This window comes from Phoenix dactylifera, chromosome 10, assembly GCF_051530095.1.
Source record: "Phoenix dactylifera cultivar Ajwa chromosome 10, Ajwa_hap1_PhDact_Kaust_v1.1, whole genome shotgun sequence".
Classification (NCBI taxonomy): domain Eukaryota; kingdom Viridiplantae; phylum Streptophyta; class Magnoliopsida; order Arecales; family Arecaceae; genus Phoenix; species Phoenix dactylifera.
In genome coordinates, this window is record NC_143199.1 from 16,254,237 (window position 1) to 16,398,415 (window position 144,179).

The 144,179-nt window shown below is 40.3% G+C and overlaps 2 protein-coding genes across 14 annotated transcripts; one reads left to right on the forward strand and one right to left on the reverse strand.

The window, feature by feature from the left end:
* The first annotated feature begins 31,872 nt into the window (after positions 1 to 31,872).
* Positions 31,873 to 74,119, forward strand: LOC103698954 (uncharacterized). Of its 13 annotated transcripts, XR_015969275.2 has the most exons (11): positions 31,873 to 32,751; positions 32,938 to 33,056; positions 33,153 to 33,259; positions 33,368 to 33,455; positions 40,140 to 41,214; positions 41,345 to 41,399; positions 41,499 to 41,579; positions 41,732 to 42,258; positions 59,258 to 59,375; positions 59,635 to 59,750; positions 73,421 to 73,625. XR_015969275.2 is itself a non-coding variant. In XM_088705432.2 (10 exons), the coding sequence occupies exons 1-10, from the start codon at positions 32,607 to 32,609 to the stop codon at positions 73,755 to 73,757; spliced, it is 2,358 nt and encodes a 785-aa protein (XP_088561558.2). In that variant the 5' UTR covers positions 31,873 to 32,606; the 3' UTR covers positions 73,758 to 74,119. The 13 variants fall into 13 exon arrangements, 11 of the variants coding, with proteins under 11 accessions (XP_088561558.2, XP_088561557.2, XP_038975968.3 ...); XM_088705432.2 differs by lacking the exons at positions 59,635 to 59,750; positions 73,421 to 73,625 and adding an exon at positions 73,715 to 74,119; XM_088705431.2 differs by lacking the exon at positions 59,635 to 59,750.
* A 4,454-nt stretch (positions 74,120 to 78,573) lies between these two features.
* LOC103697383 (Tetratricopeptide repeat (TPR)-like superfamily protein) lies at positions 78,574 to 81,265 on the reverse strand. The gene has a single exon (XM_026801223.4). It carries the CDS (start codon positions 81,208 to 81,210, stop codon positions 79,105 to 79,107), a length of 2,106 nt encoding a protein of 701 aa, XP_026657024.1. The 5' UTR covers positions 81,211 to 81,265; the 3' UTR covers positions 78,574 to 79,104.
* Between the last annotated feature and the right edge of the window lie 62,914 nt (positions 81,266 to 144,179).

Here is a 144,179-nt window from a genome sequence, read left to right on the forward strand (position 1 = left end):
GACAAGTTAGAGGCTAGGACAATTAGTGCTTATTTTATAGGATATCCTAAAGAGTCAATAGGATACAATTTTTACGTCTTAGAGGATCAAAAAGTGTTTATGAGCCGACATGCTGTCTTCCTGAAAAAATAGTTTATCATTGATAAAGGCAGTGGAAGGAAAATTAAGTTCGAAGAGAAAGTCTCTGAGGAGCAACGAGCCACTGTGCCTATAGAACCTATTCATATGTGTGGAGTGATTGATTAAAACCCTATTTGATTTTGATGAGCTCAAAGCATTTGAGTATATTTCTTGTTTACTAATGAATTCAATTAAGTGTTTCAGTGAAAATCTTGTCTAAGTGTCTCAAGACTTGGTTCATAATTTTTGGATAAGTTAAGGAGTCAGCTTGAACCAAAGTCTGAGACTCGAGTCGACTCCAGAGTATCACGAGTCGACTCCAAGCGTATCAAGTTCACTGGCACGAGCTCGAGTCGACTCCGGATCAGTACGAGTCGACTCCGACTGAGAACAGACAGACGAACAGAAAGCTTCAACTCAGAACCTGTCAACGAGTCGACTCCCGAAGTGTGCGAGTCGAGTCCGATGTTCACCGAGTCGACTCCAGGGTAGTAAGAGTCGACTCCAAGAGGAATACAAAGAAAAAGTCAGAGAGCAGTTTTCGGGTCTGAGATTCGAGTCGACTCCAGTGGAACGCGAGTCGACTCCGATGGTTGGCAGGTCGACTCCAAAGACAGCAAGAGTCGACTCTCAGCAGTACACAAAGAAAAAGTCAGAGGGCAGATTCTGGACTCTGAGATTCGAGTCGACTCCGAGACTCCGCGACCACAAAGAAGACAGAAGACCAAGTTACTGCCTCTGAGATTCGAGTCGACTCCCAGACAGCTAGAGTCGACTCCAAGGCAGCTTCACATCAAAAGGGCAGAAGATCAAGTTTCGGAAACTGAGAGCCGAGTCGACTCCGAGGAAGCTCGAGTCGACTCCAAGACTGGACAAGCCAAAAGACAGAAGATAGGGAGTTCGGGCTCTGAGCGCCGAGTCGACTACCAGGACAGTCGAGTCGACTCGAGTGGACCAAATTCAAAAATACGTCCACGGACTTCATGGGATGAGCCGACTCCGAGAAAGCCAAGTCAGCTCCAGAAGTTGGCGAGTCGACTCTGGGTCAAGACGAGTCGACTCCCAGTCGCGAAGGCAACTTTAATTCAAATCTGGAACAGTTGCCGAGTCGACTCCGGAAAAGTATGAGTGGACTCCCGCTACAGCCGAGTCGACTCCTGATCGCGCGAGTCGACTCTAACCCACCAACGGACACATTGTCAAGCTGCACAGAGTGTGCAGAACGGGCAGAAAAAGCTCTCTAACTGCTAGTTTCTGTGGGGGTTGGTTTAAATAGCCATAGAGGACTGTAGCAAGGTAGAGAACAACCATTCCACTCCAAGTAATCAAGCTTTCAATCTCTGCAACTTGTTCTTCAACGAAAAAGAGGGAAGAGCAGCATTAACTGCATCCACCTACTTCTTCCCAACATTGAAAGAGCCTTCTCCTGCATTCAAGTCGACTACACATTCAAGAGGAGACCCGAAGTTCAAGAAGTCCTTCCTCTTCTCCAACTTAAAAGCGTTTGAGGGCTCTTAACTTCGTTATTGTTCATATTGCCATTTATCTGCTTTTGAGAAGCTGTATTTTTCTATTTGTCTCTTTTATCTACACCTTTGTCTTTGCTTGGTTCAATCGGGGCATTGAATCAAGAGTATTGAGGTTGGTTGGTGAGCCGAGTGTAAAACCAATGTGTAAGGGTTCGATTGTGATCCCGGGAAAACAATCGGGGTTGGTTCTAGTCGGTGAGCCTGGGAAAACCGACCGAGTTCGTTGTGAGCTCGTAAAACAACAAGTTTGGTTGTGAGCTTGGAAAACAACCGGCTGTAATCCAAGGGGTTATAGTGAATTCCCAAGAGAGACTTGGGGAGTGGACGTAGGAGCAACGGTTAGCTCCGAACCACTATAAAAGCTTTGTGTTTGTGATTGCTTGTCTCTTACCATTACTCTCATTTCATACACATCACAGCAACTAATTAATCATCTTGTAAAAAGCATTAATTAGTCACCCACAAACGCTTTAATAGTTAAAATTATTTTAAAACCCAATTCACCCCCCCTCTTGGGTTGTCTATCTGGGCAACAAGTGGTATCAGAGCCTAAACTCTTCCACCCAAGAGTAAAAGATCAAAATGACAACCCCATTTGGATCTTCCCACATTGAGGGTCAGTCCACCCAAAGACCTCCATTCTTTAATGGATCCGACTACTCATATTGGAAGGCTAGGATGAGAATATTCATCCAAGCCCAAGACTATGAGATGTGGACCATTGTAGTAAATGGGCCATACATCCCATCCATATATGTAGAGGGTGTCACGGTACCCAAACTAGAAAAGGATTGGGATGAACATGACATGAGAAAGGCACAACTAAACTCTAAAGCTATGAATGTGCTTTATTGTGCCTTAGATAGAAATGAATTCAATAGGGTCTCTACTTGCAATTCTGCAAAAGAGATTTGGGACAGACTTGAAGTGACCCATGAGGGCACGAATCAAGTCAAAGAATCCAAAATAAATATTTTGGTTCATAAATATGAACTATTTAAAATGGATTCTAATGAAACAATTACATGCATGTTTACTAGGTTTACTAACATTGTCAATGGCCTAAAAAGCCTTGGCAAGAACTATACTAACAGTGAGCTTGTCAGGAAAATCCTTCGGTGTCTACCAAGGTCATGGGAAGCTAAAGTGACCGCAATCCAAGAAGCCAAGGACCTGAACAAATTACCACTTGAGGAGCTTCTTGGATCCCTAATGACGCACGAGCTAACCATGAAACAACACAACGAGGAAGAGTCCTCCCATAAGAAAAAGGTAATAGCTCTAAAATCTACTTCATCTAACAAGGACTTATCTTGCAGTAGCAGCAGTGAAGAAGAAGAACATGAGGAAGATGATGGTGAGGCACTTCTTGTGCGCAAATTCAGAAAATTCATCAACCACAAGAAGTCCTATCATCAAAGGAGAGGCCCCTCAAATTCCTACCGCAAGGACAAAGGTAAGGAAAGGGAAAATGAGGGGATTGGGTGTTACGAGTGCAAGAAGCCGGGTCACATAAGAGCTGAGTGCCCTTTACTTAAAAAGGGGAGCAAGTACAAGAAGAAGAAGGCTCTTGTCACAACACTATCCGACTCCGACTCATCATCCTCTTCATCGGATGATGAACAAGAAGAAAAGGCCAATTTCTGCTTCATGGCCAATGAAAATGAGGTAACATCCGAATCGGATCTTGATTTTTCTTTTGATAAACTTTATGATGCATTTAATGAATTAATGATAGAATATAAGGCCATAAATCTTAAGAATAAAGAACTAAAAACCGCTAATCAATCATACCTACATAAATACGATAAATTAGTTAAGGATAAGGATTTAATCACCAAAGAAAATATAGAACTTAAGACAAGCAACCACCTTTTAACTCAAAAGACTACTACCTTAACTAAAGATAATGAAAAACTAACTAAGGAATTTTCAGAACTTAAAAAACATAAACAAATCTTAAATAAGGATCTCACAAAAGAACTTAATGATCTAAAAGCAGAAAATCAAACACTAACTAAAGAACTTAACAAATACAAACCCTTAGTTGAAAAATTTACATATAGCTCTGAAAAGTTAAATATGATACTCAATAGTCAACGAGCAGTATTTAATAAAGCGGGTTTAGGGTATAAACCAAGAAATAAACAAAAACTTCTTAGTAACTTCTTTGTTAAAGCTGGGGAAACTAAAACTAAGAAAATAACCTGCTTTTGTTGTGGGACTATAGGACATAAGGCAAATGTATGTGACTATAGGAAAAGTAAAACAAAAAGGAAAATTAAAAGGGTATGGGTTCCAAAAGGAACCAACTTGACTAACCATGAAGGACCCAAGAAAACTTGGGTACCTAAGATTATATAATCTACTTGTGTAGGAGTGTCTTGCAGCCAAGGTCAACAAAAACTGCTGGTACTTGGACAGTGGCTGCTCAAGACACATGACGGGTGACAAGGATCAATTTTTCACCCTTGAAGCTAAGAAGGGAGGTGCTGTGACTTTTGGAGACAACAACCAAGGTCACATCATTGGTATTGGTAAAGTTCAAATCACCCCTTCTACTTATATTGATAATGTTAGATATGTTGATGGTCTTAAGCATAACTTATTAAGCATTAGTCAATTATGTGATAAAGGGTATAATGTTATGTTTAAACCATCACTATGCATTATAACAAACCCTAATGATAATAGTTTAGTTTTTAAAGAAATTAGACGAAGAAATGTATATGTTGTAGACCTTGAAGATCTTGCAAAACATAACCAATGTCTAGTTGTTAATGAAACTAAGGATAATGATGCTAGTTGGTTGTGGCACCGTAAGTTAGGTCATGCAAGCATGGACACAATAACTAAACTAGTTAAAAGAGATTCCGTGATAGGTTTGCCAAAATTAAAATTTGAAAAGAACAAAATATGTGAAGCATGTCAATTTGGCAAACAATCTAGGAACTCATTTAAATCCATAAAATGTGTCTCTACCTCTAGGCCTCTAGAATTATTACACATGGACCTATTCGGACCAACTAGAACAACAAGCCTAGGTGGAAATAAATATGGTCTAGTTATTGTAGATGATTATTCTAGGTACACATGGGTCATGTTCCTAGCACATAAGGATCAAGCATTTTCTGTTTTTAAGAAATTCCATAAAGAAGTAACCAATGCTAGAGATACCTCAGTAATAGCTATTAGAAGTGACCATGGTACCGAATTCGAAAATCAGTCATTTGAGGAATTTTGTAGTAAAAAGGGGATAACCCATAATTTTTCTGCACCTAGGACACCACAACAAAATGGAGTTGTGGAGAGGAAAAATAGAACTCTAGAGGAAATGGCTAGAACTATGTTATGTGAAAGTAACCTCCCTAAGTACTTTTGGGGAGAAGCCATTAATACTTCTTGTCATATATTAAATAGAGTTCTATTGAGACCCATCATAAAGAAAACACCTTATGAACTTTGGAAAAACAGAAAACCAAAAGTTAATTACTTTCATATTTTTGGATGTAGGTGTTTTGTTCATAATAATGGGAAAGATAATCTAGGTAAATTTGACTCTAAATCTGATGAGGGCATATTCTTAGGTTACTCTACAACAGTAAAGCCTATAGAGTCTTTAATAAAAGAACCCTAGTTATAGAAGAATCTATACATGTTGTATTTGATGATTCTAGTGACATCTCCTCTAGTAAGAAAGTTAACTTTGATGATGATGCTGAAATTCTTGAAGAAAAGATAGATGAAATGACATTACAAGATGATAATCAAAAATTGATTGAAGGAGCATCATCAAGCCAAGAGGCTATTGTGGATCATGGGCTAACTAAAGCTTGGAGGTATGCTCACGGGCATCCTAAGGAACTAATTCTAGATGACCCATCTCAACCGGTTAGGACTAGAGCATCCCTTAGGAATTTAAATAACCATCTAGCTTTTGTCTCACACTTTGAGCCCAAACATATAGAAGAAGCCGAAAATGATGTAAATTGGATAAATGCAATGCAAGAAGAATTAAACCAATTTACTAGAAACAAAGTGTGGAATCTAGTTGAGAGACCTTCTGAATATCCAATTATAGGTACAAAATGGATTTATAAAAATAAACTAGATGAAAATGGAATCGTAATAAGGAATAAGGCTAGACTAGTAGCAAAGGGGTATAATCAAGAAGAAGGTATAGATTTTGATGAAACCTTTGCTCCTGTAGCTAGACTTGAGGCTATTAGATTATTATTAGCATATGCATGCTCTAAGGACTTCAAACTATTTCAAATGGATGTAAAAAGTGCATTTTTAAATGGGTATATTAATGAGGAGGTATATGTAGAACAACCTCCTGGTTTTGAAAATCATCAATACCCTAATCATGTTTATAAATTGAACAAAGCACTTTATGGTTTGAAACAAGCACCTAGAGCATGGTATGAGAGACTTAGCAAATTCCTATTAGAACATGAGTTCTCTAGGGGTAATGTAGATACAACTCTATTTCTGAAAAAGAAAAACCAAGATATGCTGTTAGTACAGATTTATGTTGATGATATTATTTTCGGTACTACTAACAATCGTCTCTGCGAAGAATTTGCTAACTTGATGCAGAGTGAATTTGAGATGAGCATGATGGGAGAGCTGACTTACTTCCTTGGACTCCAAATCAAACAATCTGAAGGAGGCATCTTCATCAATCAAGCCAAATATATCAAGGAGATGCTCAAGAAGTTTGATATGGAGGGAAACAAATCAATCAGCACCCCCATGAGTTCATCATGCAAATTAGACCAAGATGAATCAGGTAAATCTATAGATCAGAAACTGTATCGAGGTATGATAGGATCCTTATTGTATCTTACTGCAAGTAGACCTGATATTATGTTTAGTGTTTGCATGTGTGCTAGATATCAGGCTAATCCTAAAGAATCACATCTAGTTGCAGTTAAGAGAATTTTTAAATATTTAATAGGAACTAAGAATATAGGGCTATGGTACTCTAAAGAATCTAGCCTAAACTTAATAGGATACACAGATTCAGACTTCGCTGGATGTAAGCTTGATAGAAAAAGTACCAGCGGGTCGTGTCAATTTCTAGAAGAAAACCTTATCTCATGGTTTAGCAAGAAACAAAATTCGGTTGCATTATCTACTGCTGAAGCTGAATATGTTGCAGCCGGGAGTTGTTGTGCTCAAATCTTGTGGATTAAACAACAACTAGAAGATTATGGCATTAAACAAGATAAAATTCCCATTAATTGTGATAATACAAGTGCCATTAATCTAACTAAAAATCCAATTCAGCATTCAAGAACTAAACATATTGAGATAAGACATCACTTCATAAGAGATCATGTATTGAATGGTGATGTGACACTCCAATTTGTTTGTACTGATGATCAATTAGCAGACATTTTTACAAAACCCCTAAGTGAAGAGAGGTTTAGTGTGCTTAGGAGGGGATTAGGAGTGATTGATCCATCCTAGTGGTAGTTTCCACTAGATTCGTTGATTTTGATGATTAGATTGTGGTTAAAATAGAGTTTCTTTTCAATGTTCATCAAATCAGATCATAATTTAGTGATTTTCCCTCATTCGGCACGAACATAGCATGATTTTTAGGTGCATGCCAAAGTTAGAGACGACTCGAGTAAGTTTCAGAGTCGGCTCCTAAGGGGGAGTCGACTCGCGCATTTGCGGGAGTCGACTCGCAAAGATGGCAGCAGAGGGGGAGTCGACTCGCATATAGTCGGGAGTCGACTCGAGGTCTACAGGCGCATAAGAAGAGTCGACTCGCGCATATTCTGGAGTCGACTCGAGGTCGAGTCGACTCGCGACTCAGTGGAGTCGACTCGCAGTCGGGATCCGACTTTTTAACCCTAGCTTTGTCGTTTCGAAAACACTTTCTTTCTCAGCCGCCACTGTTCACAAGCCCTAGAGCCGACTCCTAGGTCGTCCCCGATTGTCTCCAAGCCCTTTTCCGTCGACCTTTCACCGTCCCTTAGGGTTTTCCTCCCTTTCTAGGTCGTCCCCGGTCGTCCCCAAGACTTTCCCGTCGGTTCTTCACCGCTCATTAGGTTTTCCTCCCATTTTAGGTCATTATGCCGCGTAAGACCGTAGTCCGGAAGAGGTCCCAACCCGAGGCCCGTCCCGAGCGGCGCTCCAAGGCTCGGCACGATCCCGCGAGGCCACAACCTCCGGCTCGTTCCCCGCCTAGGGCGGTTCCCGCGAGGCCATTAGCCGGGAAGGCCGTCTCCACCGGGAGATATGTCGATTTCGACTTCCTCTCCCGGGAAGGGTTCACCATAGGTGATAGACTTAGGGCCCAGGGCTTAGAGTACTTCCTCACCTTAGATCTCCCCACATATCCAGACCTCATTAGAGAGTTCTACGGTACCGTCCATCGGGGAGATGGAGGTATCGAGGGCACAGTAGCCGGTGTCCCTCTGTTCATTACGGAGGATCTCATTGCCCACATCCTCCACCTTCCACAAGTCGGGGTGGCTCCCACACACTCCGAGGACAGGGTTGAGGCCCTTACGGCCGTACTAGGGCATCCACCTCAGTCCCCCCTAGACGAGGTATCTGCTAGCTCACTTCCGATTGAGGTGCGGATCCTCTTGAGTATATTGTCTAGGTCCATCTTCCCTAAGACAGGGAGATTTGATTTTGTAAATGAGAGAGACCTAGCTCTTATGTTTTATATTCTTCAGGACACCCCAATCAACTTCCCCAAACTCATCTATAGGTATCTGTGTGAGCCCCTAGATAGACCTAGGCTCACCCTCCCATACGGCATGATATTCACTCTTCTGTTCAGGGAGTACGAGATTCCCATTCCTGAGGGGGAACCCTCTAAGGCATTGCGATGGACAGATCGCATGCGAGCGGGGACCCTACACAGGATGGGGTTTCGGAAGAGAGAGGGGATCTGGGTTAGGAAGTCATCCATCACCACACAGACCACCAGACCTTCCCCCAGTCCTGAGCCCGATTCTGACTTTCCCGACGTACCAGACTTTCCATCCACTTCTGCTCCTACCACCTCCGCCGGACCCTCCTCCTCAGCTCCACCCACTCAGCCTATGGAGGTCCGGATCTCGTCTGAGCAGCTCCGGGAGCTGCGGCAGGAGATAGTCCGAGATCTGCTCCAGGAGCTCCGGGGTTCAGTGCCTGCTCCCACTCCTGCACCTTCGTCAGCGTTGGTCCCTTCCTTGACAGCCGTGACTGACATGACGGCCCATGTGCGGGAAGAGATCGACAATGTACGGTTCCTGGTCCAAGCCCAGTTCCACAGCATGAGTGAGGTCACGAGCACCACTCGACGGATGCGGGATGACATCGGCCGTGACATGTCCACCACCACCGCGGGGGCCGAGCGCTTGTCGAATGTGCTCATCGACAAGCTGGATGGACTGCAGAAGTCAGTACTCGAGCTGGATACGACACAGAGCAGGGCCATCCAGGCCATCATTCGCCAGCTAGAGAACGTGACCAATGCGGTCCAATCACTCGTGGAGCGCATGCCTCGAGGAGATACATCCTCGAGAGGAGGAGCCACATCCTCGAGAGGAGGAGTCACATCCTCGAGAGGAGGACCTACATCCTCGAGGAGACCGTAGCTACTTTTTGTATTTTGCTTTGACATGTATTGCTTTACGTTACTTATTGTATTCTGAAATGTACTTACATACAAATTAATACAATGAGTAGCCGCATTTTTCTTCAATAATGTGCCTTTTGATCTATGTTTGATTGTGTGTTCTGTTTACCTCCTTTTTGATATGATGACAAAAAGGGGGAGAAATATGTATAAAATATGTAAAAGGGGAAGAAATATGTATAAAATATGTAAAAGGAGAAATATGTATAAAATATGTAAAAGGAAAAATATGTATAAAATATGTAAAAGGAATCAATGAAAATCAATAAAAAGATAAACTCTTAAAACACACAAATTTGTTCTAAGTGGATTCGGTACCTCGAGGCTCATTATCTCTCTTTTGGGGCTCCTAATGGAGTAATCTCCAGAATCTATTCAAGGGATATTCGGAGATTAGCTGAATCCTACTCAAGAACAAATTGGCAGATTTTCCCTCTAAAAACCAAAATTTCAGTTCAAAAACTTCAAAGCATTAAAAGGAAATTCAAAGAATCAAAACAAAGTAGTATGCATATGTTGAGGGGGAGAATCTGAATTTTTAAGAGAGCTAAATCATTAAATATATATAAGCCAAACAATTGATTGCATGATATGAAGGCTTATATAATTCCAAATGAAAGGGGGAGCTTTAACTCCGAAATTTATTGTTTCACTCCTTTCAAGCTTGGATAAATTGAACTACCAGACATTTGAATTCATTTATGGATTTTATTTCATTGTTTATTGTGCAATTCACTTTACATATACTCAATGTTTTGTCATCATCAAAAAGGGGGAGATTGTGGAGTGATTGATTAAAACCCTATTTGATTTTGATGAGCTCAAAGCATTTGAGTATATTTCTTGTTTACTAATGAATTCAATTAAGTGTTTCAGTGAAAATCTTGTCTAAGTGTCTCAAGACTTGGTTCATAATTTTTGGATAAGTTAAGAAGTCAGCTTGAACCAAAGTCTGAGACTCGAGTCGACTCCAGAGTATCACGAGTCGACTCCAAGCGTATCAAGTTCACTGGCACGAGCTCGAGTCGACTCCGGATCAGTACGAGTCGACTCCGACTGAGAACAGACAGACGAACAGAAAGCTTCAACTCAGAACCTGTCAACGAGTCGACTCCCGAAGTGTGCGAGTCGACTCCGATGTTCACCGAGTCGACTCCAGGGTAGTAAGAGTCGACTCCAAGAGGAATACAAAGAAAAAGTCAGAGAGCAGTTTTCGGGTCTGAGATTCGAGTCGACTCCAGTGGAACGCGAGTCGACTCCGATGGTTGGCAGGTCGACTCCAAAGACAGCAAGAGTCGACTCTCAGCAGTACACAAAGAAAAAGTCAGAGGGCAGATTCTGGACTCTGAGATTCGAGTCGACTCCCGCATTACGCGAGTCGACTCCGAGACTCCGCGACCACAAAGAAGACAGAAGACCAAGTTACTGCCTCTGAGATTCGAGTCGACTCCCAGACAGCTAGAGTCGACTCCAAGGCAGCTTCACATCAAAAGGGCAGAAGATCAAGTTTCGGAAACTTAGAGCCGAGTCGACTCCGAGGAAGCTCGAGTCGACTCCAAGACTGGACAAGCCAAAAGACAGAAGATAGGGAGTTCGGGCTCTGAGCGCCGAGTCGACTCCCAGGACAGTCGAGTCGACTCGAGTAGACCAAATTCAAAAATACGTCCACGGACTTCATGGGATGAGCCGACTCCGAGAAAGCCAAGTCAGCTCCAGAAGTTGGCGAGTCGACTCTGGGTCAAGACGAGTCGACTCCCAGTCGCGAAGGCAACTTTAATTCAAATCTGGAACAGTTGCCGAGTCGACTCCGGAAAAGTATGAGTCGACTCCCGCTACAGCCGAGTCGACTCCTGATCGCGCGAGTCGACTCTAACCCACCAACGGACACATTGTTAGGCTGCACAGAGTGTGCAGAACGGGCAGAAAAAGCTCTCTAACGGCTAGTTTCTGTGGGGGTTGGTTTAAATAGCCACAGAGGACTGTAGCAAGGTAGAGAACAACCATTCCACTCCAAGTAATCAAGCTTTCAATCTCTGCAACTTGTTCTTCAACGAAAAAGAGGGAAGAGCAGCATTAACTGCATCCACCTACTTCTTCCCAACATTGAAAGAGCCTTCTCCTGCATTCAAGTCGACTACACATTCAAGAGGAGACCCGAAGTTCAAGAAGCCCTTCCTCTTCTCCAACTTAAAAGCGTTTGAGGGCTCTTAACTTCGTTATTGTTCATATTGCCATTTATCTGCTTTTGAGAAGCTGTATTTTTCTGTTTGTCTCTTTTATCTACACCTTTGTCTTTGCTTGGTTCAATCGGGGCATTGAATCAAGAGTATTGAGGTTGGTTGGTGAGCCGAGTGTAAAACCAACGTGTAAGGGTTCGATTGTGATCCCGGAAAAACAATCGGGGTTGGTTCTAGTCGGTGAGCCTGGGAAAACCGACCGAGTTCGTTGTGAGCTCGTAAAACAACAAGTTTGGTTGTGAGCTTGGAAAACAACCGGCTGTAATCCAAGGGGTTATAGTGAATTCCCAAGAGAGACTTGGGGAGCGGACGTAGGAGCAAGGGTTAGCTCCGAACCACTATAAAAGCTTTGTGTTTGTGATTGCTTGTCTCTTACCATTACTCTCATTTCATACACATCACAGCAACTAATTAATCATCTTGTAAAAAGCATTAATTAGTCACCCACAAACGCTTTAATAGTTAAAATTATTTTAAAACCCAATTCACCCCCCCTCTTGGGTTGTCTATCTGGGCAACAATATGAGCCACTACATGTAGAACCTCTTCCACCTCGTAGATCTAGTAGAAATTCTCGTCCTTCTAAAATGTACTTAGGTATGCTTACAGAGAAAGTAGAGGAAGTGTTCCTCATGGAAAATAGGGATCATTGTAAGGATCCCAATACCTACAACGAGGCGATGTTAGACATCGATTCCGTGAAATGGCTGGAAGCAATGAAGTTAGAGATGAACTCCATGCATTCCAACTAAGTCTGGACCTTAGTTGATCCACCAGAAGGTATAGTACCTATTGGATGCAAATGGATCTACAAAAGGGAGATAGGTTCGGATGGAAAGATAGAGACCTATAAAGCAAGGCTAGTGGCAAAAGGTTATAGCCAGCGCGAAGGCATTGACTATCAGGAGACCTTTTCATTTGGAGCTATGCTGAAATCTATTCGAACATTGCTTGCTATTGCAGCATTTCATGATTATGAAATATGGCAGATGGATGTGAAGACTGCTTTCCTAAATGGATATCTTGATGAAGCTATCTATATGAAGTAGCCTTTGGGTTTCACTTCCAGTGATGGAGATCACAAGGTCTGCAAGCTACAAAGGTCCATCTATAGACTAAAGCAAGCATGTCGGAGTTGGAACACTTGTTTCAATGATGTAATCAAATCGTTTGATTTCATCAAAAACGAAAAGGAACCATATGTTTATAAGAAGGTTAGTGGGAGGGCTGTTGTATTTCTCGTATTGTACGGGGATGATATTCTCCTAATTGGGAATGATATTCCAATGCTTACTTCGGTCAAGATTTGGTTGTCTAAGAAATTCTCCATGAAAGACCTTGGGGAAGCATCCTATATTTTGGAAATTAAGGTCTATAGACATAGATCTAAAATGATGCATGGCCTATCACAGAAAATATATATAGAGGAAGTGCTGAAGAGATTTAGCATGGAAAACTCAAAAAGGGGATTGCTACCCCTTAGGCATGGGATTCATCTCTCAAAGAAGATGTGCCCCAACACATCTGAAGAGATTCAACGCATGAGCAAGATCCCTTATGTTTCGGCTATAGGAAGCCTCATGTATGCCATGCTATGTACACGACCTGATATAGCACATGTTGTGAGTGTCACGAGCAGATATCAATCAAATCCACGCGAAGAGCACTGGACAGCTGTGAAGAACATTCTTAATTAATTAAGAAGAACTAAGGATATGTTCTTGGTCTTTGGAGGAGGATCATAATTAAAGGTAAAAGGATACACAGATTTAGACTTTATGACTGACATTATTGATAGAAAGTCTACATCAGGATATGTGTTCTTGTGCAATGGTGGTTCGGTAAATTGGAAGAGTTTTAAATAACAGATCATTGCAAATTCTACCATAGAAGTTGAGTACATTGCCGCCTCTGAAGCTGCAAAGGAAACATTCTGGTATAAAAGTTTTGTTGAAGAGTTAGGCGTGATATCATCAGATGTCATCACACTCTACTGCGACAACAATGGCGCCATAGCACTGGCTAAGTGTTGGGATTTGTATCCTAAATGTCAATCGTCAGCATATTGATGATTGAATTTTGTAAATGAATTGACAAATCAATAAAGCATTTTTTGGCATTATTCATCATTTTACATCTTCAAATGAACTCTTATATGATGAAGTCCTTAGGACTTATTAATGATAAAGGAGGATTTTCTTCGAGTCCTTAAACTAGTTTGCGACCAAATGATATGTTGTTACAAGGACGACAACATTATCGAGATTAGGTCATTGTGTGACATATACGTTGGTTGTCCTCTTAACCAAGGAGTGTGGAGACACTGGTATGCCACACAGGTGAAGTGTAGGAGTACATTTCACTGAACGTGACCAATTTTGGAACGCTGTACTGTCAAGAGATGTTCCGAGTGGATATGGGTATAAGTTTGGCCCTCTAACCTGAGACCGCAACCTGTGACTAGCAGGCAACTCATTGTACTTTGGTACCGGACTACCTAGATTTTTAATTCAGTGACGGAAGGTCACTGGGTGCAGTCAAGTACTTGCGTAGTCAGTTGTGAGTCGAGATGGAATTGACCCCTCCTGGAAACAAGAGATAATGTCTTATGATTAATTTAGCAAAACCTTGGCCAGGGTAATCCCAGTGAGGAGTCACGGGATATCTAAAGTTAATCACATAATGGTTGTACTAATTATAGGGTTGACAGTGAGCTCTAAGTTATCCTGGCATTAGGAGTCAAAGGGATTGAATTATACAGTAACCATAGTCCAGGGTTCCAGAATATTTGCTTCGCATATATTCGGCCTATCCGGACGTCGGCTACCATTGCTAGATGGTCACATCGATTAGTATAGGAAGACGTTCCTATACTACCGGCTTAGGTTCGAACCTATGAGGTCACACGCATAGAAGTTTCTAGGTTGATCAAATGGCTGATTGATGATTAAGAATCATTCAGGGATAATTTGGTCAATTCTATTGACAAATAATCCAAAGCAAAAGTTGTATTAAAATAATTATTGAATTATTGGAGGATTAATTAGCAATTATATTGCTAATGAACTCAATTTGATTGAGTAATTGGGCTTAGGTTGAGCCAAATTGAATAGGATTCAATTTAGGCTGCATCAGGGTTTGACCTAATTGGATTGGGTTCAACCCAAGTAGATTGAGCTTGACCCAATTAATGGAACTTGACTCAATTGGATTGGGCTTGATCCAAATCAATTAGAAGACCTTATTTGATGAGGATTATGAATCCAAATAATCAGAATTGGATAAGGATAAGAATCCCTAAATTTTAGGAACCCATCCTTATCTTCTTGGAGAAAAATGACACCTTGATTTATCCCCAGGATTTCCCATGTCTATACTATTTATTTTTGGCCAAAAATTTGGCGTGAGAAGAGAGGAGGCATGGGGCTATATTTTCTATAAAAATGGTGCCTTAAATCTTTCTAGAAAGATTTAGATGAATTTCCTAATTTATAGGGATTGCATGGCGCATGAAATAGGGTGGTCTGCGGCTGAAATTTGGACGTATGAATTCCCATCTTTTAGGGATCCAAAATATACAAAATTTGGATATGTTTATCTCCTCTTAGCTGCCAAACCACCAGAATTTTTTGGGGATTTTATCAGCTAAATTAATTGGCTAAATTAGGTGTGATACGTGGGGGGGTCTTTTGGCTATAAAAGACCCCCATGCCTTGGGTTCAAGATATACCATATTTAGAGGTTTCAAAAAAATCTGAAAAAATTCTCTGAGGGCCTCCATCCCTTATTATCCTTCTTCCTCACGTTCATCCTCCATCTTCTTAAAAAAAAAATCGAAGGTTGAGTGTTCAGAAGGAGAAACCTTCAGCCATTGCAGCATTCCTGCGCGAGCTAGCACTCCCGCGGAAGACGATCTACCTAGGGCTTCGCGTGTACTTCTCATAGAGGCCATTCGTGTACGTGGCTGCGAAGTTAAGGATCAGATCCACAAGTTTCTTTCATTATAAAAGGTATTAATTCTATATTAATCTTTTATTTTGGAGTCAGGGTCTAGGTCCGATTTCTCGAGGTTTTACCCTCCTTTGGGGCTCCTCACGGAGTTATCTCCAGAATCCATTCGATGAATATTCGGAGATTAATTGGAATAGAGTTCTTAAGTCTCAGATCTGATAGTTAATCATGCATGAAAGTTTTAGCATAATTGTTTAAACGATTCCGGCATAATCTTATGTGTTCTTAAGGTGCTGATTTCTATATTTGATCTTGTAAGCATGCATGAATTAAATTATTTGATTCGATTTTTCTGCTGCATTTTTGAAACTTAAAAAGAACTACGTATGGCTTGATCCCTCTTATGAAGGGGTACGTAGGCAACCCGATCAGGTTCAGCCATGGTTTTTTTAAAAAAAAAAATTCAGCATGCTAAACACCGAAGAACCTAGGATTCACTTTCAGTCATATCAGAGCCAGGTTCATGTTTAAACTTTTATGTTTTAATTTTTGTAATTAAATCTGAAATCATGAGCATGCTTAGATTAGATCTAAAGTATTTTTATGATTGATTTAATTGCTGATTATGCATGATTAACTAGATCTGAAATTTTGAATACATATGATGCATGTTTGTGTTAAGATTTGTAACATAAATAAATCTGAAATCATAATATTGTTTAGATTAGATCTAAATAAAGTTTATAATTCATATGATCTCTGATTTTAATAAATAAATCAGATCTAAAAATAAAAGTGAAAAAACAAATACATAAGATGTATGTTGTTTGTATTAATTCATGTTGTTATATATATATGATGCATGAACATAAAACATAATGACTTAAACATGATTACATGTGATTAATTACAAAAACTCAGATCTGAAAATATGTTTTAAGCACTGAAAGAATGTAATTAATATGTAATTAAAAAGAAATATGCAATGATCAAAACTTTCATAAGTCTAAACTTAATTGAGAATTAAGTGTTATGAAATAGAATTGTAACTCAATTAATTAACATTGCATAATTCTTTGGGCATATGGGTTAGCTTGAATCAAGTTCCTAGGATTGGGTTAGACCTAAGGTTAGAATCATACATGGACAAATAGAATTAATTGATCAAATCTAATTAAGTAGTAACTAGATTAGGTCAAGAAAATTCTAGGTCAATTTACAATGGTTGTAGATGGATCAAGTCCATATCTTTGATTAGACCAAGATGGAACTTGATTTAGGCTCAGAGGTGTAGCCCGAGTCATTTGAGTAATCAAATCGAAATTGATTAACCAGTCGGTGTCTAAGGTAAGTTTGGCAGTTTTGACCGGTGGTTTTTAATTGAGAGCTACTTGCACTGATTCGTCTTTGTCGAGTTAATGGCATATCCCTTCCACCGATCTCACTTACCTGGCCGACATGGTCAATCACATTTTGATTGGATCACTTAATGATTCGAGTTAACCCATGCCTATAAGGAAAATCAGTTTGACTGATTTAGGTGCCTCCTTAACCGGTTTGAGTCTAATCTGATTTGATGAAGTCAGTGGGAGAAATTAGACTAACCGGATCTTCTCATCTATCCTAATTATGAAATCCTCTAAAATTATTAGGTCCTTAAAATGAAATAGTTATGGGGATAACTAGGTCATAGCCTCCCATTAAGTTGGGTGATAATGGGTTCAATGTTTTGATAATTATTGGAGGCACCACACGCCTGGTACTTATCAAGCATTGGAATTGTCATTCAATATATGATGAGTTAAGTATACCTTCAATAGGCGGTCAGGTGAGCCGAGCCACACTCGGGCTTGGTCGTCTATTAGTTGATTAGACTTAACCTTATCATTTAATGGTTGGACCTGACTAGGGTATTCGGTGGAGGCGCCACACGCCTGCCGAAGAACCTAAGGCAAAATTATCACTAGAAGTTGCTTGGTGAAGCAACTGGTTTAGAACCTACCAATAGGTGCATATGAGTTAGCCGAGCCACACTCGGGCCTATATGCGATCTATTGAGTTCTAGTGCCCACTAAAGAATTAGGAGTAATTTTTCGAATTAGAGGTAGAGGCTACCAATTTGTATAAAATAGTGGGAGTACCTTTAGACTAAAGTCCAAGTCTATTGAGTTTAGTCAATTCATATACTAATAGCCAAATTTTCTTTTTATGCAGAAATGGCCACTAATTTGTCACTTCGCTCATTGTTGGATAATGACAAGTTGACTGGTCCAAATTTCAATAATTGGCATAGGAAACTGAAAATAGTGCTAGAACATGAGAGGATCCTTTATGTGATAACAGATCAAGCACTTTAGCAGCCCGCTGTTAATGCATCAAGATCGGCCAGAGACACTTATCAGAAGTGGCTCAGTGACCGGATCACTGTTCGATGCATCATGTTGGCAACAATTAGTGATGAGTTTAGTAGGCGTTTTGAGAATACGCAGCCGGAAGATATCATTCAAGTGTTGAATGAATCATTCGGCGTTCCTGACGACATTGAGAGGCACAAAACTAGTTGTGCCATCTTCAGCGCCCGAATGAAAGATGGGACCTCGGTAACTGATCATGTATTGTACATGATTGAGTTGATCGAGCGTCTAAGCTCTCTTGGCTTTCTCCTTCATGATCAATTGGGGAAGGATGCCATACTAAACTCATTGCCTGGATCATACCGTTCTTTTCTCACTCATTTTCGTATGACGAAACCTGTCGTGAATTATCACCAATTGTTGGGGTTACTACAGACGTTTGAGAATGATCACCAACTTCTTAAGAAGACGGTGAACTTAGTGGGAGGATCATCCAAGGGTTGCCCCTTTAAGAAAGGAAAAAAGAAAAATAAAATCCAAAAGAAATAGGTGCACCATGCTTAGCCTAGTTAGAAAAAGAATAAAAAGGCTGATCAGAGCAAGGCGGAGTGCTTCTTCTGCAAGAAGCAAGGACATTGGAAGAGGAACTGTCCTCTTTACATTGCATCGCTCGATCCGAACCGGCCTAAGAAAAGTGGGCAATCAGTTGCCAATCAAGGTACTTATATGATAACACCTTGCAATTTTTCTATTTGTGATAATTCGACCTGGGTATTGGATACCGGTAGTCCTTTTAATATTTGCAATTCATTGCAGGAGCTACAAGTCAGTGAGTGGTTTGAAGAAGGAGAAAGATTTCTGAATGTTGGAGATGGAAGATCAGTTCCAGTTCTAGCTTTAGGAATTCTTAATCTTAAATTCAGCTCTTACGTAAATGTCCTTAGTGATTGTCACTATTGTCCAAGTTTTTTATTGAATGTCATTTCTGTAGGCCTTTTGGCCAAAAATGGTTATGAAATATCAATAAAAAAGGATTATTGCAATGTCATTTGGAATGGTGTTGTTGTAATGAATGGAATTCTAAGTAATGGCATTTACATTTCGTCACAGCCTGTTCATGTAATGTATAAATCCAATAAGCGCCCTAGAATAGATAACGTCACGGATGTCTACCTTTGGCATCATAGGCTAGGTCATATTAACAAGAACAGGATGAACATGTTAAGTAAAGAGGGAATCCTCAATGTTAATGATTGTGAATCATTGACAACCTGTGAGTCATGTCTTCCTGGTAAGATGACCAAATCACCTTTTACCGGAAAAGATGAACGAGCCAGTGACTTATTGACCCTTATACATTCTGATGTATGTGGGCCAATGAGCACAGATGTTAGGGGTGGGTATTCATATTTCATTACGTTTACAAATGATCTTTCGTGGTATGGTCATGTCTATTTAATGAGACATAAATCCGAAGCATTTGAAATGTTCAAATTGTATCGTAATGAAGTAGAAAAACAAACTGGAAAGAGTATTAAAACTCTTCGATCAGATCGAGGGGGTGAATACATTTCAAATGAGTTTTTGACATATCTGGGAGAGAATAGGATTCTTTTCCAATGGACTCCTCCTGGTACACCGCAGTATAACGGTGTATCAGAAAGGAGAAATCGAACTCTGTTAGACATGGTTCGATCCATGATGGAGTTTGCGAGTCTGCCCATATCCTTTTGGGGATATGCACTTGAGTCAGCCTGCTACATTCTAAATAAGGTTCCAAGTAAGTCGGTAAATAAAACACCACATGAGATGTGGACTAGACGTAAGCCGATGCTCTCTCACCTTAGGGTTTGGGGGTGTCCGGCGTATGTCAAATGTTTGAAAATAGACAAACTTGAACCCAAGTCTGACAGATGTTTCTTTGTTGGTTATCCTAAAGAAACTAAAGGATATTACTTCTACTTTGCTGAAGATCAAAAGTTGTTCGTAAGCAATAGAGCTGTTTTCTTAGAGAAAGAATTCCTTAGTGAAGGAACTAAAAACTCTAATGTTGAGCTTAGGGAAGTTCAACATGTAGAAGACCCGACACCATCCACTAAACCAATTGAGTCGGATTTGATTAGATCAGACCCAGAACCCATCTTAGATGCACCATTAAGGCGATCAGGTAGAGTACCACGTCAGCCGGACAGATACTATGGTTTCTTGGTCTGGAACGGGGATCCTGTCGAACTTGATGAAAACGATGAGGATCCTATCACCTATATGGATGCTATGTAGAGGCATAACTCTGATGCATGGCTTGGAACCATGCAATTTGAAATGGAATCCATGAAGGTCAATGATGTATGGACATTAGTTAACCCACCCGAAGGGATTAAATCCATAGGGTGTAAGTGGATTTTCAAAAGAAAACGGGGCGCAGACGGAAAGGTGGAGACCTATAAAGCCCGTCTGGTTGCAAAAGGATATCGTCAGTGTTATGGTATTGACTATGATGAGATGTTTTCTCCTATGGCAATGCTCAAATCCATTCGAATTATGCTTGCGATAGCAGCACACTTAGATTATGAAATCTGGCAAATGGATGTAAAGACCGCTTTTCTAAATGGAGATTTAGAAGAGGAGGTGTATATGATGCAACCTGAAGGTTTTATATCTGCAGATGAGTCTAAGGTGTGCAAGCTTCAAAATTTATTTATGGATTAAAGCAAGCTTCACGGAGTTGGAACATACGATTTGATAAGGTGATCAAATCATATGGCTTCATTAAGAATGAAGAGGAACCTTGCATTTATAAATGGGCAAATGGTTCAGTTATCATATTTCTTATTTTATATGTGGATGACATTCTTTTAATCGGGAATGACATTCCTGCATTACAAGGAATAAAGGTTTGGCTATCATCTCAATTTGCCATGAAGGATTTGGGAGAAGCATCTTACATCCTAGGGATGAAGATCTATAGAGATAGATCGAGAAGATTGCTTGGATTATCCCAATCCACATGCATTGATACTGTACTGAAGAGGTTCAGTATGATTAATTCCAAGAAAGGCTATCTTCCGATGGGCCATGGAATTAACCTCTCTAAGAGGGATTGTCCCACAACCCCTCAAGAAAGAGAGAGTATGGATAGAATTCCATATGCTTCGGCAGTGGGATCTATAATATATGCCATGACATGTACTAGACCAGACGTGGCATACTCACTAGGAGTAGTGAGCAGATACCAGTCTGATCCAGGTAGCAACCACTGGAAGGTTGTAAAAACCATCCTTAAGTATTTGAGAAATACTAAAGATCAGTGGCTTGTCTATGGTGATTCTGACTTAAAACTTGAGGGATATACCGATTCAAGTTTTCAGTCAGATCAAGATGATAGCAAGAGCGTGTCAGGATATATCTTCACTCTTAAGGGTGGGGTCATCTGCTGGAAGAGTTCCAAGCAGCATACAGTGGCAGATTCTACATGTGAAGCAGAATATATCGCAGCATCTGATGTCGTCAAGGAAGCTGTATGGTTGCGGAAGTTCATCACCGAGCTTGGAGTGACACCCTCCATTGATGGTTCAGTTCCTATATTTTGTGACAATACTGGGGCCATAGCTCAAGCAAGAGAACCCAAAGCACATCAGCGGACCAAGCATATTCTACGTTGCTACCACCTGGTTCGAGAGATCATCGATCGAGGGGATATCGATCTTCAGAAGATTGACACAAAAGAAAATCTGGCTGACCCATTTACCAAAGTCCTTGGCATCAAAGAGTTCGACGAACACAAGTCGAAGATGGGTATTAGATACTGTGCCGATTGGCATTAGGCTAAGTGGGAGTTGTTGGGATTTGTATCCTAAATATCAATCGTCAGCGTATTGATGATTGAATTTTGTAAATGAATTGACAAATCAATAAAGTATTTTTTGGCATTATTCATCATTTTACATCTTCAAATGAACTCTTATATGATGAAGTCCTTAGGACTTATTAATGATAAAGGAGGATTTATCTTCGAGTCCTTAAACTAGTTCGCGACCAAATGATATGTTGTTACAAGGACGACAACATTATCGAGATTAGGTCGTTGTGCGACATATACGTTGGTTGTCCTCTTAACCAGGGAGTGTGGAGACACTGGTATGCCACACAGGTGAAGTGTAGGAGTACATTTCACTGAACGTGACCAATTTCGGAACGCTCTACTGTTAAGAGATGTTCCAAGTGGATATGGGTATAAGTTTGGCCCTCTGACCTGAGACCGCAACCTGTGACTAGCAAGCAACTCATTGTACTTTGGTACCGAATTACCTGGATTTTTAATTCAGTGACGGAAGGTCACTGGGTGCGGTCAAGTACTTCCGTAGTCAGTTGTGAGTCGAGATGGAATTGACCCCTCCTGGAAACAAGAGATAATGTCTTATGATTAATTTAGCAAAACCTTGGCTAGGGTAATCCCAGTGAGGAGCCACGGGATATCTAAAGTTAATCACATAATGGATGTACTAATTATAGGGTTGACAGTGAGCTCTAAGTTATCCTGGCATTAGGAGTCAAAGGGATTGAATTATACAGTAACCATAGTCCAGGATTCCAGAATATTTGCTTCGCATATATTCGGCCTATCCGGACGTCGGTTACCATTGCTAGATGGTCACATCGATTAGTATAGGAAGACGTTCCTATACTACCGGCTTAGGTTCGAACCTATGAGGTCACACGCATAGAAGTTTCTAGGTTGATCAAATGGTTGATTGATGATTAAGAATCATTCAGGGATAATTTGGTCAATTCTATTGACAAATTATCCAAAGCAAAAGTTGTATTAAAATAATTATTGAATTATTGGAGGATTAATTAGCAATTATATTGCTAATGAACTCAATTTGATTGAGTAATTGGGCTTAGGTTGAGCCAAATTGAATAGGATTCAATTTGGGCTGTATCAGGGTTTGACCTAATTGGATTGGGTTCAACCCAAGTAGATTGAGCTTGACCCAATTGATGGAACTTGACCCAATTGGATGGGGCTTGATCCAAATCAATTAGAAGACCTTATTTGATGAGGATTATGAGTCCAAATAATCAGAATTGGATAAGAAGAAGAATCCCTAAATTTTAGGAACCCATCCTTATCTTCTTGGAGAAAAATGACACCTTGATTTATCCCCAGGATTTCCTATGTTTATACTGTTTATTTTTAGCCAAAAATTGGCATGAAAGAGAGGAGGCATGGGGCTATATTTTATATAAAAATGGCACCTTAAATCTTTCTAGAAAGATTTAGATAAATTTCCTAATTTGTAGGGATTGCATGACACATGAAATAGGGTGGTTTGCGGCTGAACTTTGGACGCATGAATTCCTATCTTTTAGAGATCCAAAATGCACAAAATTTGGATATGTTTATCTCCTCTTAGCTGCTAAACCACCAGAATTTTTTGGGGATTTTATCAGCCAAATCAATTGGCTAAATTAGGTGTGATACGTGGTGGGGTCTTTTGGCTATAAAAGACCCCCATGCCTTGGGTTCAAGATATACCATATTTAGAGGTTTCAAAAAAATCTGAAAAAATTCTCTGAGGGCCTCCATTCCTTCTTCTCCTTCTTCCTCACATCCATCCTCCATCTCCTTAAAGAACAATCAAAAGTTGAGTGTTCAGAAGGAGAAAGCTTCAGCCATTGCTGCGCAAGCTAGCACTCCCGCGGAAGACGATCTACCTAGGGCTTCGCGTGTACTTCTCATAGAGGCCATTCGTGTGCGTGGCTGCGAAGTCAAGGATCAGATCTACAAGTTTCTTTCATCATAAAGGGTATTAATTCTATATTAATCTTTTATTTTGGAGTCAAGGTTTAGGTTCGATTTCCCGAGGTTTTACCCTTCTTTGGGGCTCCTCACGGAGTTATCTCCAGAATCCATTCGATTGATATTCGGAGATTAATTGGAATAGAGTTCTTAAGTCTCAAATCTGATAGTTAATCATGCATGAAAGTTTTAGCATAATTGTTTAAACGATTTCGGCATAATCCTATATGTTCTTAAGGTGCTGATTTCTAGATTTGATCTTGTAAGCATGCATGAATTAAATTGTTTGATTCGATTTTTCCGCTGCATTTTTGAAACTTAAAAAGAACTACGTATGGCTTGATCTTCCTTATGAAGGGGTACGTAGGCAACCCGATCAGGTTCAGCCATGGTTTTCAAAAAAAAAAAAAAAAAATTCAGCATGCTAAACACCGAAGAACCTAGGATTCACTTTCACTAAGGAGCCGAGCTCTCACCAGAAGTCCAAGCACATAGAGCGGCGATATCATTTGATATGCGACTACCTCGAAAAGAAGTATGTAGAGGTGCGGATAGTAGACTCCACAGATAACGTGGCAGACTCATTCACTAAGCAGCTGAGTCAACAGAAGACAGAAACACATCTTGAGAAGATGGGGCTTAGATATATGTCTGATTGGCTTTAGTGCAAGTGGGAGATTGTTAGAAGTATGCCCTCAAGGCCAATTTGGCAGACGCATTGTATTTATTCTGCAGGAATGAAATTTGTACTTGATCTTTTTATTAATTAATAAAATTGGGCATTTTGTTAATTCATGTTATTATGTATCCATGAATCATCCTAGGAATTAATAAAATGAAAATACATATTCTCAAGAGTTGAGAATTTAAGACATGTGTTATTAGGTAGTTAATTTTTGAATTGTTCCTGATCGATGGATTATCACGAAGGACGGTGATCGATCCGATGAGATTAGTGCACAGATCACTTTCCTTGATGGACGAGTCTTAAGTCCACAGTGTGGAGACACTGGAGTGATTGTGCAAGTGCTTGTTAGAGAACAAGGGTACTGAGTGTGACCAAAGCAAGAAGTCACTTGGATGTCTATCCATTCGTCAGTGACTTACTTGATGCTGTAGTTGTATGACTAGTACTTAGACCTGCGATGCATCAGCTAATCACGGTGAGGTTGCTATAGTTTGACGAGCACATAAACATGGGCCCTAAGGGTCCTTGTGGTGCAGATTGGCTGAAGTAAGTTTACTGTCGGATTAGGGTTGCATCTAGACGGGATCAATCGACCTTGATAGATTAGGAGTGATCATATGTGATTTATGAGACTGAGTTCGAAAGATCTTGGTCAGGGCAGTTCTGGAGAAAGAGTTTTTCAATCTCAAACTTGAGACAAATAAATTTGACATAAGACAGACGATAGGATTTGACGAGTTATCCATAACCTCCATCATGTCAGGATCCACGATAGATGTACTGTATCATACGCTAACTGCACGTAGAGGTTCATCTATTCTATTCTGCTGGGTTGCCACTATATGCTGCTAGGTGTCACTAGTGGATTGTGAGACTCAAAGACATTCACTTGGTAATCAGTGAACCCTAAGAGAAGAGTTGAAATTGTTTCAACCCATTGAAAGGAGTTTCAATGATATTATGGTAGAGATTATATTATATCTCACTATCAGACAGAATAGAACCTACGGGGTCATACATATTAGAGGTTTTGATCGTTCCGACGGTTGGATTGCGATTTAGAATCGCAATTAATATGATTATCAATTTGATTAACAATTGGTTTAACCCACTAAGAGTTAGTGAGTTAAAGAAGAAGAAATTACAATTGAATTGTAATTTAATTGATTCAATTGGACCTAATTAAATTAGGCTTAATCTTATTGGATAAGGATGGGAATGACTAATTAATTAGAACTCCTTATTAGATAAGGAACTTAATTCATGAAGTCTAATTTGGATCCTAATTGGATTAGGATTCATATGAATCAATTTGGAGGACACATTGGGTTCTAATTGGATTAGGATTCAATTGATCAAGTGGGAACATGTAATTTCTAATTGGATTAGGAGACCCATGCATGAAAGGAAGGAAAGGATCCCTTCCTTCATGCATGTGAGGCAAAGAAGGAAACAGGGAGGGGCGTCCGCCCCTCCTTTCCTTTTTGGTCCACACGCCAAGAGGAGGGGCATCTGCCCCTCCTCCTCCTTGTTCATGCGAATTGCCACATGGCGCAAACACATTCCTTAGATTCTCTCCAATCTCTTTTAAGTAAGGAGTGTGATAGAGTTAAGTAAGGGATGTGGTAGAATTTGGAGGGATGAATCAAGGAATGATTTATCATTGAGATTATTCCTTATTTGTATGGGCATAAAATACCTATAAAAGGAGGCCAGGTGTGAGGCATAGAAGCATTGGAGCTTTCATTCAGCCGCCCACCCCTTCCTCCTTCTCCTCCCTGGTGTGAGCAAAAGAAAGAAGAGAAGAGGCGTCTTCTTCTTCTTCCTCTTTGTCCTTCTTCGTCCTCCTTCTTCTTCCTCTCAAAGTAATCAAGGAGTTGATTAAAGGGAGAGAAAATCAGCCATCAAAGCGATCTCTACAAGGAAGCTAGCACCCCGGTGAGATCAAGGAGCTTGGAATGATCTACCTCATGGGGATACCCGTAGAGATTGGACGCTTGTGCGGCTTCAAACGAACTAAATCCAACGATCATCAGATAGCGGTGAAGATCTACCCGCTCAAAAGTAAAGATTAGATCTTTATAAATCCTTTACAATTAAGAATTGTAGTAGATCTCAAAATTAATCTTGTCTTTAATTTTAATCTTTCCTTTAGATTTCATAAATCTGAGTTAGAGAACTGTAGAAAATTTTTGAAATCTACATTTCTTAGGATGTTCATGAGATGAATGACCTCGTGTGTCTTTCCGCTGTGATCGTCGCAACGCGTGTGGGGGTAACCCGACATCTTTGTACAATGTTTCTTAAGCAAATTGTAGCCAACTTGGTCTTCAAGTTATAAGGGTCTCACCTAACAGTTATTGATCCCTTTTCTTGGTTAAGTCAGACCCACTATATTTTCTGCAGAAGTAAAGTTGTTATTGGGTCCTCACCTAACAGTTATTGGCGCCCAACCCCACATTTACCCTCACAACATCTCATGCCAATAGAGAGGTTTGGTCCTCCGATGCAACTTGCCCACTGTGTCCAGCCAAGACAAATTAATGCTGGTAAGACCTTAGCAACTTTACTATGGTGGAAGACCTCTAGACTTAATATTAAGTTTTCAGTCTAGTGATTTCAACATTAAGCCATCCATAATAGATAATTAATCTAATTGGCCAGGTAAGTAGGTGGGAGGCTTTCTGTGCGAGCATGGTTCTAATTAAGTAACTACCTTTAATACTTTTCTAGACACCAATTGATCAATTAATCAATAATGAGTTAGCTCAAAGTATCTTTCACTATGATTGAAAGAGGAGATTTAGTTCTATTTAGGTCTCGATTAGGGTTTACATCTTATATAAATGTTATATTTGTTTAGGCCTTGTTCACATCTTATGCAAATATGAAACTCCTTTCATATGTTATATGTTTACATCTTATGTAAATGACATATTTGTTCAAGTTTACATCTTATATAAATGACCTAACCTATTTAGGTTTTTATTCACATCTCATGTAAAATATTGCTTAACATATATATACATCTAATGCAAATATCAATTTCCTTTTAAGCATAACCATAAACAAAAATATCCTTTAATGATCATGAATCCATAATGGGTCATATTATATACATCTCATGTATATAATTTCAGATCTGAAAGTTTTAATTAAAACATGCTACCAACTAAAATTTTTGATCATGCAAGGCATGTTTTTAATTATTGCAATCTTATTGTAATTAAAAATAATCATGCAAGATCGGAAAAGACAACAAAAATCTGCATGCTAAAATCTAAAATTTCAGCAAGCATACATTTAAAAATTTAGATACTAATTAAATCCTAATCAAGCCTATTAATCTTAATCTTAATCCCAAAAATGTGGCTCTGATACCACTGTCGGGTTATCCCCGCACGCGTTGCGACGATCGCAGCGGAAACACACGCGCGAGGTCGTTCATCATATGAACGTCCTAGGAAAGGTAGATTTTAAAAAAATTCTGAGTCCTCTAACATAGAAAATTATGAAATCTAAGAAAAAGTTAAAATTAAAAACTTGATTAATTTCAAATCTACAATTAAGAATTATAAAGATCCTATCTTTACCTTTGAGCGGGTAGATCTTCACCGCTATCTGTTGATCGATGGATTCGGTTCTCCTGAAGCCGCACAATCATCCGGCCTCTACAGATATTCACACGAGATAGATCGCTCCAAGCACCTTGATCTCACCGGGGTGCTAGCTCCCTTATAGAGATCGCTTTTGATGGCTGATTTCCTCTCTCTTTCAATCAACTCCTTAATTGTTTTAAGAGGAAGAAGAAGGAGGAAGAGGAAGAAGAGGGCGCGCCTTTTCTTTCTTCTTTTCTTGCTCACGGCTGAAGAAGAGGAAGAGAGGTGGGGCGGCTGAAATCAATGGACTTCCAATGCTATTCAGCCCTCACACCTCTCCTTCTTTTATAGGCATCTCATGCCTAGTTTAAACAAGAAAAAAGATTTCAAAAAATTCTTCCTTGATTCATCCCTCCTAATTCTTCCCAACCCCTTACTTAAAAGGGATTGGAGAGAATCAAGAAGAGGCAACAGGGCTTTTTCTTGCGCCGTGTGGCAAGCCAAGAGGAGAAAGAGGAGGGGCGGACACCCCTTCCTTGGGCGTGAGGAAGCCATGAAGGAAAGGAGGGGCGGACGCCCCTCCTTTTTTCCTTCTTTGCTTCACCCGCATGAAGGAAGGGATACTCCCTTCCTTTCATGTTTTGATTTCTTAATCTAATTAGGAAATATGTGGTCCCTCTAAATTAATTGAATCCTAATCCAATTAGGATTCAATTTGTCCTCCAATTTGACTCATGTGAATCCTAATCCAATTAGGATCCAAATTGGACTTTATGAATTAAGTTCCTTATCTAATAAGGAGTTCTAATCAATTAGGACTTCCCATCCTTATCCAATAAGGTTAAGCCTAATTGAATCAAATTTAATTGCAATCTAATTGCAAATCTTCCTTCTTTAACTCACTAACTCTTAGTGAGTTTAAACCAATTATCAATCAAATTGACAATCAAGATATATTGCGATTCTAAATCGCAATTCAACTATCGGAACGATCAAAACCTCTTATGTGTGTGACCCCATAGGTTCTATTCTGTCTGGTAGTGAGATATATTGTGATTACCATCACAATATCATTGAAACTCCTTTCAATGGGTTGAAACAATTTCAACTCTTCTCTTCAGGGTTCTTGATCATCAAGTGAATGCCTTCGAGTCTCATAATCTACTAGTGACACCTAGCAGCATATAGTGGCAATCCAGCAGAACGGAATAGATGAACCTCTAGGTGCAGTTAGCGTATGATACAATACCTCTCTCATAGATCCCGACAAGACGGAGGTTATGGATAACTTGTCAAACCCCATCGTCAGTCATATGTCAAAATTTATTTGACTTATGTTCGAGATTGGAAAACTCCTTTTTCAAAACTGCCATGGCCAAGGCCTTTCGAACTTAGTCTCATAAATCACATAGGATTACTCCTAATCTATCAAGGTTGATAGATCCCATCTAGATGCAACCCTAATCCGACAGTGAACCTACTGCAGCCAATTTGCACCACAAGGATCCTTATGGATACAACAACCTTACCGTGAATAGCTGAGGCATCGCAGGTCTAAGTACCAGTCATACAACTGCAGCATTAAGTAAGTCACTGACGAGTGGATAGATATCCAAGTGACTTCTTGCTTTGGTTACGCTCAGTACCTTTATTTTCTAACAAGCACTTGCACAATCACTCCAATGTCCCCACACTGTGGACTCAAGACTCGTCCATCAAGAAAAGTGATCTGTGTACTAATCTCATCGGATCGATCACCGTCCTTCGTGATGATCTATCGATCAAGAGCAATTTAGGAATTAATCACCTAATGACACATGTCTTAAATTCTCAACTCTTGAGAATATGTGTTATTATCTTATTAACTCCTAGGATGATTCATGGACACATAATAACATGAATGAAAAGAATGCTCAATTTTATTAATTAATAAAAAGATCAAGTGCAAATTTTATGTCCCAGAACAATTACAATGTGTCTGCCAAATTGGCTTCTAGGACATACTTCTAACAATTAATTCTTAGTGGGTTAAACCAATTATCAATCAGATTGACAATCTCAAACTTGTAATTTTAAATCACAATTCAACCATCGGATCGGTCAATACTTATAATGTGTGTGACCCCATAGGTTCTATTCTGTCTGGTAGTGAGATATGTTGCGATCTCTATCACAATATCATTAAAAACTTCTTTCAATGGGTTGGAACAATTCCAACTCGTCTCACCACGAATCATCGACCATCAAGATAGTCCCTGTGAGTCTCACCATCCACCAGTGACACCTAGCAGCATGTAGTGGCAACCCAGTAGAATGGAATGATGAATCTCTAGGTACAGTTATCATATGATACAGTCCTTCTATCGTGGATCCCTAATCCCTACAAGACGGAGGTCATGGATAACTCGTCAAACCTCATCGTCTGTCATATATCAAGATTTATTCGACTTTAGTTCGAGAGTGGAAAACTCTTTTTCCACTATACATACTGCCCCGGCCGAGGTCTCACGAACTCAGTCTTATAAATCACATAGGATCGCTCCTTATCTATCAAGTTTGATTGATTCCATGTAGGTGCATACCTTACTCCTACAGTGAACCTACTGTAGCCAATCTACACCACAAGGACCCATATGGCTAGAGACCATGTATACGTGCAGTCAAACTACAACAACTTCACTGTGAATAGCCGAAGCACTGCAGGTCAAAGGACTAGTCACACTACTGCAACATCAAGCAAGTCACTGACGAGTGGATAGACATACAAGTGACTTCTTGCTTTGGTCACGCTTAGTACACTGTGGACTCGAGACTCGTCTATCCAAAAGGAAAGCGATCTGTGCACTAGTCTCATCGGATTAATCACCGTCCTCGTGATGATCCATCGATCAGGAGCATTCAGGAATTAATCACCAATGACACATGGCTCAAATTCTCAACTCTTGAGAATATACATCATCATCTTATTAATTTTTTGGACGATTCATAGACACATACATAATATGAATGAAAAAGATGCCCATTTATTATTCAATAATAATAAAGTCAAGTACAAAACTATGTCCCAGAATTAATAATGTGTCAGCCAGATTGGTTTCTAAGGCATACATCTAACAATAACTGCATGCCAGGCTAGATTAAGTGTGTTCCAAGCTTACTTAACTGTATGCCGAGAAGATTTAATTGTGTGCTAGTCCGGCTAGATTAAGTGTTCAAACATTGATTAACAGCATGCCAAGCTTACTTAAATGTGTACATGTTATATTACCTCTGTACCAAGCTTACTAACCTAATTGCAATGGTGACTTAACTATATTTGAGACTATATGAATTAAGTTCCGAGCTTATTTAACTAATTTCAACGGCGACAAATCCACTGTACCTATCAATATCATAAAGATCAGATTATTTGTTACCCACTCATTATTTTTCTTTTTATTTATTTATTATTTTATTTCATTAAAATATATTTATTTATTTATTTATTCGTTCATTCATATATATATTTCTGCATTTATTTATTTATTTTCTTTTTTTTCCTTCTCTTCTCCCCTTCTTCTTTTTTCTTTTTTCTTCTTTCTTCTCCTTTCTTCTCCTCCCACGAAGCCAGCAGTGCCAAAAGGAGGTAGAGCCGGGACGGCCACGAGAGAGGGCCTGGGAAGGGGCTGGGCCACAGCCGGCGCCGCCTGCGGCAGCCGCGGCGGCCGTGGCCCGACCTCCCTTCTTCATTTATTTATTTATTATTTTATTTTATTAAACTATATTTATCTATTATCTTATTTATTTATTTATTTATTCATTCATTTATATATATATTTATGCATTTATTTATTTATTTATTTTTCTTTTTTTTTGCTTTTTTTTTAATTTTTCTTTACTTTTCTTCTTTTTTTCTTTTCTTTTTTCTTCTCTTCTCCCTCCTTTCTTCTTTCTTATCCTTTCTTCTCCTCCCACAAGACCAGCGTTGTCGGAAGAGGCCGGGCCGTGGTGGCTGCAGGAGGTGGCCGGGCCGCAGCCGCAGCGACTGCAGGAGGGGGCCGGGCTGCGCCGCGGCGGCTGGCCGCGACTGGCCAAAGGAGAACTCTTCTCCTCCCGCGAGACCGGTGGCGTAAGAAAGGAGTCGAGCCGCAGCAGACGCGGGAGGGGGCGGGGTCGTGGCCAGTGTCGGCCACGGCGGATGCGGGAGGGGGTCGGGCCGGGGCCGGCTGTGGGAAGCGAGAGGGTGCCCCCTTCTTTTTCCTCTTCTTCGGCACCTCCCCACCGTAGGGGCAGGAGGCTTCCCGACGGTGTGGAAGGGGAATGTGCCGGGGCAGCCGCGGGAGGGGACTCAGGAGGGAGCTGGTCGGGGCCGGCGGCGGCCGCGGCCGGCTATTGAAAAAAAAAAAAAAAAAAGCTGGTCATTAGTTTCCTTTTTTTTTGTTTTTTGTTTTTTTGGTACAAGAAAACATCCCATCGTCCGCGGGAAATGCAGAGAGAATAAATTATGAGGGCCCAAAAAGGCGACGGGGGTTTGGGTAATTGGGTTCGCTGTCAACTAAAATATCTGCTCTTCTATCTATATTTTTATTTTCGCTCCCTCTCTCGCTCGCTCTAACGCTGTTCCGCGGGTTGGATTTCTCTGGAGCGAGAGGGGAGGGAGAGGGATATTTGGGCGGCGATCGGAGGTCGGTCATGTCGACGGAGGAGCAGAGGAAGGAGGCGGAGGCCGGGGCGGAACTGGAGGTGGTCTACAAGACGAAGGTCGTCCAGTTCCTTGGCCGCTCCACCCCAATCATCCTCCAGAACAACAACGGGCCCTGTCCTCTGATCGCCATCTGTGAGCCCTTTCTGTTTTTCCCCTCAATTTCATTTGCTTTCTTGGATGCGGAAATGTGGCTGTCTTTCTTGTTCCGTTTGATCTTTTCTATTTGGAGGGATGACGATGAAAAGTTTGCTTAGATTGATTTAATTTGGAGATAGTTTGGCCGTCTGGTGATGTTTTTCTTGAATTTTTGTTTTTTAGGTAATGTTCTCCTGCTGAGGCATAACCTTAATCTGAGTTCGGATGCGTCGGAGGTGTCGTTGCAGAAGCTGCTTTCTCTTGTCGCAGAAAGGCTGATTGATTCTAACAGCAACGTTCAGGTTCCCATAGGTGGATTTGGTGGAGATGGATAAGATGCCGAATGCCGTTCAAAGTTGTGCCCTTGTGTACTGATTCTTTCTTTTTGCTGCATGCAGGACAAGGATGACGGGTATGTTAGGAATCAGCAACAGAACATAGCGGATGCAATTGATCTGCTGCCTTGTCTTGCTACAGGGATCGATGTCAATGTGCATTTCAGGAAGTGAGTATCAATTAAAGCTCTTAGCTATTGTCATTATCACCTTATAAAGCTGCTCTTTTTGTACAGATGTTCTATACTGGATCCCAATAGTTTTGCTTAATTATGTAGGATAAATGATTTTGAATTTACACGGGAATGCACTATATTTGATCTCCTTGATATCGGTTTGTACCATGGGTGGATAGTTGATCCTCAGGTACTATTCTGCAGCACTTGGATTTGTTTTGGCTTTTTAAGCTTGTCTTATTTTCAATGTAATCATTTCTCTAGGCTGTTTGACAATACTTTGAAGAAGTCTGGGTTCTGTGTTCAGGCATCATTATTCATGTTTGACAGCCTTTATGCTCAGAACGTTATCTTGGTGACATGTCTTTGTTTAACTCACTCACTTCGTTTGTTGTAAAATGGTGCTTGTTTTTCTTATAATAATGCCAAACGTATGGCTGGATGTCATCGTCAGTTAGCTTTATTGTGCCACATGCCTTTGTTTTCTTTTATTCTAATCAAGGTCCGCCGTACCGGTACCGGTCGGCGTACCGGTGGCGGCCCGGACCGGTACGAAATCGGTCCCGTACCGGTCCGAACCGGTCCGTACCGGTCCTGTACCGGTCCTTCAACAATAAACTACCGGTACCGGATTTCACGCTGATCCGGTACCGGTCCCAGGCCGAACCGGTACGTACCGGCCCGTACCGGCCGGTACGGACCGGTACGGCAGGTCATGATTCTAATAGTTATTGTTTTCTTGCACTAAATGTTGAAACTTGCTAATTTGGTTTCGTGTCTCTCACTTTGACGTTGGTGGACATATATATGACATCTGTCCATTTATTCGATCTTCATTGAGAATATTTGTATTTTTATTAGTGCACCTCCCTATTTTCTCCACATTGTCTTGCCTATTGTTTCTAGCATGATTGATGAACATAGCCCTTGATGACATCCAACTTTTATAGCAAGATGTCATTAAGTTCCGAGATACTGATGATCACTATGTCAATGACTTCTGTAGATTGACTTGTGATCAAGTAATCATTAGTAGAATGCGGAATATGGACAATTTTTTCTGAGCCTGATCATTATCTTAACCATGGTTCGCTATACCGGGCGGTACGGAGCATACTGTACCATATTGGTTCGGTACCATTATCTGGTACGGGAGATATACCGACACTCGGTACGCCGAAAAAATTCCGTGCCATACCGTACTGACATAGTGTTAGTGTGGCATCGGTACGGGGTCTAACCGAGACGGAGATCCTTGATCTCAATAATATGAGGATAATTTTTCTAAGATCTGACCAAAAGATGTTTAATTGGTCTTGCCACATTACTATCATAAGATTTTAGGATGAACTTATCATCCTTTGTATTACATTTTCTTTTTCTTCTCTTTGTGGTGCGAGTCTTAAGTTGTGAATGACATATTAACTTGTCATCTTCTTATTGTTCAGATGAAATAAATGCTGCATACAGGTCGACAATATTTTTAGGTGCGGTATTGGAGTGGGCCTCACATTTAAGATAGCTAATCCTATCCAAACTCCTTGCCGACTTTACTTAATTTTTTTTAAAAATTCACTTAAAAATTGTAAAAATAAAAAGGCCCCTTTTGGGACTTCTGTTTTAAACGAAACAGGAGAATCAGAGGTGGCTTGCCGGTCCTTCGCCTCCTCCGTGCTGCTTGTGGGTACTTCGCTAGCCTCCGCTGGTCCTTCTCTCCCTCCCTCTGTCCCCCTTCTCTCTCTCTTTTCCTCTCTCTTGTTCTTCTTCTCTTCCGGCCCCTCTACTGCGTCGGTATAGGCCCGACACGGAACGACACGGGGCCATACCGTTCCGTATCGCCAGATAACCAGTTCGGGTCCCGATTCCGGCACAACAATCCTTGGGTAAGCTTCTATTGTATTCTCATTAAAATACTAGGCTTTCTGCAAAGGATGTGAATGATATGTTCACCTTATGCTTCTTAGACAACATATTTGGCAATACTTTTCCATGTTCGTTTTATCCAAATCTTACCTCATTATATTCCCATCTTCTTCCTAATTTGTTTTACCTCATATATTTTATCAAATTTTCTTTGATAAAATACAATTTTTATCTAAGACTTGTCAATTTCAGGTGCTATCCTATTTCTAAATACTAAAAGCTTTTTTCATGGTTATGCACATAGTTTGGACATGTTTGAGTGCAGTTAACAGTCAATTCTTCAAGGATGTTTACAATTTGTAGGTTGTTATCAGAACAATTCTTAAAATAATTTTAATATATTAGTGGGTTTTCAATTTAAAAAGAATGTTTTGTATATATACCCTCCTAAATATACAAATTGCATGAACATCCTCGTAAAATTACTATTTGCATGTATATCCTCATAAAATACTTGTTTTGCTTGTATATCCTTTTTTTTTGGCATATGTACACGTACCATCTAATGTCGCTAAAAAACAAACGACTTAAAATTACAATGACTGAAATACCCTTACAGGTAGATATGCAAAAAAAAAAATATAAGGATATACATGTAAATAGCAACTTTGAGAGGATATTCATGCAATTTCTCATATTTAGAAGGGTATACAGTCAAAAAAATCAAAACTCGGCTGAGATTTACTAAGTCTTTCATGATTTAGTTGGATCAACAAGTCATAAAAAGGTCAAGTCACATTATCAATTTTCTTTGTTTAAGATCTTAACTTGGTGAAGTCAGAATATTAAGTGATCATTTTGGTAATGCTATTCTCCATTTAATTTTGATATAATTATCGTTATTGAGTTTAAGAAATCTATATATTCTTCATTATTTTTAAAAGATTAAAGCATATCGAATTTAAATTAATTATATATATTGAGACTAGTAAATTTTTTTTAATGATTCATAAATATCGAGTTATTGTTTGTTTGTTGAGGCGAGAATTTTATAAAAGCAACATGATTTATTCTATAAGAGTTGATATTAATATGAGATTATGTGACATGATAATATTAATTTTTTTGTCATTTTTTTATTAAGAACAACTAAATTATCTTTATTGAATTTTGATCATTTTTATTAGATTTTTGTAAGTGTATACCCTCCTAAATATGCAAAATTGCATGAAAATTCTTGTAAAGTTACTATTTGTGTATATATCCTTATAAAATTTTTTTTTTGCATGTCTATCTGTAAGGGTATTTCAATTATTTTAAATTTAAACTATTTATTTTTTAACGATATTAGATGATACAGATATATATATATATATATAAAGAAGAAAGAAAAAGAAGTGTCGACATGCAAAATAAGTATTTTATAAGGGTATACATGCAAATAATAACTTTACAAGGGTGTTTATGCAATTTTGTATATTTAGAAGCGTATATGTGCAAAAAATCCTTAAAAATATGATTAAATTAGGGTTGTCCAATTTTAGAGAGCTTTAACCTTAATATTCTACATGAATGGTGGTGTAGTGTGCTTACCCATTCTTGGTTTGAATTTTGACATCAAGACCTTAGTCTCCTGAAGTGTGATTCAGTGCATGAGTGGATTTGTAGGTGGGTATGGGGAGCGCTCTCTCGAAAAATCTTATAGTAGGAAGCAAGGTTTTAAATCTTGTGGGAAGGTGGTGTCCTAATTTTTTCATGGAACAGGACACCCCGTGTCCCACCCCATCCTAGTGTCCTCTTGGTCAAGCATCCTAGTACTTGCTTGGGACCCTTTTTTTAATATTTTTAATTTTTTCTTAATTTACTTATGAAATTTTATTATTTTTTATTTATTTTTAAAATATATTTGAACTTTAAAAATAATATATGTAAGACAAATTTACCTCATTTAGTGTACTTTAAGTCTAAGGTGATAAGCTTTTTTTAAATGAAAATATAATTATCTGAATATTGCTTGTTAGTATTTCGTAGTTGATCAAATGATGCCAGCTAATATTACTTCGCCCCATTAGATCAATGCTAACTAGGCTGTATTAAGACTTGCTAGTGTCAGATTTCATGAGAGCAATTTTTTGTATAAGCTAAGGAGATCTGTATATATTGATCTATCATGTGCTAAAACTTGTTGATTGAATATTTTGACACTTTTTGGATCATTACTGTCTTGTTCATATATCTAAAACTGACACCATGGTCTGCCGTACCGGTCGGTACGGGTCGGTACCGGCCGGTACATACCGGTACCGGATTCTGCCGGTACGGTACAGCTATATATTTCGGTACCGAACCGTACCGACCGGTACCGATCGGTACCGGCCCGTACTGAACCGGTACCGATCCGAACCGACCAGTCCGTACGGGTTCCAAATTTTTTTTGGCTTTTAGCCCCATCGGTACCGTACCGGTTCGGCTCGGTTTGGTTCGGTACCGTACCGGTACCGATGCCCACCGGTACATCGGTACAGTCGGTACCGCGTACCTTAACTGACACTATAATTTCTTGCGGTGTTCTATGTTATCAATGATCCTTTCTTGATTACCCAGTAATGATTTCTTATAATTGATAATGCACAAGCCCTTGTTAGGGCAAAAATGATATGATTTGATGTTAAAGTGGCAATGTTTCCTGCACACAGCTCAATCGCATGGTTATTTTACCTTTAGTACTCTAGTGTTGAAATTTAGAAATTAATGCTTAGGTGCCCGCATGAGTGGCAATGAAGTAAGCAAGACTGTCATATTGTATGACAAAATAAGCTTAAGTGTGCATACATATTTGTTTTTATTGCTTCATTTTCTTAAATTATTACTTTGGATAATTAACATGGTGACCTGTTCTTCTGAGTTTGAAAATTTTATGGTTAGAGAGATGTAGGATGAGCAATTTTTTGATTTTTATATAATATTATTTTTGAGAATATATAATGTTATATATGTATATATGTAATATATCTTCTTTTTTATATTTGTGCTTTTTTAAATAATATTATTTTGAAGAAAAAATTAAATACTTTTGACTTTTATTTTTTTTTCTTTTTATGTAATATTATTTTGAGGAAAGTTTTTATGATGACCGTGGTGTTCAAACTTGTGCACATGGTATGAGCATCGTGCAAAGTTTCAGCCCCTAACCACTAATGGCCTAAAAGCGTAAATAATTATTTTCTTAAAGTATTTGGATTTGAGTACTTAAGAAAAAATTTACTCACCCCATTCAAAATCTTCCATTCTCCACCCTCTTTTTTTATTTCTTTCCTTCTCCTCCTCTCTTCCGTTGATCACTTCCCCTTTTCCTCTCTCTAGCCTCCAATGCTTATGTAGGATGTTCTTCATCGGATCTGGCATTTCCAATGCTTGATGATTCCCTCAGCTTCGAGGTACATCGGTTGTTGGTGGTGGTGGTTGGAGGAAGATTTATTTTATTTTGAGAAAAAGTATGATTGTTAGTTGGGGGAAGATTTATTTTATTTTTTAATTTTCTCTCCACTATAATAGATGGTGGAATTGCCCATTTCAGTTTGTGACTTGGCTGGGATGAAGGCAAGATGGGCGGGATGGCTCATGGATGTGGGTTTTGGATTCTTGCACCCATTCTAGGTCTCGTTATCTCACGGGAATGGGATGGGATAGCCGGACGCCCCCTGTCTTGCCGTGACTTAAAACCTTGGTAGGAAGTGTTGAGGAAGCAGGTTAATAAAGCAACCTACCTTGTGTTTCTTATCTTGAGTCAGCAATTTATTACTCTTATTTTAAGCTCATCAACTTGTTATTATGCTTCCAAGCAGCCCATTGCAGGCCATCTTGACAGTTGTAAACAATATGCAGTTTAGTGCATTTCCTTATTTAATTAAAGCCCTTGAATCCCATCTGCATATCTTGCTCAAGCTTGATTTCTTTTAGCACATTTTGGCTTATGTGATGTCACCTTCCACCTAACCTTGTGAGCTGACCCCATGATTTTCTTCTTCGCTTGATACCACAAAACTGCCTCCTACTATCCTATTTTATGCTCGTAGGTTTCACCCGACCTTAGTACTTGTTTGTTCTGTTGCAATTAGATTGCTCGAATTGTTAGTCCTATTGAGGGCGTAGGTCATCAACTGGACTTTGATCTGCATCATCAATTTGACTTCTGCCTAGGGGGAATGATGTCAGGTTCTAGGAGGTGGAATAAGGGATGCAAGCAGGCTGGGGCTTGACATATCTTTGCTCACTACTTGGTCCAACCAGGCGGCATCTGACCTAATTTAATGTAATTTTGCTTAATCTGCTTCAACAAGAGATAACCCAATCCTATCCTGCTTGATCATCTTGAAGCTATGCAAGCATAGCCAGATTTGATTTTAGTTGACATAACTTTAATCATTCAGTGTTGCAACCTTAAACAGACACTCGAAGTTGCTAGGACTGCATATGGCAAACACTATCAGTAAAACTGTAGTTCATTAAATTCCAATGGTTCTGCTTTTCAGAGTTACATTGAACCAACAAGTCTCTAGTGCACTTGTGTTTTGCCACTTATTCACTCATTCTACTTGCTTGAGGTATTTAAACAAAGTCAGGACTCAGGATGTTTGTCTCCATTGCCTGGAGATTTATGACCAATCATTTTGTTGCATATTAAGCCTCTCATGCCTATTTCATTTTATTTTTGTTTCACAACTAAATGATTATTTGACTGCAAGAGTCAACTGTCTTTCTTGCCATCCGTAGCTTTTATTTGTGCCTTTCTTTTTTGCACATTGCTTGTTTTCATGTTCCTGGCATTATTTGCTTGCAGCTTTGCCTTGTTCTTCTGTACCCTATCTGTCATGGTTAATTACAGCAAGGTCATTGATGTACAATGACAATTATGTTGGATGTTTGGGCATTAATTTTAAGGCAAAATTTTGGTTAATCTGAGTTACTATTCTTGTGCTTCATATCATTGACAGGATCTGCTATTTTCCAGGACACTGATACTGCAGAAGCAATTGGATCTAAGTCTTATAATATGCTTGTTGCTGAGCTTGTTGCTTTCGAAACAAGGAAATCTGAGGGGGAAAATAAGGACGTGCAAGAAGAAGACTCTGTTGATTTTGCTGCTGCAGCAACTGCAACCTTGGGAGTTCCATCGCCAAGCCTTTCAAGAGGTAGATCAATTGATGATTATCCAGTCTCAGCCACTGTTGATCAAACAAGAGGGAGTGATGACATAGAAGAAGAAGAGGAGCTGATGAGAGCCTTGAACCTCTCTAGAGCTGAAATGTCCAATCCTGTTAAGGATTCCATGTCCCCTGTTTTTGATTGGAGTAATCCATCTCCTAATTTAGAGGAAAGCACACATTCTAAGTGTTTTGGATCAGGAACTCTTGCTGATTCTTTGGGGGTACAAAATGGAGTTGAATCTCAACAATCGTATCAGTTAGACTTGTTTGCAGGACAAGAATCCATTACATCCAGTGATTGGAAGGATGGTGCCACATCAGAGGATAGTTCTTCAGTTCCGAGGATCAGTTCTGGAAATAACTCTGGTCAGACAGTCTCTGAAGGATCTGTGGAACTTTTAATGTCCAGTGATTCAGTGGAGAATGTAAGGACTCATATGTTAATACAGAATGTGTCTCTGCCTTTGCGATCTACTGATAAAGATGGTTCTAATGGGTGCTGCACTAATGAAGACCTAAGGATTGCTTCAGGAGGGGATAAATCTGTGAGACAAACATGCACTGAAGACATCTCCACATCTCAAATTCATGATAAGCCCACTGATGATCTGATCGATTGCAACTCGGCAGTTTTTTCTGGTCCAGTTGTCCATTGTTCTTATCTCCCTTCCGCAAGTGAAAGAGAAAAGCCTTCAGATGTTTCTGTGGTTGTCAGTTCAAGCCTTGAAAGAGAAGAACACATTCTTGAATCTGGACATACGGCATTTCAAAACCGAGAGCCAGTCTATGAAGGCGAGGTGGTTCTTGCTGAGCAGGATGACAAAACAGAAGAGGATAACAGTCCTACAAATTTGAAAGATGTTGTTGCTCGACACCAATGTAAGGGTTTGGATAACCTTTAGTCATGCAGATTTTTGAGTCCATCTGTCCCCTTTTTCTGGTATCTAAATGGTTCTTGCATCTGTTTTAATACATATGCAATTATTTATATGCAATTATTTGTTTTTAGGGCAACTGATAAAGAATTTTCTGGAAAATAATGCAAGCCAATTGACTATCTATGGGTACATATTCATCATGACCTGATGCAGTTGCTTTTCTTTCTGTGATACGAATGTATGAAGAAAAATTATATTCTTTTAAACTTGTCTCTTCTTTCACAGGTTATTTTGCTTACAAGAAGGTATTAAAGAAAGAGAACTGGGTGTCTTTTTCCGTAATAATCATTTCTGCACTATGTTAAGGTACAATCAAGCACCGACACTTATTTGTTGCTTGCTTTTTGTTGTATAAGTTCACTTTGTTGGGGTGATACGGTGAACTGAATAAGAAGGCATAATATTTAGTAGTTCAGTTTGTTTTGTTGAACCTTACAGTTTTGATCCTTGTTTTGTAGTTCAATGGTGAACTCTATCTCTTGGCTACTGATCAAACACTATCTCACAGTGAGGATGACTCCCCAACAGAACGGTGTGGCCGAGAGGATGAACCGTACATTGACAGAGAAGGCCAGGAGTTTGAGGCTGCAGACATCACTTCCCAAAACGTTTTGGGGTGATGCGATAACTTTTTTTTGTTTTCTTGTTAACAGGTCTCCCAATAGAAAGCTTGATGGAGGCATTCCAGAGGAGATCTGGAGTAGGAAGAAGGTGGAGCTTGGCCACCTAAAGGTATTCGGTTGCCCAGCCTATGCATTAGTGGAGGCAATCGAAAGAAGCAAACTTGATCCGAAATCACAGAAGATGGTCTTCATCGGATATCCACAAAGGGTCAAGGGTTATTTGCTGTGGGATCCTCATTCACAGAAGTCCACCATCAGTAGGAATGTTATTTTTGATGAAGAGAGCATCCTAAAGAGGCCGGGAGTAGCAGATGAAGCGCAAAAGGCTGGACAGGACAGCAGTGGACGGCACTCACTAGCAGGTGATATTCCTTCAAATTCTACCTCGAAGCGTGTTTCTTTTGAGATGGAATTTGGTAAGCATGTTCCCACATATGTGGAGGACCAGCTAGGAGGGCCATCAGTCCAGGAAGAGGTGTAGGTAGAGCCACAAAGTTCTGGTTTGAGGTACCTTGTCAGGGGAGTTGCACCGCATAGGCAAAAGTGCATCATTTTTAAGCCTGTCAGGTATGGCATTGATGTGACCATCTCCTATGCTCTCATCACTGCCAATGGAGATCCAGAGATATTTGAAGATGCCATGGAGAGCTCAGAAAGGGAGTCATGGATTCAAGCCATGATGGAAGAGATGCAGTCTCTTGAGAAGAATAAGACATGGCAGCTTGTGGATCTACCGGAAGGTGCTCGGGCCATTGGTTCTAAATGGGTTTTCACAAAGAAAGAGGTGCCTTCAGAGCAAGGTGGAGTTAGGTACAAGGCAAGGCTAGTAGCCAAGGAAAATTCACAGAGAGAGGGAGTGGACTACACAGAGGTATTCTCTCCGGTAGTGCGGCATACTTCAATTCGGGTGTTGCTGTCTTTGGTAGCACAGTATGATATGGAATTGGAGCAGATGGATGTGAAGACGGCGTTCTTACATGGGAGCCTAGAGAAGAGGATATACATGCAGCAACCAGCTGGTTTCAGGCATCCGGGGTTGGAAGAAAAAGTGTGTCTATTGAAGAGATCTTTCTACGGTTTGAAGCAGTCACCCCGACAGTGGTATGAGAGGTTTTCCAGATGTGAGCATGATAATTGTGTCTATGTGAAGGATGTGGATGAGGAGAATGCTCTATATTTGCTTCTATATGTGGATGATATGCTCATTGCCAGCAGGAGTATCAATGCAGTGAATGAGCTGAAATCAGCATTGTCTACTGAATTTGAGATGAAGGATTTGGGTCCTTCCAAGAAAATTCTTGGAATGGAGATTTGCAGAGATAGAAGCAAGGGGTGTCCTCCACTTGTCATTGGGAGGATACATTCAGAAGGTCTTGATGAGGTTTGGGATGGGTAAATCCAAACCGGTTGGAACACCGCTTGCAAGCCACATGTCTCTTTCGAAGTTGCAGTCCCCCCAGACAGATGAAGAGAAAGAGTACATGGATAGAGTTCTATATGCCAGTGCCGTGGGCAGCGTGATGTATGCTATGGTGTGTTGTAGGCCCGACATAGCACATGCAGTGAGCCAGGTGAGCAAGTACATGGCAAACCCGGGGAAGGAGCACTGGCAGGCACTGAAGTGGATTTTGCGGTATCTACAAGGAACTCGGAAGCTTGGTCTGACTTTTGAGCAGCAAGATGGACATGGAAGGAACTCCAATGCCTCAAGGAAGTTTTCAGGTCCATTGGAAGGGTTTGTGGATGCAAATTTTGCAGGTGATCTGGATACGAGGAGGTCTACTACAGGTTATGTGTTCAGCATGTTTAGTGGACCGGTTTCGTGGAGATCGATCCTTCAACCTATCACGACCTTGTCCACCACAGAGGCCGAGTACATAGGGATCACAGAGGCTGCCAAGGAGGCTCTTTGGTTGAAGAGACTCATTCAGGAGATGGAGGTGAAGCAGAGTACAGTGGTGCTGCATAGCGACAGTCAGAGTGCTCTGCAATTGGTTCAGAATCCAGTCTATCATGCTCATATAAAGCATATAGACGTGAGGTACCACAGGATCAGAGAGTTAGTGGAGGATGGTGAAGTGATGCTGGTGAAAGTTCATACGAAGAACCAGTCGAATGGACTTACGAAGATTCTTCCATGGGATAGTTCTCTCTTGTGTGGGGTTGATGGGGTTGACGAACCAGGTGGGGCTTGCAGAGGCTTTGGAGCATCAAGGTGGAGATTGTGGGCACAAGTGTGATGCATCCAAAGTAAGGAATGCAAGAAACTGCAGTGAAAACAGTGCAAGGGTCGACTTATGCTGTTAAAGAGTCGACCCCTGAAGAGCAAGGGTCGACTCATGCTGTTAAAGGGTCGACCCCTGGTCTGTTTCAGATTTAGGTAGAGACGGGATTTGGTCTTCTACCTGCTTGAGACTCAAGTATTTGGGTCTTGAGGGGGCTATCCATTCTTGGGCCGGGCCGGCCCGAGCCCTAGATGATCGAGGCGGTCGTCTAAGGCCTCGGGCCAGTGGAAGGCCTCTGGGAGGCTGACCAAAAGGAAGCAAAGGCCCCATATAAAACGGGAACAAGAGCTGGGTACGAGTCTTCCCCCTTGATGGAAGGGAGGTGGAGAGTTTTCTGGCCTGCAGAGGGGCAATTTGGGAAGTTGGGGATAGTAGTTTTGTTTTGGGTGGAGACTGGAGAGAGAGAGAGAGAGAGAGAGAGGGATTTGGTTGGCTTGATACACGTCTGAAGCCACTCTTATCTTTCATCCCTTCTCTTTTTTGGTTTTGGTCTTGGTTCTCCTTCCCTCACGTTACTCCTGATCCAGCTGGGCCATCAGGAAGAAAGATAGGGGGATTGGAGATGGACTTCTTGGAGGGTAGAGAAAGAAAAGGAGGGAGGGGGGGTTGAATGGCTGCTGTGCTGTGATGTTGCAGTGGCTGCTTGGGTGCTCCCTTGAAGGGGAGATGGTGGGATGGGACTTTTATTAATCAGATAGAGTGAATTTCCCATAATGCCCCTACTTTCTCTCATAGAGAGGTTCCTTTCTGGACAAATTCTTTCCTTTACCTTGACCATGAAGTGCCATGGGATAACCTTTTCCTATTCTGCTCTTGCTTGACATGGTAAACAGTACTGCCAAGCATTATCTCTGTTATTTAATCAGTACTGCTACCTATTTTCATATATTTTTTTTAAGTATTTTATACTTATTAAAAAAATTTATTATTAAAAAAAAGGCCTCATTCACTGAATCCGCCTTAGGCCTCCAAATGTATTGGGCCGCCCCTGTTCTTGGGCTAGGTTTAGGCTCGAAGGAAGAGAGAGCATGCAAGTCATGGGTGTACATGGGCTTGGGTTGAGTGCTTTCTCATGTGGTTTAGCCTAGGGGAGTTTTTGGATTTGGGTCATGATTAACCATGTATATATACACTCACGTATATTGTGTATGGATGGGATGAAAACAGATGATACTTCTTTCTCCCTGAAAACTCTATTCTCTTCTCTTCTCTTCCTCTCATGCACGTAAGCCGTCGTCCCTAAGAATCCTAGGCCATAAGGAAGAAGAGCCTATTTCCGCTCGGCTCTTGTTCTCCTCCACCATCAAAGAACCAGTGATCCACGCCTCTAGCAGCCAAGGAAAGTCTTCAGGTGCTGTGGTTTGAGGCGGTTCATCTTCTTGGAAGATTGGGATCAGATCCGTTCGGTCTCCCACAGTATGGGGGCTAGTTCGGCATACTACGTGTTGGTATGCTTCTTGTACCGCGTACTGATCCGGTATCGGCACAATACAGTATGGTCGATACGTGCCAGTACCGATCGATGCGACAAACTTTGTTATGAATTCTGATTTGCATGTTGGGTAGTCCGGATAATCTCTAAGGAATCTAGAAAACCTGGTAGCATAATATAATATTATTACTAGAGTTGATGTATTAAGATTAAATATTACTAATAATATTATAAAATAATAGTATAATGCTAATGTATTATAATATTTGTTATATAAAATATTATGATAATGTTTGTCAAAATAACTTAAATATAAACAATATAATATATAGTATGGAATATGTAATATAACAATGTAATTATAATATTGTACATAATTATAACTATATATTGTAATAATGTTATTAGAATCTATAATGAAATGTTATAATAGTAATTCAATATACAATGTTATATTTATGATATAATAATAATTTGATAAACAATATCTTACAAATTATAATATATTATTTAAAATAATATGCAATTATAATTTTCTGAGAACTAACACATATCAAATATGAATATTAAAATATTATAATAAGATAATATCAATATAATAAACAATGAGTGTTAGAGAAACTATTAAATATATATTATAAAGTATTATAGTATATATAATTTTGTTATTAGTATTCATATAATAATGTTGTTTATTATTAGTATTCTAGTAGTATCAACATAATATTAATATTGTTACAACATCTTAATATTATATAATCGTATGATAATGATTATGTTATATATTATATAATATTATATAACTTGTAATTATATGAACTTTATAATTATAATGATAGAAGATATTTTATTGTTCAATAGTATTATTATTTTTATATAGTAATATTAATATTAATCTTATAAAAGTATTTTTATATTTTATTATAATATTAATACTAATATTAACATTGTTTTAGTTATTATAAGAATAATTCAAATATAATATGAACCATATAATATAGCAATATAATTATAATATTGTAATAATTATAACAATATTATCATTGTAGTAATGTATTATAACAATTTGATTGAACAACAGAATACTAATCTAATATATAGTATAATATATTATGATGCAATAATAATATGATTGATAATATTATAAAATGCAATATATTAATAATACAATATACAGCATAAAATATTATTGTTAAAAATATAAGAATAATATAATATCAGTAAAATGCATATTATTAATATAATATAATATAATATGTAATATCATATTATCTAATAGATATGTTTCATTATAAACTTAATATTAATAATACAACATGTAAAGGAATATCTTTTTATTGTCACTATAATTTGGAAACAATACCCAAACTCTTCCATGTTGTGGCTTTACCCCTTTTTATGGGAATCCAACATCTGTTGGAATCAACATTCGGAAGTCCAAATGAGTTACCTAACATGGGAATGGGTTGGGTGCAAAATTGATGGCCATACACACCCTCTGATCTTGCAAGCCAAATATGGCTGTAATAAATATATTTTAAATTTATTATTGACACATATTATTCATAAATTTAATTTGTGAGTTAGAAGTACAAAGTTTGTGCATACACTTTTCTTTTTCTATATAATGTTATATAACTTTAAGTTTAGCCCTTTTTTATTATAAGTATCTTTTACATTATTTATGAATGCCATTTACAGGATTTAGGCCCCGTTTGGCTGAGCTGTTGGCAGTAGAGCTTTTGAAAGTAGAGCTTTTGAAAGTAGAGCTTTTTGAAGTAGAACTTTTTGAAGTAGGATTTTTTGAAGTAGAGTTTTTATGAAAAGCTATTTGCTGTTTGGTAACTACATTTCTAAAGTGCTATGGAACTTTAATATGGTTGGTAAACAAATTGAGAAAGTACTTTTAGTATGACAAAATGACCATAAAGGATATTGCATAGTATTATACAATAGCGCATAATAAAATATAATATATATTAATACATCAATATATGATATAGTATAATATTACTATAATGTAATATTAATATAATATTGTATAATATAGCATAATAATATAACATAATTTGATATTATATAACATAACATATTAATGTATTATGATATAATATAATATAATATTATATTTATAATATAATATAATATAATAATAAAGCTATAAAAGATTATAATTATTATCATTATGTATTAATAAATATAAAGGGACATTTTCTGTAATTATAATATTTTATCATGGGTATTTTGGTCCAAAATGAAAAAAGTTTTATAAATCAAAACAGCTTTCCGAGACATGCTAAAAATGCTTTTCCGAAGAGGCTGTTTTAGCTTTCTGGCAAAGCTAAAACAACTTTTCGATTGCTAACCAAACACTTCTATTTCATCCAAAAGTACTTTTGGAGGGTCAAAAAGTGCTTTCTGGCCCACCAAAAGCTCTGCTAAACAGGCCTTAGTTTTTATTAGGGTTAGATTGAGTGCCCGTATCATTACTATTATAATAATACTGCTAATTAGTGTTTAATTGTCTCATACTTAATTTCCTATATATTTAATTAATATTAATTTTGCTAGAGAAAATTTTAAGAACTTTGTGATGCCTTTTTCTCTTTAAATATGTAGATCCAGATTTATTGAAGAACATATTTGAAATGGTCTCTTGTGTGTGAATTTTTCATGAGGTTGATTATAGTGATTTTGGGGAATAATTTGGGCGATTCCAATTTCTTGTATAAAACTCATTGATAAATTGTAATTAATCTAAGAGTACTATGTTTTAGATATTACTACGATATTATCTGATTTGTTTTACTGTGATATTATCTGGCACTGCTCGTATTTCTTTTCACAAATATTGTTCAGAAGAGGTACAGATCCATAATGATTCATCGAGACCTGTGCCATGCACATTAAACTTGTATGAACTTGTTTATGGTTGCTATGCAGTTTTGAACTCGGCTGTTAAAAGTTGGTACCTGATGTATTAGATTTTTCAGTATTTTTTCCAATCATTATATTCTGTTTAGGGTTCAATTTGGTACGGCATACTGTTCACATGTACTGTTCATGCTACAGTTTGAACAGTATTTGAAGCTTGGCTGCTTCAGTTGCTTTCTTATTGGAGTTCATGTCTAGATTAGGGAATCTTAATACGAGTTTAATTGTGTCCAGCTGGTCAATTAAAAAAAAACAATGGTTTAGTTGGTTATTTAGTTTAATTTTATTTTCCAATTTAAAAGTCCTGGTTGTAGTAGGAATAGTGGTTGGTTAAGTTTATTAAAAGGGATAAGTGGCTGAATGTTGTGGTGATTTTGAAATTCTACATGATTATTTTGAAGGATATTAGAAGCTGCAGGTTTTCTTTCCTTTCGCTTCTCTTCTCTTCTTTTCTTCTTATTCTTCTTTATGTTCTCCAACTGCTGTGTTTAAATCCAGCAGATATATCTGCTGGTTTCAGATCTGAATCAGGATATGGATCAATTTTTTCCTACTGTTATTCTCTACACAGTAGATCAAAGATCAGTTTTGAAGCTGATTGGTTTTGATTGGTTTGGTGATAGATACATAGATCATATCTGTTCTAGGAAAAGTTGCTGCAGATTTTATATTGTGTAGCCTTTAAATTTCATAGTCACATCAGTACCACACAATAGTCAAGGATTTATGAAAACTTGAGGATGGCTTCTCTCCAATATGGAGGTTTTTGATGTACATGCACATCAAACGGGACAAAATCTGAAGAATTTCATTATTGAGACTTGAGAGTAGTAATTTATTTTTTAACATTCTGATGCAGCACTGTCTCGTGAGAAGAGTGGGAGAAAGGAGGAGGAGAGAGGGAAGAGGATGAAGAAGAACAGAGAGGGGAGAAGAGAGGAAGATAGAAGGAAAGCAATTTTGTTAAAACATTCATCATCCTGTCAACAAATGCATAGACCCTATATATAGGGTTACGAAATACAAAAAGGTCCCTCCAAATAAACTAATCCCACAAAAGCCATAACACAACAATATGTACATAAACCCAGTCAACATAAAATAAACTAACATCAAATCAGTCTAGCCATAACGAAAGTGGCTGGACCCTCCTGCGACGACCGTAGACCCGCGTCACTGGCGGTCCAGTACTGGTGTCCGCACCAACTCCCCCCGGGTCAGAAGAAGTCGACCTCGACGAACGCGACGCAGTGCAGCTCTGGTAATACTCCAAAAGGTCCGGATTAATGCGCTGAAGCTCCTCTCGTGTGATCCAAGTCGAATCGGACTCTGGGCGGCCACGCCAACGAACTAAAAAACGCTGAATGCTACCAGCACTGGATAAATTAGTTTGCTCATCTAAAATGGCATCAATACGTTCTTTCTTGCTGGTGGGAGAGGCAAAGAAAGGGAAGATGGTATGGAATCAGGGATATGGGAAGTAGTGGGCTCAAGAGGGGTCTCAACAAAAGGGTCATTTGGGATGGATGGTGGACCCTTGTAAGCAACCAAATCTTCAATATTACAAGTGGAGCTGATACCATAATCAGAGGGGAGGTCAAGAACATAGGCATTCGTGCCCACCCGGTGCAATATCCGAAATGGTCCTGCGCTACGAGCCTGCAGTTTCTTAACGGTCCCATGCGGGAACCACTCTGGTCGAATACGTACCATAACATAGTCCCCAGGTTGGAATATTTTGTTCCGTCTATGAGAATCAGCTTGCAGTTTATATTGAGCATTACTAGCAAGGATGCGCTTTTGGATTTCCTGATGTAACTCATGAATATGTTGTGCAAATGCGTGTGCAGACTCAGAAATCCTAACATGGGGTGACATGGGTAAAAGATCTAAAGGTTTTCTAGCTTTGTAACCATGTACGACCTCAAATAGACTCATGCCGATGGATCGATTGATTGAATTATTATATGCGAACTGTGCAACAGGAAGAACTGAATCCCAGTTACGAGTATGTTAAAGGCACCGTAAAAGATTACCCAGACTTCGATTTACCACTTCCGTTTGGCCGTCAGTTTGTGGATGGTAAGCAGTGGAAAATGTAAGTTTCGTACCAACCGAGTGCCACAAAGTTTTCCAAAAGTAACTCATGAAACGTACATCCCGGTCAGACACGATGGTGTGGGGAAGGCCATAAAGTTTAACAATCTCAGCAAAGAAAAGTTTAGCTACTTTGGAAGCATCCGCGGTTTTGGAACACGGAATGAAGCGGGCCATTTTAGAGAAACGATCCACTATGACAAGAATAGAATCATGTTGTCGGACGGTACGGGGAAGACCAAGCACAAAGTCCAAACTAATGTCATGCCAAGGACAATCAGGTACCGGTAAGGGGGTGTAGAGACCAGTGTTTTGTTTCTGGTGTTTGGCTAGTTGGCACGTTCACCACCGGCATGTACTTCCCACACCAAAAATTCTCTTACTGATGTCCGTGGGATATAGAGCTTCGCTGCTTTAAACAAATAACCATCCTGAAGATAAAATCCATCAATTGAGGGTTCATGTCCATCAGCAATGGTTTTGTAGAGTTCTCCAAAATCGGGGCAAGATGAGTAGTCATCTCTGAGTCTTTCGAAGCCCGTAACATGTACGGACATGGTCGAGAGTAGGGTCACTCGCCGGCTCAGTGCATCAGCAGCAGTGTTGGAGGCACCTGATATGTGTTTGAGAACGAAAGTGTATTCCTGAAGGAACTCAACCCATTTGGCATGCCTAGAATTCAACTTCTTTTGGGAGTTAAGGTAGCGAAGAGCTTCATGATCGGAGTAAAGTACGAATTCATTGGGTAGCAGGTAGTGGCGCCAATACCGGAGAGCCTGGACTACAGCATAGAATTTCTTATCATAGGTAGAGTATTTTTGCTTAGCCTCGTTTAACTTCTTACTAAAGTATGCTATGGGATGGCGTTCTTGACTGAGCACCCCACCGATGCCAAGGCCAGATGCATCACACTCCACTTCAAACGCCCTACTGAAGTCAGGCAAACGCATAACTGGCGCCTCCGTCATCCGCTTCTTGACATCGTGGAATGCGTTAGCAGCAGCGCTAGTCCAATGAAAGTCGTCCCTTTTTAGGCAATTAGTGATTGGGGACATAAGTGTGCTAAACTCCTTAATGAAACGACGGTAAAAAGTAGCCAGCCCATGAAAGCTGCGAACCTCGGTGAGGGTTTTTGGTTCAGGCCACTCGACTATCGCAGTGACTTTATTAGGGTCAGCGGACAAACCTTCTGAGGAGGTAATGTAACCTAAGAAGTTGACATAAGAAGTAAAGAACGAACATTTCTTAATTTTCATATAGTTTGGCATTCCGCAGGGCTGTACATACCAGTCGTAAATGATCGTAGTATTGCTCCTTTGATTGGCTGTAGATAAGAATGTCATCAAAATACACAACTAAAAATTTGCCCATGAAAGGTCGTAGTACTTGGGTCATCACCCGCATAAAAGTACTAGGAGCATTCGAGAGTCCAAAAGGCATAACCAACCACTCGTACAGACCAGCTTTTGTTTTAAAAGCCGTTTTCCATTCATCACCTGGACGGATCCGGATTTGATGATAGCCACTTTTCAAATCAATTTTGGAGAAGATAGTGGCGCCTGCCATCATATCCAACATATCATCGAGCCGAGGGATGGAAAAACGGTATTTGACCATGATTCGGTTAATGGCCCGACTGTCGACACATCCTCCACGTGCCATCTTTCTTTGGAGTTAGGAGTGCAGGTACGGCACACGGGCTTAAACTTTCATGAATGAACCCCTTCCGGATGAGCTCGTTAATTTGCTGTTGCAGCTCAGCATGCTCAGAAGGATTCATTCGATAGTGGTGTAGGTTAGGCAGGGTAGCTCCCGGAATTAGATCAATAGCGTGCTGTATGTCACGCAAAGGCGGCAGGTGATCCGGAAGGTCCTCAGGGAAAATTTCCGAAAACTCCTCAAGGATGAGTTGACCCTCTGTTGGTAGCTCGCTTGGTGGAATCAGTTGGTTTTCGAGAACAAGTAAAGCGTACACTATAGAATCACTAGAGATTTTCCGTTCAAATTTGGATGGACTCAGAATATGGAGTTCCTTGCTCTTTGTCTCACTGGTCTTCCTGCCCTCGTCAAGTGTCCTAGATCGTAGGGGATTAAGTTTAATTCTCTTGCCCTCAAATATGAAGGAACAAGAATTAGAACAACCAAAGATGGTGACATCAAGGTCGAACAACCAAGGTCTTCCCAATATTAGGTGACCTACATCCATCGGATTACATCACACCAGATGGTTTCTTTATATGAAAGAATTTGAATTGGGACGAGACACCGTTCTTTAATTTGGATAGAAGATGTATCGATCCAGGAGACCTTGTAAGGTTGGGTCTGAAGAACGGGAGTCAAACCCAAATGAGAGACAATATTTGATGAAATTGCATTAATGCAGCTCCCGCTATCAATGATAACTTTACAGTCCTTGTCTCCGCACTTAAGATAAGTGTGGAAGATCGAAGTACGCCTCCAGTCAGCCTGTTCCTTGGGTTGGGCGAGAGCACACCGGACTACATTCATAGCAGACTGAGTTGATTCGGTCACAATCGAAGGAGTTGTGGTTCGGATGCATCCTAAAGTGTCGGTACGTTCTTCTTGGTCATCATCAACATTATGGATGTCGTCTAAATTTGGTTCATAGATCTGTTCTTCTAATCGTCGTTATGATCCTCTTGTTGTTGTGCTGCAATGACAAGAGAGGTGTTCGCACATTGGGAAGCGACATGACCAAAACCTTGGCACTTAAAGCATTGGATTCGGGAACTTGCTTTCGGGGCTTCGCCAAGAATGCCCTTGCCCTTAGTGTCCCGGTTAGAGGTAGGGTTGGAGGAAATAGGTCTAGAAGGCGTAGGCCCAAGCGAATGTCGAGATCTTGAAGGGGAAACGTTGGTGGGTGGTCCGCGAAGGTCAGAAAGTCGAGCAAATGTAGACGTGGTTATCTGCTCATAGTTTTGGGCGAATGTGTAGGCCTGGTCGAGGGTGGATATTTCTCGAAGGATGAGTTCCTTCCTGAGCTCATCATTCAGACCTCGTCGAAACCTGCTTAGGACCATCCGTTCATTCTCTTCCACATTACATCGCATCATAAATTCGTCAAATTGGGCGATGTAATCACTAACAGACCGATTGCCTTGTCGCAAGGTATTCCATCGATCGAGAAGATCATCTTGGTAGCTAAAGGGCAGATACTTTTCTTTCAGTTTTTCTTTCATCTCTACTCAATCGATAATTGCGGGTTGATGTCTCCTAGCTAGCAAATGTTCGGTGTTTTGCCAGAAAAGTTTGGCGCGACCAATTAGCTTCATCCTAGCAAACCGGACCTTCTTGTCCTCAGACAAATTATACCACTCAAAGAAGTGGTCCATTTCGTGCATCCAGTCTAAAAAGACCTTTGGGTCTAAGCGACCATCAAATGTGGGGGCTTCAACACGAATGCCCTTCAACACGTCGTCCTCATGGTCACGAGGCTGTCTAGGTTCCACATTAAAGCGATGACCCCGATCAGCATTAGGGATGGTGCCCGATCCTCTAGGGCATGGGTAGGCATGATGACGTCCTGATAAGGGTACAGTGTCAAAATTTTCCTGTCGAACAGAGCCGTGGGATTCCAGGGTTTCATCGAAGTCGAGATCGGGGAAGTGGGCAGCACTATCTTCTTTGGATCCTATGAGCCTGTGTAGGGAAGATTCAACCGACTCAAGGCGGGCATTGGTATGGGTGGATTTAGTGGTCAAGTCTTCAACAGCTTTCAGTAGGGCTTCGATGCGGTCGTCCATGGTAAACTGGGTGTCAGAATGTGAGAGGACACGACCACTACGAAGGTGCATATGAAGAGTAAACTTAATTATATGCTATCCTGTCTTAGGACGACAATGATGATGTGAAGTAGACCTAATGCATGCAAAGATGATTAAAATGCAAGGTGGATGCTCAATATAACACAAGACTATGCTCGAACAGAGAAATACTCCAAACTGGGAATTAGAAAGGGACGCAAGCCAACAAGTAGCCGCAGTCAAGTAGAGTAGGTGTCCAGTGGATTATCAGGTGTCACAAAACCTTGTAGGCCCCAACGATAGCTAGCTCTACAATTAATAGTAAAGAGGGTTGTCACAAGGGTTGCTGTGTGTTGCGTGGTGTGTGAGAGCATGTGTTTTGGGTATTTAGAGTATGCCACCAAGCACAAAACAACTATTTGATGCCAAAATGAAAGCAAACAAAATATCCAGGAAAGGGCAAACCTGTTCTGGTGGAAGATGACGATTCAATTGCGGCAAACCGGCTCGCTAGTCGGTGCAAATCTGACCTGCTGGGCCGTGGTCCGAAGAAAGGAGGGAAAAGGGCAAGCTGCAGTGGGCTCTGCAGTGACGTAGCAGGCCTGTGGGCTGGTCCATGTGGACAAAGTCGGGTCAGGCCACTGGGCCGAGGTCCAAAGGGAAGCGGGCGTTCGGGCTTGGGCCTGATGAAAGTCGGGCGCGGGCCTGTTGAAAGGGTGGCCCGTGAACAAGTGGAAGCGGGGAGGGGAAGAGGGAAATGGAGCGATGAGATGGGGGATCGAGAGGTGAATGGGTTTGAGAAGAAGGAAGGCGGCAGCCGAGGGCAGCGGCGAGCAAGGGAGGTGGGGTGGCCGCGGAAGAAACGAAAGAGGTGGCGGTTCTTCAACGGTGGAAGGGTAGTCGTGAAGCTCGGGCGAGGGCGGTGGCGGTTGGACAGCCGGATGCCGACCGGCCGTGAGGTGGTAGAAGATGCTCTGGAGGGTTCAGGACCCTCCGATCCTCCCGTCAGTGAGGTGAAAAAGGGGTGGAAAAAAAAAGGTGGTGGGAGGTCGGGAAGATGGAGGAAGGAGAGATGGGGGGGAGGAAGGCGTTCGTGGTGGTGGTGGTGGGAGGTGACGGAAGCGGCGAAAGGCTGCGGAAGTGTGGGGCGCGGCGGCAAGAGTGGTGACTCAGCGTGCGTGGCAGCGATGCGTCGACGGCGGCGGAACCCCAGATCTAGGGTTCTTCGTCGGGACGAAAGGTACACTACTTTTTTTTTTTTGAACAGCACGTGCAAGTCACGTGCTTTCGCCTGTGGTTGTCACGTGCGGAAGTCACGTGTGGGAGTCACGTGAAGGTCACGTGACCTTTCTTCTCTTTTGTTTTTTTTCTCTTTTCTTTTTTTCTTTCTTTTTTTTTATATCCCGGAACGGATCCGGGTTATTGAACGAGGGTTAACGGGTTTGGAGCTTACCCGTTTACTAACTTGAAACTCTCCAACGGTTTCAAGTGAGCGTGCCGAGATTTACGCCCACGGTTGCTGGTGGTTCTTGGCAGCCGATCGTGCCGAAGTTCACGCCAGCAGTTGCAGGTGGGTCTCGGTGGCCAGTGGTGGTGGCCGGCGACCGGTCACCCGCTCCGACACTGGTTTTCTCCTCACTAGTGGTGTCTTCCCGGCTCTCTTCCTGTGCACGGTGGCCGGCGGGCGCTTCGGCGGGTCTGAGGGACAGGGCCGAAAGAAGGGCGGCGATGCTTCTCTTCTTTTTGGCAACGGGAGTCGCTCGTGGCCCGTCAGCACGCTCCGGCATCCGGGGTCGGGGTACCGCATAGATTTCGTGCGCCCACCGGAATCCTGGGATTCGGCGGTGCTCCGCCATACACCGGCGTGGTGCTTCTGTGGAAGGAGAAGCGGCCGCCGGCGGTGGGACAGAGGAGGTGGAGCACGGCGAGGGTACTGCGGGTGGTGGTGGCGTCGGGCGCGGTGATGAATGGAAGGGGAGGACCAGCTGCAGAGGTTTCTTCTTTGTTTTTGTTTTTCTGGTGCGAGATCCGAGAGAGAGGGATGAGGCAGCAGAAGGTGTTTTGTTTTGTCTGAAACCGAAAGAGGAAGAGAACAGTGGCAACAGTGGAAGAGAAAGAAGAGGGACCGAGGCTTTAGCAACAGTGGCAAGCCTGCCAAAGCTCTGATACCAAAGCTGATGCAGCACTGTCTCGTGAGAAGAGTGGGAGAAAGGAGGAGGAGAGAGGAAAGAGGAGGGAAGAGGATGAAGAAGAATAGAGAGGGGAGAAGAGAGGAAGATAGAAGGAAAGCAATTTTGTTAAAACATTCATCCTGTCAACAAATGCATAGACCCTATATATAGGGTTACGAAATACAAAAAGGTCCCTCCAAATAAACTAATCCCACAAAAGCCATAACACAACAATATGTACATAAACCCAGTCAACATAAAATAAACTAACATCAAATCAGTCCAGCCATAACGAAAGTGGCTGGACCCTCCTCCTGCGACGACCGTAGACCCGCGTCACTGGCGGTCCGGTACTGGTGTCCGCACCACATTCCTTGAAACTTTCAAACTTATGCTTTTGAATTGATTTTAAGTTAGAATGTATGAAGTTGGATCATTTTAGTTGATTCTCCTGCATCTTTGATTTATGAGTTCAACGTATGTGAAGTAACTAATTAAGTGTTCCGTAGGATTTGCTTATATTTTAATTAATGTATAAAATTGAATGCTTGATTTGATTTCGGTAAGAAATTCGCAACTTTCCCTAGTCTCTTCTTTTATTCCTCCAACTACACTATCTTGTTTTTAAGAACAAAAGTGATCTTTTGCTTCTCTTCCTCTTGCTTCCACCACTTTCCTTGTCATATTTTTTGATTTTCATCTTCTAGATGTTTTCTGCTTTAGATATGAGGCAGATCTGAAATGAAATTTGATTCAAGCTGTATTTCATTCTTTAAGTTCTTCTATAATCTTTGTATCGTGGTTAGCCATACAAGTGCGTAACGCCCTGTACTTGGCATTTTGTACCGTACCAGGCATTTTGTACCATACTGGTACTGATCTGAGACTTGGTATGAGACTTGATATGTTGTGACTCCTATACCGGGCATATTGACACTGTACTAGCATGGTATCAGTACGGGGTCTAGCATTGAGATGGCGAAACTTGCTTGATACATTTGTCCTTCTCATAGCTAGGTGCTCCTTGTTTATTAGTGCTTAGATCTCCTTAAGAATGTAAACATAATTTTGCAAAACAAGGCCATTCTTGAAGATAGATAATGATGGACATTGTATCCTTCAATTGTACCGAAAAATATTCTGGATCTATCTTTGCTATAGGAACCAAAGCATTTACTATGGCTGCTTTAATTGTGACTAGATTATGTTTCTATGCTGTGGTTTACTAGAGACATTGCCATAATCTTACTGCTTTTGATCCCCAGTTTTGATACTAAATCCAATCTCAAGATCAAAAGATGGAGTGTGACCATCACTAACATAATCACCACTGTATCCATCATCATATGCATTGCCACCACATCATTGTTCCTCATCAACCCCATCAGCATTATCAGCAATGTCCTCATCAAGCTGCTTTCGACAAAAAATCTTTAATATGTTCTGGAAAAGGGAGCTGGCATCTGGTAAAATTCTCTTCATATTGTTTTTGGCAGGCTGGAAGAAAAACTGAAATTTTTGACCAGAAACATGAGCTAGGATATGAACCGTGCCTTCCCTAAGGATATTGTTGTAAATTTGTTACATAGACCTATCGGAGTAGTTTGTACTTTGTTGTAATATTAGTAAGCACCCTTAGTATTTATTCTCATGGAAGTGTTTTCGTAATTTAACTAATGAATGCTTGTAAAGGTTCAACTACAGAGTTAATGATGCCTTGTATTCTGTGAAATTACAAAGACACCTTCATCTTTTGAGTACATAACAGTAAAGAAAAGAGGTGTTTGGATAATTTCACACTCATGTACAAACCTATCAAATACGCCTTATTAGGGTCGGCGGAACCGGTATCGGGCACCGTTCTGGTTGTCTGGCGGTACGAGTCGGTATGGGCCCGAGCCGTGCCGTGCCGTGCCGAGCTTGTACCAACAAAGTAGAAGAGGCGGGGGAGAGGGAGAATGAGAAGAAGAGAGAGAGAACGAGGAGGTTGGAGAGTCGCCAGGAAGCTGCAGAAGAAGGGCTCCCCTCCGGCCCCTGTTTCGAACTGCGCGGTTCGGGGCGTCCCGATTCGTACTGACGATGGACCGGGACGGTTCCAGGAAGGAAACCGATATGTGTCGCCTGAGGTGGAGAAGGAGAATGAAAGAGAAGAAAAGAGAGAGGGAGGAAAACTGGCGGAGGGCCGGTGGAGGCCGCGTCCCTCTCTCCCCCTTCTCTCTCTCTTTTCCTCTCTTGTTCTCCCTCTCCTCCGTCTTTTCTACTGTTGGTACAGTGCCCGGTACTGGTTCCGCCGACGTTGCTTTTAAACCATTCCATAGTAGGCTTCACCACCTTAGAAAATATTGAGGCCTCATCTACCTTAGATCCAGACTTTATTTGTAGATGCATTGAGCTCCTACTCAAAGTGTGCATTCTGATTGTTAAAGTTGCTTATGTGTAGGTGAGCTGACATGCATAAATTGATTATTCTTTTGCCAATGTGCATATTTTCTGTTTCAGTGACTGCCTTTTTTTTTCTTTTAATGCTAATCCCTGCAACTATCTGTTCTCTCTCCATCTCTTTCTCCCCCCCCCCCCCCCCTCCCCTATCTCAATAACTTAAACAAAATCATCTTCATATTAGCTTTTCCTGTTTCCTGTTTCTTTATTATAATCCTCCCATGATTATTATCTGGCAGTTCTGACCTGCAATTGGCAATTGCGCTTCAACAACAGGAGTTTGAACAACAGCCCCAACGCCAGCTTTCCCAACAGCCACCTGTTAGTGGTCGAACGAGGCTTGTCACAGGTTCTCATGTAGGTTCCTTATCTCACATTATCTGATGCTTATTATTTTGATTAAAATACCAAAACTGCATTTGCAGATTACACATCTGCTCTCTCTCTCTCTCTCTCTGGTAGTTTATATTGATGAAAATTGTTTTTTTTTATTTTGGTACGTTAAGGCCTAATCTGGATGTGCAATAGTCCCTGGATAAGCCATTTATTTTTGGCCTATCTCGGAATAACTACCAAATGAGGCTAAATAGGTGTCATTACTGCTGATCCCTGACAGTTTGGAGAAATCCTAGATGGATCAGCGGTTCCTTAGGTGCACCAGAACCAGGCATCCTTGGCGTTTTAACACCTGTTTAAGAAAAATGAGCAGCACATCCTTCATTGCAAAAAAAGGTAATCCAAAAGGGTAGGGACATTTTAATCTTTTGACCAAAAATAACCTCAGTGCTGTTAGTTTTACTTGTGGTACTATGTAATTGATTATTAGATGGGAATACAAATATTTTCTTGTCTTCTCTGGAAATCAACTTTACCCATTGAGAATAAAAAAAAGTTAAACCAGAATTTTCTATTCCAGTTGCTGACGAGGCCTAGATTTTCTTTTCTCGTGGTGTTGGAAAAGAAGCATATTTCCTTTCATGGAGAATGGAAATGGAGATTTCTTTCTCTTCATCCGGTCTCTTCCTAAGTCTAGGGAATTTTGGATGCTTGCTCCTAAGTTGCATGTGATGGATACATGGGTTTCTCTACCTTATGATCAGTTTTCTTAGGTTTCATGGCAAGCTTGTGATTTGCCAAAAGTTGCCTTCACCATGAAACACTTATTTGTGAAGGGCCAATTTTAGGTTGACATGTGGTCATAAAAAATAGCATGACCTTCCATGAAGCATTTTTGACATAGAATTATGCTCCATAATGGAACCCAATTTGATGGGATAAGGATTGGATGGTGATGATGATGAATGGTTAAGTATTTATGCTCCGAAACCTTTAACTGTTGATGTTTTGTTTGGAGGGCTTAGGAATGACATGGTAATATTAGTGCTGCAAAAGGTGCTCTAAGTGCTCGCTTGGGTGCTCAGGTGAGGTGAGTAGACACTTGAGTGTCCCAACTATGGTTGGCTATACCGGCCCGAATTGGACGGTATGAGATGTACATATCGTACCGGTTCGGCACCAGTATCAGGTACAGGTGGCATACCGACACTCGGTACGCTAAAAGGATTCCGTACTGTACCTTACCGTACTGACACAATACTAGTATGGCATTAGTACGGAGTCCAGTATCAAAATAGCGAATCTTTGTCCCAACAGTCTACGGTGACGTAAGTTTACCAAAGGAATGCCTAGGCAAACACTTGGAATAAAGTGAGAGACATTTAGACAAGCACCTCTCCAATGGTCAGCATTATTCTTTTTTTTCCTTTTTTTTGTCTTTTCTTAGGCCCGTTTGGTTGGAGGTAATTTGGCGTGGGAATAAATCCCATGTCGGATTATCATATTTGGTACGAAAAGTGGATGAGAGATGATAAAATAAAGAAAGGGTCCCATATTTATTGTCATAAGAGAAGGTAAAACAAATACCACTAGGGGGTGTATTTATTTTTCCATGCTGGATTATCGAGTAGAGATAATATGAAAATATTATTTCTTGATGGAAATGCTCTCACTTATCTTATATTAATATTATATTAATTATATCATATAATTAATATTAATTATATTAATATATATATTATTAATATTATATTAACATACTATAAATATGTTAATATATTGATTAATAAGATTTAAAAATAATATATAATATATTAATATATTTATTAATAAATATTAATTATTAAATAAATAATTAATTTTTATTAATTATCAATAAATATAACATAGGATTTATTAATAATTAAATATTTATTTATATACCAAAAAATACTAAAAAAATATTTTTTAATATATATATAATTAATTTGAAAATATTTATTAACTCATGTAAATATATTTCAATATTTGAAATAGCCAATGTTGATGGTGTTTAAGTGGGCCATAAATATCCAACAAATGGACTGAGAAAAAAATTAATACTTAAATTGTTTATTCAAGGATTTGTTGGAAATTTGGAAATATTCCCATATGAGACTACTTGTAACCAAATAAAGTAATTTTTTTAATGCTATTTTCTAGAGTAATTTTTCCACTAACCGTACATGGTAAAATTTATTTTCCTCTATAATTATTTTTTTAGATAAATGATTCTTAGGAATCATCAGATTATCCTGTAATTTGACATATTCTTAAGTATCGTCAGATTATCCTGAAATCTGATATACCCCAACCAAATGATCCCTCAAAGCTCTATTAGCCTTATTTTGAGGGGCATCTTGGTCTATTGGAGCCCTTATAATAAAGGGCTAAAATGTTCTATGATTTTTTTTTTCATATTTTGTTTAAAGACATCAAATATGATTTGGGAAGCGGTATTTTGTTGTCATTTGAATCATGAAGCTATTCTAGGATGTCCAATGGTTATTTTTGTTATGTTTTATTTAAAAAAATGTTATGGGAAGTGGTATTTTGATGTGGTGTGTCGAAAGATGTGGAGCATTATATCCAATGTTAGATAATTATGATTAAGACCGTCAAAACTTGAATGATTTATATTTTAATGTTTGTGCTGTTTTTGATATAATTAGCACTTAAAATTTATTTAACTTTTATGAATTAGTTCCTTACTTTCTTCAAGCAAATGCCTTTTTGGCGTCTGGGGACTCGGGCAGTATGGGTTCTATTGCTCTTGGAATGTTTTTTTGCTTTTGACAACCTTGGGTAATATTGAAGTTTTTCATTGTGTTAAGCAGGGTTAGCCGAACCAGGAGCAAAATCCATACCGGTCAACTATCGGTTCGGTATGGTATTGAATTGTTACCTTACTAGCACATGGTACGCTATGGTGTGCCGGTTTCAAAAGGGCACATCATTTTTTTTAATTTTGTAAGTTTTAATGAAAAGTAATTAATTTTTTATTTTTTATTAATTTTAAGTTTAATTTGATGTTTTTTCATATTTTTGATTTTTTTTGATTGTTTTATATGTCTATTATCCCGATACATCCTAAATGATGCTTCTTGATGTTTTAGAGTGATTATTCTACATTTCCGTAGGATTGCTTTGAAACAATGCTATCTTGGGGAGGCAAAAATTTGGCAAAGTTGTATCACTGGGTTTGCTGCCCCCAGCCTTTTGCATCAGTGTCAAGTCGAAACCAAAATGTAAAGAAAAAAGCTAGCGATCTTAGCTTTGCACGCTAGAAGAAGAAACATAAAATATCCTAAAATTACTTAGTAAGAAACCAAAATCTTAAAATGATATAATCAATTATATGTATTTTATGCACAACATATAAAACGATATCTAGAATCTCATCGAGTGGAAATGTCTTTTGCAGATATTTGAATCAATAGCATAATTAGGAGGCATATCAACCCACTTTTCTAACTAAGCGGCATTGTAATCTTGTATGCTCATTCCATAATATACGCACTCTACGTTATAACTGATCTTGATTTTTACTGAAGCGCTAGTTCTGAGAGGTGTTCTTTGGCTAATAATATGGCTATGGAGGGGTCCATCCAAATATGCTGATAGCAAAATCCGACTTGTAAGGTGTTTGGACTACGTTGTGTAGTAGTCACTAAAAGAAGATACCTCAGACGCACCATATCTATATCTATATGGATCATAGGCTGTCGCAGTTATGGGTAATAGGATCCAACGTATGACTCTGAACTTGATATGTAAATGGATCCTACTCCACGTGCGAGATTATTTGCAGCTGCATCATATCTTTGTAAATGATCTTGTGGAGCCCATCTCCTACATGCAATTGTATCCACGCGGGCTGTACTAGCTCGTGCACCATGGATCCTATTTTATCTAGCATGCATAAATCGGGACTCATCGGTGAATCGAAGACAATTCTGTGACTGTCTTATAAGTGGTGGTCTCATATTCTTCACTCCCTTTCTGGCCGTTGATTCAGGATTATTAGAACTGTTATCGCTGCTTTCTTTGGTCTTTGAATTTAAGAGAACTCTCCTCCAATCTCTCCATTGGGGCTACAATTGCCTTTTCTTTTTCTTTCAGGTTGCATTGAGTAATTGCCTACTTTCCTTTCATGCCTCTCTCTGCCCAACTATGCTGGGAGGATGGATGTTGCCTTTCCGACTGTGTCGACTGGATAGCATGGTGGTCTTATCTGAGCAACTCTTAGTCATATCTTTGGGAAGATGTCTCGGACATGCAGTCATGATGGTTGGCTTCTTAATGACCCCTATGGCTGTGGTTGATCAGCTAGAGGCATGCATGGAATGTTGCGGTTTGCCAATTGTCCTGCATCCACCATAGCCTCATTGTTACGATATTGGCCGGTCGTGGAGGCAATCCTAGCTCATCAATCTCTGGCTTTTGCTTTTAACCCACAATCTTTTAGATCATGGGATTGACAATCATTAAGCTCTTGCTGGCTACGAGGCTGAAATTTGCTCTCCTGCTACTCTCGGCAATGACAAATAGTTGACGTAGGCTTGCTTTTGTCTCAAGAAGGCCATTAAGCGCAATGTAGTTAGTAGGAAACCATGTCACACCTAGTTTTAAGATCTCTCCCTTGCTTACCTCATTAATAATAGGACCCATGCGTGGTTATAAATAAGTCTGGTGATGGATTGGGTTGTCTCCATTGTCTGCTGCATTTTAGGAATTTTTTCAATCTTCATCAATATGAGGTCGATATAATATACAACACATGAAATCTAGAAAATGTGGCTGATGTTTCATCAAAATCTTCCTAGTGGCCTTATATTATGGTCCGTCATCAATGATGACCTATACAACTTTCTTCTTTTTTAATCAATTACCTCCATCAATTTGAGGATGTACATGGCGTCGTGCACCTGGTTGAAAGCATCAACTGATTTCTGGAAGAAAATCTTTGTACGATAGTATGTCAAAAAGTTGATGCTATGCCTGGTAGGACCGATCCAACCATCACATATCATAGTCAGGCCATATATGGGCCACTTACTTTGGTATGAGGCAATCTACTTCTGTCGCTCTTTCTTATTATTGTCAAGAAGTTCACCATAGATATTCTTCCGTTCTGAAGGATCTACATTTAGATCGACAGTTTGTATGGAGAAAATGGCAGTCCTATATATGTGTTGCCTATCGCCTTAGCCGGGATCTAATAGTTGGCTGCATATCCTTCTTATCCTTCTTTAGCATGGTATCAATCCTTTGCTGCTTCGAATTCCTGCAGGGGAAGATATATAGATCAAAATTATGGATGATGGCTCCTAGTGGAATCTTTTTGGAGGACTTTTTCTTACTGTCAAAGCTTCCAGCATAGATGCAATACGGCTACCGTCTCTATTGACAGTCTTTTTAACTGACGAGGTCCTCGTGAACTTTGAATCTGCCTTGTTAATCTTAGAACTAGAGCTTGATTCGTAGTGTAAGGCTGCAAATGGATCGGGTTGACCCGTGACCCAATCCGACCCGATCCGATCCGTCCCACTGAAACCTGACCTGACCCATTTTGGAGGATCCGTGGGATCGGGTCGGGTTCTAAAATTGGACCCGTTTTATTTTTCGGATCGGATCTGGGTTTACTGAATTCAGATCCGACCCAACGCGATCCATTTGAAGTTTGGATAATTTCAGAATTTTGATCCTACGATTCGACCCGAATCTGTAAAATTATTTGGGCTTACATGCGGCAGCTCGCGCGGGTGCAAACAAGTTCTGAATTCATGGATGGGTTGACCCGACTCGGACCCTATCCGGATCCGAAACTTTTGGGTTGGGTCTGGGTTATACATGGACTCGACCTGATTCGATGATTGTTGGGTCAAAAATTGTGGTGGATCCGACCCGACCCGATATTCTATTGGGTTGGGTTTGGGTCCAAAATTAGGACCCGAACTAGGAACCAAATTGGGTCGGGGTCACTCATGACCCGACCCGACCCGACCCATTTGCACCCCTAAGTGTGAGAGCCCAAATGGAGCCTTACACCTGGCCATCTCATCCTGTTGCCACTGATCATCCAGCCTGCTTGTATGGCAGTTTGAATTTGTGTCTCGTCATCTAGAGCGGAGGCTTTTTTTGACTTTCTGCAGTGATAGAAAGGTGGCTCTGTTAATCGGTGTCTACCTCAACTTTCTTTTTGGCGACCTTTTCCTTTGCTGCTTTGAAATTAATAAAGTGCTTCTTCATTAGCTGCCGGACCTTCTATGGTCATTTTCGGATGCGTCGGAATAACCACCAGCTAGGTCCTATTTCAACTTGGTTACCCCTTCTACCTTGAATTATATGTTGCATGAGTTGCAATTTTAGTGATGCTGGTCCGAGAGCATTTGCCATGATCTCAACCAATATCACGTTCTGGGGCGTCCTTTTTATTGATGGATTCATTCCTGCAGTTTTATCAAGCACGTTAGTTTATTAATTATTTAAAAAATAGTAAAATTTTGTTCCAATAACAAATATTTTTTATTTTAGAAAATACTTCTGAATTATCTAATATATAACACTAATTTTTATTATTTTTCTTTTATTTATTTTTTAAAATATTTTTTATATTTGAAAATAATTTTAAATATCATAAATTTAGAAAAATATTTCACTTCTGAATTATCAATGCATTGCACTAATTTTTCATATTTTTTGTATTGATTATATATTTTTAATATTTTTTTAAATTAAAACATATATTTAGATATAAAAAGTTTAGAAACTTAATATGAGCTTAGATACATGTAGAACTCTACCATGGATAATACATTTATTTTTCTAGGCCTATGGGCATGTATCAAAAGCTACTTATTTTTTTAATTTTGTTCAAATTTGGGCGTACGCCACTATGTTCATGATCGCGTCCAAAATAAATGGACACCAAATTTAGGTTGAGAGTAGCTTTCTTGCTCCTAAACAAGCTTCTAAGTTTATAGTTATTTTTTGGATTTTATTTTTTTATTTTTTAATCCAAAAAAATATTTTTTTAATTTAAAAATTGCAGATTTAACAAAAATTAAAGATTTTAGTTTTATTGTGTATATTATCCATAGATCTACAACATATCATGAAATCATGCCAAAATCGAAAATTCTAGCATGATCTTTTCTTATTTTTCAATTTTCTCGGCATTTTTTTATATTAAAAAGTGGAAAGAAATAAGGTGGGGGAGAGCTACCTTATCTTGTTTGGGTTGGATCCTCTTTTAATCGTCGAAATCATAGGATTTTTGGCGAAATGGGGGGAGCGAAGGGTTGAAAATTAAAGGGAAGAAAAACTTGAGAAGGCTTGAGAGGTCTTCTTAAGCCTTTGTATTATTGAAAAAAAAGATTGGGGGGGGGGGGGGGGAGTGAACTGGTTTACAGCTTTTTGTTGAAAAAAATTAGTTGAACCATGCCAATTCTGCACCGATTTGGTTCGGTATGGAGTGAATCGGGCAATTCGGCGCAGTTCAGCATACCATGGTGTTAATTAAATGGTAATACAATAATATTATGCATATGTGATGCCTTTTAGGCACCTAGAGCCTCAGGTAATACAGGTTCTATTGCTTTGGGGGTGCCTTTTGCTTTTGACAACCTTGGGTATTATTGAAGTTTTCCATAGTGTTAAGTAAATGGTAATACAATAATATTATGCATGTGTGACATGGCTTATGATGTGTATATCCAATAATGTTAGCATGAATGATGCATGAAGAAATTTTATATACAATGTGCTTAGAGATTGTTGAGCATCTCTTTGCAACTAAGATGGAAATTGGAGCTGCTTTTTTGCACTTATTGGCATTTGGTAGATGATGCTAGTTCTCTGATAGAGACATCAGAGCCGTTCGTTTAGATGATTCCAAGCTACCGGATTGAGTCAGACCCAGATTGGGTCCATTCGAGTCCGAGTCACTTTTATTTTATTGCATTATTTGCTTTTGTTTTAGTCAAGTCAATTTGGTCAGTTATTTTGTTATTAATCAAGTCAATTGAGTTAAGTAATTAGATCGAGTGATTGGATCGATTTTGATATGTAATCAATCCGTTGACTTAGTCAACGGATTGAGGATCCGATTTTGGTATGTCGTCAATTGATTAACTTGACTTGGTCATAATGTAAGGTCTATATAAAGGCCAGCCCTCTTATGCATGAGGGAGTTGTATGAGGCCAGCCCTCTCATGTATCAGAGCATCTCTTCTTCCTCCCTCCAAGAGCTTTGTCCGCCATCAGTTTGGTATCAGAGCCTCGGCTTTGCCTCTGTTGCCAAAGCTCCGGGATCCTGTTTATGGACGGACCACCTCCGATACCTTTGCCAGTCTGCCACATGAGTTCTTCACTAAATCTATTGCACCGTGAACCCCGGAATGCGTTGAAGTACGACGTACAGCGTGCATTGTAAAGAGGAAGGGAAGCCTGATTTCCCTTCTCTCTTCTCTCTCCCTCGGTGCTCACCAAAAAGAGGGGTTCATTTCTCCCTCTCGGTTTGCATTAGAATAGAAGGGGAAGGCCCCCGTCACCGGATCCTTCCCACCCGCCGTCACACGTGCGACCACTCACCCTCGCTCGCCGCCAACAGCGTCGCGCTGCCACCGCCAGCTCGACTGCACTGCCCAACTTCCTACTGTGGAGAATTGGGAAAGTTCGGCTCTTCCCACTGCGGGTCCACATCTGGAGCGGGCCCCACCTGTGATGCGTCACCCATTGGCCATCGACCATAGAGCCGCGGCCGCGATCTCTGACGCCCCCCCTCCTTCGGCTGATTCGCAACCGCCGCCCTCCCCTCCCCTCCGCGCCGCCGCGAGGGTAGGCAAACCCTCCCGAAACCGTCAGGAGGTTGGGATCAGGTTAACGGGTAAGTGTCGAACCCGTTAACCCACAACCCACTAACCCGAATCCAATCGGGTTACCAAAAAACATAAAGAAAAAAGGGAAAAAAAAGAATGAAAAGAAAAGAAAAACAAGTCCCCCGCACGTGCGTGCAAAAAAAAAAAGTTGAAAAAAAGTACTTGTTTGTCTTCTCCTTCCCCGTGAGTGCCCTGCTCCGCCGCCGCCTCCGCCGTGCCGCCAAGCCTCAACGAGCTCCACCGCTGAGCCGCGCCACCTCTCCATCCTCCGCCTGCGCCGCCGAGAACCGCCACCTTGGCCTCCCCCACCGTCGCTACTTCCTAGCTGCCGCACTGAGCCACCGCCGCTTGGTTCCTCGCCGCCGCCGAGTCCCATACGCCACTCCACCTCCCCTTCCAGCCGCATCCACATCCCGTCCCTCATCTCCCTCGGCACTGACTCCCATCTTCCCCACATCTCCTTCCTCCACTCCCCCATCCCTTTTCCCTCATTTTTGTCAGGGGTTTTCGGCTTTACAACAGGCCCATCCCCAAGCCCTCTTCACATCCGGTGTTTGGGTCCAACAGACCCAGTCCAACCCGATCCGCAGCTACCAACCGCGCCCATCCCATCCGCACCCTTCTCAATTGCCAGCCCAACAGGCCCACCGCCCCACCTGACCTTGTCCATCCCTCCATTTTTTATTAGGCCTGCAATAGCAGGCCCATCAGACCTGGTCAATCCAATTGAAGCCAATTGAAGGGTCCATCAGCTGCAACTGCGCCTCTGATCGCTGCCACAGCCCACGAGCAAACGGTTTTGGTCGACTGCTCCACGATAGGTGATAGGTTTCCACTTTTCTTGAGCTTGTTCATTTAATTATGTTCTAGTTCTCTTGCATGATAGCTCTATTCTTGCAAACTTACATTGCTGTAAAAATTCAGAACATTAAATCTTTCACTTCCGAACCCGTCCTATTACCCATTAAATCTTGATATTAAATTAGCACACTCTAGTAACAGAACGTTTCTCAACATCCTACGATCAGATTACTTTAGGATCAAAACAACCATAATACTTGATTGATTAATCTCATGCCCTAACTCTAAAATAACCGAAGTAAAAATCAGCAACATTTAAATTTTAAGTTACTTTGTGAAAGTTTGCTGATCTTTGAAATCATACTAGGTTGCATTAGGTTGTCCTGCATTATATTTACTAGGTTTCATTAGTGACGTTGCATTTTACTTCATCGTACATAGTGTTATCATTGCATGCCAACCTGTAGTGATAAGGAGTATGATTTCAATCAACCCAGAACCTTCGTAGCTGCCATGGACTCCAACGTTTTGAGGTCTCTTATGGAACAGTTCGCTGCCATGCGAGCTGCAGATAAAGAAGTCAAACAAGAGGTCTGTGAGTTCATGTGAAATTTTAGGACCCCTAAACCGTCAATTCCCGTTGCAGCCCAACCTAAAATCGGTTTCGCTGTACCATTTATAGTCCTTCCCCATTCTCCTAGGAACGAAACCCAATGTTTTAGGTGTCAACAATTTGGCCACATAGCGTCCCATTGTTCCACTAAGACCGACTTGATTACTGACCCAAAAGTTGGGAACCAAGAGACCGACTATGTCGAAGAAGTCTATGAACCAAATATAAAAAATTATGTAGAAGACTTTGAAGACGAACCCACCGGATTAGAATTTGTCCAGAATGATCCCCAAAAGGAAATTGTTGGCCTAAGTACAAACACACCACTTCACATCACTACTTTGAAAGAGGTAAAAGATATCGAGAGCCAGTCTCCTGTATTGGCACATGTGGCTAAAGCTATCAATGAGGAATCCAACCTTCATCATTCTCCTGTGATAGCTCCCTTTTTAGAGGAGTTTCATTCTGTAGTCTCTGATGATCTTTCGGATGCTCTTCCTCCAATGCATGATATCCATCACGCAATTGAGTTAGTCCCCTGAGCACCTTTGCCTACCCTTCCTTATCATAGGCTCAACCCAAATGCATGCGCTGAGTTGAAGCATCAAGTTGACGAACTCTTCGCAAGAGGGTATGATTGTGAGAGCCTAAGCCTCTATATTGTGTCTGCACTCTTCAACCCTACAAAAAGATAGTTTTTGGAGGATGTGCGTTGATAACCGTGTCATCAACAAACTCACGGTTAAGTATCGCTTTTTCATTCTTAGGCTAAACGACCTTTTAGATTCTATGTCTGGTGCCACGATCTTTTCTAAGATTGATTTGAAAAGTGGATACCACTTCAACACAGAAGAAGATTGTTACAAGGTGCTGGAAGGAGGGCCGTGGCTTATAGAAGGAAGAATTATGATTTTGAGAAAGTTGCAAAGGGGGATGGGAATAGAATCTAATTCATGTGTTCATGCGGAAAGAAGAGCGGATCCAATACACCAAGACAATTCGGATTCGTCCATGGCCAGATGTCATTATGGATTTCGTCTTAGGGCTCTCACATACTTCTACCGAGCACGATTTTATTTTTGTGGTTGTGAACCGATTTTCAAAGATAGCTCATTTTCTTTTCTGTTCTAAAACTTCTGATGCTTCTAGAATTGCCAAACTTAATTTCGATGAAGTCGTTAGACCCCTTGACATTCCAAAATCTATTATGCCTGATAGGGATGTTAGATTCATGAGCTAGTTTAGAAAAACCCTTTGGTATATGATAGGCACCAAACTGAAATTTTTTTCTACCTATCATCCTCAAACCGGCAGCCAGACTGAAGTTGTCAACCGTAGCCTTAGAAACATGTTAAAATGTCTGGCAAGTGAACATGCTAGGACTTGGGATTTAGTGTTATCGACCACTAAGTTTGCATATAATAGTTCGGTCAATAAGTTCATAGGCATGAGTCCATTCGATGTGGTGCATGGTTGCAAACCTAGGCAACCCATAGACCTGATCCCCATGTCTCATCAGTATAAAGTGTCTGAGTCTGCACAGTTATTCACATTGTATCCACATTCATTGCATCAAGAAATCAGCAAATGCATTCACTTTAATAACTTAAAATATAAATCCTTTGCCGATTTACACAGACATTATAAAGAGCTAAGTGAAAGAGGTTACGTTATGATAAGAATTAGACTTGAACGACTTTCTTCGGGAATATTCAAGAAATTGCAAGCTCGTAGTGTGGAACCGTTCAATGTCCTATGGAAAATCAGTTCGAATGTTTATGTTGTAGATCTTCCTGAAGACATGGGATTAGTGCGACATTTAATATTGAAGATTTAGTCCCATACAAAAAGACAACATTCAAGCCTTCTAACCCTTTTGTTGATATATCCACCTTTGTTGATCACCCTGACCCATTACCTGCTGTTGAGCCGCTACCTCCAAAATTTCATGCACGCAGAGAACAAATAGAACATATATTAGATGAGCAGGTTATGTCAACCAGGAAAGGCGGTTACTAACATTACCTTATTCGGTGGAAAGGCCGACCAAAGTCTGACGTGACGTAGATCTCCAGAGCCGAGTTGCAGCGTCTTGACCCCGATCTCATAGAGCAGTACGACAGCCGGCCATACCTATACTCAACGGGATAGAGTTTTTCCACCTGGAAGAAGTTGATGGGGACATCAGAGCCGTTTGTTTAGATGATCCCGAGACACCGGATTTAGTCAGACCCAGATTGGGTCCATTCGAGTCTAAGTCACTTTTATTTTATTGCATTATTTGATTTTGTTTTAGTCAAGTCAATTTGGTCAGTTATTTTGTTATTAATCAAGTCAATTGAGTCAAGTAATTAGATCGAGTAATTTGATCGATTTTGGTATGTAATCAATCGGTTGACTTAGTCAATTGATTGAGGGTCCGATTTTGGTATGTCGTCAATTGATTAACTTGACTTGGTCATAATGTAAGGTCTATATAAAGGCCAACCCTCTTATGCATGAGGGAGTTGAATGATTGAATAAAAAACTCTAGCCTTCTTTCTGCTTCTTCTTCTTCCTCCTTCTCTTCTCTTTTTCTTGCGTCTCTATAACCTCTTCTTCCTGCGTCTCTATAACCTCTTCTTCCTCCTCCTGCTCTTCTTTCTCTTTCTCTCTTCTCCCTGCAGTGGTCCGCCATCAGCTTGGTATCAGAGCATCTCTTTTTTCTCCCTCCAAGAGCTTTGTCCGCCATCATTCTCAAACCATTTTTCTTAACATATTGGTCTCCACTCTCTAGTCTCCCACAGTGATGAATTCCAAGCCAAGAGTTTCGTGCCAACTACTTGACACCACAAAATCTTTTATTTTTTTATTCTTGGTACCATAACCATAATCGGACCGAATCGCTCCGTTTGGCCCGTACGAGTTGACCCGGTGGAAAACCGGATTGGTTCGCCCATTAAAATTGGTTTTGGCCCCGAACTGGTTGGAACGGGTTTCGAACCAATTGAAATCGGCTAGAAAAGGCCCAAACCTGACCGAAACGGCCGAAACTGTTCGGAACCAGCTAGTTCTGTTCGAACTCGGTGCGCATTGGACCTCCTCCCCCTTTGCTTCTTTTGTTAAAAGGAACCAATGGGGAGGCATTTTTTTATCACCTTCGTTTAGCCATAAGATACTTAAACAGCTACTCCTTTCCTCCAATTTTCAAAATTACACCGATTCAACGGGATAGAAGGAAGATCTAAGCCTAAATAAGATATGCTTCTTCTTCCCTATCTCATTCTCTCTATTTTTTTTAACTTGAAAAAGTAGTTTGAAATTTGCAAGATAAAAGAAGATCATGCCGAAATTTTTGATTTAGGCTTGATTTTATTATATATTGTAAATCTATGGATGATTTACACGATGATATAAAAATTTTTCATCTTCAGATTTTTTGTAATTTAAAAAAATTAAATATATATATTTAGATTAAAAAATAAAAAATATAAAAAAATAAAATTCAAATAAAAACTGTTAAATTAGAAGCATATTTAGGGGAATGCAAGCTACTCTCAAGAAAAATTTGATGTTCATTTATTCAAATTTTGATGCGATCATGTATAACGGCCTAGGTTTAAATTTGAAAAAAAATTGAGAAATAAATAATCTTTAATGTATACCGATGGACCTAAAAAAATATATGTAGCATCCATCTTAGATTTCAGCTGAAATTAGTTTCTTAAAATAAATATATTTAAAAATTATTTTTGGGATTTGATTTTTTACAGGCACCTAGGAACTCCAATGCTCCACAGAAGAGTGAACCGAGAGCAAAGGATAAGTGTATTGTCATGTGAGAATCATATATATTGTAAATGATTGTGTACGCCGGTCAAATGTATTACAATATTCAAGTTTAGTTTTGGTGTAAATAAGAAATTACTGACATTGATTCAAATAAAGGGCCAAATTATTATTGCATTTTACAAGAAACCCTGTCTCAAAACAATGCTTGCAGCATCTTCACTCTTTTATGCCTACTCTTTTATGCAACGTCTTGTGACAACACCAAATGCTTGCAGCATCTGCAACTCAAAAATGGAAGTCCACAACCATTCAATGTAACAGAAAAAAGGACTTGAATGGTCAGCTACCGAAGATACCCCAAGGGGGTTCCATGGTCATCTCCTCAATAAATGGTCTTTGCCAATTCTGATAAATAATCATGGTTACAGCACCGTCCATCACACCATCACCATACAACTTTCATATTCAGACAGCAAAAAGGGTTATCAACGGTGCGTTCTTCCTAAGGCATGCCATGAAATCATCTCCTGCTGACAATCCCATCATTGTCCATGTCAAATATATGGAATAAATGTTTTAACTGCAAGGAAAGAACAATCAGTAAGCACTGAAAAAAGAGAGAATAAAGATGACTTCAAAGGCTGGCTCTTGTACCAAGACATTAACTAGTTTCATGCAGAAATGGATATAAATGCAATTCTAGCATGGTACCTTTGGGGACAAAATTGATTAACTAGTACTAAGAGTGGATTAACTTACGTTTGCACTTGTGCTGAGCAAAATTGATTGAAAGATGTCTCCGAGCTACAAAAAGAGGGTAGCTGAATTACTAACATTACAAATTTATAATCTGAACGGTTGCTATTGTTGATAAGAGCTTGTTACCTGTCTTTCAGAAATTTGATCCGTCCCTGTATCACTGCATTTATTAAAGGCTGTTTCACAGGCTCTCCAAAATAATGGCTGTTTTCTGATTTGTGCTGATCCGATCAAGAACTAACAATTATCCCGCATATCGAATTTTACTCATTTGGCACATGAGAAGCAATATATATGATATATTTTAATCTAATAATTAAATTGGAAAGACTTACCAAAAAAAGGTAAATTAGAAATAAGATAAAGATGGGGAACTATATTCAACTTGACAATTGCAGAGCTGTTACGTGTAGTAAATCTTATGCATTTTTTTTGTTAATTCATATTTCTTGGTGTACAAATACATTTCTCAACCACTCGTGATGATCACTGAATCCACTGGACCTTCTCCATTAACAAGTTCCTGATATGATTAAATTATTATTGAATTACTCCTACCAATTCATGCAGTCAAACTAGATATTGAGATGGTAAGTAGCTATTGGGAATTTTTCTTAAATTGCTACAAAATATACATGCACTTACAAATAAAATCTTTACATCAAGGGTAAAGGAACAGTTACAGAAAATGTATGCATTAATCAGAGGAAACATAGAAATACATACTTGCACAATAGCATTATAAACATTTTTTGGGACTTTCAAATATCCCATTGCACAAAGGAAGAATGATATGCCGAGTCTTTTGGATCTCTAGTGGGAACTCAGTGACACCATGGGCTCGTTTGGTTCGCGGGACGTATTTTTCCTCTTGAGAATATGATTCCTGGGAAGCAGATTTCTAGGAAGAGGTTGCCTGGAAAAGTACTTTTGGCATGTTTGATTAACCATGGAAAAGTGACAGATTTTCAGAGTGCTAATGTTTGGTTGACCATCCACTTTCCTAGAAAAGTTATGTGTAATTCCTATTATACCCTTAATAAAAATTAGGTCTTTAATGCCTCTTTAATGCGGAAGGGCCTTTTTGGAAAAAAATAAAGATGGAGTGATTCCTACCTTATGGGAAAGTAACTTTTCCATGTTTTTTATGGGAAAGACTTTTCCATGAAATGTGGGAATCAATTCTCATGGGAATACAACTTTCCCATCTCTCTTTTTTGAAAACTCCAATCAAACAAGAGGCATCTCATTACTTTTCCGTTGACCACACTTTCCCCCTTCTTTTCCCGCGAACCAAACGAGCCCCATGAGTTCAGAAGAAACACGAAAACCAAAAATATAAGAGTCCAAAATGGCTGGAGATCCCACAATTCGAAAGAAATTAAGATCACCTATTAGATTGATAACTATAAATTCCATAAGCATAGGCTTGAGAAATCCACTACTTATAACATTGCCTAATCAACCCAGCTATCAAGGCATGTTGAACCACAGGGCTTTAGATGCCTATAGCAGAGCTCCAGTAGATCCAAGTGCTTGCAAATAACTTGCAGGTCGGCACTTACAACTGTTTGATTGCTTGGTATGACTTAGGCCCTGTTTGGGGGAGCTGTTAGTAGTAGAGCTTTTGGAAGTAGAGCTGTCTAAAGCAGAGCGTTTATAAAAAGCTGTTTGCTGTTTGGTAACTACATTTTTAAAGTGCTGTGGCACTTTAACATGTGTTTGGTAAACAAACTGAGAAAGTACTTTTGTATAACAAAATGACCATAAAGGACATTACCAGTATTATACAACAGAGCATAATAAAATATAATATGTATTAATACATAAATATATGATATAGTATAATATTAATGTAATGTAATACAATATTATTATAATATAGTACTATAACATTATGTATTATAGAATAATAATTTAATATAATATTAAATTATTTAACATAACATATCAATGTATTATGATATAATGTAATATAATATTATATTTATAGTATAATACAATAATAAATATATAAAATATTATAATTATTAGTGTAAATTAATTTTTCATCCTTCTAATAACCATTTATCTCTCTAATAAATTTTCTAGCTAGGTGAAAAAATTTGTTAAATAATTACTAATATTATTTATTTATTTTTTTATTTATTTAGATCAGATTATTTGCCACTCACTCATTATTTTTTTTATTTATTTTATTTATTTATTTATTTATTATTTTATTTCATTGAAATATAGAGGGGTCGCCGGCCATGGGTGGTGGCCGGCATGGTGGCTGCCACCATGGGCAACCACGAGCTCCCAAAACAAAAAAAAAAGAAAAAAAAAAGAAGAGGAAGAAGGAACAGTGACGGAGGCGTTGAGAGGAAGAAGAAGATAGAAAGGGAGAGGAAGAGGATGGGTGAGAGAGGGAGAGGTGGGATGAGGATTTTGGAGGAAAAAAGTGAGATTTAAATGGGGTATTTTGGTCCAAAAAACAGCTTTCCGACAAAACTGAAAACAGCGTTTTCGGAAAGCTCCAAATTGGAGCTTCTTCCCAAAAGTTGTTTTTAGCTTCCCGCAAAAGCTGAAACAGCTTTGCGAAAATTTTACCAAACACCATTTCTTATCTGAAAGTACTTTTGGAGGGCCAGAAAGTGCTTTTTGGCCCTCCAAAAGCTCCCCCAGATAGGGCCTTACAATTATTTGGTTGCTTGGAAGTAATTCCAATTGTACGCAACCTAGTTACAGTTTTGGAGCCTTTTGCTGCAAAAGCTTTTCAAGCAAAATTGGTTGCATACACTTCTGCAGCCTTAGGTGCCTATTGGACTAGTGTCAGCCTCCATGTATAATCATATAATATTCACACATTATATATCAATTAATTATTATAACAGGATATAATATATAATATTTTATTGTTATAGAAATATATAGTTATGATAATATCAAATAGTTTTCTCAATTTTATGCTATGCATGTTTGGCTAGAGGGTCATCCTGCTACTATGTTATCTTGAATACAATCAAACGTGAATGGTCGAAATTGTTTTCCTTATGACACTATTCTCCATGATACCAGGTTAATCCAATTAGGAAGAAGAAAGAATTTCTTTAACTCGAATTTCTCAAAAAGATATAGGAAAAAGTAGAAAATTCGTCAAAAGTAGGGTATATATCCTCTTTTCTTTCATTGATGATTCATAAATTGAGATGTATAGCCTCTATTTATAATAGTGAGGTTTGTCCTTCACAATTTGGATCAGATTTCTCTTCTAGTTCGAACAGGACTAGCTTTTCTAAAATAGACATAACCAATAGAAATAAATATGAAAAAGCTAAAATTCGCCAGAAGGTAGATCTCGCTGCTTTCATTAATTTTATCTTTTGTTGTTCTGCCTAATTTTTCTAAGATTGGGAGATACATTCGATTAAAGTCTTTTTCAAAAAAAAAAATCGATTTGACCAGCCCGTTTCGAGATCGAAACGATGTAATTTGGCCCTGATTACTAGCTACGCTGCACCCTTTAGGTAGAGTTGATCATGGGCTAGACCTCGGGCCTAAACTATATTCATTTTTAGTTGCTCTTTGGTCCGAGCCTATTTAAATTTTGATATTTTTTTTGCCTAGGCCCAACCCATGATAAAATGTACCTTCAAGGAGGGGCAGCACGTCATGAAGCTTAAAAAGTTATCTGATTTTTTTTTTTAAAAAAAAAGATCATTCAATCAGGTGTCATATAACCAAATTATGATTTTTAAAAGTTTGGCACGCTATTTATCTTTCGATGTGGTGGATCTTACTCCTAAATCTTATCTAGCCCTGCCCATAGTAGCCAAGTGGTTTATATGGAGTCAGCTGATGTTCCTAGATCATTGATAGTTATCCTCGAGGCTTTTGACTTTCTAAGGTTTTCCATAGCTATGGGGAAGGTAATGTGGTGGTCGATTGGCTGGTAAGAGGAGCTATTTATATGGCACAAGACTTCTTCCTAGATTATTTATTATGCACCTCTTAACTAATAAAATCCTACATATCTCTTTTGTACCAAATATATTTATGATTACTATAATAACCATGTAAAATAATTAACTATTATTATAATTATAATGATAATAAATTATTATTATTATTATATTATTATAGTCATTAGTATACAAGATTGTAATACTTAAGATACTTATCATTTTAGCTAGTATAATAATTAATTATAATATAAAAATAAAAATTCAAATAAATCACTATTATAAACATTAAATAATTATCATAGTAATGCATATAATATTATTACATATCGTATAGTATTGAGAATGGTTAATAGTCGGTTGTGGTTGGTCAAATGTGATAAAAGAACAAAATGTAAACTGTCTTCTAGAAGGGTAACCTGATCAGGTGATTTGCAAAATTATCACACCTCTTTTAGCATTAAATAACCAAACAACTGCAAATGCATTTGCAATCATGAACTAAATCAAACAAAAATAGTTTTTACAACAACAATTTCAAATGCAACATTTCTGCCTGGAGCTATATATCTTGTTGCAGGTGACCAAGCAACCTCCATATGTTCCAGCATGGTAATCTTCTCTAGCATACCAGGGCATGGAAACATTTGCCCCCTCCAGTCCTTTCGAAAAACATAGTGAATAGCATCGATAAGTCTTGTTGATATGCAGCACTTTATATACAAGAACAAACAGTTACCTCTTTTGTTGCGTGGAAATTACTCCACACAACCTGCTACTTGTTCTCAGCGTCAATCGTTAGTTTTGGTATGCTTACCCAACTCCTTCATGCACTAATCTCAACTGTAATTTTTGTAGTTTTATAGCTTGTTATCTTGATGTACCAATAATTATCTGAAAAACATCCTTGCCGAGGAAATCTTTAGTGAACAGAGAAGATTGAGGACACATATAAACAGAACTCAGTTACAGTTAACACTTTCGGAATTTGCATGACACATTTGTTTCCAGACAAACTCTGCCTCTTTCCATTTTCTTGATTCCTCCAGTGCAGCTTTCAAAGAGACTAAGCAATTAGAAGGTACAGTTGCACTTTTCTTGTCAATCATCTTATAAAACAAACCAAATGCTTCTGGAGCTTTGCCAGAGACACAAAGCCCACTAATCACTGTGCCATAAACTTTGCTATCCAGTTCCTGACTCTTCTCCAAACTAAACAGCAAAAGCTCGCGTGCTTCCAAGAATTTCTTGCCCTGGCAGAGTGATCCAGCCAACTTCTCCATTTTCACATAATATCCATTATCATAAAGCAATCTAACAATCTCGAAAGCTCTATCACTCAATCCATTGCTAAACAGATTGGCCATAACATCTGTTGAAAGATTGATGCTTTGACGAATCTTCCTCTCTATCATCACAGCAACCAACTTACCAGCTTCTTCAGCGCAATAATCTTTTTCCAAAAGCCCAGCAAGCACTGAATGGAAGGTAGCTGTGCTAGGTCGATGCCCACTGTCCAACATCCTCTCCAGTGCCTTGAAAGCATAATCCACCTTCCCATTCCCCAAAAATCCCACAACCAAAGCCTCATAGGTCTCCACATCTGGCACAAGGTCCCTCTTTACCATTGAGACCAGCAGCTCATACCCTTCTTTAAAAGCCCCCTCCCTGCAGTGCCCCGAGATCAGAGTCTTGAATGCTCCAACATCCACTGTGGCCCTCCTATCCAACAGCTGCTGAAACAGCCTCCTCGCCTTCTCTGCTTTTCCGTTGTTACATAAATACTCACATATTGGATTATAAGCTGCCATCAAAGGAACACAACCACCTCTCCTCCGCAACACCTCCTTCTCTAACAACTCATCAACGAGCTCCTCCGCTCTCCCAAACTCACCACTTTGACATAGGCCCCGTATCAACGTGCTGTATGTGGCCGAGTCAGCCTTAACCTTCAGTTCCGGCATTCTATCAAACATCTTCAACGCCTCACCCACGCGGCCCATCTTACAGTGTGAAGCTATCAATATGTTAAACGTGCAAGTATCAGGCCTAAAAGTTGAATCGCCATTGGCACCATTTCCCTGTTCCAAGATTTCCTTCCCCAAATCCATCCTTTTAGCCTCACAGAGCCCTTGGATGAGGGTATTGTAGGTGATCCGGTTGGGCTTGACTCCAACCGCCACCATCTGCTCGAAGACGCCCACGGCCTCGGCCGGGAGCAGCCTGCCGCAGTACCCGCGGATCAGGGTGGTGTAGGAGACGACGTTGGGGGCAAGATCGGAGCTTTTGGTCCGCATAGCGTCTAGGAGGCCGCGGGCGGCGTGGAGCTCGCCGGCGCGGCAGAGGCCATCGAGGAGGGTGTTGTAGGTAACGAGGTCGGGCTGGCAGCCATGGCGGGGCATCTCGCGGAAGAGGCGGAAGGCCTCGGCGGGCATGGAGTTGAGACAGAGGCCGCGGATGAGGGTATTGAAGGTACAGGCGTCGGGGCGAACGGCGGGGGCGCGGTGGAGCATTTCGTCGAACAGGGAACGGGCGGCGCGGGTGCGGCCGCGGCGGAGGAGGGCGGCGAGGAGGGAGTTGAAGGAGAAGGCGGAGGGAGAGGGGAGGAGGCGGAAGAGGGAGAGGGAGGAGCGGAGGTGGCCGGCGCGAGAGAGGGAGCGGAGGAGGGCGTTGAAGGAGTGGTCGGCGAGGGAGGAGGGTGGGAGGGAGAGGGCGAAGTGGAGGGCGGGGCGGGGGTCGCGGGAGCGGAGGAGGAGGTGGAGGGTCTTGGCGGCGGGGCGGCGGTCGGAGAGAAGGGAGGGGAGGAGGGGTTGGGCCCAGCGGAAGAGGCGGAGGGCGGCGGCGGGGGTGCTGACCAGGCCGAGGGCGCAGAGGAGGGCAGAGGGGGTGAGGCGGGGGATGAGGCCGGAGAGGGCAGAGTCGAGGGCCCCATGGGAATTGATGAGACGGGCGATGGCGTGGGGGAGGTCCGGGTCCAGATCCGGATCCTTTGTTAATTCTAATTCTACCGACGAGGAGGAGGAGGAGGAGGAGGGGGGACGGAGGGAGCGCTGCTGGGAACGGGACATGGCATGGCGGCAACGCGTCTGGTTTGGATCATTAGCTGATGTGTCGGTTTTCTCGCTGGACGTCGGAATTCGGAAACGTACATAGTTATTTTCTTGCACATATTTTTCAAAAAAGGGTTAAACATAAATTATCATTAAAACTAAGAAATGGAAATAAAATTTTTAGTCAATATAAATTAAACATAAAATTACGAAAAATCGAGGTTGCGAATCTCAATTACTCCATTTATTAATGTGCAAAAGCTTGACCAAAACTGTGTCATGGAAAAATCTATTTAGCAATGTGCTTAGTTTGAAAGAGAGAAAAAATAGAAAAGAAAAAGCACAGAATATCATGGGAGGATGATTTTTAAGACACATGAGATCTAGATTCGCTATTTCGGTATCAGACTCTACATCAATACCATGCTAGCACAGTATCGATATGCCATCTGTATCAGATATCGGTACTGAATTACGGTACAGTACGTCCAATACTTTTGTGTCAAACATTCTATAACGCTTCAATAGAAACATAAAGTAATAACTATATAGGATCATACAATTTTCTAGATTTCTAAAGAAACAAGAGTTTTGTATGAGAAACATAGAATAAAAATGTTACTGAGATAGCTAGAAGTAAATGATTGCATTAAGAAGCACATCCCCTGAAAAGGTATGCCAGATAATGTAATTGTCTAGCCCATAATTGTAACATTAAACTATATTTCTTTGTAAATAGAAGTAGCACAGTCCACCAAATAGAATGGATGCTGTCACGGCTCTACAGATAAAATAATCAGCGGCAATATAATTGCAACTAAATAACAAAAAATATCTATTATGACTGTCTTCTATGATTTAAAGGAAGTGACATATAGGAAGCATATATCAAATCTACCTGCAGCAAAAGAATGTGACAATTTTTGGGTAAGTACAATAGTGATGGATCTCCGACCTCAGACACCAGCTCTATCATCTCATCTTTCATTAGGTGAGGGAGTATCTTGATCTATATTTGTCGAAGGAGATGTTAAAGCACCAAAATAAACTCCTGTCCCTTGTTTCCCTGAACATGTACCTCACATCACAGTAAGTTCTCAAGGGAATATACATTGTTGAATCCTGTGTCACCTTTGTATGACAAAAGACAAACAAATCCTAGGATTGACCACTCTTTTGCTAATTATGTATAAGCAAAGTAGTCATCTAACAAATTCTGCCGTCGAGTATGAGTTGGGCCATTGTTCTTTATTGGCTATAATATTTAGAAATTGATTATTAATACATATATCCTTTCTATCGTATGTAATGATAAAGATAAAACTCTTATATACATGCAAAATTAGCTCTCACATAATAAGCAATGCAGGTTTTTTAAAGTTGAATGTCACATGTAAATGAAAATATATAATGTATTTATCTGGAGATGTATAATTGTACAACCATCATTGTTATGAATTCAGAAAATAAGCAAATATAAAAAAAATAAATCCAAAAGGGTAGTGCTCAGGAATTTTGTGTCCATGTGTATTATGATAGAATAAATCTATTGAGGAAAAGCACAAGCCAGAAAAATAGTATCCAAAAAACCTACAATAACCACTCTCTTTTCTAGAGAATATTCTTTCATATCATAGATAGAAACTAAACAAAAAATGGTGGAAATCAGATATATAAAACACACACACAGACACAAAAAAATAACTACATGGCCACTCATTATTGCCCTATAAAAATCATAAAAATAATAAATAAGACTAAAATGAAATATTCCAATAGCAAACATTGCATATAGTATACAAAACAAAATATAAATTAATGTAACTAATTTAGAAGACTAACTAAGAAAATAGACATGAAGAGGGAAAATAATCTAAAGTAACTGATGGTGAATAGAAACAAAACTATGATTAGGCTCACAACCCCCAAAACAATATCAGTATCCAAATACATATAAAGGGGCTGATGTTGAAATGTAGAGGCAATGAAACTGAGAATGCTACATAGATAGAAGAATAGTAAAAAAGATGCAACCAGGTTATAATTTCCATGGCAAAGAGTGAGAAAATGTCAGGAAAATATATAACTAACTGATCACAACTTCAAGAATGAAATTCTCATGCAAATGTTTTTTTCATCCACTCGACTTGCGCTGAGACCACAATAAGAAAACTCTGTTGTCCAAAAAGACAACCCAAGAGGGGGGGTGAATTGGGTTTTAAGTAATTATTGCAATTAAAAACTTTGTGATTAACTAATTAAACCTTATTGCAAATGGATTAATTAGTTTACTATATGCAGTGAATGAAGAAAATGGAAGAGACAATAAAACAATCACAAACACAAGAGATTTTATAGTGGTTCGGAGCTAACACTTGCTCCTACGTCCACTCCCCAAGCTTCACTTGGGAGTTCATTATAATCCCTCGGATTACAGCCGGTTGTTTTACAAGCTCACAACCCAACTTGTTGTTTTACGAGATCACAACGAACTCGGTCGGTTTTTACAGGCTCACCGACTAGAACCACCCGATTGTTTTCCCGGGATCACAATCGAACCCTTATACGTTGGTTTTACCCTCGGCTCACCAACCAACCTTAACACCCTTGATTCAATCCCCTGATTGAATCAAGTAAGAAAAACAGTTTGAAAAGAGTACAAGGATAGCTTCTTGAAAAGCAAATATAAACAATATAACTAAAGAAGAGTTAGAAGCCCCCAAACAGATTTTTAGATGTGAGGAAAGGGACTTCTCGAACTCTGCAATCTCCTCTTGAGTGGGAAGTAGATTTGCTGTCAGATGAGGAGCCTTGAATGCGAGGAAGATGTTTAGAGGATGGACTTCAATGCACTTCTTCCTTCTTTCTCTTGTATTTACTCTAGAGAGGGTTTGGTAGGTGGAAATCCCTTTTGCTTTGAATGGAATCTCTCTCTTGATATCTATTACTGTTTACTCTGGCTATTTAAGCACTTTCCATCGAAAACTAGCCGTTAGACACACTTTTAGAGCCGTTCTGCACAGTCTGCAACTTCTGACATAGTGTCCGTTGGGATCGGAGTCGACTCGGCTGTTGCTGGAGTCGACTCATGCTTTACGGGAGACAACTCGCCCACTGTTCAAAATTTGAATTAAAGTGCTGTCCCGTTCTGGAGTCGACTCAGCCAAACTTGGAGTCGACTCGCCAATGTCTGGAGATGACTCGGCCCTCCGGAGACGACTCGTTCTCAGGGTTCCAGAGATCTGTTTTTCTGCATTTCTTTCTCGAGTCGACTCGGATCATCTTGGAGTCGACTCGGCTCTCAGAGCCCGAAAACTGATCCTCTGTGTTTGGAGTTGAACTGCCTCGGAGTTGACTCGCACTTTGTTGGAGTCGACTCGGCTCTCAGTGTCCGAAAACTGCTTCTCTGTGTTTTGAGTTGAACTGCCTCGGAGTCGACTCGCACTTTGTTGGAGTCGACTCAGCTCTCGGAATCCGAAAACTGATCCTCTATGTTTTGGCTTGAACTGCCTTCTAGTCGTGCTTTCCTCTGAGAGTCGACTCGTACTTAACTAGGAGTCGACTCGCCAAACTTCGGAGTCGACTCGTAACCTTCTGGAGTCGTCTCGGCTGCAGGGTCTGAAATACATTGTTCTGTCTTTCTTCTGTTACCCTTTGGAGTCGACTCGGAAACGTCGGGAGTCGACTCGGCAACCATCGGAGTCGACTCGAACCCTTATTGAGTCGACTCGCTGACAGGGTCTGAAAATCAACTTTCTGTCTTTCTGTCAGCTCTCAGTCGGAGTCGACTCGTAGTGTACCGAAGTCGACTCGAGCATGTGCCAGAACTTCTGAAACACTTGGAGTCGGCTCGTAACCTTCCGGAGTCGACTCGAGCTTCAGACTTTGGTTCAGACTGAGTTCCATACTTAGCCAAAATGTATTGAACCGAAGCTAGAGACACTTAAACATAAATTCACAAATATTTGGCTGAAACACTAGATTGAATTCATCAGTATAACATAAGATATACTCAAATGCTTTGAGCTCATCAAAATCAAATAGGGTTATAATCAATCACTCCACAATCTCCCCCTTTTTGATGATGACAAAACATTGAGTATTTGTAAAGTGAATTGCTCAACCAAAAAGAGATTTATAATAAAGTTTTGAAGTGAATTCAAGTGTCTAGTCATTATTTATCCAAAATTGAAAGGTGTGAAACAGTAAATCCTGAAGTTAAAGCTCCCCCTTTCATTTGGAATTATATAAGCCTTCATGTCATGCAATCAATTGTTTGGCTTATATGTGTTTAATGAATTTCCTTTCTTAAGATTTCAGATTCTCCCCCTCAACATATGCATTCAATTTTGTTTAGATTCTCTGAATTTTCTTTTAATGTCTTGAAGCTTTTGAGCTTAAATTTTTAGTTTTAGAGGAAAAACCTGACAATTTGTTCTTGAGTATGATTCAACTAATCTCCGAATATCCCTTGAATAAATTCTGGAGATTACTCCTTTAGGAGCTCCAACAGAGAGATAATGAGCCTCGAGGTATCGAATCCACTTAGAACAAATTACTTTTCACTTTAAGAATTTTCTTTTAATTTTCTTTTTAGTGATTTCCTTTACATTTCAATTCAATATATTTTCTCCCCCTTTTTGTCATCATAGCAAAAAGGCAGAAAACACAGAAAAGTATAAGAACTCAAGAATGCACAACTTTGAAAGAAAATTTCTACTCATTGAATTAAATTCAAATTTGAGTACAAGTGTGATCACATATCAAAAGAAGTCCTCAGGGAACTGTACATCACAAAAAAAAACATAAAAAATACACTAGGGTTTCTTTGTAGTGGAGGATGTGGATCCTGTTTTAAGCCTATTCATTTGCATGACTAGGCTTATCCCCTCAGAGATGTTCCCTAGCTGCTCGATGATCTCCGAGGTGGCCCTAGACTGGATCGTGGTAAGCTCGGTCACACTCGTCTGAAGGGTGTCCAACTTGGAGATCAATGCTTGGGCTAGCCTCTCTGCACCCTGGCTCTGGCTCCCTAGCTCATGTCTGATGCCGTCTCGCATCTTCTTCGTGTCGTCCTTGACGTCACTTATGTTCCAGTATTGAACTTGGACCAGGCTGCGCATATTGGATATCTCCTCCCTCAAGTGCGCAATCATCTCGGCTACTGCTGCCAGGGAGGGAACTAGCTCGGTGGAGGGAGCACTCTGATGACCTCGAAGCTCCCTCAGCAAATCATCTCTTAGTTCCCTCACTATCTCCTGCTGCAACTCTCGGAGCTGCTCAGAAGATATCCGGACCTCCAGGGGCTGCTGCTGAGAAGGTGGGGCAGTGGAGGTGGAGGGCTCTGTATGTGTAGGACCAGAGGTAGAAGGATAGGTGGGAAGATCTGTATAGTAGTCCTGGTCATGGTCAGGGCTAGGGGAGTGATGAGTGGTAGGGTCAGATGGTGTGGAAGTGGATGGTTTCCGAACCCAGACTCCCCCGACCTTATGGAATCCCATCCGATGAAAGGTTCCCTTACCCATGCGATCTGTAAACCGCAGTGAGCGAGAGGGTTCCCCCTCAGGGATAGGGACCTCTAACTCCCTAAATATAAGGGTGAATAACATGCCATAAGGGAGACTCAACCTAGGTTTGTCTAGGGGTTCACAGAGGTATTTGTAGATAATGTTGCCCAGATAGACAACCCAAGAGGGGGGGGGGGTGAATTGGGTCTTAAAATAATTATAGCAATTAAAAAGTTTGTGAATAACTAATTAATGCTTTTTGCAAGTGGATTAATTAGATGCTATGTGCAGTGTATGAAATGAAAGTAAGAGACAACAAAACAATCACAAACACAAGAAAATTTATAGTGGTTCGGAGCTAACCCTTGCTCCTACGTCCACTCCCCAAGCCTCACTTGGAAATTCACTATAACCCCTCGGATTACAGCCGGTTGTTTTACAAGCTCACAACCTAACTTGTTGTTTTACGAGATCACAACGAACTCGGTCGGTTTTCCCAGGCTCACCGACTAGAACCACCCGATTGTTTTTCCGGGATCACAATCAAACCCTTACACGTTGGTTTCAACCTAGGCTCACCAACAAACCTTTACACCCTTGATTCAATCCCCTGATTGAATCAAGTAAGGAACAAATGGATTGAAAAACAAACAGAAAAATACAGCTTCTAAACAAGCAGATATTCAGCGATATAAATAAGAGAGAAGTTAAGAGCCCTCAAACGAATTTATGAAGATGTAGAGGAGGGCTTCTCGAACTCGGGGTCTCCTCTTGAATGTCTTGAAGACTTGAAGACTGAAGGAGACTTCTTTAATGCTGGGAAGAGTTGGTTGGATGGAGTTAATGGCCCCTCTTTCTTCTTTTCCTTTGAAATCCTTTGGTAGATGAAGATTTCTTGTTTTCTTTGAATGGAATGTCGCTTCTCTACCTTGCTACAGTTCTCTGTAGCTATTTAAGCCATTCCCCACGGAAACTAGCCGTTAGACACAATCTTCTAGCCGTTCTGCACATTCTGCACATCCTGACAATGTTTCCGTTGGGATCGGAGTCGACTCGCGCGATCTGGAGTCGACTCGGCTGCAGCAGGAGTCGACTCATGCTTTTCTGGAGTCGGCTCGGCAACTGTTCCGGATTTGAATTAAAGTGCTCTTCTCGACTGGGAGTCGACTCGACTTAACCCGGAGTCAACTCCCCAAAGTCTGGAGCTGACCTGGCACTTTTGGAGTCGACTCATTCCAAGGAATCCATAGATGTATTCTTCAACTTTGCTCACTTGAGTCGACTCGGAAATTCTGGGAGTCGACTCGGCGCTCAGAGTCCGAACTCCCGATCTTCTGTCTTTTGACTCGTGCCGTCCTGGAGTCGACTCGAACTGTTTCGGAGTCGACTCGGCTCTCAGTATCCAAAAAACAGTCTTCTGTCTTTTTGGGGTAGTGTTGTCTTGGAGTCGACTCGAACTGTCTTGGAGTCGACTCGCCTCTCAGAGACGAAAATACTGTCTTCTGTCTTTTTGGGGTCGCGCTGTCTTGGAGTCGACTCGGCTCTCAGTATCCGAAAGTTGCTCTCTGACTTTTGCCTTGTATCACACTGGGAGTCGACTCTCGCTTCCTTTGGAGTCGACCTGCCAACCATCGGAGTCGACTCGAGTTCCTCAGGAGTCGACTCGGCTCTCAGGGTTCAAAATAACTTCTCTGTCTTTCTGTCTGTAACTCCCTGGAGTCGACTCGTACTACCCTGGAGTCGACTCGGCAGTATCGGAGTCGACTCGCGTTCTTCAGGAGTCGACTCGTTGACAGGTTTTGAGTTGGATCTTTCTGTTCGTCTGTCTGTTCTCAGTCGGAGTCGACTCGTAATGTACAGGAGTCGACTCGAGCCTGTGCCAGTGCTTCTGATACGCTTGGAGTCGACTTGTAATCTCCCGGAGTCGACTCGAGTCTCGGACTTTGGTTCAAATTGACTTCTTAACTTATCCAAAATGTCTTGAACCAAATCTAGAGACACTTAACCATAAATTTACAAGAATTTCACTGAAACACTAGATTGAATTCATTAGTAAACATAAGATATACTCAAATGCTTTGAGCTCATCAAAATCAAATAGGGTTATAATCAATCACTCCACAATCTCCCCCTTTTTGATGATGACAAAACATTGAGTATATTTTAAAGGGAATTGCTCAACAAACAAGGAGATTTATAGTAAAATTTTAAAATGAATTCAAGTGTCTAGTTATTTTAATTTATCCAAAACTGAAAGGTGTGAAACAGTAAATTTTGAAGTTAAAGCTCCCCCTTTCATTTGGAATTATATAAGCCTTCATGTCATGCAATCAATTGTTTGGCTTATATATATTTAATGAGTTTGCTTTCTTAAAAATTCAGATTCTCTCCCTCAACACATGCATTCAACTTTGTTTTGATTCTTTGAAATTTCTTTTAGTGTATTGAAGCTTTTGAACTTAAATTTTTGGTTTTTAGAGGAAAAATCTGCCAATTTGTTCTTGAGTATGATTCAACTAATCTCCGAATATTTCTTGAATAGATTCTGGAGATTACTCCGTTAGGAGCCCCAACAGAGAGATAATGAGCCTCGAGGTATCGAATCCACTAAGAGCAAATTATTGTGTGTTTTAAAAGTTTGCTTTTTATTGATTTTCATTGATTCCCTTTACATGTCTATTCAATATATTTTCTCCCCCTTTTTGTCATCATAGCAAAAAGGAAGAAAGCACATCACACAAGCAATTAGAGATTAAATTTGCACAGTATTGAATAAAATTGTCTACTCATTGTATTGATTGTATATGTAGGTACACTTGTAGATACAAAGAGTAAAGCAGTAAGTACATGTCAAAATAAAAAAGCAAGCTAGGGCTTCTTTGAGGAGGATGTGGCTCCCTTGCTCAGTCTTGATTGTTCCATAAGTAGACTGACCCCATCTGTGACGTTCCCTAGCTGCGTGATGATCGCCGAGGTGGCCCTACTATGGATCGAGGAGAGCTCAGTCAGACTCTCCTGAAGGGTATCCAACTTGGAGATCAACACATTCGCCAGACGCTCGGCCCCCTGACTCTGGCTGCCCAAGTCATGTCGGATGTCATCTCGCATCTTTCTTGTGTTGCTTGTGACATCACTCATATTTGAGAACTGGACTTGTATAAGGCTTCTGACGTTGTAAATCTCTTCCCTCAGATGAGCCGTCATCTCGGTCACGGCTGACAATGAGGGAACCAATGCAGAAGAGGGGGCAGTGGCTGGACCTCGAAGCTCCCTCAGTAGGTCATCTTGAAGATCCCGCACAATCTCCTGCCGCAGCTCCCGGAGCTGCTCAGGAGAGATCCGGACCTCTAGTGGCTGAGTAGGAGGTGCTGAAGAGGAGGGTCCGGCTGAAGTGGATGGTGCTGAGGTGGAGGGATAGGTGGGAAAGTCAGAATCATGATCAAGGCTGGGGGAGTGTCGAGTAGTAGGTGTGGAAGAGGATGATTTCCTGACCCAGACTCCCTCAACCTTATCAAATCCCATCCTGTGAAGGGTTCCCTCACCCATGCGATCTGTGTATCGCAGTGCGCGAGAGGGTTCCCCCTCAGGAATGGGGACCTCGGACTCCCTAAAAATCAGGATATACAACATCCCATATGGAAGGGTGAGCCTAGGTTTGTCTAGTGGCTCACATAGGTATTTGTAGATCAGCTTAGGAAAGTTAATTGGGGTATCTTGGAGAATATAGTATATTAGGGCTAGGTCCCTCTCGGATACAAAGTCAAAGCGGCCGGTCTTGGGAAAGAGGGTCCTAGATATAATACTCAGGAGGAGCCGCATTTCAATTGAAAGCTGACTAGCGGACACCTCATCTAGTGGGGATTGGGGTGGACTCCCTAATATGGCCGTAAGGGCCTCAGTCCTATCGGCCGGATGAGTGGGAAACACCCCTACTTGGGGAAGATGTAGGATTTATGCTATAAAATCCTCTGAAATGAAAAAAGGGACACCGGCTACGGTTCCCTGTATCCCACCATTATCCCTAGAAACTGTCCCATAAAACTCCCTAACTAGCCCCGGGTAAGTAGGGAGATCCAGGGAGCAAAGCAACTCTAATCCTTGGGCCCTCAACCTATGCCCTATTGTGAAACCTTCCCGGGAGAGATAGTCGAAGTTGACATATCTCCCGGTGGAGACCGCCTTCCCGGCGCACGGACGCGAGGGAACCGGCCTCGGCGGGGAAGGAACCGGAGGTTGTGGCCTCACGGGTTCATTCCGAGCCTTGGACCGTCGCTCGGCGCCGCTCGCAGATTGAGGCCTCTTCCGGCTCGGGACAACTACCTTACGAGGCATAGTAGACCTAGAGAGGGGGAAAAGTCCTAATGGTCGGAAGAAGCTCGACGGAAAAGCCCTAATGGAGGTCGGAGACGGCTCTAGGGTTTGTGAATAGTGGAGGCGGTGAATAGAAGTGTTGATTAAATGCTTCGATTAGGGTTAAAACATCGGATTCCCGACCGCGAGTCGACTCCAGTAAGTCGCGAGTCGACTCGACCTCGAGTCGACTCGACCTCGAGTCGACTCCCATCTGTGTGCGAGTCGACTCCCCCTCATGAGCCGACTCTGAAACGTATCCGAGTCGACTCGAACTCTGGCACGCACCTAAAAATCATGCTATTTTCGTGCCAAACAAGGGATAATCACTAAGTTTATGATCTGATTTGATAATCATCGATGAGAGACTCTATATTTAACACAACCTAATCATCAAAATCAATGAACTAGAAGAGAACATCACTAGGATGGATCAATCACTCCTAATCCTCTCCTAAGCACACTAAATCTCTCTTCACTCAAGGGTTTTGTAAAGATGTCAGCTAGTTGATCATCAGTGCAAATAAATTGAAGTGTAACATCACAATTCAGTACATGATCTCTTATGAAGTGATGTCTTATTTCAATGTGTTTGGTTCTTGAGTGCTGAATTGGATTCTTAGTTAAGTTAATAGCACTTGTATTGTCACAATTAATGGGAATTTTATCTTGTTTAATTCCATAATCTTCCAGTTGTTGTTTGATCCACATGATTTGAGCATAACAACTTCCGGCAGCAACATATTCAGCTTCAGCAGTAGATAATGCAACCGAGTTTTGTTTCTTGCTAAACCATGAGATTAAATTTTCTCCTAAGAATTGACATGACTCACTGGTGCTTTTTCTATCAAGTTTACAACCAGCAAAGTCTGAATCTGTGTATCCTATTAAGTTCAGGCTAGATTCTTTAGAATACCATAAACCTATATTTTTTGTTCCTATTAGGTATTTAAAAATTCTCTTGACTGCAATTAGATGAGATTCCTTAGGATTAGACTGATATCTAGCACACATGCATACACTAAACATGATATCAGGTTTACTTGCAGTGAGATACAATAAAGATTCTATCATATCTCTATACATCTTTTGATCTACAGATTTACCTGATTCATCTTGGTCTAGTTTGCATGATGAGCTCATGGGTGTGCTGATTGACTTGTTTCCCTCCATATCAAACTTCTTAAGCATCTCCTTGATGTATTTAGCTTGATTGATGAAGATTTCTTCTTCAGATTGTTTGATTTGAAGCCCGAGAAAATAGTTCAGCTCTCCCATCATGCTCATTTCAAACTCACTCTGCATCAAGTCAGCAAATTCTTCGCAGAGGCGATTGTTAGTAGCACCGAAAATAATATCATCAACATAAATCTGGACTACTAACATTTCTTTGTTTTTCTTCTTTAAAAACAGTATTGTATCTACATTTCTCCTAGAGAACTCATGATCTAGTAGAAATTTGCTAAGTCTTTCATACCATGCTCTAGGTGCTTGTTTCAAACCATAAAGTGCTTTGTTCAATTTATACACATGATTAGGGTATTGATGATTTTCAAAACCAGGAGGTTGTTCTACATACACCTCCTCATTAATATATCCATTCAAAATGCACTTTTTACATCCATTTGAAATAATTTGAAATCCTTAGAGAATGCGAATGCTAGTAATAATCTAATTGCTTCAAGTCTAGCTACAGGAGCAAAGGTTTCATCAAAATCTATACTTTCTTCTTGATTATAGCCCTTTGCTACTAGTCTAGCCTTATTCCTAATTACAATTCCATTTTCATCAAGTTTATTTTTATATATCCATTTGGTACCTATAATTGAATATTCAGAGGGTCGTTCAACTAGGTTCCATACCTTGTTTCTAGTAAATTGGTTTAGTTCTTCTTGCATTGCATTTATCCAATTTACATCTTTTTCAGCTTCTTCTATGTGTTTGGGTTCAAAATGTGAGACAAAAGCTAGATGATTATTTAAGTTCCTAAGAGATGCTCTAGTCCTAACAGGTTGAGATGGATCATCTAAAATTAATTCCTTAGGATGCCCATGAGCATACCTCCAAGCCTTAGTCAGCCCATTATCCACAATAGCCTCTTGGCTTGATGATGCATTTCCAATTAATTTTTGTTCATCTTCTTGTAATGTCATCTCATCAATCTTTTCTTCAAGAATTTCAGCATCATCATCAAGATCAACTCTCTTGCTAGAAGAGATATCACTAGAATCATCAAAAACAACATGTATAGATTCTTCAATAACAAGGGTTCTTTTATTAAAAACTCTATAGGCTTTACTAGTTGTAGAATACCCCAAAAATATACCCTCATCAGATTTAGAGTCAAATTTACCTAGATTATCTTTCCCATTATTATGAACAAAATACCTACATCCAAAGACATGAAAATAGTTTACTTTTGGTTTTCTATTTTTCCAAAGTTCATAAGGTGTTTTCTTTATAATGGGTCTCAATAAAACTCTATTTAATATATGACATGAGGTATTAATAGCTTCTCCCCAAAAGTACTTAGGGAGGTTACTTTCACATAGCATGGTTCTAGCCATTTCCTCTAGGGTTCTATTTTTCCTTTCTACAACTCCATTTTGTTGTGGTGTTCTAGGTGCAGAAAAATTATGAGTTATTTCTTTTTTATTACAAAATTCATCAAATAGATGATTTTCAAATTTCGTTTCATGATCACTTCTAATAGCTATGACTGAAGTATCTCTAGCATTTGTTACTTCCTTATGAAATTTCTTAAATACTGAAAATGCTTGATCTTTATGAGCTAAGAACATGACCCAAGTATATCTAGAAAAATCATCTACAATAACTAGACCATATTTATTTCCACCTAGACTTGTGGTTCTAGTTGGTCCGAATAGATCCATGTGTAGTAGTTCTAGAGGTCTAGAGGTAGAGACACAATTTATGGATTTAAATGAGTTCCTTGATTGTTTGCCATATTGACAAGCTTTACATATTTTATTCTTCTCAAACTTTAGTTTTGGCAAACCTATCACGGAATCTCTTTTAACTAGTTTTGATATTGTGTCCATACTTGCATGACTCAACTTACGGTGCCATAACCAACTAGCATCATTATCCTTAGTTTTATTAACAACTAAACATGGGTTATGTTTGGCAAGATCCTCAAGGTCTACTACATACACATTCTCACGTCTTATTCCTTTAAAAACTAAACTATTGTCATTTGAGTTGGTTATGATGCATAAAGATGGTTTGAACAAAACATCAAAATCTCTATCACACAATTGACTAATGTTAAGTAGATTATGCTTAAGACCATCAACATATCTAACATTATCAATAAAGGTTGAAGGGGTGATTTGTACTTTACCTATACCAATGATGTGGCCTTGGTTATTGTCTCCAAATGTCACAGCACCTCCCTTCTTAGGCTCAAGGGTGAAGAATTGGTCTTTGTCACCCGTCATGTATCTTGAGCAGCCACTATCCAAGTACCAACAATTTTTGTCGACCTTGGCTGCAAGACACTCCTACACAAGCAAATCATACAATTTTAGGTACCCAAGTTTTCTTGAGTCCTTCATGGTTAGTAATGTTGGTTCCTTTTGGAACCCAAGCCCTTTTAATTTTTCTCTTAGTTTTTTCTTTTCTATAATCATACACATTTGCTTTATGTCCTAATGTTCCACAGCAAAAACATGTTATTTTCTTAGTTTTGCTTTCCCCTGCTTTTACAAAAAAATTACTAAGGAGCTTTTGCTTATTTTTAGGTTTATACCCTAAACCTGCTCTATTGAACACAGCTCGTTGACTATTAAGTATCATTTCTAATTTTTCTGAGCTATATGTAAATTTTTCTACAAAAGGCTTGTACTTTTCAAGTTCTAGTGCCAATTTTTGTTTTTCTATTTTTAGTCCATTTAGGTCTTTTGTGAGACTCTCTTTTATGATTTGTTTATTGTTTTTAAGTTCTAATATTTCTTTGGTTAGTCTTTCGTTATCTTTAATTAAGGCATTAGTCTTTTGAATTAACATTTGGTTGCTTGTCTTAAGTTCTGAATTTTCTTTAATGATAACATCTTTATCTTTAATTAATGTATCGTACTTACGGAGGTGAGTTTGGTTAGTTAGTTTCAACTCTTTGTTCTTAAGGTTTATTATCTTATACTCATCCATTAATTCATTGAAAGCATCATATAATTCATCAAAGGTAAAGTCTAAATGTGTTTCGGATGTTACCTCATTGTCGTTAGCCATAAAACATAGGTTGGCCTTTTCTTCTTGTTCCTCATTCGATGATGATGATGATGTATCGGAGTCCGATAGGGTGGAGACGAGGACTTTCTTTTTCTTATACTTGCTCCCCTTCTTCAGCAAAGGACACTCATTTCTGAAATGCCCCAGCTTCTTACACTCATAACATCCGATCCCCTCATTTTTCCTTTTCTTACCTTTATCCTTGTGATAGGAGCTTGAGGGGCCTCTCCTTTGATGAGAGGACTTCTTCCGGTTGATGAATCTACGGAATTTTCTTACAAGGAGAGCCTCATCATCATCTCCCTCATTGTCTTCCTCTTCACTGCTACTGCTGCAAGACAAATCTTTGTTAGTGGAAACAGATTTTAGTGCTATTATCTTTTTCTTGTGAGAGGACTCTTCTTTATTGTGTTATTTCATTGTTAGCTCATGCGTCATGAGGGATCCAACTAGCTCCTCGAGTGGCAGATTGTTTAAGTCCTTGGCTTCTTGGATTGCCGTTACCTTGGCTTCCCATGACCTTGGTAGACAACGAAGAATCTTCCTGACAAGCTCACTGTTAGTATAATTTTTGCCAAGGCTTTTTAGGCCATTGACAATGTCAGTAAATCTAGTGAACATGCAAGTGATTGTTTTATTAGAATCTATTTTAAATAATTCATACTTATGAACTAATATATTTATTTTGGATTCTTTTACTTGATTTGTGCCCTCGTGGGTCACTTCAAGTCTATCCCAAATCTCTTTTGCAGAAATGCAAGTAGAGACTCTATTGAATTCATTTCTATCTAAAGCACAATAAAGCACATTCATGGCTTTGGCATTTAGTTGTGCCTTCCTTATGTCATTGTCATCCCAATCCTTTTCAAGCTTGGGTACAGTGACACCCTCTACATAAATGGATGGGATGTATGGTCCATTTAGTATGGTGGTCCATATCTCATAGTCTTGGGCTTGGATAAATATTCTCATCCTAGCCTTCCAATATGAGTAGTCGGATCCATTAAAAAATGGAGGTCTATAGGTGGACTGGCCCTCAATGTGAGAAGATCCAAATGGGGTTGTCATTTTGATCTTTTACTCTTTGGGTAATAGAGTTCCGGCTCTGATACCACTTGTTGCCCAGATAGACAACCCAAGAGGGGGGGGTGAATTGGGTCTTAAAATAATTATAGCAATTAAAAGGTTTGTGAATAACTAATTAATGCTTTTTGCAAATGGATTAATTAGATGCTATGTGCAGTGTATGAAATGAAAGTAAGAGACAACAAGACAATCACAAACACAAGGAAATTTATAGTGGTTCGGAGCTAACCCTTGCTCCTACGTCCACTCCCCAAGCCTCACTTGAGAATTCACTATAACCCCTCGGATTACAGCCAGTTGTTTTACAAGCTCACAACCTAACTTGTTGTTTTACGAGATCACAATGAACTCGGTCGGTTTTTCCAGGCTCACCGACTAGAACCACCCGATTGTTTTTCCGGGATCACAATCAAACCCTTACACGTTGGTTTCAACCTAGGCTCACCAACAAACCTTTACACCCTTGATTCAATCTCCTGATTGAATCAAGTAAGGAACAAATGGATTGAAAAATAAACAGAAAAATACAGCTTCTAAACAAGCAGATATTCAGCGATATAAATAAGAGAGAAGTTAAGAGCCCTCAAACGAATTTATGAAGATGTAGAGGAGGGCTTCTCGAACTCAGGGTCTCCTCTTGAATGTCTTGAAGACTTGAAGATTGAAGGAGACTTCTTTAATGCTGGAAAGAGTTGGTTGGATGGAGTTAATGGCCCCTCTTTCTTCTTTTCCTTTGAAATCCTTTGGTAGATGAAGATTTCTTGTTTTCTTTGAATGGAATGTCGCTTCTCTACCTTGCTACAGTTCTCTGTGGCTATTTAAGCCATTTCCCACGGAAACTAGCCGTTAGACACAATCTTCTAGCCGTTCTGCACATTCTGCACATCCTGACAATGTTTCCGTTGGGATCGGAGTCGACTCGCGCGATCTGGAGTCGACTCGGCTGCAACAGGAGTCGACTCATGCTTTTCTGGAGTCGGTTCGGCAACTGTTCCGGATTTGAATTAAAGTGCTCTTCTCGACTGGGAGTCGACTCGACTTAACCCGAAGTCGACTCTCCAAAGTCTAGAGCTGACCTGGCACTTTTGGAGTCGACTCATTCCAAGGAATCCATAGATGTATTCTTCAACTTTGCTCACTTGAGTCGACTCGGAAATTCTGGGAGTCGACTCGGCGCTCAGAGTCCGAACTCCCGATCTTCTGTCTTTTGACTCGTGCCGTCCTGGAGTCGACTCGAACTGTTTCGGAGTCGACTCGGCTCTTAGTATCCAAAAAACAGTCTTCTGTCTTTTTGGGGTAGCGCTGTCTTGGAGTCGACTCGAACTGTCTTGGAGTCGACTCGCCTCTCAGAGACGAAAATACTGTCTTCTGTCTTTTTGGGGTCGCGCTGTCTTGGAGTCGACTCGGACTTTGCGGGAGTCGACTCGGCTCTCAGTGTCCGAAAGTTGCTCTCTGACTTTTGCCTTGTATCACACTGGGAGTCGACTCTCGCTTCCTTTGGAGTCGACCTGCCAACCATCGGAGTCGACTCGAGTTCCTCAGGAGTCGACTCGGCTCTCAGGGTCCAAAATAACTTCTCTGTCTTTCTGTCTGTAACTCCCTGGAGTCGACTCGTACTACCCTGGAGTCGACTCGGCAGTATCGGAGTCGACTCGCGTTCTTCAGGAGTCGACTCGTTGACAGGTTTTGAGTTGGATCTTTCTGTTCGTCTGTCTGTTCTCAGTCGGAGTCGACTCGTAATGTACAGGAGTCGACTCGAGCCTGTGCCAGTGCTTCTGATATGCTTGGAGTCGACTCGTAATCTCCCGGAGTTGACTCGAGTCTCAGACTTTGGTTCAAATTGACTTCTTAACTTATCCAAAATGTCTTGAACCAAATCTAGAGACACTTAACCATAAATTTACAAGAATTTCACTGAAACACTAGATTGAATTTATTAGTAAACATAAGATATACTCAAATGCTTTGAGCTCATCAAAATCAAATAGGGTTATAATCAATCACTCCACAGATAAGCTTGGGGAAGTTGATGGGAGTGTCTTGGAGGAGATGGTACATCAGTGCTAGGTCTCTCTTTGAAATAAAATCGAACCTACCCGTTTTGGTGAAGAGAGTCCTAGAGATGACACTTAGGAGAAGCCGCATTTCAGCCGAAAGCTGATTTGCGAACACCTCCTCTATGGGGGACAAGGGTGGACTCCCTAAGATGGTCGTAAGGGCCTCTGTCCTATCAGAGGGGTGTGTGGGAACAATCCCCTCACTAGAGAGATGGAGGACTCGAGCAATGAAATCCTCCGAGATGAAAACAGGGACACCCATAACAGTTCTCTGGATACCCCCGCTAACCCGTGTGACAGTACCATAGAATTCCCTAACTAGCCCTGGATAGGTAGGGAGGTCAAGTGTGCAGAAAAACTCTAAACCTTGGGCCCTAAGGTGATGCCCTAGGTTGAACCCTTCCCGGAAGAGGAAGTCAAAGTTGACTTGCCTCCCGGTAGAGACAACCTTCCCGGCGCATGAGCGCGAGGGAACCGGCCTAGGCGGGGAAGGAACCGGAGGTGGCGGCCTCGCCGGTTTGTTCCGAGCCTTGTACCGTCGCTCGGCCCCACTCGCGGAGGAGGGTCTCTTTCGGCTCGGGACAATGGCCTTCCTAGGCATTTTTCGACCTAACAACTGGGAAGGACACGGAAAATAGGAGAAAAACTCGACGGAGAAGACCTAGAATGGGTCGGAGACGAGTTCGGAGACGGCTCTAGGGTTTTGGAATAGTGTCGGCTGTGAATAGAAGTGATGAATAAACGTTTCGATTAGGGTTAAAAATCGGATTTCCGACCTCGAGTCGACTCCGGTAAGTTGCAAGTCGACTCGACCGCGAGTCGACTCCCAAATATGCGCGAGTCGACTCCCCCATGAGCCGATTCTAAAATGTATCCGAGTCGACTCGAACTCTGGCATACAACCAAAAATCTTGTTATTTTCGTGCCAAAAGAGAGAGTTATGGACTTATCTAGGATTTAAGAACTGATTTGATGATTATAGACAAGAAATTCTATGTCCAACATGAACTAATCCTCTACATCAATGAACTAGAGGAGAGTATCACTAGAATGGATCAATCACTCCTAACCCTCTTCTAAGTATGCAAAATCGATCTTCACTCAAAGGTTTTGTGAAGATATCAGCAAGTTGATCATCAGTACAAACAAATTGAAGTGTCACATCACCATTCAGTACATGATCTCTTATGAAGTGATGTCTTATCTCAATTGTTTAGTTCTTGAATGCTGAATTGAATTTTTAGTTAGATTGATGGCACTTGTATTATCACAGTTAATGGGAATTTTATCTTATTTAATGCCATAATCTTCAAGTTGTTGTTTAATCCACAAGATTTGAGCACAACAACTTCCGGCAGCAACATATTCGGCTTCAGCCGTAGATAGTGCAACCGAGTTTTGTTTCTTGCTAAACCAAGAGATTAAGTTTTTCCCTAAGAATTGACATGACCCGCTGGTGCTTTTTTATCAAGTTTACAACCAGCGAAGTCTGAATCAGTGTACCCTATTAAGTTTATGCTTGAATCTTTAGAATACCATAAGCCTATGTTTTTTGTTCCAATTAGGTATTTAAAAATTCTCTTAACAGCAATTAAATGTGATTCCTTAGGATTAGATTGATATCTAGCACACATGCATACACTAAACATGATATCAGGTCTACTTGCAGTAAGATATAATAAGGATCCTATCATACCTCTATACATCTTTTGATCTACTGATTTACCTGATTCATCTTTGTCCAGTTTTCATGATGAACTCATGGGTGTGCTGATTGACTTGTTTCCTTCCATATCAAACTTCTTAAGCATCTCCTTGATATATTTAGCTTGATTGATGAAGATCCCCTCTTCAGATTGTTTGATTTGGAGCCCGAGGAAATAGTTCAGCTCTCCCATCATGCTTATTTTAAATTCACTCTGCATTAAGTCAGCAAACTCTTCGCAGAGGTGATTGTTAGTAGCACCGAAAATAATATCATCTACATAAATCTGCACTACTAACATTTCTTTGTTTTTCTTCTTTAAAAACAGCGTTGTATCAACATTTCCTCTAGAGAATTTATGGTCTAATAGAAATTTGCTAAGTCTTTCATACCATGCTCTAGGAGCTTGTTTCAAACCATAAAGTGTTTTGTTTAGTTTATACACATGATTGGGGTATTGATAATTTTCAAAATAAGGAGGTTGTTCTACATACACCTCCTCATTAATATACCCATTCAAAAAGGCACTCTTTACATCCATTTGAAATAATTTGAAATCTTTAGAGCATGCAAATGCTAGTAACAATCTAATTGCTTCAAGTCTAGCTACAGGAGCAAAAGTTTCATCAATGTCTATACCTTCTTCTTGATTATAGCCCTTTGCTACTAGTCTAGCCTTGTTCCTAATCACGATTCCATTTTTATCAAGTTTATTTTTATATATCCATTTAGTTCCTATTATTGAGTATTCAGTGGGTCGTTCAACTAGGTTTCATACCTTGTTTCTAGTGAATTGGTTTAGCTCTTCTTGCATTGCATTTATCCAATTTACATCATTTTCAGCTTCTTCTAAGTTTTTAGGTTTAAAGTGTGAGACAAATGCTAGATGATTATTTAAGTTCCTAAGTGATGCTCTAGTTCTAACAGGTTGAGAGGGATCATCTAAAATTAATTCCTTAGGATGACTATGAGCATACATCCAAGCCTTAGTCAGCCCATGATCAACAATTACCTCTTGGCTTGTTGATGCTTCTCCAATTTGCTTTGGTTCATCTTCTTGTAATGTCATCTCATCAATTTTTCCTTCAAGAATTTCTGCATCATCATCAAGAGCTACTTTCTTGCTAGAAGAGATATCATTAGTATCATCAAAAACAACATGTATAGACTCTTCAATAACAAGGGTTCTTTTGTTAAAGACTTTATAAGCTTTACTTGATGTAGAATATCCCAAAAAGATACCTTTATCAGATTTAGAATCAAATTTACCTAAGTTATCTTTGCCGTTATTATGAATGAAACACCTATATCCAAAAACATGAAAATAGTTTACTTTAGGCTTTCTATTTCTCCAAAGTTCATAAGGTGTTTTCTTTATAATGGGTCTCAATAAAACTCTATTTATTACATGACATGATGTATTAATGGCTTCTCCCCAAAAGTACTTAGGGAGGTTACTTTCACACAGCATGGTTCTAGCCATTTTCTCTAGAGTTCTATTCTTTCTTTCTACAACTCCATTTTGTTGTGGTGTCCTAGGTGCAGAGAAATTATGAGTTATCCCCTTTTTACTACAAAATTCGTCAAATATATGATTTTCAAATTCCGTTCCATGATCACTCCTAATAGCTATATGATGGGGACATCAGAGCCCTTCATCCAGATGATCCTGAGCCCCCGGATTGAGTCAGACCCTTTTATTTGCATTTAGGGATTTATTTATGGTTTATTTTATTTTTGGGTTTATTTGCATTTTTGGGCTTATTTGTGGTTTATTTGTGTTATTTGTGGGCTTATTAGGATTTATTATTGTGTAAGGGGGTTTATGCAAATTGTGTATTTGGGCCCTATATAAAAGGGACTATTCTTATGATTAGGGTTAATGAAGAATTAAGAATTTCTTTCCCCCACGTTTTCCTCTCCTTTCTCCTCCTTCCTTCTCCTTCTTCTCTTCTTCTTCCTCCTTCTCTTCTCTTCTTCTTCTGCTTCCATTTTAAATTTGGTCCGGCATCAACTTAGTATCAGAGCAAGGCTGGTTTTGCCCCTGCTGCCAAAGCCCCGATCCAACAACAGCCTTCCTTTCCCTCGGTTCTCACGGTGCTTCAAGAAGAACAGGGCCTGTCCCTCTGTCAGTTCTGCTCAACAATAAAAAAAAAAAAAAAGGTCCCTCTCTCCCTCTCGGTTCTCATCAGAGACAAAAAAAAAAAAGGAAAAACCCTTTTGTCGGGCCCTTTCCACTGGTCGCAAAACCCGCGGCCACCACCTCTACCGTTCGTCGCCGCTGCCTCCCCACCTTGCAGCACCGCCAGTTCGCCACCGCAGACCGCCGCATCTCCACGGAAGCCGCCGCCCCTGAGTCCCCGTGTCTGACCGGCCTCCATCCACCGCCGCAGGACACGGACGCGCAGCCGTGACCGCCGCCCTCCGCCCCGGAGCGCTGTTCCCCACCCGAGTCTGCCGTCGGAGGAGCCACATTTCCTCCGGGTTCCCGTGCTTGTTGACGCCGCCCGTGGCTGCTGTGGTCGGCCGCCTCCTGTCGCTACAAGCTCCGTCGCCACCGCCAAGACCTCCACCACGCCCCGCAACCACTGCCGCAAGAACCGGCTCGGCCAACCTCGTCCATCGGGAGGTTGAAGCCAGCCAACATTAACGGGTAAGTCACTGAACCTGTTAACCCAAATCCGGTAGCCCGAATCCAAAAAAAAAAAAGAAAAAAACCTTTGCATGTGACTGCACGTGCGTCAAAAAAAAAAAAAAAAAAAAAACATTACCTGTTCATCTTCCCCGATCGGCTGCCCCTCACCGCGTCTCCGCCGAGCTGCGCCACCACGCCCACCGCTGTGCGACACCTACTTCAGGCGCCTCCTTCCCGCGGTCGACCGCAGACGATCGACGCCGACCGCCACCAAACGCCGACGACGCCCTCCCCACCGATCCGCGCCGCCTACGCACGCCTCGCCACACCGTCACCGAAGCCGAGCTCCGCCTCCTCTTTCGAGCCGCCGCCGCATTTCCGCCTCCACCGCAGCGCCGCCTCCGACGTCGCCGCTCCCATCTTCCGCCGCGGTTCGCCACCCCATTTTCCGCCGCCAAGCTGTCCGCCTTCCGCCATCGCCCGAGACCTCCGCCGCCTTTCGCCGCCTTCTGTTTCATCTCGCCACCGCCGCCAGAGCTCCACCGTCCGCGCCCCTCCGTCATTCACCACCGACTCCTCTCACGAGCTCAAATCAGCAGCCCGGCCGCCCCTGCAGAGCCCCTTTCAACGGGCCTTTTCTTTTCCAAGAAGCCACAGCACCCCTCCCTCATCCCGTTCAAGTCCATCAGACCTCACCCGAGCCCAATTGGCTCGATCACACTCCACAGGCCGCCAACGCTTCTCTCCACTGCGGGCCAAAGCCCATTTTAGTCCAGGCCCGCGCGCGTTTCCTTGAGCGCGGCCCAGGCCCAAGCGGCCACAGGCCCTATCTCAGGCTTGAACCAGCACATTCTTCAGTCCATTCCAGGAGCCCAAGAACCCCTTTTGGCTGCAGGTCCGGATCCACAGTCCCAGCTAGCTCTGCCCGGCGCCAACTTCGTGTTCGAGACTCCACAACAGACGCTTCCGGTTGACTGCATCCGCCACAGGTGATAGGTTTCTACTTTTTCTGGCTTGTTCATTTAATTATGTTCTGGTTCTCTTGCATGATAGCCATATTTTGAAAAACTTATATTGCTGTCAAAATTCAGAACATTAAACCTTTCACTTTCGAACCCATCCTATTACCCATTAAATCTTGATATTAAATTAGCACACCCTAGCAACAGGACGTTTCTCAACATTAATTTGCTCAAATTACTTTAGGATCAGAACAACTGAACTACTTGATTGCAATCTAATTTCTTAAATTGAATAATCTTAATCCTTAATTCTGAATAACCGAAGTAAAAATCAGCAACATTTAAATTTTAAGTTATTATTGTGAAGATTTGCTGATTTTTGAAATCATAATAGATTGCATTAGTAGGTTGTTCTGCATCAAATTTGGTCCTACATCATAATTATTAGGGTTTCATTAGTGACATTGCATTTCACATCATCACCCAGTGTCATCATTGCATGCCAACCTGTAGTGATATGGAGTACTATCTCAGTCAACCTAAAACCCCTGTAGCTACCATGAATTCCGACATTTTGAGGTCTATCAAGGAACAGATCATTGCCATGCGGGCTGGATACAAGGAATTCACACAAGAGATCCGTGAGCTCGTGCAAAATTCTAGGACCCCTATACCGCCAACCCCTGTTGCAGCCCAACCTAAAATCGGTTTGGTTGTACCACCTGTAATCCTTCCCCATTTTCTTGGGCACCAAACCCAATGCTCAAGATGTCAACAATTCGACCATATAGCATCCCAATGTTCCATTAGGACCTACCTGATTACTGAACCGGAAGCTAGGAGCCAAGAGGTCGAATATGTCGAAGAAGTTTATGAACCAAATATAGAAGACTATGAAGAAGACTTTGAAGACGAACCTATAAAATTAGATTTTGTTCAAAATGATTTCCAAAGGGAGACTATTGATCTAAGTACAACCAAGCCACTTCACATCACTACTGTGGAAGAGGTAGTGACAGATATTGTGAGCCAGACACCTGAATTGACACTTGTAGCTAAAGATACCCATGTGGAGTCCAATCTTGAACATTCTCCTATAGTAGTTTTCCTTCTAGAGGAGTTTAATGATGTAGTCCCTGATGATCTTCCGGATGCACTTTCTCCGATACATGATATCCAACACGCAATTGATCTAGTTCCAGAAGTATTTCTGCCCAACCTTCTACATCATAGGCCCAACCCAAATGCATATGTTAGGACCTGGGATTTAGTATTACCGACAGTTGAGTTTGCATATAATAGTTCGGTTCATAAGTCCATAGGCATAAATCCATTCGAAGTGGTGCATGATTACAAACCTAGGCAATCCATAGACCTATTTTTCATGTCTCATCAGTATAGAATCTTTGAGTCTGCACAATCAATTGCATCACATCCACATTCATTGCATCAAGAAATCAGCAATTGTAGTCATTTTAATAACTTAAAATATAAGTTCCTTGCTGATCTACACAGACATTATAAAGAGTTTAGTGAAAAAGGTTACGTCATGATAAGAATTAGGCTTGAACAATTTTCTTCAGATGTGTTTAAGAAATTACAAACTTGTAGTGCAGAACCGTTCAAAATCTTAAAGAAAATCAGTTCGAATGCATATGTTGTGGATCTTCCTGATGACTATGGGATTAGTGCGACATTTAATATTGAAGATTTGGTCCCATACAAAAAGATAATATTCATGCCTTCTGACCCCTTTATTGATATACCTACCCATGTTGGACACCCTGACCTATTACCTGCTGTTGAGCTACCACTTCCCAAAGTTCATGCACGCAGAGAACAAATAGAACATATATTAGATGAGCAGGTTATTTCAACCAGGAACGGTGGTTACCAACGTTACCTTGTTCGGTGGAAAGGTCGACCAAAGTCTGATGTGACGTGGATTTCCAGAGCACAGTTGCAGCGCCTCGACCCCGATCTTCTGGAGCAGTACGATAGCCGGCCAGACCTGTACTCGACGGGGTCGAGTTTTTCTCACCCAGGAGGAGTTGATGGGGACATCAGAGCCCTTCATCCAGATGATCCTGAGCCCCCGGATTGAGTCAGACCCTTTTATTTGCATTTAGGGATTTATTTATGGTTTATTTTATTTTTGGGTTTATTTGCATTTTAGGGCTTATTTGTGGTTTATTTGTGTTATTTGTGGGCTTATTAGGATTTATTGTTGTGTAAGGGGGTTTATGCAAATTGTGTATTTGGGCCCTATATAAAAGGGACTATTCTTATGATTAGGGTTAATGAAGAATTAAGAATTTCTTTTCCCCACGTTTTCCTCTCCTTTCTCCTCCTTCCTTCTCCTTCTTCTCTTCTTCTTCCTACTTCTCTTCTCTTTTTCTTCTGCTTCCATTTTAAATTTGGTCCGGCATCACTATAACTGAAGCATTTCTTGAATTAGTAACTTTCTTATGAAATTTCTTAAACACAGAAAATGCTTCATCTTTATGAGCTAAGAACATGACCCATGTGTATCTAGAAAAATCATCTACAATGACAAGGCCATACTTGTTTCCACCAAGACTTGTAGTTCTAGTTGGTCCAAATAGATCCATGTGTAGTAGTTCAAGGGGTCTAGTAGTAGTGACACAATTTATGGATTTAAAAGAGCTCCTAGATTGTTTGCCATATTGACACGCTTCACAAATTTTATTTTTCTCAAATTTTAGTTTTGGCAAACCTATTACAGAATCTCTTTTAACTAGTTTTGATATTGTATCCATACTTGCATGACCTAACTTACGGTGCCATAGCCAACTTATATCATTAACCTTAGTATCACTAGCTACTAAGCAAGGGTTATTTTTGGCAAGATCTTCAAGATCTACTACGTACACATTTCCACGTCTTATTCCTTTGAATACTAAGCTATTGTCAATTGAGTTGGTTATGATGCATAGGGTTGGCTTAAACAGAACATCAAAACCCCTATCACATAATTGACTTATGCTAAGTAAGTTATGCTTAAGACCATCTACAAATCGTACATTATCAACAAAGGTTGAGGAGGTGATTTGTACTTTACCTATACCAACGATGTGACCTTGGTTATTGTCTCCAAATATCACTGCACCTCCCTTTTTAGGCTCAAGGGTGAAGAATTGCTCTTTGTCACCCATCATGTGTCTTGAGCAGCCACTATCCAAGTACCAACAGTTTTTGTCGACCTTGGCTGCAAGACACTCCTACACAAGGAAATCATACAATTTTAGGTATCCAAGTTTTCTTGGGTCCTTCATGGTTAGTAATGTTGGTTCCTTTTGGAACCCAAATCTTTTTAATTTTTCTTTTAGCTTTTCCTTTTCTATGGTCACACACATTAGCTTTATGTCCTACTTTTCCACAGCAAAAATAGGTTATATTTTTAATTTTGCTTTCCCCTGCTTTTACAAAAAAATTACTAAGGAGCTTTTGCTTATTCTTAGGTTTATACCCTAAACTAGCTCTATTAAACACAGCTCGTTGATTGTTAAGTATCATTTCCAATTTTTCAGAACTATATGTAAACTTTTCAACAAAAGATTTGTATTTTTCAAGTTCTTTTGTTAGCTTTTGTTTTTCTGTTTTTAGAATGTTTAAGTCTTTTGTGAGATTATCTCTTATTGTTTGTTTATTGTTTTTAAGTTCTGAAATTTCCTTGGTTAGTTTTTCATTATCTTTAATTAAGGTATTAGTTTTTTGAATTAACCCCCGACCAATCCAGATCCTCGACCCAGAAGACATGCAGCCAGTTGCTACCAAGACACCAGGGCAAAAGGGAAAAAAAAAAGAAAAATATAAGCCCAGTTATAAGGGCAGTCTTGTCAAAGTTTTGAGTGACGAGGGTCATAGGCTAGAAAGTATAGATTCTTGGAATGTTCCTTTTCATTTCAATAGAATTTGAGTGCATGTTATGTGTTATTAATTTGGATATAGTTCGAACACTCTAATTAACTCGTGGGAAACTATACTATAAGTGTATGATACAACATGTTACCTTAAGGAGTGGCGGCAAAACTCTTAATTGATCAACGCGAGTGAACTGTGCTTAGACGCTTCGTAAAACCGCACCGCATCTACGAGAGGAGCTGGCAACTCCACACCCTTCAATCTGGTGTGAGCTCTCATCTAAAAGTATGATCAACTCTGTGTCAGTACAATAGTCTATTTCACTGAACCACTCTCGATTGCAGGTTGATGGCCCGAGTACCGAACCTTGCCTACCGTCCCAACAAGCCAACGCACGCTAGACGGAGAGTAAGCAAGCTACCTTGCTTGCATTGCATTCGTTAAACGGTAGCTTCCCCGCCCTTCCTGCCTGCTGAAATTGATGTGAATGAGACATCCTATTCAGTCTTAGAGTCCGGCTGAGAAGGATCACCTTTACAATTCCCAACAAGTATTTTGAAATGAACTGAAGAAAAAATGGAAAAAAAACTTGCTAATTTCCTTTTTAATACAACCGTCGACTCTATCTGATATTTCTCTGAAGTACGAGTTCTATAAAAAGGTATTGAACCCATGGATCTATTTCCTATTTTTGTCTAATAATTTAGATCTCGGGACTTGAAGACGTAAGCTGAGCCTCTTTCTTGATTTGCTTGACAGACTATCGGGAATCGGGAAAAGGCAAAGGGCACAGTCTTTAGGAGCTTATTCATACAAGACTTGCTGTCGTTAGGGCTGTCTTTCCTAACATGGAGACTGTCCGCTTTCAAACTGAGACTATACTTGGATATGCAAACAAGAGAATGGGCCATACGGGTGCTTTAGATTACCATAACGAAGATCTAAACTATGCCATCGAAAGAGAGCTTTCGTAGGTTACGTCATTCTAAAAATCAAGCGGGAATGTAGACTAGTGATCCGTAGTTCCATAACCACATAGTGGCAAAAGTGGAGTTTTCAAGTCAAGCGAGAAAGCAAGTGGATCAGAAAATTATCTCGTGCTGGTAGCGAGAAGGAAGTAGGCAGATTGAGAGATTCTTTCTTTCCAGGCTCCGAGGCAGATGAAGAAAACCTATCTCTTTCCGCTTAGGTGCCGTCAGAGAACTCGCTCTTTGCCTTTCTGCTTCAAAGAAAGAGGTGGGGAGAACCACGTTCCGCCAAAATGTGCCAGAGCGAGTGAAAGGCCCCACGGTGTTAACTTGCCATCTCCAACAAATCTGCTAGCAGCCCATTCGAGTTCCGCTTGGAAACAAGAAGCATGAAGTCTTATCTGAGTTCTGCATTAATCGATGACATGAATTGGTTGCTTGTTTTAAGTTCTAAATTTTCTTTAATGATAAAATCCTTATCCTTAATTAATTTATCGCATTTATGGAAGTGAGATTGATTGGTTAGTTTTAGCTCTTTATTCTTAAGATTTATTATCTTATATTCATCCATTAATTCATTAAATGCATCATACAATTTATCAAAGGTAAAATCTAAATGCGTTTTAGATGTTACCTCATTTTCATTTGCCATGAAGCAGAAGTTGGCCTTTTCCTCTTGTTCCTCATCCGATGATGATGATGATGAATCGGAGTCCGACAAAGTGGAAACGAGGACTTTCTTTTTCTTATGTTTGCTGCCCTTCTTAAGCAAGGGACAGTCAACTCTGAAATGTCCCGGCTTCTTGCATTCATAGTATTCGACTCCTTCATTTTTCCTTTTCTTACCTTTATCCTTGTTGTAGGAACTTAAGGGACCTCTCCTCTGATGAAAGGACTTCTTTCGGTTGATGAATTTTCTGAACTTTCGCACGAGAAGAGCCTCATCATCATCTCCCTCATTATCTTCTTCTTCGCTGCTGCTACTGCAAGATAAATCCTTGTTAGACAAAGTAGATTTGAGGGCTATTACCTTTTTCTTATGAGAGGATTCTTCTTCGCTGTGTTGTTTCATTGTGAGCTCGTGCGTCATCAGGGATCCAAGAAGCTCCTCAAGTGGAAGCTTGTTCAAGTCCTTGGCTTCTTGGATTGCCGTTACCTTGGCCTCCCATGACCTTGGCAAACATCGAAGAATTTTTCTGACAAGGTCACTGTTAGTATAATTTTTGCCAAGGCTTTTTAGGCCATTGACAATATCAGTAAATCTAGTAAACATGCAAGTGATAGTTTCATTAGATTCCATCTTAAATAGTTCATATTTATGAACTAGTATGTTTATTTTAGATTCTTTTACTTGATTCGTGCCCTCGTGGGTCACTTCAAGTCTATCCCATATCTCTTTTGCAGAATTGCAAGTAGAGACTCTATTGAATTCATTACGGTCTAAGGCACAATAAAGCACATTCATTGCTTTGGCATTTAGTTGTGCCTTCCTAATATCATTATCATCCCAATCTTTTTCAAGTTTGGGTATAGTAACACCCTCTACAAAAATTGATGGGATGTATGGTCCATTAACTATGGTACTCCAAATCTCATAGTCTTGAGCTTGGATAAATATCCTCATCCTAGCCTTCCAATAGGAGTAGTCGGTTCCATTAAAGAATGGAGGTCTATGGGTGGATTGTCCCTCAATATGTGAAGATCCAAATGGAGTTGTCATTTTGTTCTTTTACTCTTTTGATAGAAGAGTGCCTGCTCTGATACCACTTGTTGCCTGCTCTGATGAGATTGAAACCAGAGGAGAGCGGGCTTTGGAGAGAAGATGCCCGAGACCAAGCTCTAAAAAGGCATGGATTTTTGGCATCAAAAGACAGATATTAGTTATAAGAAATCCCCGATTGGATAAGGCAGAGCGAGGGGAAGAGCATGAAAGACAGACAGGGAAGAAGTTGTCAATAATAGATTACCTAAAGAAAAGGAGGGGGGGGGGGGGTGAATTGGGTTTTAAGTAATTATTGCAATTAAAAACTTTGTGAGTAACTAATTAAATCTTATTGCAAATGGATTAATTAGTTTACTATATGTCACAAACACAAGAGATTTTATAGTGGTTCGGAGCTAACCCTTGCTCCTACGTCCACTCTCCAAGCTTCACTTGGGAGTTCACTATAATCCCTCGGATTACAGCCGGTTGTTTTACAAGCTTACAACCCAACTTGTTGTTTTACGAGATCACAACGAACTCGGTCGGTTTTCACAGGCTCACCGACTAGAACCATCCGATTGTTTTTCCGGGATCACAATCGAACCCTTACACGTTGGTTTTACCCTCGGCTCACCAACCAACCGTAACACCCTTGATTCAATCCCCTGATTGAATCAAGTAAGAAAAGCAGTTTGAAAAGAGTACAAGGATAGCTTCTTGAAAAGCAAATATAAACAATATAACTAAAGAAGAGTTAGAAGCCCTCAAACAGATTTTTAGATGTGAGAAAAGGGACTTCTCGAACTCTGCAATCTCCTCTTGAGTGGGAAGTAGATTTGCTGTCAGATGAGGAGCCTTGAATGCGAGGAAGACGTTTGGAGGATGGACTTCAATGCACTTCTTCCTTCTTTCTTTTGTATTTACTCTAGAGAGGGTTTGGTAGGTGGAAATTCCTTTTGCTTTGAATGGAGTCTCTCTCTTGATATCTATTACTGTTTACTCTGGCTATTTAAGCACTCCCCATCGAAAACTAGCCGTTAGACACACTTTTAGAGCCGTTCTACACAGTCTGCAACTCCTGACATAGTGTCCGTTGGGATCGGAGTCGACTCGCTCGATCTGGAGTCGACTCGGCTGTTGCTGGAGTCGACTCATGCTTTACGAGAGACGACTCGCCCACTGTTCAAAATTTGAATTAAAGTGCTGTCCCGTTCTGGAGTCGACTTAGCCAAACTTGGAGTCGACTCGCTAATGTCCGGAGATGACTCGGCCCTCCGGAGACGACTCGTTCTCAGGGTTCCAGAGATCTGTTTTTCTGCATTTCTTTCTCGAGTCGACTCGGATCATCTTGGAGTTGACTCGGCTCTCAGAGCCCAAAAACTGATCCTCTGTGTTTGGAGTTGAACTGCCTCGGAGTCGACTCGCACTTTGTTGGAGTCGACTCGGCTCTCAGTGTCCGAAAACTGCTTCTCTGTGTTTTGAGTTGAACTGCCTCGAAGTTGACTCGCACTTTGTTGGAGTCGACTCGGCTCTCAGAATCCGAAAACTGATCCTCTGTGTTTTGGCTTGAACTGCCTTCTAGTCTTGCTTTCCTCTGAGAGTCGACTCGTACTTAACTAGGAGTCGACTCGCCAAACTTCGAAGTCGACTCGTAACCTTCTGGAGTCGACTCGACTGCAGGGTCTGAAATACATTGTTCTGTCTTTCTTCTGTTACCCTTTGGAGTCGACTCGGAAACGTCGGGAGTCGACTCGACAACGATCGGAGTCGACTCGAATCCTTATTGAGTCGACTCGCTGATAGGGTCTGAAAATTAACTTTCTGTCGTTCTGTCAGCTCTCAGTCGGAGTCGACTCGTAGTGTACCGGAGTCGACTCGAGCATGTGCCAGAACTTCTGAAACACTTGGAGTCGGCTCGTAACCTTCCGGAGTCGACTCGAGCTTCAGACTTTGGTTCAGACTGAGTTCCATACTTAGCCAAAATGTATTGAACCGAAGCTAGAGACACTTAAACATAAATTCACAAATATTTGGCTGAAACACTAGATTGAATTCATCAGTATAACATAAGATATACTCAAATGCTTTGAGCTCATCAAAATCAAATAGGATTATAATCAATCACTCCACAAACTCCATCCAAATACACCTCATATAAACACCTCTAGTTGTCATAGTCCATAGGTTCTTGCTTGGTTGACTTGCTTACACCCTTACCTTCCATCTTTACATCACCCTGCATACTCGATCCAAATGATTCTACTTGATCATTCTCGATCCCACCTAATCTTATATGATCTAACCTAATCAAACCTGATCTAACTTGATCCAACTTGATAGAACCACAATCTAATACATCCTAGCCTAACTCTCACCCAATTGACTCGACCTTGGGGCCAAACACAATACATATGTAAGGACGAGTTAGAAAGAAATCTACACTTGCAGCTAAATCGGACTTAACATGAATATGTGTCTAAGCCAAGCTCAATCCACTAGTCACACCATCATACCTTTTAATATCCTTACCCCTATTTTCTCAGCATAGACACGCACTATAAGAAATATCCCATCACATATGCGTGGGACCATATATATCTATAAGTTTGACAAGTTGTAGTCTAACATCCTTCCACCTCATGATTGTCATAATTCTCCATAACAAATTTGGTTCCTCACCCCTTCTCTATAAGCCATGAGTGTCCCTAAGCATCACTCTCCTATAACCACCTCTTCCGCACCTTAAATCTATGGCATGCATTGAATTAGTGTTGGCATATTGTGTTTGCCTCATATCTCTCCCTAATGACCCATATAACCCTCTTCTTCTATCTATTTCGAATCATATCAATGCCACTTGATACTGTTCTATTGGATCTCTTTCTTCTCTCTTACAAAATTTTAGCCTTGCATACCTTCTCCAATCATCAATCTAAGAGACGAGGGAATTAGCTCATCCTCTTCTAACATTTAATACTTCTCTTTCCTCTTGGATCATAAAATCTCTCTTTATCATAGCCCTTTACCTATCTCATCCTAACCATCCAAACAAACATTAATCTAGGAGCATAACCTTATAAAATTTCAACCATCCATATCATTAATCCAAGCCACCTCCCTCTTAGTCAAGAGCTAACCTCCAACTCTTAACACTTCATACTTCCTCAAATTCTTTAGATTTATGGAACTCTTTAGACCCTTAATTATGACCATCTATTTCTCTCCCTCAATTCTAACCCTTTATTTCAAACAAACATAACAATCGTATTCTCTTTTTGTCTCCACCATGTACCTCATTGATCCTAGACAAATCATTCCAACCAACCACATTACACTAGTTTATTCTATATCTCAGCATGTTGATTTAGGACATCCCTCATAGGATTATATTATAACCCTTCATGTTGTCAACTCCCTCTATATGTACCCCTTTATATCTAACCAAAAATAAGGAGATAGCTAAACCTAGAAAAAATTCTACCATTTTGAAGCCCTAACCTTACATCCATAGCTCCCCCATTCCACCACTGCCAAACTAAATGTTCTTTATATCCAAGACAACTGCAAGACAAAGCAACAAGACCACTTACTCTTCTTGGTTGGCAGCCTCTCGAAGTAGAAACCCAATAATAAAGAAGGTAGTGGTGGAAGTGGTCTAGGCATCCAAAAGTGGTTCACTCTTAGAGACATTTGAGGACCTCCTTTAGATGGGGTTTTGGGTGCCCTATTAAGTCCTTCCCCCACCTTAGCTTAAAACCCAATCCTAAGTCTTATTATTGCCCAAAAATATGCAACTCACGGGGAGGGGGGGGGGGGGGGGGGGGGTTATTTGGGTTTTTCTAAATTTTTGGTGCTTTAAAAGTTTTCTTGTTAAGAGCGGTGGAAGCTTTCTTAAGTTACTTGTGTGAACTTGTCCTAGAGTAAGAATTAAATATTGTTGCCCAAGGTGACAAGCCAAGAGGGGGGGGGGGGGGGGGTAAATTGGTTTATCTTAATTTTTACTATCTTACTTTAGTCAATTTATGAGTGAGTGAAATTAGAACAATGCACACTACAAACACACAAGAAGTATAGTGGTTCGGTGCTCTCCTAAGCACCTACGTCCACTCCCCAAGCGACCCCATGAGAATTTACTATAATCCCGCGGATTACAGTTGGATTGTTTTTCGGGCTCACAATCCAAAAACCTTTACACTTTGGTTTTCCGGGATCACCAAAAGCCTATGTTGGTTTTACGGGCTCACCAACGAACCTTCACAATTGGTTTTACGGGTTCCCCAATAAACCTACACCGTTGGTTTTACGGGCTCACCAACAAACCTTTACAAGGTGATTAATAAAGGAAAGAAGAAAGTTGAAGCTCCTAGATGAGCAAATATAACATTTATAAGCTACAAAGAAGAGTTTAGAGAATAGTTATCACTTGATGAGACTTCTCTCTTCTTTGTCAAGAATGCTTCACTCTTCAAGGGTGGATGGAGCTTTTGATATCTCTTGGAGTCTGCTCAACCACTTCCTTTTTGACTCTTGAATGAAGCACTTGGATGAAGAAGATTAGGGCACTTGTCTTTCTTGTATAAGCTTTGATATTTTGCAAAAGGATGCTTCCTCTGATGAATAGTGTCACTTTAAATAGTTTCTTTCATCCATTGGACAAGCCCCAATGGTTAGAATTCAAAAACTAGCCGTTACTCACTGTTGGGAGGTCAAAAAGTACTTCTGCAGAACTAGCCGTTATGCTTCTGCCCGTGCTTGGGTCGACTCAACTTTTACTGGGGTCGACCCAACTTTCACTTGGGTCGACTCAACTTTTACTGAGGTCGACCCAACTTTCACTTGGGTCGACTCATGCAACATTGGGGTCGACTCTCTCAGAAACCACAGAACCTTGCATTTCAGCCTTCCTTCACTTGGGTCGACTCAACACTTTTTTGGGTCGACTCAAGGTTCAGTTGGGTCGACTCAACATCCACCTGGGTCGACCCTCTCAGGATTTCTAGAGAACCTATTTTTGAATGTCATTGCCTTTGGGTCGACTCATGTTAACTTGGGGTCGACTCAAGTTTGGGTCGACTCAAGTTTCATTTGGGTCGACCATCTCAGGGTTTCCAGAGAACTGTTTTCTTGAGGCTTGAGGATTGGGTCGACTCATCCTTTGCTTGGGTCGACCCAAGTACTGTTCATCCATGCTATTTTTGCAGAAGTGTGCCAGATGATTTCTTGATGTGCCGGGGTCGACTCAATCAATCTTGGGGTCGACTCAATCCACACTTTGCTGCAACTTAAGGTTAGATTCATCCATATAATCAATGAAATAAACTTTAAACAATTTTGAATATATGTCATGGTAGTGCTACATACTCCAAACAATGAAAATTACTATTGTCCACTTAAGAGTATGTTTTACTTGAAACTTTGCCGAATTAGAATTTAGAGTTCACTATCCCTTTCCTATCGCAAATTTTATCTCATTAATAATCATTGAAATACATCTTAATCTCATTATACTAATGTATCGAGAGTGACGGACTTATTAATGATGTATCGAATTAACTTGTAACATACTCTTAATCTTTGTATTAATCATCAAAATACCACTATCATCCTCAATCTTCCCCTTTTTGATGATTACAAAATATTGAGTATGAGCCTATTGATAATTATCTTAAAATTAGTTTTAGAAGGGCTCAAGTTGCTGAATTTCTGCTTTTCAAATTTGAGAGTGAAGTCTCCCCCTATTTCATCCAAATGTTTCCAATTTGACCTTTTGAATTACTCCCCCTTTCTTTTATATTTTCTTCAAGATGAAACTTCAAAAATTTGAGATAATGCATGAGTTTCAGATTATGTATCGAGGTGTGAAAGGTTTGTGCCAAATTCTAAAATTCTATATGCCAAATTCTGAAATTCGATTTAAATCTTAGACTTTAACATTTTCATTGTTACAAATTGCTCCCCCTTAAATGTATACCCTTTCCTATTATAATTTTCAATTTGTTTGTCAACTTATTTCTCTTTCCTTGCTTCTCCCCCTTTTTGTTATCATCAAATAGGTGCATGGGAATAGATAAGTAGACACAATAATTAACAAACATTTCAGTTTCATTGATTAAAATGGAACATTATAGTACAATAATGCCAAAACAAAACAAATACAATGTTCCTCAATCAAAGTACAAAGTACATGATCAACACAAAATACATATGAGAACTAGATACATATCCTAGGCTCTAATCAAAATGCTAATATCAGCCTAGGGGATATCTAATGGCTGTGATCTAGTCCTCATCCTCCTAGCATATGTGGCGAGTGGAGGTCGAGCCTGATGGGACTGAGTCTGGCGTGGAGCTTGGTGAGCTGGATGACTCTATGCCAAAATCTCTGACTCAGCTGCCTGGGGCACAGATGGACCATGAACCTCTCTTTCTCTCTCTCCGTAGAGCTCCTATCTGCTCTCTAAGATCGCTAATCTCAGCAGTCATAATATCCAATCTGCTCGTCGTCCATCAGTGATAGTCCTCGCCTGAGCTGACATAAGCTCAGTCATCCTACTCCAAAACTCATCTGTGTATCCCGCAGGAACAGATGACGAAGGTCCAGCCTCTGAAGGTGCTGTAGGATGATCCGTAGGCTCCTCATCCTCAGGGATGGGGTCTCCAATCTCTGGTGCATCACCCTCTGGTGCATCACCCTGAATCCCAGCTCCTGCACGTACCCACTGCCCGTTCACCTTCTCATAACCCATACGAATAAGGGATCGTGCAGTGTATCTGTCAGTGAATAGCAGATGCCTGGAGATCTCTCCCTCTATTGATATGTCATGCTGTCGGAAGATCAGGATGAGTATCATACCATAAGGCAGGAAGACTCTCGAATTGCATATGACCTTTCTCATCTGTCTAAGTATCATAGCTGGGAGGTTCAGGGGAATGCCCTGAATAATGTGCTCCATGACGACCAGGTCTCGCTCAGAAATGAGATCAAATCTCCCGCTTTTTGGAAACAAAATCCGACCTATGAAGTTGTACAACAACCTCATTTCAGCTGAAAGAGAGCTTGCTATTACATTTTCTGAATAATCAAAGTCTTAATTCTCAAGAATCAACTGCAAGGCTCTCAACTTATTTTCGGGCTTTTCTGGAGTTGCTCCTTCGCAGGGGAGATGAAGCAACTCACTCAAACTCTCTTCTGAAACCCTAACCCTTACTCCTCGGACTTCAGATATAAGCCCTCCCATTCCAGTTTTCAGGAAGACATAGAACTCACGAACCAATCTTGGGTAGATCACCACATCTAGGAAGCAAAGATACTCCCATCCTTGCCTTCGGATCCATTCCCCCAAACAGAACCCTTCTTGATCCAAAAACTCGGAGTGGATCCTTCTCCCCGTGGTAACCGGTCTCCCCGCAAATTTCGCAAGTTGGACTGAAGATGAGGGAGGAGGAGGAGGCTCTACACGTGTCTCACCTTGTGGAGACACTGTAGAAGGCTCTGTAGCATCTCTTTCAACACGGGTGGTCCGTGAAACCCTCCCGTATCGCTTGGCTACGGCTCTCTTGGGTTCCATTTCTTCAAGATCTTGATCTAATCTACTGTTTGGAGATGATTGGAAGAGATTTGAGAGTGGGGAATAGGGTTTTCGGAAGAGGACAAAGAGAATACAGTGCCCTAGATAGCTCACGGGTCCCTCTTTTAACAGTGGGGTCCCGTCGTTGGGTCGATCCTAGATTTTTCTTGGGTCGACTCAACGTTGGGTCGACCCCATTCTGGGTTGGGTCGACCCAAGTTCAGAAATTTTTCTTTCTCTTCCTTTTCCCTTTTTAAAAATTTTCCTTTCTTCCAATCCTTACAAATTCTTACTGGGACAATGATACATGAGTTAGAAATCTATAGATGACTAGTTTGACTAATGTTTCATGGATTTTTAGGAATGGGAGGAGAGTATCATGATACAGCTTGCTCCTTTTTATATCTCCTCAATCAAAAGGATCACATATGCCTAATTCCCTCCTTAGTATGCAAAATCTATCTTCACTCAAAGATTTTGTGAATATGTCAGCTAATTGTTTCTCAGTACATATATGCTCAATACAAATATTTCTATTTTGCACATGATCTCTAATAAAATGATATCTTATTTCAATGTGTTTGGCTTTAGAGTGCTGAACTGAATTTTTAGTAAGGTTGATGGCACTAGTATTATCACACTTTATAGGAATGTTATCTAGTTTAATTCCATAGTCCTCTAGTTGTTGCTTAAGCCATAATACTTGAGCACAGCAACTGCCGGCGGCTATATATTCGGCTTCAGCCATTGACAGTGCTACTGAATTCTGCTTTTTGCTAAACCATGATACCAAATTATTTCCTAAAAATTGACATGTTCCACTAGTGCTCTTCCTATCTAATTTGCATCCAGCAAAATCTGCATCAGAGTAGGCAAGCAATTCTAGACAGGAGTCTCTTGAGTACCATAATCCTATGTTTGTAGTCCCTCTCAAATATCTAAGAATTCTTTTAACAGCACTTAAATGTGACTCCTTAGGATCTGATTGGTATCTAGCACATATGCCCACACTAAACACGATAGCTGGTCTACTAGCAGTAAGGTAGAGCAAGGATCCAATTAATCCTCTATAAAGCTTAATATCAATACTTTTTCCTTTCTCATCTTTGTCTAGCTTACTAGTGGGATTCATTGGGGTGCCTACTCTCTTGTGATTTTCATTCCCAAACTTCTTTAATATTTCCTTTGTATACTTAGTTTGATGAATGAAGATACCTTCTTTAGTTTGTTTGATTTGTAATCCGAGAAAGAAATTTAGTTCTCCCATTAAACTCATCTTGAATTCTCCTTGCATTAAATTAGCAAACTCTTTGCAAGATTGTCATATGTGGCACCAAAAATTATGTCATCTACATATATTTGTACCACTAGCAGATTTTTGTCTTCTCTTTTAAGAAAAAGTGTTTTGTCTACATTTCCTCTACTGAAATCATTATTCAGTAGAAATTTGCTTAGTCGATCATACCAAGCCTTAGGTGCTTGTTTTAGTCCATATAATGCCTTATGTAGTCTAAACACATGATTTGGCAATTCATGATTTTCAAAATCAGGAGGTTGCTCTACATATACCTCTTCCTCTATAAAACCGTTTAAGAAGGCACTTTTTGCATCCATTTGATACAACTTGAAATCCATGAAACATGCAAAAGCTAGAAGTAACCTAATAGCCTCTAATCTAGCCACGGGAGCAAATGTTTCCTCAAAGTCTATCCCTTCTTCTTGATTGTATTCCTTAGCTACAAGTCTAGCTTTATTTCTTATAACTACCCCATTTTCATCTAATTTATTTCTAAAGACCCATTTTGTTCCAATTACAGAGTTATGCTTTGGTCTCTCAGTTAATGTCCATACATTACTTTTTTTGAATTGATTTAATTCTTCTTGCATAGCATTTTTCCAATTGGTATCTTTTTCAGCTTCTTCATAAGTCTTAGGTTCTAACTATGAAACAAAAGCAAGATAATCATTTAAATTTCTAAGAGAGGATTGAGTTCTTACCCCTTGAGATGGATCACCAATGATTAAGTCTTTAGGGTGTCCATATGCATACCTCCATTCCTTTGGCAAGTCTTGAGATTGTGGTGGCACGCGATCATTTTCCTTATCTTGATTTGGCACGTCATCAAGATTCAAATTTTCAAAGTTAATAATTCCTGCATCATCATCAAGGATATTTTCTTCCTAGCAGACTCACTATCAGACTCATCAAATATGATATTAACTGACTCTTCGACTACAAGAGTTCTTTTATTAAACACTCTGTATGCCCTGCTAGATGTGGAGTATCCTAAGAAGATACCTTCATCTGACTTGGCATCAAATTTACTTAGATCCTCCTTGCCATTGTTTAAAATGAAACATCTACATCCAAATACTCTAAGATATTTAACGGTTGGTTTCTTATTCTTCCAAAGTTCATAAGGAGTTTTCTTGGTTATAGGTCGTATTAAAACCCGATTTAGAATATGGCAAGCAGTGCTTATAGCTTCCGTCCAAAAGTACTTCGGAAGATTTGACTCGCACAACATCGCGCGTGCCATTTCTGCCAAGGTCCTATTTTTCCTTTCAACAACTCCATTTTGTTGAAGCGTTCTAGGTGCTGAAAATTGATGTGAGATACCATTTTCATTACAAAATTCTTCAAAGTGTTGATTTTCAAATTCAGTTCCATGATCACTTCGAATTGCTATTAAGGTGAGCTTCTTTTCATTTATGATATTATTATAATATTTCAAGAATGCTGAAAATGCTTCATTCTTATGTGCCAAAAATGAAACCCATGTATATCTTGAAAAATCATCTACTATAACTAGTCCATACTTCTTTCCTCCTAAACTTGCAGTTCTAGTGGGTCCAAATAGATCCATATGTATGAGTTCAAAAGGCCTAGTTGTTGATACTATATTCTTTGATTTGAAGGATGATTTTGTTTGTTTTCCTAATGAGCATGGTCCACAAATTTTATCCTTTTCAAAGATCAATTTTGGCACATCTTTTATTAATTCCTTCTTGACTAGTTTTGATATTAAATCCATACTAGCATGTCCTAGTCTACGATGCCAAAGCCAACTTGTTTCATTTTTTTTTTCTTCATTAGTAATTAAACATAATCCATTTTTCTTGCCTAATTCATGAAGATCTACCATGTAAATATTTCTTTGCCTTTGTCCTATAAGTACAATGCTATTATCTTTAGGATTTGTGATTATGCATACTGATGCTTCAAATGTGACTTTAAACCCTTTATCACAAAATTGACTTATGCTAAGTAGGTTATGTTTCAAACCATTAACTAATAAGACATTTTCTATGAAGGTAGATGGAGTAATGAAAATTTTACCCTTTCCAATGATATATTCTTTTCTATTGTCTCCAAAGGTTACTACTCCACCCTTCTTAGACTCCAAGGTGACAAATTGGTCTACGTCACCAGTCATGTGTCTTGAACAGCCGCTATTTAGATACCATCGTTTATCCACCTTATTAGCTGCAAGACACCCCTGCAATCAAGATCAAGAATGAGCTTTAGGTACCCAAACTATGTTGGGTCCTTTAGGGTTAGTACTTGATGTTCCTTTTGGAACCCAAACTTTCTTGGATTTAAGCTTATAATTATTACTCAATTTGTTGTAGCTAGACTTTCTATAGTTACATTCATATGCTTTATGTCCTAATTTATTGCAACAATGACAAGTTATATTTTCATTTTTAGCTTTTACAAATATGTTCTTTAAGTCTTTTTGTTTCCTATTTGTTTTATATCCTAATCCAGCTTTATCATATACAGCTTTTTGACTATCAAGAATCATATTTAATTTGGTTGAGCTAAGTATAAACTTGTCTAATAAGGATTTATATTTTTCAGCATCTTCTTTTAACTTGACATTTTCAGCAATTAGATTCTTGGTTTCATTTGTGAGTCTCCTACTTAATGTTTCATAGTTATTAGATAGTTTCAGCTTATCTTTGATAAGAGATTGATTTTCTTCTTTTAGAACTTTATTTTTATTGATCAGTTTTTTGTGTTCTTCCATGAGTTCTAAAAATGCATCATGTAATTCATCAACAGTAAAATCACATTCAAGTTCAGAATCTACCTCATCGTCATTGGCCATATGGCAGATTTGGGCCGTCTCTTGATGATCTTCCTCTTCCGAACTTGACTCCTCACTTTCACTCCATTCAGCCATGAAGTTCTTCTTCTTAAGTTTTCTTGCCATCCACTTTAATTCCGGGCAATCTATCTTGAAATGCCCGGGCTTGTTACACTCATAACAAATTGGTGTTTCCTTTTCTTTCTCTTTGTCCTTACCCTTTTCTTTGCTTGAGCTACCTTTGAAGAAGGGTTTCTTTTTATGAAATCTCTTCTTACCTCTCATAAATTTTCTGAATTTTCTTCCAAGCATAGCCATTCCTTCTTCATCAAATTCATCATCATCATCAGATTCTTCCGATTCAATTTCTTATTTTGGAGTGGTAGACTTTAGGGCAATGGTCTTTCTTCTCTTGACCTCATCTTCTGAATTTTGCCTTATGGTCAACTCATGGGTCATGAGTGATCCTAGAAGTTCCTCCAATTGCAGTGTATTGAGGTCCTTTGCTTCTTGAATTGTGGTTACCTTGGCCTCCCAAATTCTTGGTAGAGACCTAAGAATTTTTCGCACCAATTCAGAGTTAGTATAAGACTTTCCTAGACTCTTTAGCCCATTTATGATTTCCGTGAAACGAGTAAACATTTCAGTTATGGACTCAGTGGATTCCATTTTAAACAACTCATACTTATGTACTAATATGTTTATTTTTGACTCCTTAACTTGATTAGTTCCTTCATGTGTGACCTCAAGTTTATCCCAAATTTCTTTTGCGGAGATGCATGTAGATATTCTATTGAATTCACTTACATCTAGTGAACAGTAAAGTACATTTATTGCTTTAGCATTTAATTGTGCTAGTCTTCTATCACTCTCATTCCAATCTATTTCTGGTTTGAGAATGATAGTGCCCTCTATACTAATTGTGGGTGTGTGAGGTCCTCTAGTTATAATATACCACAATTCATAGTCTAGAGTTTGAATGAATATCCTCATCCTAGTTTTTCAGTATGTGTAATTAGTGCCATTAAATAGAGGAGGTCTATTTGTGGATTGCCCCTCACTCATAGAACATCCCACTTGGGTTGTCATGATCTTTGTCTCTTGATTGTGAGATCAACAAATACTATATGAACACCTCGCTCTGATACCAGTTGTTGTCCAAGGTGACAAGCCAAGAGGGGGGGTGAATTGGTTTCTCTTAATTTTTACTATCTTACTTTAGTCAATTTATGAGTGAGTGAAATTAGAACAATGCACACTACAAATACACAATAAGTATAGTGGTTCGGTGCTCTCCTAAGCACCTACGTCCACTCCCCAAGCGATCCCTTGGAAATTTACTATAATCCCGCGGATTACAATTGGATTGTTTTCCGGGCTCACAATCCAAAAACCTTTACACTTTGGTTTTCCGGGATCACCAAAAACCTATATTGGTTTTACGGGCTCACCAACGAACCTTCACAATTGGTTTTACGGGTTCACCAATAAACCTACACCGTTGGTTTTACGGGCTCACTAACAAACCTTTACAAGGTGATTAATAAAGGAAAGAAGAAAGTTGAAGCTCCTAGATGAGCAAATATAACATTTATAAGCTACAAAGAAGAGTTTAGAGAATAGTTATCGCTTGATGAGACTTCTCTCTTCTTTGTCAAGAATGCTTCACTCTTCAAGAGTGGATGGAGCTTTTGATATCTCTTGGAGTCTGCTCAACCACTTTCTTTTTGACTCTTGAATGAAGCACTTGGATGAAGAAGATTAGGGCACTTGTCTTTCTTATGTAAGCTTTGATATTTTGCAAAAGGATGCTTCCTCTGATGAATAGTGTCACTTTAAATAGTTTCTTTCATCCATTGGACAAGCCCCAATGGTTAGAATTCAAAAACTAGCCGTTATTCACTGTTGGGAGGTCAAAAAGTACTTCTGCAGAACTAGCCGTTATGCTTCTGCCCGTGCTTGGGTCGACTCAACTTTTACTGGGGTCGACCCAACTTTCACTTGGGTCGACTCAACTTTTACTGGGGTCGACCCAACTTTCACTTGGGTCGACTCATGCAACATTGGGGTCGACCCTCTCAGAAACCACAGAACCTTGCATTTCAGCCTTCCTTCACTTGGGTCGACTCAACACTTTTTTGGGTCGACTCAAGGTTCAGTTGGGTCGACTCAACTTCCACTTGGGTCGACCCTCTTAGGGTTTCCAGAGAACCTATTTTTGAATGTCATTGCCTTTGGGTCGACTCAAGTTTGGGTCGACTCAAGTTTCATTTGGGTCGACCCTCTCAGGGTTTCCAGAGAACTATTTTCTTGAGGCTTGAGGATTGGGTCGACTCATCCTTTGCTTGGGTCGACCCAAGTACTGTTCATCCGTGCCATTTTTGCAGAAGTGTGCCAGATGGTTTCTTGATGTGCCGGGGTCGACTCAATCCCCACTTTGCTGCAACTTAAGGTTAGATTCATCCATATAATCAATGAAATAAACTTTAAACAATTTTGAATATATGTCATGGTAGTGCTACATACTCCAAACAATGAAAATTACTATTGTCCACTTAAGAGTATGTTTCACTTGAAACTTTGCCGAATTAGAATTTAGAGTTCACTATCCCTTTTCTATCGCAAATTTTATCTCATTAATAATCATTGAAATACATCTTAATCTCATTATACTAATGTATCGAGAGTGACGGACTTATTAATGATGTATCGAATTAACTTGTAACATACTCTTAATCTTTGTATTAATCATCAAAATACCACTATCATCCTCAAATATAAAGCAAGAATAAATACAAGAACAAGCACAACACAAACAAGACAATGTATAGTGGTTCGGTGCACCCCAAGCACCTACGTCCACTCCCCAAGCCTCTCCTTGGAAATTCACTATAATCCCTCGGATTACAGTTGGATTGTTTTTCGGGCTCACAATCCAAAAATCTTTACACTTTGGTTTTTCGGGATCACCAAGAACCTATATTGGTTTTACGCGCTCACCAACGAACCTTCACAATTGGTTTTACGGGTTCACCAACAAACCTACACCGTTGGTTTTACGGGCTCACCAACAAACCTTTACAATTTGGTTTTTCGGGATCACTAATAACCTATGTTGGTTTTGCGGGCTCACCAACAACCTAACCGTTGGTTTTACGGGCTCACCAACAAACCTATTTGTTGGTTTTACGGGCTCACCAACAAACCTATACCATTGGTTTTACGGGCTCACCAACAAACCTTTACAAGGTGATTAAAAAGAAGAAGAAAGTTGAAACTCCTAGATGAGCAAATATAACAATTATAAGCTATAAAGAAGAGTTTAGAATATAGTTATCGCTTGATGAGACTTCTCTCTTCTTTGTCAAGAATGCTTTACTCTTCAAGGATGGATGGAGCACTTAATGTCTCTTAGAATCTGATCAAGCACTTCCTTTTGACTCTTTGAATGAAGCACTTGGATGAAGAAAATTAGGGCTCTTGTCTTTCTTGTGTAAGCTTTGATATTTTGCAAAATCATATTTTCTCTGATGAATAGTGTCACTTTAAATAGTTTTCCTCATCCATTGGACAACCCCCAATGGTTAGAATTTAAAAACTAGCCGTTGCTTGCTGTTGCGAGGACAAAAAGTACTTCTGCAGAACTAGTCGTTATGCTTCTGCCCGTGCTTGGATCGATCCAAACTTTCCTAGGGTCGACTCAAACCACTGTTCATCAGACTTGGGGTCGACTCAACTTTTACTGGGGTCGACCCAACTTTCACTTGGATCGACTCATGCTTCATTGGGGTCGGCCCTCTCAGGAAACACAGAACCTTGTATTTCAGCCGCTTTTCACTTGGGTCGACTCAACTCTTTTTGGGTCGACTCAAGGTTCAGTTGGGTCGACTCAAGTTCCATTTGGGTCGACCCTCTCAGGGAACACAGAACCTTATATTTCAGCCATTTTTCACTTGGGTCGACTCAACTCTTTTTGGGTCGACTCAAGGTTGGGTCGACTCAAGTTCAGTTAGGGTCGACTCAAGGTTGGGTCGACTCAAGTTCAGTTAGGGTCGACTCAAGGTTGGGTCGACTCAAGTTCAGTTAGGGTCGACCCAAGTACTGTTCATCCGTGCCATTTTTGCAGAAGTGTGCCTAATGGTTCCATGATGTGCCAGGGTCGACTCCACCAATCTTGGGGTCGTCTCATTCCACACTTTGCTGCAACTTAAGGTTAGATTCATTCATACAATCAATGAAATATACTTCAAGCAATTTTGAATGTATGCCATGCTAGTGCTACATACTCTTAATAGTGAAAATTACCAAATTGCCCTTTTAGGTATTTTTAATGTAAAACTTTGCCAAAATGGATTCTTAAGCTTTCTACCATTCTCTATTACAAATTTTATCTCGTTTATCAATTCTTGAGAGTGGTTTTGACCATATAATTCTAATGTATCATGAGTGTATCGAAGGTGTGCCATTTATCAATGATGTATCGAGTTAATTTGCATTTCTAATTTGATATGGCCTCAATGGTTGTGTTAATCATCAAAATAACATTATCATCCTCAAAAATATAATATGATGTGTAGCTAAAAAAAGAATATTCTATGTTTAAATGAGATGCAACATAAGTAGAATTAAAATAAATAAAAATAAAAATAAATAGTAGCAAGAGGACGAGTAGATAAAAAAAGTCAGCACTCACACACACATCAAACACAATAAGTTTATAAAGGTTTAGAGCCAAACTTAGGTCTTATATCTTCTCTCCATATAAATCTTCTTGAGAATTGCAACCCACTAATTGTATCCAATGATTACAAGGTCCGTTAGTTTTCCACCAAGCTACAATACATCAAGCTTGTACAATAACTCGTTTCAAGGCATGGTCAGAGTTTTCCCCCAAGTTTCAATACAACACTTAAAACTTGTCACAAAAACAAATAATTTAGAAAAAAAATGAGTTACAACAAGAATGCTCCTTGTTCAGAGCAAGATGTACATTTTTTGACTCAATTTGAATGTGGATGGAACTAAGTAATATGCCAGTGAAGCTCTTTCCTGCTTGAAATCTCAATTGAATGCTTAAAAAAGTGATTGTTCCCTTGTAATGAATACTCTTCAATATTATGTATCAAAAGAACTTATTCTTATTTAATTCTTAAAGCTTTTATTTAAGTGAAGAAGCTTTGATTGTTTTCTTGACCGTTGGAGAGCCTTGGTGGATCATTAATCGCCATTTAATGCATTCTGCTTATGTTGGAAACTAACCATAATAGTTTGTCAGACGCATAGGAGTCGACTCCTAATTTTTTGGAGTTGGCTCTTGGACATTTGGGTTCGACTCCTCCTTGATCGGAATTAGTTCCTGAAATATTGCAGAAATTGGATCTTCTATCTCCACCTTGTGATTATTCTAAGGTTGATTTCTATAAGTTTGGGGTCAACTCCTCATCATTCAAGGTTGACTCCTTGATTGGAGTTTTCTTCTAAAATGTTGCATAAATTAAATTTTTTGTCTTCACCCTATGACAGTTCTGAGGTTGACTCATATTAATCTAGGGTCGACTTCTGACTATATGCTAGTCGACTCTTGCATACCAAAGTCGGCTCCTAGGATGCTAGGTTCGACTTTAAGTCTGGATTTGGCTCTTGACCACTCTGCTGAAATAAGCATTTCAGTTTTATTTGTGGTCATCCTGGGATCGACTCTTCTGAGGTTGGAGTTGGCTCCTCCCAGTTTAAAAATTCTAAAATTGTTTGTGTGCATCTCTAACCTTTGAAATTGATTTCTAGGGCTTCTCCATTCACTTAAATATAACAAGCTTCCTAAAAGATGGAATTTAATATTTCCAAATGCACAACCATTAGTACCATACTCAAATAGTTTATAATCTTCAAAATTAATCCTTTGAGTCAACAGTTATCAATAGCTTAATGTATTCTTGGCCCCTTCCCTTGACTAAAGCCCTTGGTGGTTACTCCCATAGGTGCCCCAAGTGGTGACTTGGCTGAAGATTGATCTTGTATTTTAAGGCTTAGTTTAGGGTAATAATTAAAAGGGTTTTGCTCCCTTTTTGCATTTCTTGCATGCTAGGTTTGTAGCATAGTTTAGTATAGATTAGCATAGGATTGTTCATAACTCATCGCTGGCAATAATTTAGTTAGTTTTAGGTTGCATAGTATCATTTACATTATCTTTCCATCACAAAATCTTGAGAAGAACAAGGGTAGACTCTTACAAGGTACAAGCATTTGGACAAATATTCGCAAGATAATCCTAGCCAAAATCATTCCCTCTCTTGTTTGTTTTTCTTAACATGATATATTCATCATATTTAGGGGTCGTATTAGTTTAGATTTGTGCCTTTTGTTTTCCATGTTTTGCATGCTATTAGATTAGGATTAGTATTGTATGCTTGCAAGTTAGGATCTCATGTGCTATATGTTTAATGATATGGATACATGCCCTGTTCATAGGATTGAACATATATTTTGACATCTGGATAGAATAGGCTTTTGCTATCATTTTTCAAATAAATAATTGTTGCTTTTACTTATTTTCATGACTAACATATTCGGTATTGATTACAAGCAAGCAAAGCAAGCATGTGAGAGATTAAAGTAGCATAGTAGGAACTTGAACTAAAAGCAGAAAATAAACATGAAGATGGGATAATGTATGCCCTCACACAACTCCTTGAGAATTTTTGACCTCATATCTCCAACCTCTTGGGGAACACTCTAAGTTTCCACCCTCACATCAATTGCTGCTCATGAGATCCTGATCTCGTACCATGGAAAGCAAGAAATTGAAGAAAATTTCAAAAAATTATTGATAATTACTTGATACCAAAAGAGTATAATTGCATTTTGTTTAGAGGAGAGATATTCTAAAGCTAGTAGGCTTTCCTAGTTCTCATAGGATATAAATTTTCTAAAGAAAATAGAGAGAGAAATATTGAATAAATAACTTAAAATGGATTTCTAACTCTTACTAGGGTCAACTTAATTTTTTCAAGGGTCGACTCGAGAAAGCGCTCATTTTTGTTGCATTCTATCTTTCATCTATGGTCATTGTGGGGTCGACTCATCTATTTCTAGGATTCACTCATGCTTTCCAGGGGTCGACTCACGATCCATTTGAGTTGACTCGCAAATGGATTGGTTTTCACTGCTTTCTAACTTTTGTCTCGGCCATTCTAGAATCGATTCAACTTGTGCTGGGTCGACTCATGATTTTATAGGGTTGACTCACAAAAGTGTTATTTTTCACTCATCTCTATTTTTCGCTTGAGAATGTCTTGGGGCCGACTTGTGAAAGCATGCTGGTCTTCTTCGTTGTGCTGGGCTGACTCGTGTACTTTTAGGGTCAACTCCTGAATCCCCCAAAAATTGAAGTCTTCTGTCTAAGCTTGTGGATGTACAGGCATAACTTAGATTTCTACCGTATTTCAATGCGACACTCTATCGTATCCCACTATATCCCTCTATCCTAGTCCAAAGCTACACCCCTTATCCTTTGAACGGTGGTGTGATGGTTGTGAAAGTCCTTGAAGATCAAGGCACCTAGACCTACTATACTATCTATCCTTCTTTCGACCACTTTTTGGTCAATCCAATGTTGGTGGCACGCCCGCGGGCAACAACCCATGCCATTTGGCTTGTCACAACTCTTCTTTGCCGCACCTGAAATGGACTCTACAAGTGGATACCTCGATATATTCGGACGAGATGGAAAGACCACCAACATCAACGTCAACACCAACATCAACACACTTTCCTCCATGCCTCAAATCCTTCTTCGCTTGTCTTTCCTTAGGATGATGATTTCTGAGGAGGCTAAAGCTATAGGGGAACTATGAAGATATTTTCTCATTCCTAGAGATATCTATGTTGGTCTATGATTGAGAAATTAGGCAACAACAAATGTGCAGTTGAACGTTACTATTCGAATTATTTTTCTTTTTAGTTTGGCTTGGCTTAGGTGATTCTATATCCTTGCATTCCTTGGACTTTTCTTTCTATGATTAGCTCTCGATTTCTGATCTAGATTTAATAAACTTGGTCAATTACTTCTTCAAACAATTATGTCCAAATATACTTTCACCACTTTTACCCCTAGGCCCACCGTGGCCAAGGACCTTGTAGGCTTGTGGGATGTCTACAAGTTGCAAATTTGCTCTTTGTCTACAACCTCCATCCTTGCTTGGATTGATGACTCCAAGTTAGATGGTGAACCCTCTATGTTGCTACAAAGCCGACAGATGATCTTTCTATTTCTTAGCCCATAGATAGAGCAACTTCAGCAAGCCCCAAAGACAAAAATACTCTTTTTTTTTTCACCTGTAGCCATGCTAAAATCCATTCGAACATTGCTTGCCATTGCAGCATTTCATGATTATGAAATATGGCAGATGGATGTGAAAACTGCTTTTCTGAATAGATATCTTGATGAAGATATCTATATGGAGCAGCCTTTGGGTTTCACTTCCAGTGATGGAGATCACAAGGTCTGCAAGCTGCAAAGGTCCATCTATGGACTAAAGCAAGCATCTCGGAGCTGGAATACTCGTTTCAATGATGCGATCAAATCGTTTGATTTCATCAAGAATGAAGAGGAACCGTGTGTTTACAAGAAGGTTAGTGGGAGTGCGGTTGTATTCCTCGTACTGTACGTGGATGACATCCTCTTGATTGGGAATGATGTTCCCATGCTAACCTCGGTCAAGGTCTGGTTGTCAAAATAGTTCTCCATGAAAGACCTTGGAGAAGCATCCTACATTTTGGGAATTAAGGTCTATAGAGATAGATCTAAGAGGTTGCTTGGCCTATCACAGAAGATGTACATAGAGGAGGTACTGAAGAGGTTCAGTATGGAAAACTCCAAGAGGGGTCTCTTACCCCTTAGGCATGGGATTCATCTCTCCAAGAAAATGTGCCCCAACACATCTGAAGAGATTCAATGCATGAGCAGGATTCCTTATGCTTCTGCAATAGGGAGCCTCATGTATGCCATGCTATGTACACGACCTGATATAGCCCTTGCTGTGAGTGTCACTAGCAGATATCAGTCGAATCCAGGCGAAGAGCACTGGACAGCTGTGAAGAACATTCTTAAGTACTTAAGAAGAACTAAAGATTTGTTCTTGGTCTTTGGAGGAGCATCGGAGTTAAAGGTAGAAGGATACACAGATTCAGACTTTATGACTGATATTGATGATAGAAAGTCTACATCTGGATATGTGTTCTTGTGCAATGGTGGTACGGTAAATTGAAAGAGTTCCAAACAACCGATCATTGCTGATTCTACCATGGAAGCTGAGTATATCGCCGCCTCTGAAGCTGCAAAGGAAGCCTTCTGGTTCAAGAAATTTATTGCAGAACTAGATGTAATGCCATCAGATGCCATCACACTCTACTGCGATAATAATGGCGCCATAGCTCTTGCTAAGGAGCCAAGGTCTCATCAGAAGTCCAAGCACATAGAGCGGCGCTTTCACCTTATACGCGACTACCTCGAGAAGAAATATGTCGAGGTGCAGAGAGTAGACTCCACGGACAACGTGGCGGACCCGCTCACTAAGTAGCTAAGTCAGTAGAAGACTGAAGCCCACCTTGAGAAGATGGGACTTAGATATATGACTGATTGGCTTTAGTGCAAGTGGGAGTTTGTTAGATGTATGCCCTAGAAGCCAATCTGGCTGACACATTATTAATTCTGGGACATAAATTTGTACTTGACTTTATAATAAATGGGCATCTTTTCATTCATATTATTTATGTGTCTATGAATCGTCCAAGGAATTAATAAGATGATGATACATATTCTCAAGAGTTGAGAATTTGAGCCATGTATCATTGGTGATTAATTTCTAAATGCTCCTGATCAATGGATCATCACGAGGATGGTGATCGATCCGATCAGTGCACAGATTGCTTTCCTTATGGATGGACGAGACTCGAGTCCACAGTGTAGAGACACTGAAGTGAGAGTGCAAGTGCTTCTTAGAGAACAAGGGTACTGAGCGTAACCAAGACAAGAAGTCACTTGGATGTCTATCCACTCGTCAGTGACTTGCTTGATGTTGCAGTAGTATGACTGGTCCTTTGACCTACGGTGCTTCGGCTACTCATAGTGAGGTTATTGTAGTTTGACTGCACATACACATGGTCTCTAGCCATTTGGGTCCTTGTGGTGTAGATTGGCTGCAGTAAGTTCACTGTAGGAGTAGGGTATGCACCTACATGAAATCTATCGACCTTGATAGATGCGGAGAGATCCTATGTGATTTATTAGATTGAGTTCTAAGACCTTGGCCAGAGCAATAATATAAAGTGGAGAAAGAGTTTTCTATTATCGAACTCAAGTCGAATAAATCTAGACATATGACAAACGACGGGATTTGACGAGTTATCCATGACCTCCGGTCTGTAGGGATCCACGATAGAAGGACTGTATCATACGATAACTGCACCTAGAGGTTCATCATTCTATTCTGCTGGGTGGCCACTACATACTGCTAGGTGTCACTGGTGGATGGTGAGACTCACAGGGATCATCTTGATGGTCGATGAACCCTGATGAGTTGAGTTGAAATTGTTTCAACCCATTGAAAGGAGTTTTCAATGATATTGTGATAGAGATCGCAATATATCTCACTACCAGTCAGAATAGAACCTATGGGGTCACACACATTAGAGGTAATGACCGATCCGATGGTTGAATGTGATTAGGAATCACAAATAATCAATTAGATTGATAAATGAAAACCCGCTAAGAGTTAGTGGTTAGAAGAAGGATTAATTGCAATCGGATTGCAATTTAATTTAATTAATTGAATTTAATTTATTGGACTTGATCATGAGTCCTACTTGGAGTGGGATTCATGAAGTCCTAATTAGATTAGGATTTCAAATTAAATTAGAGTCCTACTTGGAATAGGATTTCTAAAGTCCTAATTGTCTTAGGGCTGAAATTTGAATAAGTCCTAATTAGATTAGGATTTTCTTAAATCCTAATTAATTTTAATTTTAATCTAATTAATTAAATGACTCCTAATTGGATTAGGATTGAAGAGTTCAACAGAGTCATGGTTCAATTAAATCCTAATTAGATTAGGATAAGGAGGAAATTGAAATGGGTTCATACAAGTCCTATTTTGACTAGGATTGGACTCATGCACTAGACCCAAATTAAATCACCCATTAATTTGATTAAGTGGCAGATTTAAATGGATAAGAGGGAGGGGAATATGCCCCTCTCTTTGAGCCATGCGTGGGAGAAAAAGGAAGGGAGCACGCCCCTCCTAGGTGGCATGAAATAGAGATAAGGATGAGCTCCTAAAAAATAGGAGCTCATCTTTATCCCTTTGCATTTCAAAATGGAGAGGTGATTTCGGCCAGAATTTTTGATGCTTTTCTTGGGCATTTCGTGAGAACCTCTCTTCCCTTCATTCCTCCTTCCAGCTGCAAGAGAAAAGGGAGAAAAAGAAAGGGTGGTGGCGCCTTCTTCTTCCTCTTCCTTGGGTCTAGCGCATGAAAAAAAGAAAAAGGCTGCAAGGGCTTTGTTTTTGTTCCTTGATCCACCCTTCTTCTACCTCCTCCCTTTTGGCATTCAAGAGTTGATAGTAAAGAGAGGACTTCAGCCATCAAAAGCCATCTCTGCAAGGGAGCTAGCACCCCGGGGAGATACATAGGCTTCGATCGAATCATTACCTCGTGTGGATACCCGTAGAGGCCGGACGCGTGTGCGGCTTCCATCGAACCTTCTACAAATCCACGTGAATCAGATTTGCGGAGACCATCTACCCACACAAGGTGAAGATCTGATCTTCTTAATGATTTTAAAATGATTTAAAATAATTTAATTCTAATCTATCTACAAACGAAAGGTTTTAAAATACGTTCATGCGATGAACGGATCCCGCATATGTTTTTCCGCTGCAATCTGAAAATTATTTCAAAATTTTCATGGCATATGAGGGATGCTAACAGTGGTATCAGAGCCATGGTTATGTAGATTGAGATTAGAATTAAATTTTTAAAGGCATTTTAGATCTGAAATTTAAATGATTATGCTTGCTGAAAATTTCTGCATGCAGAATTTTCAGCTTGCTGATTTTCTGCATGCTAATTATTGGATGCTTGGATTAATAATTCTAATGCTTTGATAATGTAATTACAAATATTTAGAATCATATCTTGCATAATCAGCAAGTCATGAGATGAAATAATCAGTTAAATATCAGATCTGAAAATAATTTTTATGCATGTGATGTGTATGGTGATGATCATGGATGGACCCTTTGAATGTGCTGAAATGTTCTGCAATGTTCTGTGATACATGTAATTTTAATTTTCAGATGCCTGCGTGCATCTTAAATTCATGTATTAGAGACCTGCGTGTCTCATAAAAAGGGTTGTAATTTATTTTTTTATTTTATTTTAATTTTTAAAGCAATCTGGGATGTAATCTGTGATGTATGTTGCACGTCGATGGTTGATCGATATGTACATCAACAAGCTCAACATGCGCGGATCGAGATCAAGGGTTGATTGAAGATGGATCAAGGAGTTGATCACAATTGGACCTATGTGATCAAGATCGAGTCAAGAGTTGAAGACGATCAAACCAATTGACGTGCATGTGCTTGTAAAATGACCCTATCCTGGATCCATGATCATCACCATTTAATTTTATTTTGATAAATGCCTGGATGTTTAATGCTTATGTCTATGCGGGTAGATATATATTTGCATGAGATGTGAATACGCGATCGAGTGAGACCTAAATCGAAACCTTCCTAATCAGTCGAGGGTGAACCAACATGAGTTAGTCATATTAGATTAATTGATCTAATTGGTGTCTAGGCAAGCCTAAAAGGTGGTTACTTAATTAGGACCTTACTCTCTGAGTAAGGGGAGCCTCCCACCTGCTTACCTGGCCAATTGTTCGATTACCTCTTATGAAGAACTCAAGTTGCAAACACTAAGACTTGATTATGCAATATTAAGTCCATAGGTCTTCCACCGTAGTAGAGCTGCTAAGGTCTTTTCGGTGTTGATTTGTCTCGGCTGGACACAGTGGGCAAGTTGTATCGGAGGACTGGACCTCTCTATTAGACATGAGATGTTGCGGGGTAAAGGTGGGGTTGGGCACCAATAACTGTTAGGTGAGGACCCAATGACGACTTTATTTCTGCGGTTATACGGTGGGTCTGACTTAACTAAGTAATGGGGCCAATAACTGTTAGGTGAGGTCTTCATCACTTAGAGACCAAGTACCACTGCAATTTGCTTGAGAAGCATTGTACAAGAGTTGTACACTCATTCAATTATATGTCACCAATAACTGTTAGGTGAGGCGGCATGTAAATCGGTGAGACCGCAGTACCCACTAGAAATCCTAGTCGCGTAGGGTTTTCGTTTTTCCATCAGGGGAGTATGGGGGATTCGAGAAAATAGTGGGAGCATATTTGTTTTAAAAGTCTCTAGAACAAATAGAGTTCAAGTACAAAATCTAACTAGAATCTTTACTCTCTACAGATCACAATGTCAGCTTCAAACCCTTTGACCTGTATCCTTGAGACCAACAGACTGACCGGAACCAACTATAAAGACTGGCTTAGGAACCTGAAAATTGTTCTGAATTATAAGAAAATAGGGTATGTGCTCAAGAATGATATCCCTAGGCTACCAGCACGTCCTACTGATGATCAGCGTGAGACGCATCAGAAGTGGACTGATGACGACATTAGGGTCAAGTGCTATATCATGGCATCCATGACTAACGAACTTCAATGCCAGCATGAGAACATGAAGACTGCTAGGGAAATATTGGCTCACCTGCAAGAGTTGTATGGTGAGCAGAGCCGCACCGCACGCTTTGAAGTATCCAAGAGACTCTTCAAGGCAAAGATGCGCGAGGGGCAGTCTGTCCACGATCACTGTTTGACTATGATCAAGGACCTCGAGGAGCTTAAGAAGCTCGGTATGTCCATGCATAAGGAACTGCAGATAGATCTAATCCTGCAATCCCTTCCTGATTCATTTGGTCAGTTTATAGTAAACTACCATATGAATAAAATTGAATGCACTAAGACCGAATTGTTGAATATGTTGGTAACTGCTGAAGGGGCCTTGAAAGGTTCAAGGGGCTCTGTTCTGGCTGCTGAGCTGACTTCTGGTTTCAAGAGAAAGTCTACTTGGAAGAAAAAGAAGCCTGCAAAGAAGCAGAAAAAAGATAAGAAGCCTAAAAAGGAAGTTCAGAAGAAAAAGGCTAATGACAAGGGAAAATATTTTCACTGTAATGTCGACGGCCACTAGAAAAGGAACTGCCCTTCATACCTCGAGAGCCTGAAGAACAAAAGGGACACACCTTCTGAAGGTATGCTAGACTTGCTCGTGATTAAAACTAACCTTACGGTTTCTTCTACTTCTAGTTGGGTTATAGATTCTGATTCTAGTGCTCATTTGTGCACTACTATGCAGGGTCTAAAGGAAAGTAGGAGGCTGGCGGAAGGTGCAGTAACCCTTCGGGTTGGCAACGGGGCAAGAGTTGCTGCTGTAGCTGTGGGCACCTATCCTCTGCGATTACCGTCTGGATTTAGTTTACAACTTAGAGACTGTTATTATGTCCCTGCTGCTAGCAGGAATTTGATTTCTGTTTCGTATTTAGCACAGGATGGTCATATTTTGACCTTTGACAAAGACTGCTGTTCAATTTATTTCAGAAATAAATTAGTTGCACATGGTTTCATGATTGACAGTCTCTATCACTTGCATATTGATGTGTCTGTGAATGTTTCTGAGCAAGTAGTGAGTGCCATAGGATCTAAAAGATCCAGAGATGAGATAAACCAGAAGTATTTGTGGCACCTCAGGCTTGGCCATATTGGAGAGGATAGAATGAACAAAATGGAGAAAGATGGGCTTCTTGGCCCATTGACTTCTGAGTCATATCCAGTTTGTGAGTCCTGTCTTCAAGAAAAAATGGCTAGATTACCTTTTGTAGGACATGGGGAGAGGACCACTGAAATACCTACCCTGGTACACACTGATGTGTGTGGCCCATTCGATGTGCTAGCCAAGGGTCGTTATTCATACTTCATTACCTTTACCGATGACTATTCACGATATGGGTATGTGTATCTTATGAGATACAAATCTGAGTCTTTTGAAAAGTTCAAAGAGTTCAGAAATGAAGTAGAAAAACAGACTGAAAAAACCCTTAAGGTTCTTCGATCAGATCGAGGAGGAGAATACCTTAGTGGAGAATTCCGGGACTATCTCAAGAAAAATGGCATAGTCTCACAATGGACGCCTCCGGGTACACCTCAACTCAACGGGGTGTCAGAGAGGAGGAATCGGACTCTATTAGATATGGTCCGATCCATGATGAGCTTCACTGATCTACCTATGTTTCTTTGGAGAGATGCCTTATTATCCGCGATTTATTTATTGAATAGAATTTCCTCTAAATCCGTTCCTACTACACCGTATGAGATATGGCATGGTAAGAAGCCGAGTCTTGGTCATCTCAAGATTTGGGGATGTCTGGCCCACGTCAAGCGACTACAGGCGGACAAGTTAGAGCCTAGGACCATAAGTGCTCGTTTCATAGAATATCCTAAAGAGTCATTAGGATACAATTTTTATATCTCAGAGGATCACAATGTGTTTGTGAGCCGACATGCCGTCTTCCTGGAAAAATAGTTTATCCTTGATAGAGGCAGTGGGAGGAAAATTGAGCTTGAAGAAAAAGTCTCTGAAAAGCAACGAGTAATGGATCCTATAGAACCTATTCATATAGAGCCAGTACACATTGTACCTCCTCCACTTCGTAGATCTAGTAGGGTCTCCTATCCTCCTGATAGATACTTAGGTATACTAGTAGAGGATACCGAGGAAATGTTCCTCATGGGAGATAGGGAACATGTACAGGATCCCAATACCTACAACGAGGCGATATCTGATATCGATTCCGAGAAATGGCTGGAAGCCATGAAGTCAGAGATAGACTCCATGTATTCCAACCAAGTCTGGACCTTAGTAGATCCACCAGAAGGTATAGTACCTATTGGATGCAAATGGATCTATAAAAGGAAGATAGGTTCGGATGGAAAGGTAGAGATCTATAAGGCAAGGCTAGTGGCGAAAGGATATAGTCAGCGCGAAGGCATTGACTATCAGGAGACTTTTTCACCTGTAGCCATGCTAAAATCCATTCGAACATTGCTTGCCATTGCAGCGTTTCATGATTATGAAATATGGCAGATGGATGTGAAAACTGCTTTCCTGAATGGATATCTTGATGAAGATATTTATATGGAGCAGCCTTTGGGTTTCACTTCTAGTGATGGAGATCACAAGGTCTGCAAGCTGCAAAGATCCATCTATGGACTAAAGCAAGCATCTCGGAGCTGGAATACTCGTTTCAATGATGCGATCAAATCGTTTGATTTCATCAAGAACGAAGAGGAACCGTGTGTTTACAAGAAGGTTAGTGGGAGTGCGGTTGTATTCCTCGTACTGTACGTGGATGACATCCTCTTGATTGGGAATGATGTTCCCATGCTAACCTCGGTCAAGGTCTGGTTGTCAAAAGAGTTCTCCACGAAAGACCTTGGGGAAGCATCCTACATTTTGGGAATTAAGGTCTATAGAGATAGATCTAAGAGGTTGCTTGGCCTATCACAGAAGATGTACATAGAGGAGGTACTGAAGAGGTTCAGTATGGAAAACTCCAAGAGGGGTCTCTTACTCCTTAGGCATGGGATTCATCTCTCCAAGAAAATGTGCCCCAACACATCTGAAGAGATTCAACGCATGAGCAGGATTCCTTATACTTCTGCAATAGGGAGCCTCATGTATACCATGCTATGTACACGACCTGATATAGCCCTTGCTGTGAGTGTCACTAGCAGATATCAGTCGAATCCAGGCGAAGAGCACTGGACAGCTGTGAAGAACATTCTTAAGTACTTAAGAAGAACTAAAGATTTGTTCTTGGTCTTTGGAGGAGCATCGGAGTTAAAGATAGAAGGATACACAGATTCAGACTTTATGACTGATATTGATGATAGAAAGTCTACATCTGGATATGTGTTCTTGTGCAATGGTGGTACGGTAAATTGGAAGAGTTCCAAACAATCGATCATTGCTGATTCTACCATGGAAGCTGAGTATATCGCTGCCTCTGAAGCTGCAAAGGAAGCCTTTTGGTTCAAGAAATTCATCGCAGAACTAGATGTAATGCCATCAGATGCCATCACACTCTACTGCGATAATAATGGCGCCATAGCTCTTGCTAAGGACCCAAGGTCTCATCAGAAGTCTAAGCACATAGAGCGGCGCTTTCACCTTATACGCGACTACCTCGAGAAGAAATATGTCGAGGTGCAGAGAGTAGACTCCACGGACAACGTGGCGGACCCGCTCACTAAGCAGCTAAGTCAGCAGAAGACTGATGCCCACCTTAAGAAGATGGGACTTAGATATATGACTGATTGGCTTTAGTGCTAGTGGGAGATTGTTAGATGTATGCCCTAGAAGCCAATCTGGCTGACATATTATTAATTCTGGGACATAAATTTGTACTTGACTTTATAATAAATGGGCATCTTTTCATTCATATAATTTATGTGTCTATGAATCGTCCAAGGAATTAATAAGATGATGATACATATTCTCAAGAGTTGAGAATTTGAGCCATGTATCATTGGTGATTAATTTCTAAATGCTCCTGATCAATGGATCATCACGAGGATGGTGATCGATCCGATCAGTACACAGATTGCTTTCCTTATGGATGGACGAGACTCGAGTCCACAGTATAGAGACACTGAAGTGAGAGTGCAGGTGCTTGTTAGAGAACAAGAGTACTGAGCGTGACTGTTCGTACTTTCCTGTTTACCTGAAAATATGCTAAACAGATCGTTGTTAGAACCGACAAACAAAGTTTAAATTTAATTTAACTCTTACCTGTTCTACTTGAAGAATAGTGGTCGTAAGAGATCGATCCACAGGGAGGCGATTGGAGTTGCATAAAAATTAGAACGTTCATTCGGATTCAAAATCGATTTTTGAATATCAAAAGAAAAACATTACGTCGGGGATGTTGAATGTTTTCTAATTGAAAATAAACAAAGGGAAGAAGGAAAACTTTGCAATTGAAATTGGATGTAGAGTAGGGGTCGATTTCTAAAGACAGATTATGAATTAAAATCGTCAGTTGAACAGCAAAAATAAATTTCAGAGTTATCTTAAAACTAAAAATTTCAGAATATATAAAATAAATTGCGGAGACTAAACGAAACCTAGAACACGGATTGCATAAAAGAAAATTAATAGATTGTATATTAAGCAAATATTAAACCAAACCTAAAACACGGATTTCATGAAAGAAAATTGATTACAAGAACATAAAAGAAAATCCTTGAAATAAAAGGAACCAACAACTCGGCTGAACACTATAAAAAAAATATTAAAATAATATTTTCTTCTTCCTTCTTCTCAGAAAATAGGGCTTCTCCTCTGTTTCTTTTGAACCAGCTGACTCCCCTCCCAAGCCGACTCCTTCTTCTCCCCCTGGCTCTGTTTCTTGGCCTCCAACGAACTCTCCACCCTCCTCTGTTCTTTGGAACCGATCCCCAACCGAGCACACCCTCCTTCTTCTTTTCCCCTCCCTTTTATAGGTCCCCACCAGAGATCAGCCACATGGAGAGGAGGAAGAACGGGCGCCTGGGATCTCGGGGAACGTTGATCACGGACTGCTGGGAGGAGCCGATTACGGGATCACTTGGAGGCCGCCGCGGGATCGACGGGAGATTGCGGACGTGATGCTGCGATTTGGGGGAGAATCACAGCCGGCTGGAAATGGAAGAAGTTGCTGGGATGGATCGCAGAGGAGGGGCTGGCCGCTGGATTGATTCTTGGGCTCACTCGCGGAAGGTGGGGATGCGGATCCGGGCGCTGGGGCTTCGGGGTGCTTCACGGCCGGCTGCGAGATCTCGGGAGGAGCCGATCTTGGCCTCGGTGGATGGTGGACCAGTCGCGGAAGGAAGGAAGCATGTGGGATGAGGCGTGGATTCGGGACGATGGGATTCCGGGTGTTGCTGGCACGGTGGCTGGCACGGTGAGAACTTCCTTCTTTGGTTGCTGGGAAGGAGCGGAAGGTGGGCTGCTGGCACGCGATCTCGGCTTGCATCCCGGCTGGAGCTGGGAGGAATCGCGGAGATGATGGCGTTGAAGATGCGGACGCGGGCGGCTTGGATCATGGGAGAGGCACCAAGTGGCTTGGCTGAGATTTTCTTTTCCCTCGTGAGATGGGAGCTAGGAGACACCAAGTTCTGTCCAATTAGTCATATAGATAAAAAAATAATATGATATGAAATTTGGCTTGTAGACGGATGGACTTAGTTTGTCACGGGTCATCTATTCTGACTGAAGGCCAATTGCAAGTCTTTCAAGTCATGGGTCACCCAGCACCTCATAGTTATGATATGGCCAAATTAGATTTGCCCAAAATTCTTTCCCAAAAATACAGAAAAATTGGACTCGATTCGGACCCGAACCCACTCGGACCCGAGTCGGTCTGGGAAGTCAAATTTGTACTCAATGTGCATTTTATCTCTAATTTATGATAATCTGTGCCAAACCCAAATATAATATTAATCCAGTGAATTTATCATTATTGGTTAGCAATAATATTAATTTAGGTGACATATAGGTCGCACTTTTGTGCTCTCATCAGTGACCAAGATAAGAAGTCACTTGGATGTCTATCCACTCGTCAGTGAATTGTTTGATGTTGCAGTAGTATGACTGGTCCTTTGACCTGCGGTGCTTCGGCTACTCATAGTGAGGTTATTGTAGTTTGACTGCACATACACATGGTCTCTAGCCATATGGATCCTTGTAGTGTAGATTGGCTGCAGTAAGTTCACTGTAGGAGTAGGGTATGCACCTACATGGAATCTATCGACCTTGATAGATGAGGAGAGATCCTATGTGATTTATTAGACTGAGTTCTACGACCTTGGCCAGGGCAATAATATAAAGTGGAGAAAGAGTTTTCTACTATCGAACTCAAGTCGAATAAATCTAGACATATGACAGACGACGGGGTTTGACGAGTTATCCATGACCTCCGATCTGTAGGGATCCACGATAGAAGGACCGTATCATACGATAACTGCACCTAGAGGTTCATCATTCTATTCTACTGGGTGGCCACTACATACTGCTAGGTGTCACTGGTGGATGGTGAGACTCACAGGGATCATCTTGATGGTCGATGAACCCTGATGAGTTGAGTTGAAATTGTTTCAACCCATTGAAAGGAGTTTTCAATGATATTGTGATAGAGATCGCAATATATCTCACTACCAGTCAGAATAGAACCTATGGGGTTACACACATTAGAGGTAATGACCGATTCGATGGTTGAATGTGATTAGGAATCACAAATAATCAATTAGATTGATAAATGAAAACCCGCTAAGAGTTAGTGGTAGAAGAAGGATTAATTGCAATCGGATTGCAATTTAATTTAATTAATTAGATTTAATTAATTGGACTTGATCATGAGTCCTACTTGGAGTGGGATTCATGAAGTCCTAATTGGATTAGGATTTCAAATTAAATTAGAGTCCTACTTGGAAAAGGATTTCTAAAGTCCTAATTGTCTTAGGGCTGAAATTTGAATAAGTCCTAATTAGATTAGGATTTTCTTAAGTCCTAATTAATTTTAATTTTAATCTAATTAATTAAATGACTCCTAATTGGATTAGGATTGAAGAGTTCAATAGAGTCATGGTTTAATTAAATCCTAATTAGATTAGGATAAGGAGGAAATTGAAATGGGTTCATACAAGTCCTATTTTGACTAGGATTGGACTCATGCACTAGACCCAAATTAAATCACCCATTAATTTGATTAAGTGGCAGATTTAAATGGATAAGAGGGAGGGGAATATGCCCCTCTCTTTGAGCCATGCGTGGGAGAAAAAGGAAGGGAGCACGCCCCTCCTAGGTGGCATGAAATAGCGATAAGGATGAGCTCCTAAAAAATAGGAGCTCATCTTTATCCCTTTGCATTTCAAAATGGAGAGGTGATTTCGGCCAGAATTTTTGATGCTTTTCTTGGGCATTTCGTGAGAACCTCTCTTCCCTTCATTCCTCCTTCCAGCTGCAAGAGAAAAGGGAGAAAAAGAAAGGGTGGTGGCGCCTTCTTCTTCCTCTTCCTTGGGTCTAGCGCATGAAAAAAAGAAAAAGGCTGCAAGGGCTTTGTTTTTGTTCCTTGATCCATCCTTCTTCTACCTCCTCCCTTTTGGCATTCAAGAGTTGATAGTAAAGAGAGGACTTCAGCCATCAAAAGCCATCTCTGCAAGGGAGCTAGCACCCCGGGGAGATACGTAGGCTTCGATCGAATCATTACCTCGTGTGGATATCCGTAGAGGCCGGACGCGTGTGCGGCTTCCATCGAACCTTCTACAAATCCACGTGAATCAGATTTGCGGAGACCATCTACCCGCACAAGGTGAAGATCTGATCTTCTTAATGATTTTAAAATGGTTTAAAATAATTTAATTCTAATCTATCTACAAATGATAGGTTTTAAAATACGTTCATGCGATGAACGGATCCCACATATATTTTTCTGCTGCAATCTGAAAATTATTTCGAAATTTTCATGGCATATGAGGAATGCTAACACCCGTATCCAGCTGATGATCACTGTGGCCGAGTCTCCCTCAAGGATGTGCGCTCGGCCCCCATCCTCTGTCTCGCGTAGAAGAAGCCCTCCCATGCTGCTTGGAGCTCCGCCTGTATGACTGATAACCCATCGGTGCTCCGTCCGCCTGCAGCAATCAACTATGAATCATGATCTCTGATCATAAATCACATGCTAGCCCTGCTGCCATATCCAGTACCACTACTATTAAATTCACCTTTAGATAGCCGGAGGGTGGGGTTTCCCAAGAGATAAGGAGGAACCTAGGCGCTGAAGCAGCCAAACGGGGGTTCCAGATGTCTCTGGCCATCTTAGATAAACTCGCCGTAGTAGTCCTGATGATCTCACCCGCCTGGATGCGGTCTCTCTCGGTGACACTCCACGAAGTCTCCCATCTGTCGTCGAAAACCCGGGCATTTCTATCAAACCATATGTGGTACGCCACATAGGCCAGTCAGATCCCCCACATTAACGACCGCGGACTCTG

What these genes read in the sequence shown, in the direction of transcription:
- LOC103698954 (XM_088705431.2), top strand. Translation starts at nt 32,607, where the DNA reads ATGTCGACGGAGGAGCAGAGGAAGGAGGCGGAGGCCGGGGCGGAACTG. An exon ending in CTGTCCTCTGATCGCCATCT is followed by an intron (nt 32,752 to 32,937) that starts GTGAGCCCTTTC and finishes TTTGTTTTTTAG; the next exon opens with GTAATGTTCTCCTGCTGAGG. An exon ending in AGCCAATTGACTATCTATGG is followed by an intron (nt 41,400 to 41,498) that starts GTACATATTCAT and finishes CTTCTTTCACAG; the next exon opens with GTTATTTTGCTTACAAGAAG.
- LOC103697383 (XM_026801223.4), bottom strand. Translation starts at nt 81,210, where the DNA reads ATGTCCCGTTCCCAGCAGCGCTCCCTCCGTCCCCCCTCCTCCTCCTCC.